At 37.8% G+C, this 105,502-nt stretch overlaps 1 protein-coding gene across 2 annotated transcripts; it reads left to right on the top strand.

Annotated features, from left to right (window-relative positions):
• Window positions 1-2,583: 2,583 nt before the first annotated feature.
• On the top strand, window positions 2,584-99,102 carry fut8a (fucosyltransferase 8a (alpha (1,6) fucosyltransferase)). Of its 2 annotated transcripts, XM_067455324.1 has the most exons (11): window positions 2,584-2,743; window positions 37,137-37,193; window positions 64,314-64,818; window positions 80,036-80,154; window positions 82,206-82,368; window positions 84,411-84,525; window positions 89,075-89,312; window positions 92,198-92,444; window positions 93,608-93,784; window positions 95,460-95,610; window positions 97,729-99,102. In XM_067455324.1, exons 3-11 carry the CDS (start codon window positions 64,616-64,618, stop codon window positions 98,059-98,061), a joined length of 1,746 nt encoding a protein of 581 aa, XP_067311425.1. In that variant the 5' UTR covers window positions 2,584-2,743; window positions 37,137-37,193; window positions 64,314-64,615; the 3' UTR covers window positions 98,062-99,102. The 2 variants fall into 2 exon arrangements, with proteins under 2 accessions (XP_067311425.1, XP_067311426.1); XM_067455325.1 differs by lacking the exons at window positions 2,584-2,743; window positions 37,137-37,193 and adding an exon at window positions 52,266-52,287.
• The last annotated feature ends 6,400 nt before the right edge of the window (window positions 99,103-105,502 follow it).

The raw sequence follows: 105,502 nt of genomic DNA on the forward strand, positions 1-105,502 counted from the left end.
GTGGATAGAATAAACAGTTATGTAATTTTATTTATGTTATTTATGTTTTCCCCGCATGTGTGTGTGTGTGTGTGTGTGTGTGTGTGTGTGTGTGTGTGTGTGTGTGTGTGTGTGTGTGTGTGTGTGTGTGTGTGTGTGTGTGTGTGTGTGTGTGTGTGTGAGTGTGTGAGTGAGAGAGAGAGAGAGAGAGAGAGAGAGAGAGAGAGCAGAGAGAAAGAGAGAGAGAGAGAGAGAGAGAGAGAGAGAGAGAGAGAGAGAGAGAGAGAGAGAGAGAGAGATTTAACCCATACTTTTATTAAATCGGTATCAATAACAAGACTAAAGAGTAAAGGCCCGTTCACACCAAGATACATTAGTGTCCACACCAGGTGACAGTATCGTTCTGTTTATTCTAAGCGCATGTCTAGATTTAAAAGCTTGTGCTCTTTAAAGCAGGGTGGATTCTGATCTGCTGTGTTTTTATCTTTTATCAGCTGGATAAAATCGTTCTGAAAGTAATTCCAGTGATGTCTGTTCTCTGTGCCGTTATCTTTAACTGTGGTGTGAATTCTGCTATTCTTTAATATTGAGAACAATTTTATGAACTATAGACCTATGTTTATTGTTATCTTTATAGTTATCATTTGTAATGTGACTGGGCCTTAAATTCCCACAATAAGTATAAAAAAAGTCAACAACAAAAAAGTGTTAAACAGTAGGCATAAAGGCTATCCAGTGATGGGGCAATGCATTACAAGTAATGCAAGTTATGCAATTAGATCACTTTTTTTCAATTAACAATAAAATATCTGAGTTACTTTTAAAATAAGGAACTCAAGTTACTTTTTCACATTTATTGACTGATCTCTTATGTCCCCATGTTGAGAGAAATTGTAAGTGCAGATGTGTTGTGTACACTGTGTGACCATTATTGTAGTTCTATGTGAACATGCATTTATTCATCTCATTTGCACAAAAAAGATTTCGTATTTCTTAAAATGGACTTTATGTAAATGTATTTAATCTCGCTTCATTAACCAGTGTATTTGCTGTTGACCATAATGATCCAATTCAACCATACCAATAAGCAAATATTTCTTTAAATAAACATCACATCTGTTTCATTTATTAAATTTATTTTTTATTGAAGGAGCCTACCACGGCTGTTTTGAGCTTCACCCTCTACTGAATGTTTCCTTTTGCATTTGCCCTTTTGGTGTGAAAGGGCCTTTATATACATTTTTCCAAAAATATAACTTTTTGTTATAAAGAAAAAAGAAAAAAAGCAAGTCCAGCATGTGTGAAAAAAGTAACTTTCTACAAAGTGATAAGTAATGCAATTACTCAATATTGTAATCCATTTGAACTTTCCCTAACACTTATCTTGACCATGTTGCATGAGAAAGAAAACAACATGACAAGACCATGTCTTTAATGACACACAGTCAGGTCTGACCATCAATATGTCTCTATCTAATTTCTGACAAAAAAATATCATGGTTTGCTAAATCATAAGTATGAGATTAAAATCAGTTATGAAAAAAGTACAAATTATGAGATGCATAATTAGGTCATACTTTGGACTTTTATCTCACAGTTATCGCTCATAATTGCCATCTCGTATAACTTTTTATTTTGTACAGTAATAAGGCATGATTTTACTTTGTAATGTGGTAGAAATGGGCTTCCATGAACCAAAGCGGTTAATATAACTTTTATATTTGTTTTTTGTTAAAATACTTTAATCAGTGCTTTCTTGAATATGTAAATATAGTACAGTTGTTATGATGATCACCAATCCAGTCGAAAAAAGTAAAAAATAAAATACTGGAAGCAAAATGTAAAGTGAAATGTAAATATGAATAAGATATTTGGCAACACTTTATTTTATAGTATAGCATATTTGTAGTAGCCTATAAATTATGCATGATGATATGGAACTAACACTAAAACAAACCATATAATAAGTACATGCATGCAGTTAATTATTAATATTATTATTCAGTAGGGCCTACTTAAATTAATAAGTAGGCCTACACTGTAAAAGGGACACCTTTTAAAAAATTAGCCTATATATATATATATATATATATATATATATATATATATATATATATATATATATATATATATATATATATATATATATATATATATATATATATATATATATATATATATATATATATATATATTATATATAAACAGTGACAGATATTAGCAATTATTATATTGGCAATGTCCAATATAATAAGTCTGTATGTTCAGGATAGAAACACTGAACATTAGATTTTCGAGCCTGGTGTTAGACTGGACGTTTATTAGAAATGTAATATCTATTAATCTGTACTACCCTGAGAGTGTCTTATATTTGCATAATAGCGGGCTTTTTTACTTTTTTAATACAATTCCACAGGATCTTTCGCATTGAATTGCTTTGTCTGCGGTGTCATTCATGAATGAATATTTGTCACATCTGCATGGATAAAATCAGTCGCATTACGCTGGGAAATGCATGAATAATGAGATCCAAGAAATTGTAGGCTACTCATTGCTGAGGAGCACTTGTATCGTGGTGATCTGACACACGCATGCGCAGTGCAGCCCGGTGACAGCCGAGCAGCCTCCTCAAGAGCCCAGCAGTGAGAATTCAGACAGCAGCAGTCAGTCTCCCCAGTTCCTGTTTCCGCCACGACTCGCGAAGCATCCCTTTCATTAAAACATACGCTCTGTGGAGATACAAGTACGCCGGTGCCAAATCAAGGTAAGTGCGTCGCCGTTCTATACGACCGCATTACGTTAAGGAAAACGGCGTTTTTCTCGCCGGCGAGTTCGCTCCATCCCGGCCTGTTGCTAGCTGCCTCGGCTGCTGAACGGTATAAATAACGGTCAGGTTTGCAGCTCGAGCGCATTGTGTTTTCGCGCCGTGATACCGAAGTATGCCCTGGTCAAACAGTCATTTTGTAGCCATTACGATCACGGAACAATGTATCATGTGTTTATGTAGTAGGGAGAGATGAAGACGACTGCGAATGATTGTAGTGGTGCCAAATAGAGGAAGCCTACTTTCAGCGAATCCACACCATATAGCGCAAACGGGTCTACAAAACAAATATACATGACTAATTAATTAATATATGGTTTGTATCAGGGCTGTTAAAGTGGTGCAGCCTAATTGTCCGGTATGTTAGCCAGACATTTAGCAGAAAACACCCACAGCAGTAGCGTGTCCATGTTTATGTGGGTAGAATGGAGAAAGCCAAGTAAACATGAAGGCACTGCAGAAATCTGGAGTATTTACTTTTAAACCCTTACGAAGAAGACGGGCACAGTATTACTGAGCACTGCAAATTGATTAAAGAACTATTTAACAACACACAATTGAACTTTTTTTTTGTTCCTTTAGACCTGTATGACTTAGAACACCAAAGCATGTCATTTTGTACTTTTTGAATAATGTAGTTTCTATCAAAAGACAGTGAAGGGGGACTGAAAATGTCTCAAAATTGGAATAAGTGTATCATAAAAGTAGTCTGCAGACACCTCATACACTATTTTGGAGCCAAAAGTTAGCTATTGTGTAAGGAACAGAATTAAATTATTTACTGAAACCATGAACTCCGTCTTAGTTCTACATGGATTTTTCATGAGAGTACATGAAGAAAATGGATCAATTTGTGAATAAACGAATCATTTGATTGCTTTGTCTAGTTTTTTTTTTTTTTTGCTTTATCTTAATGAAATAAATTTATTAAAAAAGATCTAAATGATAAGCTGAAATAGTGGTCTGTTTCCCATACAATCACTGACTTTAAATAAAGCGCAAAATCGTTTGGACTTTGCGAGTAAATGATGACCGCATTTAAATTTTTCACCGCCTGTTATTACAACAATACAAACTGCTTATTATGATGATAATTGCTTTTCCTAGCACAGTTCCCACAAGTCCTTACACATGTATCTTTATAGCTTGAAGGTAATGTACTGCATTGGGATCAGAATTTGAGAAGGTGAGCTGCCTACCTAGACAGCATATTTGTACATCATAAGCACAGGAATTATATGTCTCCTCCAGTGCTCTTCCTTACTTAATCTACTACTCCTATCACACCCATTAGACACACTACAGGATGGGCACCATTAATTATCATCATATAACAATTTGGCTTTCACTTTTAGGGATACTCTGTGGTTTTTATCTCCCGTCATGTCGTCTGCTGTTTTAATCGATGCTCAGAAAACATTTGCCTCACTTAAGAGCCTTGTAAAATCAATGTGTTCTACAGATGTTCTGCCCAGTCCCTGCTTTTCCAAGCGTACACAGATAACAAGCTTTCATAGTCAAGTGTGTTATTACATATACAGTACTTGGACTCGAGTGCAACATTCATACCTCTTTAAATAGTTTTTTTTTAAAAGGTTTTTTTTTGGGCATTGACTTGGAATTAATGATATAATTAAATCTGCCATGATAATTGATACCTCCACAAGATTAGGTTTCTAGGTAGAGATGATATGTTTCTCCTTTAAAGTCAGATGGTCATCATCCAACAATTAAACTGCTTTCTGCATCTGTCTTATATTAGTTGATGTGCATTGCATTTGGCCTTAGATCAGCAAAGATGGACTGCAGAATAAAAAATTATGAGCATTTAATTTCATACAAAAATGTAAAATCTTCGCTTATAGCTATATTATAAACACCAGGTGTCAGTCTAGCAGTTTTACATTGTTTAAAGAAGTGCACAGGAAAATATTTTTTGTTAAGTAGCCGAAAAATTAAATAAAAATTATTGACTGAATACAGCCTGACTATATTAGATTACACCAACAAAAGCCATTTTTAAGGGTCAGGTAGAAGTCAGTCCTTCACATTTCTCATTGAAGTCAGACAAACTGAGAGAATGAATTTGATACTACTTTGCTATGTTTACTTGCCAGGGTCTTTAGAGCTACCATGGCCAATGGCGGTCCTGGTAAGTTCCCTAAGGGGAGGTTCATTTAGCCAGGGGACTTTTTCTGGGAATTGCTTTTAAAAATCCATCTCAAACAGAGTATTTGCTATGACTTACCTGTTTCAAATAACAAGCCATATTTGAGGATGATTTGCACCTTCCTGTGGAGTTTTGTTTTTCTGTGACTAACCGACTTATACAAATTTGGTCTACTAAGCCTCTTCTTGTCTATTAGGGGTGGGCGGGCTAATGTTCATATTTAGACGAAAGCATTTGACTGTTATAAAGTTCATATGTCAGGGTGATGTGGTTTATCTTTACTCCAGTATTTTATAAACCTTTACATCCATGTAAGTTTTTAGTATTGTGTGACCATTTATCTTGTTGAAAGTTTGCTTTTAATCTTGCTTTTAAGTTCTGTTTGGTCAATTACAACTCTCACAAATGGACCATAAAAATTCATTAATTTGTCATAGGCCCCTGGAGTCTTATTGCAGTTTCTGCTCCATGAGTGTTTTGCACTGACTCACTCTGCTCACACAATTATGGTCGTGAAACATTAACTTGAAAACCTAATATGTGGTTACGGGAATTCCATAATGCGTAGTTTCACCTTCCAACAAAGCTACCTTTGAGCATATGGGTTTTGTTTTGTGTAGCTTAAGTTAATGGCACTTACGTGGTGACTGCACATGTCGCAATAGTCACATGATCATGTAACAGGACAGTTTGCCTAGTGGAAATCATCTGCATGCATGTCTGTCTTGTCACATTTGTCACATTTGAGTAATGAACTGAGAAATCTAATAATGCCCTCGATAGATAATTGTCTCCTGGGATGAATTATGAAGAAGAATTAACCCAGGGAAAGACGGTTCTGGTTTATGCTTGTTTTATTGAGATTGAATGGAGGAGTAATAGAGTGCATGGCTTTGCTACTTTTTTAACATGCATTCGCCCCATGCTATGAAGTGAAGGTCAGGATGGGGGTGTAATAAAGCTCAAAATCACGGATCAAACTGGAGTGGAGGGACTCTCATTCCCCTCCCCCGTTCCCCTTGCTCATCTCTTCTATTCTGCCAATATCAGGTGACTACTCTTGGCTGAGTTTCCATAGCAATGTGGGCAGTGGGCAGGGATAAAGAGGTTCTGATCAGTTTTAATGATAGTGTAGTTTGCCTCTCTGAGCAGGAGATGGAAAATCTTTCCCAATAGGTTTTGATTGGAACGGCAGAGAGGTGTGGGATTGGGCGGCAGGGACTAGCATGTACAAGTGCAGGTGTGTGTGTGTGTTTGCATGAGATGGATGATGAAGCGAGTAGCTGCGGTGGGGTGGGATAATCACATGGATGAGATCTTTGGCAGGGATCCTAATAGCAGACCATGTAGCGTTCCACATGATGAACATTTGCACTCACTCTTTCCCCATTCTAGTTCCGCGGCAGTGGCTGCAAGGAAAAGTTCCAGCCATTGTCTTTCCTAACTCTCTTTCCCAGGACAAGGGGGACCGTGAGTCATTCTTCAGAGCCCTTTGGAGATTGTAAAAGTCAGTGTGTGTGCATGCTTGTGCATTTGTGTGCATTTTGCTGGTAGGTTCTTGGCTGACTGCTTTTTGCGCCCATCAGACTTGACAGTGGCCAGCGACAGGGAGCTGTTTCATCGGCTATAAATACCACACTGCAATGTGGAGCATCGCTCTGGCAGCTGCAGGGGAACTGCTCTGCCTTCGCCCACAACCGAGGAGAGGAAGGGTCAGGATTACACCAACAACAGACCTTGTTTGACCCCTGCAGAAAAATTAAGATTTTGCACAAACATATGGTCTGAATGATTAAATGGGCATATTCGCCCTGGAAGCCGTGCATTTGCAGTCATCATAGTCAATGATTACCTACCGCAGGGCTTCATTTAAACCAAGGGAAATGTTACACAACACAGCTTTTCTCCCAAAGTTCTTCATGTCTTTAGAAGACAGATAAACGTGAGGGATTGCGCCAAATGCACTTCTGCAAATCAGTTGGTGGACTCTCTCAGACCGTAGGGTCTCAATAAACGTACCTGAGACCCTTGTGTTGAGTTGAAAACTAATAATCGTGTCCTCTGCTTGAGCTATGTGGAGACAATGAGGCCAAGGTTACTTTAATTCAGAAAAAGGGGGAAAACTAGCTACAGAAATAGACTGTCCGTCTTAGGAGCCAGGTACTTTTTCTGCAGGTCCTTGCTCTATGACAGTCAGAATTATAAGAGAATATAAAGTATTTGGCTTGCTATCATTAGTCACCCTACTTCTGTGCCAGCAAACACACCTTGTCCCACCAGAGTTACCCAACTTCAACACACCCTCTGGCACACACTCCCTAATAGAGGTCAGGTAAATTTGAGTTTCACAGATGCACTTCCTGTAATCCCATGCACGCCTTTTTTTCTCACACAGTCTCAGTAAAACTTACGTAACATATTACATAATGTTATTCTACAAACTTTGTGGTCCTCTAAGAAATCTTTCCCATCTGGATAGAAATCTTTGTGGAATTCAATATTTTTTCACAACGATTCTCCTCGTTTACTTTGAAGAAAGCAAAATATCCCTCCACTACCTATTGCACATTTATTATGGATTTAGATCTTTTTGCTAACATCCCGGGCAAATGAAACCACTGCTGGCTCAAGTACTTTTTAAATCAGATGTAAAAAAAAAAAAAAAAAAGCCTAATTATTTCTATGGGTTTCATGATGCATGCACCTTCTGTAAAACCCACATCCAGACTCCCATCTGAGTGAGAAGAGATGCATTTCCCATTCAAATCACTCCTCTGCTACTTACTGTAACTCAATACGGGTGTGACGAGATCTCATGCCACGAGATCTTGCGAGACTAAACTGTGACAAGATTTCTCGTTGAGGTGAAAAACTGTCTCGTCATATTCTCATGACCTGGTCATGGAGTGTGAGAGTGAAGTCTAAATTATGCCTCCACTAGTTTTGTGGAATTTAATTCATGTGGATAATCTTTTCCTGTAGCTCAACTGGCTTTCCTGTAGCTCAACCAGTAGAGCGTGGCGCTAGCAACTTATATTTTAAACTGCGCGCTCAGCACCACCAACTATACTATTCACAGAGTATACGTAGGCCTGTCGCGATAGTTGATAAATCAATTAATCGCACGATTAAAAAAAATGATCTCGATAATTTTTCCGGCCGCGATAATTGCCATTTGCATGCTTTTTTGTTTTCCTCTTCTTTCTTGTTGACTGCGCGCGCCTCGTCCGTTTGGGGAGGTGTTTATACTCGACGCGCAGACCGGGTGCGGCGTGACGAGACGTCATTCTTGGCCAGCAGATTCGTCTGGAACTCGTGGCTCTTCGGTTGCGGAGCCACATGCAAAGTTACGAAATTTGACATGCACATGCACAACGCCAAGCGAAATGTGGTCTCGCGCACTCCGCGTCGACATCATTTTTGCCGCGCGCACCCTCGCGCTCAAGTGGACGCGTCGTGCATAAACAAGGCTTAAAGCTACACTGAAGTTTGATAAACGCAAGTTAATTATTCAATTTAATCTTTGTGTGCTAAAAAGGCACATAAGTTCCTGTAGAGATAGCAATACATATTTTCCTTTTTTTGCCAAATAAATGAAAAGCATGTCATCATGCATGTCAAGCATGTCTTCTCTCTTGCTGTATCAAAATATCACTTTCCTCAGATATGGTCAAGTTCAGTTTGTGCATGATTAGGCTATGATATAAAAAAAATTAATACTGTATCCTAAGTTGTGGATAATTAATATATCATATGCTGAAGTACATTTCTGGATTACAAGAAAAAAACAACAAGTACAGAATGGAAAACCGTGACCCTAAAACCGTGACACGAACCGAACCGTGGGTTTTGTGAACCGTGCCGCCCCTAATATGCTCCTAAAACACAATCATCCGTTGCAGTTTTCATTCATTTTATTTTTTATTTTTGGTACTTATTTAAATGCATTTTTTAAAACAGACTGAGAGTCCATGCTTTTATTGTTTTTGGTTGTTTTGTTCATTTATTGTGGTTATTTAAAATGTTTTCCATTTTTAGTGTTAAATAGTCTTTAAAAATTAAAGTTTATTGATCTTTGAAAAGGTGTACCTGCATTTTTATGCCATTATCATTATTTTAGATGAAAATGTTCTCAGAACGACAATATTATCGTTTACCGCAATAATTTCTTGGCCAATTGGCCAAAATTTGTTATCGTGACAGGCCTAAGTATACGTACGATCACGAAATTGAAAGTAAACGGGAGCGTGTATTCGAACGTGATTTCAATACGTTACTGCTGTTTGAAAGCAGCTCCCTGAGGCATGAGAATATCTCCCAATATGAGATATCTAGTTTAGCTATTAAGTTGTAACCATCTATTAGCTCTGCATCATGCTTGAAGAAAAAAAAGGTCTCTATTTTTCCACTTTGAATATTGAGTACTTTGATTATGGTTATTGTTTGCACTTAATATCTATGATCAATTTGTAGGAAGGAGTTCAGTTAGGAGGTCAGCAGAAGCTCATGTGCAGTTCTCAGGGCAGAAGAAACAATCAGTACTGTTGTCTTTTATGATATTTCATATTCAGAAATTAGAAATGAAATAACATTCATTACAAGATGATTAGATAAAACATTTCAAATGCACCTGCAAACATTTTTTTTTTATTTCATTTTTTTATTTCTAGTCATATATTTCATAATTGAGGATTTCTCAAACATACTATGTAAAAATCCTGTCTCATCTCGTGAACCTAATCTTGTGCCTTGTCTCGTCTCCAGAGATAAGTGTCTCGTCACACCCCTATAAACTCAAATATTGTTTGGGAAACAAATGCTAGCAAAAATAGTGATTTACTGCACCCCTCTATCCCTCTATTTATAATTATATATATATATATATATATATATATATATATATATATATATATATATATATATATATATATAATTTTTTTTTTTTTTTTTTACACCTTGCCTTCTTAGGAAAACTAGTCCTGTCTAAATAGGCTTTAAGCCTGAAAACCCAGGGGACTCATGTCTGAGGTAAGGATGATGGAAGCATTTTTGAAGCATCCAGTCCTGTAGTCTGCATTGCTCAGCACTGACCTGAGTGAGACTGCTGTCTCAGCTCAACTAGAGCATACTCCATGGCATCCCTAATGCTTTGTGGAATGCTAACGGCTTCTCTGAGACAATTAAGCATCTCTGCGGTACAGCGATGGGTGGAGATATGCGTAAAAAGCAACCGAGGTAGGATCAGAGGGCAGACAGGATGTCTATTAAAATCTTATTAAACAAACCTAATTTGCAGGGTTATGGCATCTCATTCACTTAGCGCTAGCCCACAAGAGTCATCGGGTTGAGATGGGTCAAGCTCAAGCATGGCTATGGATGATGATTGTCAGAGCTTGTCTGTATGTCAAAGTGTTGTCATTCCTTTTATGCACAAAGCTTGGTTGGGGGATTGTCATGCTAAGAGGTTTGAGGAGGTTTGGCATGATTGGATTTCACCTTCTGCTGATTGATATCTTTAACAGTTTCAAACATACAAACTCCCAGAGTACATGATACAGCCTATCAGTTGCAGGAGACATGGCAGGTAATGCACAGTACCTTCACTTTAGCTTATATCGGCACATCCGTACCATCACTTGGTTTATATATCAGAGTATGTACAATCACTTGGCCATTCTGCCTTTGGGGTATGAAGAAAAGATGATGTTCCAAACCTCACAGGACACAGATGTATTGAGTGTACTTTTTTAAGTCTCAGTCTACCCCCTCTCTCTTGCTATCTTTTTGTCTCGTTCTTTCTTCCTCTTTCTGTCATGTCTGCCCTCTGAAAATTGCTTCCCCACTCAGCTAAAAAACAAAGTGTACTATGGAATATAGGCAGAGAATGTCTGATAAGACCCTTCCCCACCTTCCTGTTTGAACCTCAGCACTTGGAGCACTAGTAAAATATTTGCTTATTTTCATTGCTAAATTTCCATAGGTTGAATTGAACACATTAAGTTTTTGTTGGTTGTTGATTTTGTGTGTAATCTCGGCTATACCTTTTTGGCTAGAATCCCAGCTGCCCCCTCACCCACTGAGTAGAGTTGTTAGCCCGGGGGTTCGGCTCAGCTGGGCCGCCTACACAGAACAAAAACTGCAGCAAACCGCAACTGGGTTTGAGACAGAAAGCTAACTCGGGTTGTCATTGAACGCTTTAATTTGAACGTTTTCATACTGCTATACTTGACATGCATCAGTTTGCATGTCATGCTACTTGCAGTTTTGTGCCCATGCATCAGTTATTCCTTAGAAACTATTGCAAGGCAAGACCATGTAACCGCTGGCCATTTGAAAGTGAAATCTGTATACTCAAAAATGCTATGATCACAATGTTTATCAGCTGCCGGAGGATTTTAGTAGCACAGTACAGGACCGAGAATGAGTCGAATGCTAATTTGATACAAAGCCAGAGGAGTACAACTCATGTGACATTGATGACAGAGAGACAGCAGAGATATGTCACGTTCTGGGTTCTGTCCTTTTCTTCACTTCCATGTTTTTTGAGCAGTGGAGAGGAAAAAGTTCGGCCTGGCAGACTCTTTTTCTTTTCCCTTACCATGCAGGTGGTGTATTGTTTGGTAACATTGCCCTTTCTTTAACCTCCTTTTCACTCTTTTCATCTCTCTGTTGCCATGTCTATTTCCTTCTTCCTTTTTCTCTCATTCACTTTGAAATCGACTGCTTGTGGAGCGGCATCTTTGAGCCAGGTTATCGACTTCAGTTTAGACACCATGGAGTAGCATTAGCCTGTGCCAGCGAGAGGGATGTAAGGCAGGGAAGATCCTGTTCGCAGAGATAATCTGATCAGTGGATTTGTCGACTTAATTTTTTCGCTAATCCTCATAGTGTTGTGGCAAGCCCTTTTGTGTTGAAAAGGCACAGGTTGTCTTAATTGGGATCAAGAGTGGGATTGCCACTCATGCCAACTACAACATACTTTGGTTTCACAAGCAGAATACATTATAAGATTTAGTGGACAATGGACATTGATTTTATTGTATTTTTCAACAAGTCTCTTTATTTTATTATAAGTGTACAGTAGGGCTGTGTATTGCCAAGAATCTGGCGATACAATACGTATCACGATACAGGGGTTACGATACGATATATTGCAATATATTGCGATATTGTAAGAGAGGCAATATATTGCAATATATTGCGATATTGTAAGAGAGGCAATATATTGCAATATTTCTTTTTTGTGTGTTTTTGTTTTTTATAATTTAAAAGAATAAAGAACACAACCATAAGCCTAAAACACGAGACAAAGTATTTTATTTAATTAATACAGTATCATTTATATCACTAATCATATGCAATGTGCAATCTAAATTAAGGGAAATGTAAAGTGACAGCAGGATTCTTTATGTGTATATGTTTTAAAGGTTCACAGTATAGCAGTGGCTATTTAACAACAGAAAGTGCAGTCCATTTCATGACTGAATGACTGTTTGTTTTATATTTAACACAGTAGCCCCGATCACACAGAATGCGTTTTTGCAGCGAGAAGCCTTTTTTGAATAGATTTCGGTTGGCAGAGAGCGTTATGCGCGCTGCTTATGCGCCCTGGGCGCCTCGCGTTTCTGAAGGAGCGCTCCGAGCGCATGAAGTTGAAAAAAAGTCAACTCTGAGCGGAAAAGCGTGCAACATCATCGCGCTTATGTTCTGTTGTCCAAACGAATGAATGAAGAGACGGGCCTTCCGTTGTGTTGACCGTTACATTGATTTGACTGACAGTACAGGTGATTCAGGGGTTGCCTAGAAACATTAAAGTGCACTGCTCATTTTTGAATGAAAAAACGCCGACCAAAAAAGGGAGTGCAGTGCGCCTCGCGTTTTCGAACCTGAAAAACGCGTTCTGTGTGATCGGACCCTAAAGCTGTTTTCTATAAAGCAGTCTATTGTATAAAGTGCTATTTCAAGTAACGTTACTGAGCTGCAGAGCTGGTGCATCCATATCCACATCGCTATTATCTTTCGTTCTCCTGCCACCGCTGTCAGTTTTGGAGTGTGTTTATTTTGTTACTGAGAGGAAAGCGTGCAGGACATTCTATCGAAACGCTTCTCAGCAGCGCGGGTGACGTCAGGATGTTAAGCGAGCTCTCTGTTTCAATGTGTTTCCCGAGTATTAGATTATAACTTGGCCTATTTTGCAAACAAAATGATTCTTGTCGATTTCCTTAGTGGCTTCTTTATAGCTGAAGCCAACATGAGTCCACACTTCAGCTCTGTATACTGCAAGAGCGGAATAATGCTATCGTCTTGAGAGCTGGGTTTGCTAATGTAAACACTAGCACTTTCACCTTGCGCTTCTCCGGCTCCGCGTCAGTTATGCGTTCTGAGATAACACTGCCATCTAGCGGTTGGGTGTTATACAGTCTGTGGTTTAAACCGAACACAAAGCCACGAAACTTGGATGTAAATAAATAAACATATAAATATCGATACAGCGTTTTTGAGAATCGATACAATATCGCCAAACATAATATCGCGATATTCACGTGTATCGATATTTTCTTACACCCCTAGTGTACAGTGATATATCGGTTATATGCCCTAAATGCGGCATAAAAAACATTGGGATAAACCCAATTTGGGTTGTTTTTAGCCAAAAGGCTGGTTAAATATATGATATAACATGTTGGGTTAATTTTAACCAGCATAATGGTTTGATTTAACCCAGCTGGGTTGTTTTAACCGAAAATTGAGTCAAATATGGACAAACCCGCTGGGTTAAAAATGTAATTAAAACAATTTAACTGATGGCTAGGTCCATATTTGGGTTGAAACAACCCAACATTTTTAGAATGCAATCGCTAGTCTCTGTTTTCCCATTTCCACCGCAACGGCGATGTGCCGGAGCTTGTGTCATGTTCAACGGGGTGACCGCCCTGTGTTTCACTTGTAGCCGTAATATTCTGCAACTGACTCCATAACCTGTCCATAAACAAACAGTAAACAGCTCTGTGAGCACCTATTTTAACATCCTACACTGTCAGAAAATTTAGAAAAAATTGAACCTTTAGGGGTACAACAGCTTGTCACTGGTTGACAAATCCCTAAAAGGTTCATAGTAGTACATAATTCTACTCCAAGGTACTAATATGCACCTTTTAAGGGTAAAAAAAGTACAAAGTCCTTTTAAGGGTACTACCCCACATCATGCCCGTATAAATAACAACTCCAGGGTTATGTGTGGCCCAGGATCTAGGTAACACAAAAACTATTTAAACAATACTATGTTGTTACATTTGACCCAGGGGCTGTGTAACAAAAAAAACTACCCAAATCCCGAAAAAAAATAACTCCAAAATGACCCAAAAGGCTCAACCCAGGATTTGGGTAGAATTGTTTTGGCGGTAGTTGAGATTTGACTGGCAAGAGGAGTACTGACAACAAAATGGAAAATAAGCTTAATCTGTTTAGATTACAAGCACATTATCAAGTCAGGCATCGTCACAAAAGATAATGCCAAACTATGTCTGCCAACATAGTCTAGACATTTACAACATCTAGACTTTTTTTTTAATTTAAGCCCCAATTGAATTTTCCCTTAGAAAATAAAATCATGGACATGCGGTTAAGTACCCAATATGTATTTTAGAACTTCTGTTCAAAGTTTCCTTTACACATTTAGCCTATTAAGTTTCTAACTTGTAACAGTAGATTTAAATGATGCAGCAAGATATAATTTAACCGCATGACATCTATTAATTCATAAACACATTTGCTGAAAACAATGGCATATTGTGATGGGTTGATAATTATAGTTATCAATCCATTCTAACTGATTCTTAGAACATGAATAGACATAGAAAACCAAACATTTACATTTGCGAGGCACAAAACCACATGTACATAATAAACAGCACCTGCCAGATATGCCAACAGGCCGACCTTATTGCTCAACCTTAAACGCATTGTTAAAACAGTGTAATAAAGAGGTGCACTTTGGTCATTGTTCAGTCTTAAACCCATGAGATCATAATAAAGGAGTGAAAAGCTCCAAGGAAGGAAGTGATTGGGATCGAGCAAATATCTTTCAACATTTGTGATTGTGACTATGAATGAATACCCATAAGTGATGCAGACAACAGTACTGTATGGGGTCTGTTTTGCTGAGGACCTGGCACTGGATGAGCGGCCCTCTTTAGTGCTCCGCTGACATCCATGCTAATCAGCGTGCCTAGTGACACACTGCATCACTGCATGCTTGAGTTTGGTGTGACTGGATGTTTCGGTGCTTCAGTGATTTGCACGGTTTATTGGTGTGATCAGAGCGTCTTTTGTGAGCATTAACAGTCGCACATAAACAGGCTTTTCGGCATTGGGAAATAGAATTTCAGGGCAGTTGAAATGCCCTTGGGACGCAATCATAGGCGTTCCGCGAACGCTTCTGAATGCCCATGGCCTACCGCACGGCTCTACAGCATTTATTTGGAATCACTCAACATTATTCATTAGCAGCTCCCTCTCTGTGCTTTGTATGTTGCATTTATTTGCTTACATTTTACTTTGCATGCTAGCTGGAAACCTGGCGTGACATATACAGTGTTCTAGCAGGAGGCAGCTTGTGAGAGAGGTATCATTTGTCTGAATGAATCACCTCATCTCCTCCTCTCATGCCGCACACCCAGCGATTTTTACAGCGCGGTGTAATTGGCCACTCTGTTTCCCATCTGTTGCTTGCTTGCATTCTTTATCATATTCCCTCTGCTGTCCTGCCCACCCTCAGCACCAGCGGCACAAGGGAGTTTTGTGTTTTTGCCAACAAGTGACGACAGAAGCAAGATCAAATAGAATTCATAAAAGTCGATAAACATCCGCCTGCCGTTTCATTATCTCTCTGTCTCCTCTCCGTGAGCTGGAGGTGTGGGTGCCATTTATTTCCTCAGAAGAAGGCCTCACCACTCCTGATGAGAACTTTTCCATTTCACATTCTTGCCCTCGGCAATGGATCAGACTGTCAGAGTTACTTGCGTCTCCGAACTCCTCCACGATTCATCACTCTGTTTTTTGTTTGTCTTTTTTCCTCCAGACAAAGAGTTGTGGACCATTACATATGTGCCTTGGAGATTTTTTTTGCTTTAGTTCCAATACAGAACCAACGTTTTTTGGGGGGGTTATTTTCATTTAGTTTCGGTTAGACTTAAGAAAACAGCTCTGTGGCTGAGGGTGTGAAATTAACACCCAAATGCAGGTGCTTTTTGAGCAGTGGTGGTAATTGTGCTCATCTATCAGCCATTGTAGTGGGCGACTTGTAATCACAGATTGACATTTGACAAGAAATGCTGATGCTTGGATGCATAGGCACAGACTTGAAGAACCATATTTTATTATCTTGATGAGCATACAAAACATAAACCGCCATGTGCCTGAAGAAGAGATGTCTGATTCACTGTTTTTGGTCATTTTCTTTGCTGCTCTGCTACTCATGTATATATGTCAAGTCATAGTATTTTATAGAATATAAATAGAATATATGTTTTTGAATTAAGTATGTACAATTTAAAATAAGAGTTTTTCATTTTTAATATATTTTACATTTTAATTTATTCTTGTTATGGCATTACTTTAATCTTTAGTAATCACCCTAAAATGCTGATTTGGTGTTCATGTAAGATTTCTGTTGTCATTGTTGAAAACAGTTGTGCAGTGCTGCTTAATACCTTTTTAACTTTTGATCAATTAAATGCGTCCTTGTATTAAAAAAAATAAATATATTATTTAAAAAAACATCTTGCAGACCCCTGAAGTCGAAAGGTGTATAGTAGGGATGTATCGATTCACTCAACTCAAGATGCGATATGATTCACAATACTATTTTCACGATACAATTTTCTCAAGATTTTTTTTAACAAAAATGAGATTGAAGACAAATTATAAAATAAAAGTGTCTAAATATATAAAATAAAAATAAAATTGAAATATATATTTGATGTCAAATAAAAACTTAATTTTTAAAGCAAATCCTCAGAAAGTCCCTTCAAGGGGATCTTTCAATGGTGTTTTCTTGGGAGGAGGTTGTTTCAGCTTCTTCACCCTCATCCTGCACTGAGGAAGAAGAGCAGAGATAAAAAGACTAGGTCATTTAAGTACTACAGTGACAGGGGTTTCACATTGTTATAAAGGCAAGATTCTAATTCTAATTTATATCATTACATTTGCATGAGTTAGAAAAACAATATGCCATAATAATCAATGAATTATTGGGGGGGGGGGGGGGGGGGTTGGCTCCATGTACACATTTGCAGAACGAGATAGTAAAATAAATACAACACCTGGTCCTGCAACAGCACAGATTTCTCCTGTAGTCTGCGCAATACATCCTCGCGCTGGTCTTTCTCTTGAAGAGGAAGAGCCTGGAATTAATTTATCTATGGCAGTAAACAGCCTTATATCTTTCGCTGTGAAAACACTGATGCTTGTGATCTCCATGGCAATCGTCCTCAATACCGCAAGTGGGGCTGCAAATCCACTGGTCAGTGTGGTTTGGCCCATTATCTTTTACATGCAGACGGAGGTGACTGGAGCCTCTCACTGTGGTGGTGGTTATTAATCGTCAGAAGTCAAAATGCCGCCACAGTGGCCAGACCTACGATTTGAATGAGTCAACGTAAACTACATGCTTGCCATTGCCATGCTTTTTGACGGCACGTGACATTGCTGTTTGATGGCATGTGCACACACTTCCATACGAATGAACTGACAACATTCGTTTATTTCACTCTTCTTTGCGCCTGTGTTCACGCGCAGTCTGTAATGATAGAGACAACTTGCTCATTGCTATCATTCCTGTAAAGCAAAATCACAGACTCACAGTATATGGTTTCAGGTTTTCAACTGCAGTTTAAAATGTAAATCGCGATTCGTTTAACATCTCAACCGACTTGAATCGCCACACATTTGTATCAATTTTCAACCGACTCCGACTGAATCGTTACACCATATTGTAGAAGGGTTCGCAGATATGGAAAGAAGGAGGCAGGAACCTTTGGACGTTCAAAAGACTTTAATCCCAAAATAAACGAAATGGAAGTAAAAATGGCAGCCTCCTCATGGACGACTGCCGCACACACATAATAAGACTTAAATAAAACAACGTAAAAGCCAGGCCTTTTCTTTCGTGCCGCTCTCGCCCGCCCTACTTGTCACATAGATAAATAAAAAATGCGTGGAATTATGATTGGATTGTTACATTACACATTGCAGTTAATTGTTTTAAATGTTGTTTGCAGTGCCAATTTAAGCTTGTCTCAAGCCAAGACAAAAGCCGGTTCTCTTTGGTCTTTGATTAATTGTCTTACATGGGTTTATATGCGCCCTATGGAGAACTCCTACACATGCTATAGAGCACAGAGGACTCTTTCACTGAATTCTCATTGTATAGTCATGTCAAATTCTGGGGTCTTGGTTTGATCTTTAAGCTCTTCATTTTAAACTCAGCTTCAAAGCTATGGTCTTGAAAATGCAAACATATTTTTGCATTCTCTCCTCCCTCTGTATAAAGATGTCAAAGTGCCATCTTTTCTCTAAAAGCCTCAACAGAGTGATGTTGACTAGTGGATGCATGATAAAATTGCAGATGACAGGTTTGTTTATGCCGTGCAGTCAGGAAAACAATGTGAATGATGCCTTGATCTGAAGGGCTGGAACATTTTGACACCTTTTAAAATTGCATGTTTCTTTGTTGTTTCTAGAAGGGTTTGAAAGGTAGATGAGTCACTTATTCACTTGTTCAATGTAGTTATCCGACCGTGTTGCATATGTAACTCGCACCAACATTAGGGTTGAGCGATACACCGGTAGAAATTTGTCAACCAGTTGCATGGTCACAAAAGTTTATAAGTTAAATGCGTTTTTAAGCATTGCAGTTTAAGTTATTTAAAATTGTTATAGTGCAGCAAGCCGAGAAATACAACATTTAGCTATATGCGTGCATTGTGTTATAAATGATTGCTGTTTTAGAGACGTGTCCAGCTTGAATGTTAAAGGGATAGTTCACCCAAAGATGAAAATTCTGTCATCATTTTCTCTCCCTCAAGTTGTTCCAAACCTGCAAGAATTTATTTCTTCTGCTGAACACAAAGGAAGATATTTGGAAGAATGTTTGTTTTTTAATTTAAGCAGATTTTGAGCCCCATTGACTACCATAGAATTTTTTTCCCTACTATGGCCGTCAATGGGGCTCAAAATCTGCTTCTATACAAACATTCTTCCAAATATCTTCCTTTATTTAAAATCCAAAAGTTGGTACTAAACATGGCTTGTTGTCATCATTGCAATTCTCTTTGTGGACCAACACTTTTTTATAGATCTCATGTTTAAACACACTACATTTAAAAAATGTTTGTCCACCTCCAAGAAAGGAGTGCTCTCATTATTTCACTTGTTTACCTAAATCTAAATTCCATTTTCCTTGCTTTACCCAAGGCAAAAAGCCATGTGTTGACTTCGAAACAGAGTATACTTTACATTATATGCATCTGTGGGGGAATTACTATATTTTCGCATAAATACGTTTGTTTTAATGCAGACTTTACACTTTAAAGGTGCCCTAGAATGAAAAATTGAATTAACCTTGCCATAGTTAAATAACAAAAGTTCATTACATGTACATCACAAACTGTGAGTCTTAAACGTCTTTGCCTCCTCCTTTATATGTAAATCTTGTTTGTCAAAATCACCACGGAAAAACAGGCTGTTTTCAACATAACGGCAACTGTGATGCAATCGTTGAGATCCTTAATATGTACACCCCTAACATTTGCATGTCAGCCCATGTTCTTTTTCAAGCGGAACTACACAGTGTGCAGCCGTCGGGAGTTCAGCAGATTAACAAGCGTCACGCGACGATAGCGAAAACGGCAGATCTTCACAGATGTCATGTTCCAGGCTGTGCAGGACTTTTTATAGCCTTCCCACAGATAAACAATGTCAACAGTCATGGTTGATGTTTATTTACAGTCGGCTACCGCAACAATTTAATTCAAAAATGTTCGTTTACTTGGCCTATTTCATCACAGAGAGTTTTTCTAACCTGGGGCAATATAGCAGGATTTCGCTCAGCCTCTGATACTGAATAAAGGGCCGATTTCAACCGTATTCCGGCAAGCTGTAAGTAGTGATTTTATCCACTTATTGACTGTCGAACCCATTTCGGATTAATTTTAAAGTTTCTTAGTAAGATAACATTACGATAATATCCCCTGTGTTGTCTAGATTCAACGCAAGATGCTAGTATTGGAAACTCGATCCTTCTAGCCAACGTCACCTTTTCCACCATATAAGTTAAAACGATAGTCATTTGAAAAGGCTATTCATTTTGTAAAAATATAAGTTATATATTTTTATTACACGGCTCTGTGAAATACTTGATTCTGATTGGTCAATTGCGCATTCCAGTGGTATGTTATTTCCAGATAAGACCCGCTCATCCGGGTACTACAAGTTATCTTGACCGGTACAACTTCAATGCTTAACGCTGGCGCCATCTTGTGGCTTAAACAGCCGTGGGTTACAATGGAAGACTTCAAGGCAGGTTTCCTTTATAAAGTTTAAAATATCTAATTGCAAACAAAGACTACAATACCAAATATTAACATTGATTTTCTCAGGTGTTCATATACATATTTGTAGCTGTATCATACAAATAAATAGTTTAAAAAATCATACATTGTGATTTCTGGATTTAATATATATATATATATATATATATATATATATATATATATATATATATATATATATATATATATATATATATATATATATATATATATAGGTTATGTCTCTCACAGTGGACATGCACCTACGATGACAATTTCAGACCCCCCCATGATTTCTAGTGGGAGAACTTGCAAAATAGCAGGGTGTTCAAATTTCCTCACTGTATTTTTCTGTATGTACCTGTTGAGATGTCTTGATTATATAATGTATGTTTAAAATATTTGTCGTGAAATTTTACTAAAGATGACTGCCTTATGCCTGAATGAACCTCAAGACCATTAATGATCCTTCATGGCCGTTTTGCCTGTGCAGCTCAGTCTGACCAGCCTTGTCCAACTGCCTTCAGATCAATATGACCATCTCAAAATCACTTTGAGTCCCTGCCCAGAACGTAGTGACAACCATCTGTCAGACAGATTCTCCCAAACACACCGGAACACACCCTCAAATCTGTCTCCATGGCATTAGCAATTGTTGGTTTGCCTGAGTCTCTCTTGAACACTGAATATGCCTAGCTCTCGGCCAGCTAAATTACATTTCAACACACTCAGTAATTTAGTGCAGAATGGTGAGGGCTTAATGGTGCTGAAACTCATCACCCTTGTGAAGAAAAGTCAGGATTTGTCGAGGGGAGGGTGAGGATGTGCAAGCACCATCAAGCCTGACACTGTGAACTTCTGCAGGTATAGGTCTGCCATGTTGAGCCTCTGCTTGTTTAGGTCTGCTGTTGTAAAACAGGAGAAGGGTTTCCAAAAACATTTTCACTTAAGTATATCTGTAAGGATTTTACTGCCTGGATTCATGAGGCCATTTATTTATTTTTTTATTTTTAAAAAGCAGATTTCTCAGGGTTTAACACGGCCTGTTTTGGGGGGATTTTGCTTCTGTTATCAAATGCAATATAAATTTGCTTGTTATGCAAATTATTCTGTCTGCGGGGTTGAAAGCCTTTTTGGTTCATGGCAATGATGTAATTTATTGAACAGACCATTGATCTCTTTATTCAAAAACTGGATTATCTGGTCCTTATTATATGAATTATGTGGCTTCTGTCAGATAACTGGTTTGCATATTTTGTCGTTGTCGGGCCTCATGCTTACAGAAGTCAGCTAAGCATTCTTTTGTTAATTTTCTCCACAACACCAGACATTTCTATATAATTAATATGTACTTCAAGCACTAAGAGGCTGATAAAAGCCATTATCAGGCAAAATCCGATTGTGTCCTGTTTATCAAAAGAGGGCAGAAAAACGTGTGTAGAAAATGTTTCTTGTGTAGAATTTATTGCTTTCAAAGTTAATGCGATAACACATAAATAAGGAGTGTAACAATATTCAAATCTAACCGAAAAACCATGATACACCACCCACACTCTAATGTCGAACCAAATGTGCCCTGCCCCCTGCTGCCCCAGCCCAGTTCTCACTTCACCTTATACCACAAAATATATTTTTTCTTCCTTGGCATTTGATTAAAGGGGTGGTTCCGTGTTTTTTTTTAAGGCTTGGTTGTGTTTATGGGGCACATTGTAACATGTCTTAATACTTCTTCTTTTTTTAAATGGCGTATTTTTCTTATTTGACCTTTATTCCACACCGCTGTCTCCACTGTCCTTTGAACGGCTCGTTTGCTTCCTGCTTCTATGAAGCCCATCAATCCAAAAAAGGCAATGGTCTTAGATTGGTTAGATGGCCAAATGTAGTTTCATGTATTTTTATTGGCTGAAGTGCCAAGCACAGGTTGTCTGAAAACGCCACACACTTAACCATTACGGGCAGAAGTCACATCTGCGGTGTAAATAATGGCGCCTAGCCTAGAAATCTAGACGCACCCTAGCGGCAGCAAATTTAATCTGCCGCGAGTATCGTCTAGCAACTCTCAGTAGACTGCTGAGCTGTAAAAACCAAACTCTGGTCAGGCCAATCACATCATGTATAGAGTCGTTGGGAGGGGCTTAACATAATGATTGCAGAGTTGCGCTTGTGTGCTACTAGTAAACACAGAAGCTGGCGAACGGCGGTCTTTCAAATCAGCTTTGACCGTGACTCTGGAAGAAAGGATTTAAGCTTTTCTCCGAGAAAAGAACAAAGAACGGCACTGAAGTCATTCTTAAAAAGGGAAGATGTGTTCGGAGTTTTGCCGACCGGATACAGCGAAAGTTTAATCTATCAACGAGCTACGCTTCACCTTCATTGCTCTGGTTGGTTGTAGTGATATTCAATTGCGTGCAGAGGGAATTTGAAAGACAACCGTTTATCCCGCCCCTCGGATTGAGCCCTGTCATACCAATTTTTTTTTATTGTAGAATGAATATAACCAAATATGTTTCTGTTTCTAAATTATGAGCCTGTTACAAAACCTAACCATGCCTCTACTAGTCTACTGCACTGGCCAAATGAAAGACAAATGTGTTTTTTAGGCCATAAACTGCCATAACTTTAAAATACAATATCTCCATTTGCATTGAACATTAAGCGCTGTAACTTTGCAGATACGGTTTATTCTCAAGCAGCAACATTATACACTTACTAAAGTAAAAAAAAAAGTGAAATTGCATGCAACCACCCCTTTAAATAATGATTATTGGGGCTGGGCGATATATTGAGTATAAGCAATAATATCACAATAATTTTTTAATGACTATGTAAAATATAAAAATATCATGAATATTGAATATTTTAAATTCAAGCATACTTTCCCAAAAACGTGCTAAACGTCCAATATTACGTCCCTTTTTTGTCTTGTCACGTACCACTGCGCACTAGACTAGTGAGTTGGGGGATTTGTCATTTTTCACACAATGAATAATACACAGGAAGTGAAGATAAAATAGTCTCCAAAAGGAACGTGCAATCTGTAATATGGGGGTGGTTTGGTTTTCAGATAACTGCAGTCTCACTTTAACGCAATAAAAAATTCTAGTTCTATTTGGCTCTATATAGCCCATTTCACGCAGAGTTTCCAGAAAATATACTGATAATGTGTCCCGGGATCGTTTGATTTTGGTTCATTAACACAGCCAGTGATTCTCTGGAATCTGTGTGTGCTTTCACAAACATCCCGTAAAGCTTCAACGGAAGAGAGCGAAGGCACGTTGTCCAACTTTTTTACAGTCTATGTTTCACACACTGAAGGCACTCTAGCAATTTTATGAAAATTTTCTGGGATCAATGCTCAGTGTGAAAGGGACTTATGAATCACACATAGTTCGCAAAAAGCTTTGTTCTTCTAATAAGTCTCTGCTTTTAAATTCTCTCAATTTATCACGAAATTCAAAAAATAATTGCCAGTTTTGCTGTATTAAATGTGGCGTGACAGATCGCTGTTGCAGCCGCAGTTCAAGAAAAACATCTTGTCAAAATATAGAAAAAAAGTCAACAGTCAAAACGTTTTTGGATATTAAGCCTCACCACACAGCTTAACAGTTACTCTACTGCCACCCCCAAGTTTGAATAAGGAATATTTTACAGTAATTGTGTAATTCTTTAAATTAGCAATTGACAGTAAAGATTTTAAATGATTAATTATTCCAAGCAGTTGCGCTTATATAACAACCAAAAACAAATGGCAATTAATCTGAACGTCAACCCTACTTCTCTAACACTGTTCTTAAAAGGACGTTGAGAGGGATTTCCCCCCTTCCCTTTTCTTCAATGTACCAATATTAACATTGACCATGCATTATCTGTATCAAACTGCACTTTTCACATTTTTAGACAACACGTGTGCCGAATCTCAAACAAAAACGGTTTAACAGCCTGCCTTAACGCCAGATGAGTATGAAACAAATTGGTGGACAAGGCCTGAGGAGAAACCACATTTAGCTGAGTTTATTCTTTAACACCCTTCCCCACAGCTTCCTTTTCTATGTCACCCTGCTTTTCAGCCCTTGGAGCATTTACCAGCACTGTTTTTTCCAGATGAAACGGTCATCAACATATCGTTAAAACCGACTGCAGTGCTCTAATTCAAATACGAACATCTCTTAACATAATGTTCGCATGCCCTAATAGCTACTATATGCATCCAGGAACCGAAGAATAAACTTTTAAACATGTGCATGGGAGTGCATGTGTGTGTCCATGCATAAATATTCGGCTGTTCTAATTTTACACTGTCAGCAGCTTTATTAGCATGAAGTTAGTCTCACAATTAAATGAGTGAAGGGTATTTTTGTGTTCATGCGTGTTGTATGTAGCTTTGTGCGCTAGCTTAGCTTAAGGCTCCATGATGTTCGCTACCCTTAATTCTTACATTCAAAACAAACCATCATTCTCCCTGGCTTCTTGCATGTCCATATTATCATGTTATTATTATGCAAAAGATCTCCCCCCCCTCTCCATGTTTTAACTCCTGATCTGGACTGCCAGGGGGCTCTAGGGGACAACACAACACCACTTACACAGTCTAAAAGGAAATTTATGCCCTGCTTAAAATATTGCACACTTGCTCTATTCAGCATTTGCATCATAGCCATTAAACATTAATTTGCAAGTCTTAAGATTTTTCTCTCCCTGTTAAAACACTGGTAAATCACGGTATTCTTTGTGTTGATATAATTCCTACTGCAACAGGAAGCTTGGCTGGAACATATAGAAAGTAAATTGACTTTTTTTTTTTTAAAGCTAGCTAGCTTTAATTATGTAAAAATTACCTATGGTTTGCAGGTGGGTATTTGCAATCTATGGAGCATTTATTGGACAAACAATGGTGTAGTGCAGGATGAGTCATCAGTATTTTTCCCAGAAGAGAATGATATGTACATATGTATTTGCTAAAGGTTGTTTTGTCAACTTGTAGGAGTACACTGGCATATCTGCTTCAAAGCTAATGGCCACGGACTAAAAGCCACAAAACTCAAGAGAACTGACAGAAATGAATATGTGTGATTGTGTCTGTGGGAGAAAGAGAGCGGCATTTGGAGAAATGAGACCAAACAAAGTTTTGTGTCAAACTATTTCAGTCTACCCTGCATTTTTCTTTCTCTCTCTCTCTCCACTTCCTTTTTCTTTGGAATCACCAGTTTGTCTGTGTGTAGGACCTGAGACACATATGCGGAAATACACTCAGGAACTTCATCTTAAGGGTGGGTGCACACTGAATATTGCTAAGATGTTGCTATCTTAAAGAAAAGCTGCAGATCATAAAAGATTTATTTGGTTGGGAAATCTTTGTTTGCTTAGTATGACGTCCTCACGGATTGATTGTCTTTGTGGTGAATCTAGCCTTCAATGGAGTTCTGTCAGTGTTAGAAATGCTGGGCTTATGCAGTGTTGTAGGGAGTGCTCCAGATGACCTCAAGAATCCGGAGTCCATGGGCTGTATATTATGTATTATATTAAGCTCATTTCGCTTTATTTTTATATTGATGTATTCTCAAATATTTTTGCTCGAACAAACCATGCACATCTAATTAAAAGTAACAACACAAGAGGAATAGATAGGAAAATAAGAAGCATTTAAAAAGTAAAACAAAAGTTTTTTTATGCTGAATGCTTAAGGGTTTAGCTAGACCTCCATAAAATACTGTGTGTGAAAATATATTAGGACAGACATATAATACAGACAACATTTTCAGTAAAACTATATATATATATATATATATATATATATATATATATATATATATATATATATATATATATATATATATATATGTTTAAATCATGACAATTAATATTATATTACTCTAAATATAATATTCAGGTGGTTCCACAGTGTGACTAGAAAATGAACTTCTATTTTCAAGCTTACTGTGGGAATCTCTTATAAAGGGGAATGAGATGAGTTGTGGGGAATAAAATATTCCTTGAACATTTAGCATATAAGAGGTCTTTGTATCATTAATACATCCTGCATGTTTCATAATTTAAAACGTCCTCGTCATCAATATAAAAAAGCATTTATATAATCAAGCTGAGAAAAAGCTTTGTTTGGATCCTAACCAATGTGGACGTCACATGGGCACAATCGTTTGCAGATAGGCTTGTTCGACTTCACCCTGCGATGCGCAGACCGATCGGCGGCTGACTTGAAGCAATGCATGACAGTTAGAAATTTTGTCCGACTTGAGGCAGCGCAGACGGCACATGATTGCAAGAGCGATTCGAGAGCCAGCTGATGGAGCCGGTGCAGATTCTCATGGGTAGCTGCAGGAGGATGCATGAGCTCTGATGACGACTGATCCACGATTGGCCAGATTCACTGCATGACAGCGATCACATGTGTTTCGTGTTTATTCTAAAACCTTATGTTACGCTAATGCTCAAAAATCATTTATTTATAATATTAAAACCTCCTTTCATGTAGTCGCGATGTTATATTGTCATGTTTATCAAACTAAAACTGATAAAAACCGTTAACAACACTTCATTGATAGTGTAGGTTTATATGCTGAACTTTAATCTTGTCCAAATAGACGCTTTATTAAGCAGTACATAAAAGTATTGAATGAAGTATTGAATGAACATGTCATTGAAACATCTGTGTATTTGAGAAATATTGCATTTATTTAACTTCAGCTGTGATAAAATTTGCAGCGCAAGCATCACTGCGGGAAGCAGAAAGTGTCCGACTTCACGGCTACTCTCGCCGATCACATGCATCCAGCCTCAGCCGATGTTGAACACACCTTTTGACTCCTTTTGGAGTGTTCCCACCTACTGGTTTTCAGTCAATGAGCAGGGAATGGATCGAAAATAGCTTTTTACAATAAGATTGTGGTAATAAGATGATTGCGATGGGACACAGACGTTGTGCTGTTCCTGGCTCTGGAAAGACATCGTCGTTGCATAAGCTGCTGAATGATCCCGATGTTAGAGAAAAATGGATTCAGTTTTTTTTTAACGAACTTCCTAGTCACGTCCCTACTGACCTATATTTCTACTTCAAAGAGCACTCTCTTTATAGCGGTTGAAGACATTTATAGTTATCAATCTAAATGAATCCACTGTGAAATATAGGAGCTTTTTACTGGGACCTAACAGACCTGTGTGTTTTGTATCACTAGCGCAGTGTCCATTCTCGGAGCATATCAGCCCGTGATGCGCATCGCTCCTCGAGATTCCTGCCTTTATTAGAGCGAAGAATATGTTCAGCCCCCTCTTTCCAAAGCTTTGAATATTCGGTGTTGATTACTACAGAAGTTTCGAAGCTCAAAAAATTATTTTCAGACGAGGCCTAGATGGATCTCGCATACAAGAGTGACTTTTTTTGTCCGTGCTTTTTGACCATCTCTGTTGTAATGTATTGGGAATCCATTGACAGAAACATATATTATCCTAACTCTGTCTGTCTGTAACACACAATATTATTTTTAACAAACCATATTATAGATGCATCATCAGATTTGAGATGAACCGCGGGGTAAGTGCATGCCAAACCGAGGGTTGAGAACCGTACGATTCGTTTTTTTTCTTCCTGAGAAGCATCGCACCCCACTAGTATAAAATGTAGTAAAAGTATTTCTAGAGGGTTCCACACATAATACTTATTTCATTGCAATACATTTCTGATCACAGCAGTGAAGTCTCACAGCAGACAGGCCCCTTCAAACAGAGCGTTTAAATCAGAGGGCTAAATTCAGGATGGAAAATAGCCATTTATTTCTAAATGACACTTTTTAAGTAAAAATTAAATCATATTAAATCCAGTTCATGACCACTTTAAAGCTTAAAGGGATACTTCAGCGATGGGAAGATGAATCTGTTTTTAAACTGGGTCATTAATGTAGTAGAAATGTGAAATTATTTTTGAATTTGGTGCCTTCTAGACTGAGAAAAGACAGAAAATGTATTTTTGTCTCATGGGGATGAAAGACAACAATTCCCAGAATGCTTCGCTGCCCTGTGAGGCCACTCCCAAAGCCATCGCTACTGGATTACTGTGACTGGATCACTTTCCCATCATGTTCATTTTCATAAAGTCAGTTCAGTTGGAGAACAGACAGTATACAATTAAATACTGTATGTGTCTGTTCAATATAATGACTGAGTCGCTGCGCGAGTGTCACAGCACTAACGCTGCAGGAGTCAGATTGCATTCACCGTCACGAATGAGCTCTCGTGATGAGAGCTGAGGTAAACGCAGCCGCGCTCGCGGCATACATTCCCAACACCTGTTCAATCTGCCGCGTTTTCAGTTCATGCCTTTGGAAGCTTAACTTTCATAGGTGATGATGTAGTACGAGAACACAGGAACGCAAGATCACATAAGAACACAGAGTGAGAAACATTCCCAGAGGTGGGACAAAGTCATTGTTATGCAAGTCACAAGTAAGTCTCAAGTCTTTGCCCTCGAGTCCCGAGTCAAGTCGAGTCAAAGATGAGTCAAGTCTCGAGTCGAGTCAGAAGTCAAAGCCAACAAGTCTCAAGTCGAGTCCAAAGTCCTACCATTTTAGTTTCGAGTCACTTCAAGTCATCTTACCACAAAAATAAAAATTATACAAATTATGTATGTCTGTAAGATTTGTATTTATTTAAACCTCTTTTTATACAATGCCATTAAGCAAATACAGTAAAAAAACAGAAAATGTAAATTTTCACAGAAAATGCTTGTATTGCAACAGCATATTGCACTAGAACAATGCACAGCAGCTTCAGTCCTGTATTGTGTTGACCTCATATTGCAAAACAGTTAAACTTCAAATAGATATGGGTCCTTTTAGCCTAAACTTAGGGCCATTATGGGAATATTGTTTAGCTTATTTTTGGTTTAATTTGGTTTACTTTAATAATTTTATTTATTCAATTATTTTGTTTTGCTATACTTTTTATGCCAGCTTGCCATGGCAAAGCATATGACTTCAGTTTCTTGAGGGAAAGGGCTTTCTTATGACTTTTGAAGCAGTGAAAATATTCTTAATATTGCATACACTGAAACTGAAATATTATTGTATACCGTAGTGTATAATAGACAATGAATATTGACACAACAACATTGATATGAGTAAAGAGTTCAAATACAACATGTGAGGCTATAGATTTTTTCTGACATCTGTTTCATATTCTTCTCAGGTATGAAGAATACCTAGAGGGGTGGGGGGCCCAAAACAAGCCCAATATTATTATATTATTTATTATCATCAGTATAATTTATGATTAATAATGTATCAATAAATGTGCCTGCAACATATTAAATTGAAATCTCGTGGAGTTTAAAAAGCAAATACAGATGGGATTTTACAAAATTCTTCAAGTTGCAATAAAGACTGTGAACAGAAGAGGTTTGGAGATGGAAAAAGAGAAAAAGTGACGTGAAGGATTATGGTAACTCCAGTCGGAGTTATTGCACACATATAAGGAGCAGTGGTGAACATGCACACTATAAACCGTAAAAAGGATAAGCCCTGCATCTCAATGTGCAATCTGCCCTAAAGAGTGTTGAAAATTACTAATGTCACATAGCTACTATTTAGGATTATAATGCACTTTTTTTACAGTCTATTGGGAGTTGGTGCATAGGAAAACACTGAGAGTGCTGCAATATAGAGACATGTTTATAATAATATACATTCGAACCATACCTACTGTTATTATTAGTAGCCTATACTTTTTTTATTATTTATTTTTATAATAGCCAAATAATAATAGTCATAATAAATAGCCTACATTATAAAAAAATATTTTTAAAATTAAATTAGGTGGCTTACCTCCTGTTTCCTCTCCATCTCTGTATATCTCTGCTGGTTGCATTGTTTGTAAAAAATAATAATAAAATGTATTCGTCTATTTACGTCTACGAACTATCATTACATTTATAACATCACATCACATGCCTGCACGTTGAACGCAATTTTTCTTCAAAGAGGGAAAGGAGGCGGATGTATGAGGACGAATGATACAGCACTTGTATCGTTGCACTATGTCTATTAGCTGTGAGAAGACAGTGTCAGGCAATGTATTTGGACAAAACAGCGACCATAAATGTAAAGAAACGAAGTTGCTTGTCATATTTTCCTAACAAGCAACCACATTTTTTAAATAAGGCCAAAAAACCGCGACCCGCAACTCGAGATTTTTTACCGCGACTTGCCAAAAAAAGAAGCCCAAATAAGTCACGTGTTATACGCGGACTTGGTAGCTATGGATACTGTTGAATCAAACCAACGTGGGAATACAGTGATTGGATGTCGTGACTCGTGCTGGCAGCGCGCGTGCTCTCTGCATGCATACAGGTGCAGCTTTTTTTCACTGAGAGCAGCGCGGCAGTGTGAAAGAAAAATTGCCAAAAAGTTGCAAGTCTTCTCGAGTCATAAGGCTCAAGTCCAAGTGAAGTCACGAGTCATTGATGTTAAAGTCCAAGTCGAGTTGCAAGTCTTTGTACATTTTGTCAAGTCGAGTCCAAAGTCATCAAATTCATGACTCGAGTCTGACTCGAGTCCAAGTCACATGACTCGAGTCCACACCTCTGATTCCTAAGGTAGGACATTAATAATGTAGCTGAATTAAACTGCTGTATGGCTTTTGTTTATTTCAGATTAGTTGCCTACTAATTACTACAGCAATTATTAAACACATATTATGAAATAACTGCTTAACTACATTGGTACAAGTCCATTTACGTGTTGCAATTAGGAATTCGGCGAGGATGTGAATGCATTTTACAAGTCGTAATCTCATAATTACAGTAATTCTGACATAGTGTTTACGCATCTTATGGTTCACTCAGTATAAATGTGAATCATGCCAAAAAAAGTTGAGGGGTCACTCAGGGGTCTATCATAACATCAAACAATCTAACAAGCCTCTGTTGTTAAGGACAGCAAGAATCACACAGCCTTGACTAGCTAGCTGTCTAAGATTTCACATCTCTTGTCATTTTCACATACACTTTTCAGTGACAGCATATGTTTGAGAAAGTGTGAGTGTTTTGTGAGGTGCTGGTGTAGCAGCATTACAGGCCTGCCAACACCTCCCACTGCTTTTGACCCCTCCAGGAGATGCAGCCATCCAGAAATGCCCATCTGTGCTTCTACCTCCTCCAGCTAGATCTCTCTCTGTGTGTAACTGTGTATGTGCTTATACCTGGCACAGGTCCACACACATTTACACTGCAGGACTGTTTGCGGTTTGCCGCCGCCCCATCCCTGCGTGCTTGTAGAGACAGTGCTAGTCTGCAGCTGCTGCCCAGCATGAATAGAAACATATTATAGTGGCGCCCATCACATGCCAACTGACACGTCACCTTTCATTTCACCTTTAATCTCGGAAGACTGCTGACTTGCAGTTAAAAACTCTGCAAACTCACGAGTGAGTGTTTGTAATGAGGCTGATGTCAAGCACTTTGTTTTGTGCACATGCACCAGAATGCATCTAAATATTACTAGACGCAAAGTATTACAGAGATCTCCAGCCTATCATTTACATGTCTGAAGTTTTGGCATATATTTCAGATTTTAGATCAGATTTCTTTCTGAACCCTTTCACAAAATGTATTCTGTATTGATCCAGCAATTTGATCAGAAGTAGGGCTGAACGATTTTGGAAAATATTCCAATTGCGAATAGATTTTTTTTAACCAATATTGCAATAGATTTTTTTTTTTAAGCTTTTATCTTCTGTACTATTCAACAAAGATGAGCAATAAATCATTGTATATTAATGGTGGGATCTTTAGGCACCTCACAATCCGGTTCCAAAACATTCTGACTTGAACATTTTTCTTATGAATTAATCTCATTAATAAATACATTTTATTATAAGTACTTTTTAAAATAATTACACAAATGTAATTAAAACAATTGTATGTTAAGAATTTTAAATATATAAACTAATATAGCTTCAAAACATAAAAGCTATTAAATAATAAAGAGGAACAAAAAAAATATTACAACAAAGAACAAAGAGTGCTTTTAGTATTTAAGAGTATCTGAATGTTTTCTTTTCAAGAGCTGTGAGTGATATTCTCCTCTTTACTGCTGTTTGATTATTAATAATGACATCATAGCAGGAGATCTGCATTCACGCTAATGCACAGATCTATTTTAAAAAAAAATTGTCCTGTCCTACAGTTAAAAATCTAAACTCAGAATTAATTAGCACAAAATCACTCCCTCACTAATACATTTATATAAATGTAATCTTTACTGTAACATTATTCGATTTAGACTGAGCAGAAATCTGTGAGAAATATAAAGACCCAAAGACAAAAGAAATAAAATAGGTAAAAAACAAAAAAATAGGTAGAGTCAAAAAAGTATCCTCTGTATGCCAAATCATATGCCATCTGTGCACAAGGTCTTAGCTGAAGGTTCCGGTTATTTATTCATTTATGGTGTTATCACCAGCTAGTCGACTAAATTTTCAACAAATAAATGTAGACTTTAAAAAATCTGAAGTAGTAATTATAATAATAAAGTAGAAGCAATTGGGAACAGTAGCAAATCAGCCACGAAGTGGAAGGCCACGTAAAATCACAGAGTGTGGTCAGCGCATGCACAGTGCGCAGAAGATGCTAACTTTCTCTAATAGACCTCTTAACTTTGTGTAGCCTTCAGAATAGTGCGTAAAGAGCTTCATGGAATGGGTTTCCATGGCTAACTGCCCAAGCATTACATCAGCAAGTGCAATGCAAAGTGTGGGATGCAGTGGTGTAAAGCACGCCGCCACTGGACTCTAGAGCAGTGGAGACATGTTCTTTGATGTGACAAATCATGCTTCTCTGTCTGGCAATCTGATGGATGAGTCTGTGTTTGGAAGTTGCCAGGAGAAAAATACTTGTATTGTTACACTACTTTTACTGCATTGTGCCAAGTGTAATGTTTGGTGAAGGGGAGATTATGGTGTGGGGTTGTTTTTAAGGGGTTGGGCTTGGCCCCTTAGTTTCAGTGGAAGGACCGCTTAATGCTTCAGCATACCAAGACATTTTGGACTTTGGACATTTCATGATCCCAACTTTGTGGGAAAAGTTTTGGGATGGCCCCTTCCTGTTCCAACATGACTGCTCACCAGTGCACAAAGCAAGGTCCATAAAGACATGGATGAGTGAGTTTGGTGTGAAGGAACTTGACTGGCCTGCACAGAGTCCTGACCTCAATCCGATAGGAAACCTTTGGGATGAATTAGAGCGGAGACTGGTCTTCTCGTCCAGCATCAGTGCCTGACCTCACAAATGCACTTCTAGAAGAGTGGTCAAAAATATTCCTATAAACACACTCCTAAATCTTGTGGAAAGCCTTCCTAGGAGAGTTGAAGTTGTTATAGACGCAAAGGGTGGGCCAACAATAATATACACATATTGGTTATTATAGTGACAAGTAATTTTTTTTTTTTGTATCCATATATTGATAACTGATTTCTTCTGGGGTCTTTTGTTTGTTTGTTTTTAAGTCGTACTCCTAGTTGTCCATCAGCAACAATGCCTGTGCAGTCGATAGGCCGTAGGTGTGCCATTTGTCATTTTAGGTTTCAGAATGGTGCTTTGTTCTGCACTGGTGCTCTGTAGCAGACTTCTACCAGACACTCCCTGCAGCATTACGTCACCAAAGTTTGGACTTAGAAGAGGGCCTTCACTTTTTAAACAGGTGCAAACACATTATTTAAGAGAAAATCCTGGAAAGAAAGAGGATAGCGTAAAACCCATGAATCATGTAAAAAAATTGTTATTTTGTTGCGCCACATATATTGTAAATAGGCTTTAGACTCAGGCAAAATTGCCACTTTTCCTGTGCAAAGAATTTGTCGCCATCCCATAATATAAGAACAGACACTGCGGCGGATGCCCTCTGTGCAGCTGACTGGGATGCCAATGACCAAACTGCTCATAAATCATTCCGATTGGACTTTGTGGAGACAGGATCCACACATCTCCCCTTCCTCAGTCAGAATTCCAATGTCTGGCACTGAAATATTAAGTACCGGCTTCTCATAGGTGCGGTAACTCTGGAAGAGAGCATTTAATAAAACATAACTAGCGTTGCCTTTTCTGTGCTCTAATACTCCAAGCACAGGATTTGTGATCGACTCTCCCCTCTTCTATACTGAGAGTGCTGTGCTATGAAATATGAATCCCTTTACTTCCCTTCTGTGGGAAATGGTTTTGATCCAAAATTGTAACTAAATTATGCATATTCCTATCTTCACTAAGTGTTGCAATGTAAAAGTATTTTGTGCAGTTAAATAAAATGGTATATCACAGTATTTACTTTAATATATAATGGTAATCAAATCGATGTATACAGTTTAGTTAGTCTTTTAAAATGTAATAAAATTAAAATGTAGTCATGCCTTTTTTTGAGCAAGTTAATTGTTTAAATTAAAACATATATGAAAGCTGTATTGTGCAATAATAATATGTTTTTTTCTAATTTATTTCTTCAAGTTAGACCTTTTATTTTGGCAGGATGTAATGAAAACCATTGAGTTTCTGTGTGTTTTAACAAACTGTATCATTAATATTATTAAGGGTTTTGTTTTTAAGAAGAAGAAGTGCACTCTGTTGTGCAAGTTATAATTTCTTCAAGTTAAACTAAACTTTTATTTTGAACCGTTGCCGTGAAGAACTTTGAGTTTCTGTATGTAAAGCCCCGTTTCCACTGAAATTACCTGGACCAATTTGTCCCAGGAACATTTTTCCCAGGAACTCTTTTTCCCTCAGACCTGCTGCTGTCTGTGTTTCCATAGAGGCCTAAAGTAACATGAAGATTAGTCTGGTGACGTAGGACTCCGTGTGAGTTTTTCAGGTTCCCACTGGATTTCGTCATCCCCAAATAAATGTAATAAATCCTAAACCTCGTCATCGGTCCATTGGTGTTTTTTGTTTCGTTTTTTTAACTCCATTGTTGATTTGTATAGCAAACAACAGACTTTTAGGTTGAAATAAAATGCTACGTGAACTCAATCAATCAGCATGTTAAATCCCACCACCGAAAGTTCCTGAACTTTAAAAAGTACTACCTCGCAAGCAGGGCCGTTTTAAGGGGGAAATCTTTACCTGACTTTATTTAGACCCCGGTCCTACTGTCGAAATAACGCTTTTCGGAGCCAGAGCCTAGTTTTAAATCAGTTCTTTGTGTTTCCACACGCAAAGAGCCAGGAAAAGTGCTTCTTAAACTAGCACCAAAACATTACTGGGCTAGAAGTAAGAGCCAATTACATCAGGCGCTGGGGAGGGGTCAACAAGATGAACTCAAACTTGAGATCCGACATTTTTTAAATATCAGCTAATGGAGCTAAAAGCTGCTGCTCGTTTGTAATCACCATCTATACTAATTACTGCAAACTGCATGAATGCGTTGGATTCGATGTGTTTTGATGCCAATCATTTACGATGTTGTAAAGCCATGTCAATCAATACGCAATGTTCACCACTGTTGATGGAAGGCTTGTTCGAGATGCATCGGCGCTCTGCAGTCCAGTGAGAGCATATGACTCCTTATGCTTTTGATTCACTCATGCGTTTTTTTATATCATATGCGGGTCGGTCTGTGCAGCGTCGATGCATCTAGAACATGCTTGGTGTGTTTGTGTTTCCCACTGCCTCGCTAGCATGGCTGAGAAAGATGAGACGCATACAGTGACGTAAGACCTGGCTCTGTTGTGACTCTCAGCATGTGGAAAAGCAAACAGTTCTTAGAAGTCTCCTCAGTCGAACCAACTAGGAACTGGCATTAGCACTGGCTCTGAACTAGCACCCGGTTTAAGCTGGTGGAAAAGGGGTAACAGAGTACGACCCCAAAGTCTCTAGTTCCTGGGGAAAGTTCCCGTGGTGGAAACGCGGCTTAAATGATATGACGATAGTTATATCAACTGAAATGGTGAAATGCTTGTAAAGTGAACTCTCATATCAGCTCTGCATATGAAGTTCATGTCCTCACAAAGTGTGATGGCAGATGCTGAAAACACCACGAGCATCATGCATTGTGCTTGCATAGTTGACGAAACTGTGGTGCTCATTCACACAGAGACACTGCAGACTTACGAATCAAATAGCTTTAACATTCACAGACAATTTCGCAATCAGTTTGATTCATTCTATAGATCAATTCTACTTTTGATTTATTCATCCAAAAAGTGTCCAATTCTGGTATATCGGTTTCAATTCAATTGTGTGTATGATATTACTGTTATATTACTATTGACCAGCACTAATTACAACTGATGCTGGCCATTCATCCTCTGTTGTGGGTGTCAGTGGACTGAGCTGTCCACATCTGCAATTGTCAGTAACAGTGGATGGTTCTGGATCTCTCTCACATACAATATTTCACCTCAAAAGTTTTACTGTTGACACTTGCATGTGCCTTCCAGTCCTTTTCATGAATACCCTTGAGGAGAAGACAAATTACCGCTGTCTGAGAACTCTTTTCTGCTGACTCTAAAAAAAGAGAGAGAGAAAAAGAGGAGAATATTTATTTTGTGTCAGTGACGTGAATATTTATTTCTTGTGTTACAGGGGGAGGGAATCGTCCTCGCATGTCCCAGCTGAGCTTTTTATAGGACACACAGTCTGGTAAGCTGTTTCTGTTGCATGTGTCAGTCTACATATGTGCTGTTTAACTGTGGTGAACAACTGTCTACTTCATAGCTAGGTGCTGCACTGCAATACACATTTCGCAATTCAGTATATCGCGTTGCGTCACAATATAATAACTGGATTGAGATTAAGACTGGGCCGAACAGAAGAGAAACTATCAGCATGTCTATGTGAGCGAGTGAATGTGCAAGATAAGTTTGAATCCCTCTCATGTGGCTCACTTCACTGATATCAACTACAGTGCCTCAAAGAACTGAAATATCGATTCAAGGTTCTAAAGCCATGTTTTTTTAAGCCCTAGGCTCCATGAATGTCCTGCAGGATGTCTGTGGAGATATATATAAAGCATTTTATTTCAAAACCTACAAATATATGTCCAGTTTATAGTATAAATGTGGTACATTGTCTGCTTAATAAGGATTTTATAAAACACTTTTTTTGTTTAATTACATTTTTTTTGGGGGGGGGGGGGGGGGGCACATAAGACATTAGGCACATAAATGCTAATAGTATTAAGTGTGACACACACAAGTGTAGACAGAACATTTCGTTCGCCCAATGGTGGCTGGCTGCAGTATAAGTCATAAATCCCGCCCTCTCCATGTACTGTAATCAAATGGCGTATGTTCACTTTTTTCCAATAAGTTTGGTTTTAGTTAGGTTTTTGATGCTATAAAAATGGCTTTATTGGTCTTAATTGAAAGGTGTTCTTGCGATTGAATCTGCGGGAGTATGGCTGAGACTTTTGATATCGGTGCTCCACCTCCGGATCACTACTATGCAGACTCGGGCTCGTCTTTTTGGCTGCAGTTTTCTACAGTGGAAAGTAGTAGCGACACAAAGTCTTGTCTATGAATAGTAAAATAAAGGCAATTTTATCAAAAAATAAAATATTTTTGTCTCATGGGGATGAAAGACAACAATTCCCAGAATGCTTCGCTGCCCTGTGAGGCCACCCCTAAAGCCATCGCTACTGGTTTACTGTGACTGGATCACTTTCCCAACTCGTTCATTTTCATAAAATCAGTTTAGTTAGAGAACAGACACTTACATTAAAATCTGAACGTATCTATTCATTATAATGTGATTTAGCCGCTGCACGAGTGTCACAGCACAAATGCTGCAGGAGTCAGATTACATTCATCGTGATGAATGAGCTCTCATGATGAGAGCTGAGGTAAACACGTCTGCATTCGCGGCAGTCGTTCATAGCGCATTTTCAGTCTGACCTGTTTTCAGTTCATGCCTTTGGAAGCTTCACTTTCATAGGAATTGAAGTTGAAACACTCACTTTGCCTGAGGCTGCACGAGGCGAATGCTTTGAGTGAAATCCCATCCCCCATGCCCAGGTTGAAAACATGCGGAAATAGCTCCCTCTCTTGGCTGTAGTCTTTAGCCTCTGGCAAAAAAAAAATTCCCAGAAATAAAATTCATAAATCTTTTGTCTTAGGGGGATATGAAGGGAGGAAGCACGATCATTTCAATATACTCCAGGGTTTCTACTGATACAAAGCCATATGCTAATCGGTGAAGTAACCCTTTAATCTCATGAAATCGTTCAAATGTGAAAGTAAGAATGATTTGCATTCCAGCTAAAAAAACAATCGAACTAGCGCCTATAAAATTGTGTTGCGCGCCTTCTTATCAAATTACACATTACTATGAATGATCACGTCATAAATGATAGGGAAACCCGCACAGCAATGATCAACTTCACCTATCTTTGGCTTGGGAACTAATGTGGTCAGAACCAAAGTTTACAGGACTGCGTTCTCTTGATTTCTCTCAAGCGGAGCACTTCTAAATTCCAATTGTTTGCCGCCGAACCGCGTCACAACTTATTACCATAAAGTTGAGCTGATTTCAACTCTCCTTGGGTGCGTTTACATGCACGTTCTTAAGCCGATTATGCCTAATAAGCCGACAATGAACATGGTCATGTAAACGCGGTAACCTGTTTTCTTTTATCGGAGTAAGGTCATAAACGGTGTAAGCATAAACCGGTCGGAACAGGTCGTTTTTTGCCTCTTTTTTTGCGCTGCATGTAAACGCATTAACCTGCTTTCTGTCGTCTTGTTGAAGTACGCATGTGTTATAGGTGACAAAAACGCAAATTTAGAGCAGATTTAAACACATTCAGACAGAGCGAGCTAACGTTTTGCATGAAATAAGGACATATACCACAAACGCAGACTCGTTTAAGACCCAGAAAATTGTAAAGATGTGTTATTCTCATCACATGTAGCAGAAGTAGAAGGGGTTCAGTCAAAACGCTTCATAACTGCATAAGGGTTAATATGAGCTGTAAATCTCCCACTGACATGGTGCACGCAACATTTGAAAAACTCAGAGTCAGATATACGGACATTATTATTTTGACGGCACTACAAGGAAATAACCCGGTTTATAAATTGTCATGTAAACGCCGTTTACTTGCGTTGTCCGTTTACTGGTTTGCATGTAAACAGGGAAAACTGGTTATTTCAATAAGCTGATTTTTTTGAAGTTATCAGCTTACTGGTGTGCATGTAAACGCACCCCTTGACGCCCAAATCGTCCAAGATGAGCCGCACCGCTCTCGCCGGAGCTCGCCGCCGGCTCCTTATTGAAAATGAATGACTTCCGGTCACCTTGACGCTCTCGCCACCGGTGGTGTGAACACACAGTTACACGATCCTTCAGAAATTATTCTAAAATGCTGATTTGTGCTTAAGAAACATTTCTTCTTCTTCTCCTTCTTCTTCTCCTTCTTCTTCTCCTTCTTCTTCTTCTTCTTCTTCTTCTTCTTCTTCTTCTTCTTCTTCTTCTTCTTCTTCTTCTTCTCCTTCTCCTTCTCCTTCTCCTTCTCCTTTCTTCTTCTTCTTCTTCTTATTATTTCCCTTCTTCTTCTTCTTCTTCTTCTTGTTGAATGTTGAAAACAGTTAGGTCAATTTTTTTTTTGTGTGTGTGGAAAATGATACTTAACTGATTCTTTAATGAATAGAAAGGTAACATTATAATGCATTTTACTTGCTGAATAGTCTTAAAAACTTTTGAATGCTGTTAGCAGACAAATAAAAAAAAATTAGTGAGAGTGTGAAAAGAGACTTTTTATTTAAATAAAGACTTTAGGCCTAATTTGCCTGTGGACTTCTGTGATGTACTATTGTATAATTGCCGTAGTCCTAGTCGACATTCAGATTCAGCGATCCAGTAGGATGGATGCAAGTGTGCTTCCCATATGTGTGCATATCTGAATATGAATCTGATGAATTATTTTTACAGTTTCCACATATGTTCTTCTGAGTGCTCACAACATGTCTGGCAGTTTTGAGTTGAGGCTGTTGTATCGTTAATATTCCTCTCTGGGTGAATAAGCATTCTTCTGCGTGTGGGCGAGTGAGTCAGCCCTGTTACCACTGCTGTGTCTGTCCAGACTCAGAGCTGCTGCTCAGCGAAGGAGAATCCCAGCACAAACTCCCCCCTTCACCCTCTTAAACGTGTCTCAACCATCTTTCAACTGGCCAACTAGAGCATGACAGCAGCCTCTCAGCCTCACTCCCCTTAACCCCCCTCAGAACACTCTTCTCTTCTCTCCCTCCCTCCCTCGCTCTTTTTCTCTCTTTTTCTTTCTTCCCTCCATCAGACGACACAGTCAGGGGGCAAATGTGTCACATCTCATAGCTCAAGAGTTTCATTATTAGGCTCTTCCTAAAGATAGACACTCAAAATGTGGCTCTCCATTTTCTCAGTGTTAGAAAATGATGACAGACGCCATGAAGCCCAGGATTTCACTCCAAGAAGCACCTGGATTTCTCTCTAACGGTCTTAAAGGATCTTCATTAAGAGCAAAGCAAAATTCCTAGAAAAGGCCAAACCTGCTAAATGCATTAGACTCCTGCCATGAGAACCATCGAGGCAAGGTATTGACAAACATGCCTTTGTTTTATGTCAAAGGGTCTATCCTGCTGGGCTAAATATAGCGTTCAAAGCTGCATTTTGTTGACGGTGACTTCCTCTTACAGGATCTTAATTACAGTCTACATTTGTTATATCCTTTTTTTGAATTTCCTCTTTCATGCCAAAGTGGTAAATGACAATACCATGCAGGATACAAAAAAAGTGGGTATTTTCATTTACTTTTTTGTGGGGTTGATTTATTTCAATCACTAGTTTTATTATTCAATCACTAGATTTATATAAATTAGCACAAATCATTAGATGTAAATTATACTACTGTTCAAAAGTTTGGGGTCTGAAAGATAAAGCTGCATTTTTACAAAATCAAAATTACATTAACATTAATATTTAGGGGTTTGCCATTTTTGCCTGTTTTTTGCCTGATTTGCCCAGAAATTATTAAAGTGGTCTCGATTTGGGACAGCATGACAAGTCAAATGTTATCCAGTTTTTCCATATCGGCCATTTTGAATTTTTTAGTAAAATGCTGTATTTTATAAATGCATTAACATATCATTATGAAATTCGGTATGGGTCATCAGCACAATGCCCTGAAAGAGCCTGAGTTTCAGATCATGATGCTTATAATTTTGGATTTGTCTGTTTTCGATCAGTGGTATCCAACCCTGTTGCTGGAGGGCTACCGTCCTGAAGATTTCAGTTCCAACCCTGCTTATCAGGCAGCCATGATTAACTGGTTCAGGTGTGTTTGATTCAGGTTGGAGTTAAACTCTGCAGGGTTCAGGAGCAGGGTTGGACACCCCTGACTTAGATCCTAAAGGTGAATGCTACATTGGGGCAACTTTTTTGAGCAGAGCTGCTGGGCAATGTTACAGAGCAATGTAGCTTGGACACTTTCCCATTGGGAATGGGCAACTAATGTCTATTTGGTTAGTTTAGCTCGATCATGAGACCTGTGTCTCACCTGGTTGCCCGTTGACGGCAACATTGCCTAGTAACCTTGCTCAAAAAGTCGTGCATCATAACCAAGGCTCTTGAATCCTTGCAGAGTCCAACGATACCAAACATGCTTGGTTATGTCTTATGGTTTGTGCAACCATTAGTCCTATCGAGACAAAACCACTGTAGGAAAATTGTAATCATAGCTAGTTGCCTAGACGTCATGAGCCAAATGTGAAAATGTTAATAGTAATTGGCCAAAAAATGAAATCAAAGTTGGGTGTGGGCAATTTTGTAAATGCTTATGAATACAAATGTCTATAACTCCTAAACGAAATGCAATATTTTCACCAAATTGGACATGCTTATGTATGAGGGCTTTCTGAGGATACACAAATACATTGGTAGGATTCTGTCACTTGGTGGCGCTATAATTGAACAAAACAGGAAATTGCCACTAATATCAATACCGAATTATTATGTAAATGATATATTTTATGAATGCATTGGTATATCATTACTACACTATGTGTGTGCCATCAGCACATGCCCTGAAGATTTTAATATATTTAGCATATTGTCATGAAACTGTGGTCATGACGAGAACATAGATGTTGCCAAAGTTGACCAAACTTCCTGTCCGACATCTTGATTTTGTTTAAAAATGTACTTTTTTGAGCGCCTCTTAGACAGTTTGTCCGATTTTCATCAAATTTGAATAAGAACCGACCGTGCCAACAAAAAGGATTTTGTATCGATGGATGAAATGATTTTTGTGTAGCACAGCAACAAAGTTGAGTCATGATGCCAGAATGACTCTGAGGCTGTATCTTTGTAAAGCTTTGATAAATTGACACCATTATTTGCATGTGTAATGTCACCTCACTCTGACCACGCCACATCAATTTGGTCACAGCATATTAGACCACATATTGGTCAAAAGAGATAAACCATTAAATCATTATTATTAAATATATTTATAATTTTACAGCTATTTTTCCTAAAATGTTTTAATAGGTATTTAATAGCTCATTGTTGCAGTTGGTCTGACACTGGTCTTACCGTCTTCTTTGTGTTTTGCTCCGATAATGGCTGCTTGTTTCTCTTGAATCCTTTAGTCAAATCTTGCGAGATGTACATCTCAGATTTAATTTAACTTCCTTAAATCTTAACCAATCTTACCAATCTCTACCAATCTTAACCTACTTTTTCAAACTCCTCCTACACTGTAAACCCGAATAAGTTGGCAAAACTCGGTTACATCAAATTTTTTATTTGTTCACTTCAAAACAAAAATTTCCTGATGATTACTCACCCCATCTCATCCAAGATATTCATGTCTTTCTTTCTTCAGTCGAAAATAAGTTTTAGGAAAATAATCAATGCAGTTTCAAAGTACTACTCAAACCAATTCATTGTTTTGAGAGTTAGGGTTTCCAGTGTAGGCTGTTGGCCTGAAATAGGCTCACAGCAGCTCGAGACAGTGCTGGCAAAAAGTTATCAAAATCATTTTGATCTATTGTACTGTTTAAAAGATACCATTATTTTTTTATATGTGTCTGATATGATCATTTATGCCTTGTGTGCAAACTTCTCAAAAATGTACATATGGAGAACAAGCCATTTGAAGCAAACATGCTTAGTTTCATGAATTTATAATGGGAGGCTAACAGCAGATTCTAAACTATCAGCCATTTCAAGATGAAGGTTGTGAAAATAATGAGGCCATACGATCATAAGAAATCCTTTAAGCCTATGTTTTTTCTATCAGTTTCCATCCCTTTGAATGGAAATAAATACATTGATCTAGTTAATTTGTATAACTATGGTGTACTGACAGTATAGATTTTATATCATTAGTTTACATAGAAGTCTGTAAAAAGCTTATCGATCGTTAATTGTTTAGCTTTTTTAGACCCCAATAAAACATTTTCAAGTGCTAGACAGACATGATTAAAAATATTGCAAGTAGAGACAATTTTACTTTTTCCACAATAATATTTGTAAACATTTCTTTAAATAAACACTTATGTGTTCAACTGCAAGCATTTTTAGAAGGCAATACATATACTGTACAGTAGATGAAAAAAACCTTTAAATAAATAAATGCTTTGAATGCTTTAGATAAATAAAGTTTTGAGCTGCAAATGAGTTGCAAATCTTCACATTTATTTGAAGTTGCCTTGGCCATGTGATTCTTCTAAATTTAAAAGTCCACACATACACCGCATATATTTTTTGATCATACCATTTCAAAACCAAATCTTTCAGTGAAAGTTCAAGATGGACTTTGCTATAAAAACCACATCATAAGATACGTTTCAGTTGGATTGCTAATCATTCACATGGGCCATTGGAGCTTGGACCCCAATGATTGCCTCTTGCGGCTATATTTTGAAATAATATTTCTTTGATGGCAAAGCAATATTTTCAGCAGCCATTACTCTAGTCTTCGGTGTCAAATGATCCTTCAGAAAACATTCTAAAATGCTGATTTGGTGTTCAAGACACATTTCTTATTTTTATCAGTGTTGAATTAAAAACAGTTGTGCTGCTTATTGTGCTGCTTAACTGATTTTTTTAATTTTTTTTTTATTGAAATATTTTATAAGAATTTAAATGTAATTTTTGATCAATTTAATGCATTCTTGCTGGGTAAAAAAATATTCACTTGTATTGATGACATAGGTGCAGTAATTTGAGTCATATTATGAGTAGTGTTTAATATGAAATTTATCTATGAATAATCTAATCACAGAGAGCTGCAGGACTTTTTTATTTCTTATTTTAAAATGTTCTGATAGATATAAACAGCACGTAGAGATGACAGTCAGACTTTATACTACTTTATAAAATGAAAGAACACTCAGGCACATAAGCAGATACACACACGTTGGTTTCATTCTTCTTGTGAAAACAGATGCAATGGCTTTTAGGTGATCGTATTTATTAAATCCCAAGGTAACCCTCACACAAAACTTCAGATGTCCTCACAAGTCTTTTTTTTATGTTCCTAATGAAGACTTTTTCAACAATTTGGCCCTCACGCCAAACCTTTACACACACAATTTATCTCAACATCAATCACAGTAATGCATTAAACTCCATCTTATCGGCTGTTGATCACATTAAAGTTTCACTTAGCAAAAACCTCAAACAAATCACTTCGGTGTTGCTTTGACCTCAGCCATTCACTTAACAAAATGCATGCACACAAATATCAAAGAGATAAGGATGAGACCACTCATTCTCTGGCACCAGAGACCTAATACTTATATTAGAGTATTTGTAGGATACTTGTACTGCTAGAGATACTGACTGTAATCAATAAATTTACTACTATTTATAACAAAGTCTGCCTCCTTGGGCATTGATTTATGATGTTGAGCCAGAACAGACCACAGAGAAGTCTTCTGTCCAATTGTAAGTATTTTAAAGTACTTATAATTTAGGTCAGATTCAACTTGCATTGCCTGAGATTAAAAATAAGGTATAGGTGTCAAATTGTGCACCGCAAAACAAATCTATATATATACAGTGCCTTGCAAAAGTATTCATACCACTTAATATATCCCCATTTTATGTTGCTGATACTACTTTGAATTTAAAAATATATATATAATTCACTTCAAGCTACATTCCATACACCATAATGGCAAAGCAAACAACAGATTTGTGGCAACTTTAAATAAAAAAGGATTACCTTATATAAATACATTGCACAAGTATTTGTACCTGGAACACTTGAAGTTTAGCTCAGGAAAATACACACATTGTCAAAAGCAGAAAATTAAGAAAATTATAATTTATTAGTAATTTAAAATCAATTCACCATTGGCACTTTTTAGCATTTACATAATTTGTATTAGATATATCAGTCTTTATTTTGCACAAATAATAAATGACTTGATTTACAAAATACAATTTATAAGATTTTTATTTTTTATTAATCAGTCAAACTGTTTCACAAATCAGTGTTATCTGTCTGAATCAGTAGCAACAAACTGGATATACACAAGAAGTTATAGTGATGCTGAATTTATTTTTCAGATGTCTGTTTTATTTACTGAACCATTTGAAGTTATCTATATTTGAATGCCTGTGTATTTACCAGGATTGGCCCTGCTGCAGATGCTCAAGTTGCTTAGCAACAGCTTTAAGCGGTCTTCAGGAAATGATGGCTGAGGGGCTTGTTTGCTTGACAGTGCTTATAGGATCTTTCTTCCCTAAATACCAATAAAGTCAGCTCATGGCATCTCTGTCAAGAGCACTCGCATGCTCTTATTCATATGGCAAGGGTGATGGGGCTTTTCATGGAATATGACATTACTGTGTACTGGAAGCTTACTAAAAAATACTTAAGTCATTGCATGCACTATTTCCTGTCTTATCTCAAAAGAGCACTGTGCCAAAAAATGTATTACATAACTGGTTGATAAGATTAACCAATGATTGAAAATCTGTTTTACTTGATTCGACATACTGTGTGAACCCATTTAAGTGATCGCATCACAAGCACCAAGGTTCAACAAGACTTTTTTTTGGCTAGCCCATTTTGCAACAAAAAAAGACATTCATGGAAGAACGGTTCACAATAAAATCAATAAGATTCATTTAGAAAATAAATACAATTGAGGTCACAATTAACTCTTTATACAATCAAACAAAACCTGAAAAATGACTTGTACCAAAGTGTTTATCGTACAATTCATTCATTCTTTTGATTCATTGTCTTGCTGGAAGACACAATGGCGACCTAAAGCCAGACCCCCGGCAGATTTCTTTACATTTTCCTTCAACTTGTCAAAATAATCTTAATAATAGATTTTATTTATAACACATTCCGAAGAATCTCAAAGTGCAACAATGGAAAAGGGAAAAATAACAAAAAAGGAATAGAAAGTAAAAATATAGAATAATACAAATAATCAACACATAAAAGCTTTTCTAAACAGAAAACAGAGCTGATTGTTGAAGTCTCTGTAAGTTCCACAGTACACTGTCCATGAAGGAGGCAAACAAAGTTTTCCGGGCACTTCTGTGGACACACCGGGGTCGGTTAGAAGTCTAAGCCGTTCCATGGCCGCAATGCAAGACGTAACAGCGACGCAGTCGAGAAGCGGAACATCTCAACATCACGCCGGACGCTGATGACCTAGCACGGTAAAAATGCCGCCAATCAACTGGCAACCTCAGCCACCATGCAACTCTAGCCCGAGGGAGACCACCAGTGAGCAGCCGATACCCCAGAAAAGAAAGCAGCCGCAGTGAGCAACATCAAATGTCCTTCAAGCCAGAAGCAACCGCAATAATTCAAACAAAAACAGCAAAAACAGTGAAAAACGACAAACAACGTCCTCTAAGTGGCTGCCAGCAATCAGCAACAGTCCCAATTGTAGCTCTGACTGTTTGACTAGTCACAGTCATAATAAAAATCTAAATCTTGCAGGACAGTTAACTTGATTTTGGGTGAAGAAGCGGCGAACAGACATCCTCAATCTTCTTTCTTCATGACCCTTGTATACACAACCACTGTTCCCTGTGCCTAAACAGCCCCACATCATTATATTCCTTCCACCATTCTCCCGGTGGCAACTCTTTTAAGGGTTGAAGGACTCTCCTTTGTTTTCGCCAAACAAAAGCTGCAGTTTTGTCTCATTAACAGCACATACTTCCAAAACTCATACCCTTGTTTTAAATGGTCTCAGATGCAGTGTACGGCTGTTCTAGACACTGTGAAATTTGGAAATGCCCTCTTAAGATGGGCATCCAATATCTTTCAGAGGTCCAGACTTACAACTTTGCTCTTTGTCATGGCCAGACTAAAATAATTATTTGAGAGATATACATGCTGTGGTAGTTAAAACTTGACGAAGTCCCAGAAAAAGGCTCAGATGCATTGAAATCCCTTTAACGTCTTTCCTGCGCCACATATTTGCTTTGAAGCTGCTGTCACAGCAAACGTTTTCCACAGAAGCCCGCATGAACTGACTGCTGTCCCGGCGGTGCAGGGGGGAAACAGGATGTGTGTTGACCTGCATCAAATAGAAGAATGCTGTGATGTTGACATTTTTGCACACTGTCTGCCACACAGTCCATATCATAGCAACGTTCAACATGCAATTACTTACAGATAAACTTCTTATGATGTGTGTATTTAGCATTTATGACCTTCGTGTTGGCACTTGAGTGTGTTTGTAGTTGGTTTATCGCCAGGCTGTTAATAGAATAATGGAGGCCGATCAGCTTTGGAGTTGGTCCAGTCTCTTCAGCCCTTCTTCAGGGACATCCCCAGCTTCATTCATCCATAGCTAGCAATGTCAGCTTTCGAGAAACCAAGTGTTGAACAAAACATTGCCTGCTTTCATTGTGGCTCTAAGATTAGATGCTTGGACGGAGGTCACCCATCTCCTTTGTTTCCTTTTAATCAAACGATGGCCCTGTGGGACACTGTCAGAGATCACTGCCCTCCATTGTTTAGGGATGTCAGAGAAGGCCGATCTGCTTAGAAAAGAGCCTTTGGGTGCAGTGAGAGCCTCCATTGTGGTTGTAAAGAAGGAGGATGAGGTGCCAGGATCAGCCAGAGCTCCATGGCTCTGTCTCTATTGTGACTTTAAGATGTTTGGCTCAGAAAGTCTGAAAATGGCAGCCATGAGTTACAGAAGGATGGAACCAGCTGCAACAAACCCACAACATTTTCTTAGTTAAAATGGTAAGAATATTAAGAAATACAATTTCTTTATATATTACTGACCTGAAACTTTTGACTTGTAATTTTGAGAAAACTTTTATTTATTTTTTAATTAATAGTTTTATTCAGCAAGGATGCATTAAAAAAAAAAAAAAAAAAAAAACTCTCTCTCTCTCTCTCTCTCTCTCTCTCTCTCTCTCTCTCTCTCTCTCTCTCTCTCTCTCTCTCTCTCTCTCTCTCTATATATATATATATATATATATATATATATATATATATATATATATATATATAAAAAGATTAACACAACTCAGGGCTCCAGACCAAAAATAGTAATTTGCGAGTTATATTTTAGCTGAGCTCGCCACTGGTGACCATATATATTTACGTTATAATAAATAAAAAAAATCTGTGCCTTACTGTTAAGCAGTACATCACATCTTTTGTTATGTGGACGTAATAAAATGAGATGATGAGTTGCAGTGGAAAAAAACTTGAGCACCAAAATACAAACAGAGAAAACTTTCCGTGTCAGCAAAACATGTCAAAAAAAAAGTAAGCTTTCATCTCTGTCGCGCAACAACACTGACGATTGTGCCAGCATGAGAGAGATAGCAAGCGGCAGAGACATGTCAACGGATGAACATCCAATAAGTGCAGAAAGGCAGTGTCTATTTTGTGCACACAACGTGGATAAACTACAACAGATAAACATGTCAGCTGGGATGCAAATTAATCATTAACAGTTCTCATTCTTAACTGATACTAATATGGATTCTTATCCTCAATATCTTTAAATCTTTGTTGTCTTCTGTTACTGCCTGAACTTCACATTATTTATAGCGCAGTCATAATCAAAGTAAGATTAATTGTCACCTTTAAAAGACAACTTCGGGGAATTTTTACGTTTATCTTGATCGTTATAGCTTTGTGAGAACAGTCTAAAGAAAAAGAAACATCCGGATTGGTACTTGCAGCACGGAGCTGTTACATTTAAAGGGATACTTCACCGCTTTTTCATATTACTATGTTATTCCCTTAACTAAAACGAGTTGATACATACCTCTCTCGTCTCAGTGCGTGCACTTTATCTCTCTGACGCTCTGTGACATTCTGATAGCATTTAGCTTAGCCCACTAAGCCAAGTTCATTCACTATGGTACCAAACAGAGATCAAGTTAGAAGTGACACCTCCACGTTTCCCCTATTTAAATACAGTTACACGAATAGTTGAACGATCAAGTATGGTGACACAAAATAAAACATGTCGCTTTTCTAAGCGGATTAAAAAGGAGAACTATAATGTATGGCGTAATAGCACTTCTGAGAGTACTTAGACTCGGCGCAGTAAAAAGTCCCGTCTGAAAAATACTCCCTCACATCTCCTCATTGACAGAAATGAGAGAGGCATTTTTTTATTTACTCATTTAATTAAACGACTTTGAAAAACCTTACTTAAACTTAAAACTTTACTTTAAAAAACCTTGTACACTTGCCTAGTATATTGTATAATATAAATAAATATATATAAAGATTAACACTGGCAACTCAGAGCTGTACCGCTGCATCTAAGTATGAAATTGAATGAATAAATGTAAAAATAAAACACTACATAGACATCACTATAATATACACTGATTCTTATTAAAGCGACTGTATTAAAGTGTTTCAGTCAATAGCAGTGAGTGATTTTCTCTTTGTCATTTGTTGTTTTATTAACATTATAAGGAATGGTTCACTCAATATTTTAAATTCTGTCATCGATTACTCACGCTCGCTCACAAAGTTGTTTCTTCTGTCGGACATAAAATATATTTTGAAGAATGTTGAAAACCAGACAATTGCTGGTCCCCATTGTAGGAAAATATACTATGGAAGTCAATAACTACCATCATCTGTCTCTGTTCAACAGAAGAAATTACTACAGGTTTGGAACAATATTAGAGTGAGTAAATAATGACATCATTTTAAAGGGGAACTGTCCCTTTAATGACAAGCTGCAGCATGTTCACTAGGCTGTCCTGTTATCACTATAAGACCTACAGGCATCTAATATACAGACACACACCAATTTTACTTTCACTTTAGCCATAACCGACTGTGTTTATGTTAACCTTGTGTGTATTTGACAGTATTAGCACAGTAAGATTACTTAGTTCATCACGTGTTTGACAGGCTTTTGGTGTGCGCACTCAGAAAAGCACATGTTAAAACAATTAAACACTTTAAAACACATGAACGTTCGTGATTGTAAATAACTATAGTGTTCCGTGAGTATAACTCTATCACTAACATGTGATGTGAATGCATGTCGTGTTGTTCAGTAGGCTATATTGGAATGGAGGTATATAATCAGCTTTATGTTAGCCCTCAACCGCCCTGCTCTCTAAGATAATCGGTAGAGTCTGCACAATAATCGTCTATACCAATATTACAATATTTTTTTCTGATATTTAAACATTTTCCCATAATTGGGTATCGCTTTATCAGGTAAGATCGGATTCACATAGGCTATAAATTGTGTCCATCTTAGACGTTTTGAGAATTGAGGGGAGATTAGTCAAAAACAGTTTTCAAAGGTAACATAACTGACCTCCCTTAAGCATTTATCTAACACATCCCATTTGTGCATTAAATTATGTTATGTTGTTTAAACATTGCGCTGAAAAATCATGCAATCCATCAAGTCCTGTCCCAATAAAGATGTAACTTTACATGAATGAAATAAAACAGCCATGAACGAGTGCGTGTTGAAAGTAAAAGCGCTGAATATATTTATCTCTCTGTTGTCTATGCTCATCATTATTCTCGTGAAGTCGCCAGTTTGATGCTCGTTAAAATATTAAAAATAATATAAAAATAAAATACCATAATATAAATGCTGTTATTGTAAGCTAAAACATAGAACTGGGCTTATTAAGTGTGGAATGTGAAGTTAAGCTATTAGAAGTGTGTTCCGTTTTGTTTGCAAGGAGGAAGTGAAATTTCAGAAATTACAGAATTCAAAAGATGTTAAATAAAACCCTTTGTATAGTTCAGTTCCGTTGTTTCAAAAGTGTCAAAAACCGAAATAAAACAATAAATAAATATTGGTTCTGTAACTCTATATCGAGCACATAAACATGCAAATAATTGGTATTGGTTTTAAAAAAAATTCATTTTGGTCGATCTCTAATAATTGGCATCAGCCATTGAAAAACCCATATGAGTTGACCACTAGTCCTTAACAAAAATTCACACATTCTCTAATCATTTACCCTGTAATTCCGGTGGATTGTATAATGATGACATCATTTTTATTTTTAGTTCCTTTCATTCATTCTTGTCCTACAGCTATTACAGGTTCAGCCCACTGTCAGATAATGCCAAAGGCAAAAACAACAGGATAGATGAGCTATTACAAACTGTTGAAGTTTGCTAGATCATTCTAGATAGACATGACGGCTGTGCCTCTTTCCATTTAAAGCAAAGAATCGGCACCGACAAGCCAGAGAGAGAAATGCCAGGAGACAGAACAATTGCAGGAAAGAGAGAACTCAGGTGAGACATATGTTCCGTTGATGAAATGATTTATCCTCCACCAATGAAACTACAGGGTGAGACGTTAGCATGATTGCTTTCACGTCAGTGCACTCAATACAGCCAGAGGTGGTGAGTTCGAGGAAGGGCAGAGTTCTGACATGTCCGCTCACACACTCATGGGCTTTCCTCATGTTCGTTTGCCCCTTGGAGGCAGATGTAAACAGATTAGCCTTTTCTAGCATGTAACAACTACTTTGGCTAATTGCTTATAGCTACAGTTTAAAAGGAACATACTTCAAGTGGAAGCAAATGATTCATGTTCAGGTCTTCTATAAAATATTTAGTATAGTTTGATTTCTTGAGGTTAACAATCAGCTTTCTCTGTTAAGAACACATTCAGTTTTAAGAGTTTTATTTTGTACCCGGGTTATCTTTTTTCCAGGGTTTGGATTTTTTATTTCCTTTCCTCTAAATACTATCCTTTTGATAGTTTTATGCTTTATTTTTTTCCTTTTGAGAGTCCTGTGTGTGATCGCTTCACAGTAAATGAATATAATCACCATGTCAAAAGCACATACTGTTCTCTCACTCGAGACGTAAAGGGATAGTTCACCCAAAAATGAAAATTCTGTCATCATTAACTCACCCTCAAGTTGTTCCAAACCTAAACAAGTTTCTTTGTTCTGCTGAATACAAAAGAAGATATTTGGAAGAATGTTTGTAACAAGCACTGCCTACCGTACATAGACTACCATATTGATTTCACAGCTCGCACAGTATTTATGCAATGCTTCATTGCAAGAGTGCAACAGATCTTCATTGAAAAGCTGAAATTAACTCCTTTTAAAGAAACTGTATGTAAGAAAATGTATTTTAATTAATTATAAAATGGTCCTGATATGTCACTAGACTTTAAATTATGTTAATTTCAAATACTTATATCACTGACAACAGTGGTCCAGCCATGATTTTGTCATTTAAAAGTTGTTGTTGCAGCCTTCATCTGATGTTGATGTTGACATGTTGTGTTTTGGCCTGAAGCTCCGCCCTCCACCGATCTACGAATCACGAAGTCAGTAGTGTTTCGGCATCCGGGTTGTCAGCTCTGCTCTAGTTACCACAGCTGCAGCTACAAACGTTCCTGCTGGATCCTACAGCCAATCTGGCAACCTCGAGGGAGGGGGAGAGGGGATACACCGCTCTACAGTCATTTGAAAGCGATTGTAGTCTTAGTTTTGGCTACAATCTTACATACACTTACAAACATTTCCTTGAAATTCTTTCATTTTGAGCATACCTTAAGATATAGAGACTAGCACATATTGCCATTTCCCCCCACTAATATCTCAAGGACAGAATGACAAGCTCTTTTTTCCTTTGGCCTCTAAAGGCGGGCGTACACGGTGCAATTTTTGCTGTCGTACGAACTCTTTTTTCTCTCAGGAGAAATCGTGTGGACTTTGTGGATGCTCGTATGGTCATGGCTCTCACCGTGTGAGAGGAAATGCGAAACGAGCCGAGCACGTTAAGAGCACCTCCCGACCTTACGATCCTTTTTAAGCATGTTTAAAAAATTTGGGGAATTGGCCCGATTTTCACCAGCGTATGGCTGTCCCCTATAGCCAAATCATGCACAACCACGTCACATAGGCTTGATCTATGAGTATTAGGCTATATATCTCAGTGGCTGCAACCATACAGCGTACACACACACACTCTCTCTCTGTCTCTCTTACGCGCGCGGCACGTCGTCTCTCTCCCTCTGATTGTTTTAGTTGAAAGGAATGGCTACTATTTTGAGCTTTTCAACCAATCATTTGCACACATATTTTGTCTTTATTTTTTGTATCTGAAGCTCTCAGCAACATTGAAGGCTCCGGTCTCTGTGTTTAACAGAGTGTGATCGCGGCCGGCTCGCGGTGCAAACAGTCGTGTCGTGTACCAGCTGATTTGATGCGATGATCAAATTAAATGACTAGCATCTGCAATATCTCACGACCTCCCGAGTGTCCGAATTCGCACAGTGCACGGCTGCCTTAACTCTCTTTCAGCCATATTCTCGCATGTATTTCTAGCACACCTGCTGGAGCAAAAGTCCTCTATTGTATGGGCTCATAAAAAAAGCAGACCAAGGCTGAATCAAGGCCTACTTTATCTTACACCCTCAATCAGCTAACCTGACACTAAATACATCTGACAACCTTCCCGACACCACCGCACTGCTGCTCGACATCTAGTGCCTTTCCATTAAGACAAAATATAGCTCTGTACTTACCTCATGGCCTGAGCTATAATATGTTCTCACTAAACATCCATCCAATGTTCATCTACAGCTCTCATGATGCATACAGATTTATCTTAGCTCGCTCTTGATAGCCACTACACCTATACCATAAAATACACACCCACATGCACAGTCAACCTCTTCATTCTCATAAGAAGCTAAATCAAATTTATACCCAACCTCAGGCACACATCCCCAATGGCACTTGCAGCTCACCAAGAGTCTATTATAGCCCTCGACTCAGCACTCTAAAGTGCTGAGATGATTCAGCATCGCTCTTTTTGGCTGCTCTCTTGCTAGAGATCTGTTGACTCCTACAGATGCAGATTTTACAATTAAATGGTAAGGACGGGGTAGTCATACAGGACAAGGTCAGAAGGGCTTATGGTCTATTACTGAGGCAAGTATTATTATTATTGTTCATATATTAGATGTTACCATTTGTTCTAAAAGCCCTAAGCCTGAAGTATGGGATCATGGTCAATAGAAAGTCTAGAATGTTTAGCTGTACACAGAGCATAAAAACAGAAGCATATCCCAGGCTTGAGTTTTTAAACTTTGCCGTGTACCTCGTCGCGCACTGTTTGTTCTACAGATATGAATGATAGACTACCCCACTTTGGACCAGTAAGCAACCACCTAGAAAATAAGAACTCCCTAGCAATCATCCCTATCCATATGTAATGGCTTAGCAACCATCCATCATGATGTTTTGCAGAGGCAAGTGACACTTGCATTTTTTTTAACAAATGTAAACATTTAGTTTTATTTATTATTATGATTATGATTATTATTATTATTATTATTATTATTATTATTATTATTATTATTATTATTATATCTTAGTCTGCCTTAAAGTTGAGTGAGATGTAATGAAAAATGAAACTTGAGTGAGTTGTTATAACTTGATTTCAGTTTCCATTAGGGGGTTTCATATGGTCGAAGACCTCATGCTGTGTGTGTGCGTGAGTGCGTGCGTGTGTGTGTGTGTGTGTGTGTGTGTGTGTGTGTGTGTGTGTGTGTGTGTATATACAAGGATAGGGATGCTAGTAATCTTTGACCTTTGAATTTTTTGGTCCCCATGAGGACCAAATTATAAATGAATTAATGTGACAATTAAAAAAATCTGAAGTTTTTCAGTGAGGTTTGTGTTTAGGGGTAGGGTTAGGATTTAAGGGATATTATATACAGTTTGTACAATATAAAAATCATTAAATCTATGGAATGTCTAGATAAATTTAGGGCATTTGTTCACACACACACACACACACACACACACACACACACACACACACACACACACACACACACACACACACACACACACACACACACACACACACACACAGCTTTAATAAGAAATACTATATTTGATTTATACAGTGAAGACACTGTGCAGTGTTATTTTACATTTGATTACTTTATTCAATATTGCATTTAGACCTAGCTAAAAATATTAAAGCCCTGTGTATAAGGCTACATAAGTTCATTGAGTACATTAAGTTCACTTTAATTAAAAGGTGCATTTTTAAAAGCCTAATAAATGTTTAAACATTATGCTTTTAATAACACTGTGATGCTGAATGGCTATAATTACTCATTTCATCCCTAGAAAATTAGAAAAATCTATTTATTAGAGACATTAGAGACAGTATTGGCATCTGATACTGGCTTTCATTTTTAGTACTTAGAAAAAAAATGTCATTAAACAAATATTTAAAATATACAGTCTTGTTTGTTTTACTATAAAAATATAATGAAAATGTTCATGATAGGTGCGATTAATTACATAAACGTGTGATTGAAACCGTATAGATAAAACGTTTTAGACCGGTAATGTCTCTTCTGAAACATCTTCCCTCAAGTTAACGGGCCAAAGTACTCTCAGAAGTGCTATTCCACCATACATTATAGTTCTCCTTTTTAATCCGATTAGAAACGCGCCACGTTTTATTTTGTCACCATACTTGATCGCTCAACTACTCGTGTAACTGTATTTAAATAGGGGAAACGTGGAGGTGTTTGGTACTTCTAACTTGCTCTCTGTTTGGTTCCATAGTGAATGAACTGGGCTTAGTGGGCTAAGCTAAATGCTATCAGATCGTCACCGCGCGTCAGAGAGATTAAGTGCACGCACTGAGACGAGAGAGGTATGTATCAACTCGTTTAAATTAAGGGAATAACATAGTAATATGAAAAGGCAGTGAAGTATCCCTTTAAGTTTCACATGATACTTCAGAAAAGATATATGCTGATACGCTGCTCAAGAAACATTTATTGTTATTATCAATGTTGAAAACAGAAGTCTTTATATTATACAGTAGCTCAACTATTCAGTGTGGTTTAAACCGCTACAAGCTAATACACCTAGGGAACACCAGATTGCCTTAACAGGTGTTGCTTGCCTAATGTGACACTTATTGAATATAAAACTGATGAAAGAGACAAAGCTAAGCTTTTCCCTCCTAATTGCCCTCCCACCCCCTGTTCGAACAGACCTAGTCTTTTGCATAATTATTTTTCATATTCACACATTCACATGTCTGAGAGTGTGTCTGTTCTTTCCAAGCAGGTGTGACCTTTTCTCTGATCCGAGATAGCCGCAAACCAAATCTTTTACATAGTGTCTCAGCATGCTAACACGCTCACAAACAATGAGTGTGTTTACTCTCTCACATAATATCTCACCTTAGTGCAACTTTGTTGCAAAAATGCAATGTTCAAGGTTGCAACTTTCACGCTTCAGCCACACTATGGCATTTCTAAACCTCAATTGTTCATAACCTAGTTTTTAAGATGTAGGATGGCTTAATGTTCTATCTAAAGCCATTTGATGACATTATAACATGCCTCAGAGACATTTTTATTAAAAGACAAAAGTGGATATTTTGTGTACTGTATATAATGTGTTCAAGTGCATTTATATAAATGGTAACAATTGATTTGTTAACATTAGTTAACACGAACTAAGAATGAACCTGATGAAAAATGTCAAATCAGAAGTTGTATTTTTAACATTAGTTGCACTGTGAATTAACTTTATTATACATATATACTTATTACATTACATTACTTAGTATATTACATTACAAATAACATAAATATAGCAATTTACTATGAAAATAAGATATACAGTATGTGACACTGGACTACAAAACCAGTCATTAGAGTGACAATATTTGGCAAAGATTTGTAACTATTTGAATGTGTATTTTATGCTCCATGTCTTAAATTGGAAACCATTTATGTAATTTTAATTGTAACTTGTATAAATGTAAAAAAAATGAATCTATAAGTAGTTAATGGTAGAACACTTAATTTTATGAATCAGGTTTTTTTGTAGGTCTGCTTTCTTGTATGTTCTTAGCAAAAGCACAGCTGTCCTTTGAGTAAGGAAAAATGTTCCATCTTGCGTCATCCTTCTTGGAGTGGCCCTGAAATGCATTGTGTCAAATTTCTAGAGTCTAAAATGAAAGATAAAGGCCACTTACACTTCACTTGTAACCCTAGTCTAATGTTAACACAAAAAGAACCAGAGCAGTTTGTCACCTTTTGTTTTTGTGTTTGTATATGATAGCCTAGTGAACCTGCTCACATTTAAGCCCTGTGGGTTGTACTGCTCTAGATACTGTACTGTACAAAATATGAGGCATGTGCATCAGACCACACCTGAACATTGACATGTTTTCTTGTCATCTTCCTGAATGATTAAAACATTCATCTTCTACCTGAATGGAGAGCTTACAGGTTATCAGTGATTCCCACAGGACACTGAATCCACACAGGAGTCAGGCTGCATAAAGCAATGTGAGGTCAGTGGGAGTGGTCCTTAGACATATAGAGCTCCCACAATGTACCTCCGCAGGAATTAAAAGAGCTGACAGTTCGCACATCAGTATGGGAGAGGAAATTGGGGAGTCTGTTATCCTTGCTGTGTGGTGTGTGTGAGTGAGAGAGAGAGAGAAACAGAAGATAAATCTATAACAGCAGGAAAGGACCATCAGCATTTACAGCTGCATTAACAGAAAAATGTCAATAAAAGACCATTTAAAAAAATCTACTGAAGATTTGGGAAGTAACCAACAGAAAAAGAGGAAATACCAATACACTACTAGTCTATCATCACAACACTGAATCAATGAGCATTTATTCTTGTTGTTAGTTTGCATCTTAAAGGAATGGTTCACCCATATATAAACACTGTCTTTCATGCTGTCGAACTTGAGTATGACTTTCTTTGTTTTTCTGATGAATAGCAGCCAGCAGTCACATCACCCTGTAGCCCAAGACTGGTTTCCCACTGAAGCTAAGCAGGGCTGAGCCTGTTCATTACCTGGATGGGAGACCAACTGGGAAAACCAGGTTGCTGCTTTTAGAGGGGTTAGTGAGGCTGGCAGGGGGCGCTCACCCTGTGGTCTGTGTGGGTCCTAACACCCCAGTATAGTGATGGGGACACTATATTGTCAAAGAGCACCGTCTTTCGGATGAGACGTTAAACCGAGGCCCCGACTCTCTGTGGTCGTTAAAAATCCCATCCTGGCCAAATTTGCCCATTGGCCCCTGTCCATCATGGCCTCCTAATAATCCCTATGTAATGATTGGCCTAATCACTCGGTCTCCTCTCCACCAATCAGCTGGTGTGTGGTGAGCGTTCTGGAGCAATATGGCTACCGTCACTTCATCCAGGTGGATGCTGTACATTGGTGGTGGTTGAGGAGATTCCCCCCTCTATGTAAAGTGCTTTGAGTGTCTAGAAAAGCGCTATTTAAATGTAATGAATTATTATTATTATTAATACATTAACATAAACATTTGATGTCATCACGGAAGAGAACAAACTCATAAATGGGATGGCATAAATGCTAGTAAATGATCTTGTTCATTTTTTTTTTTTTTTTTTTTGGTGAGTCCGTCATGTAGACAGTGCAATGAACTTTTTTGTGTCGCACTGAATCATTTTTGAGCTATGAAAATTATAATGGTGAACTCATTGTAGCATGACTGCATACATGGCTGCTCAACTATATCAAGTGCATAGGCTGACTTTGTTTTTTGCAGCATCAACAAGAACAAGCTAATTTTAGGGCTGGGTTTCGGCAGCAACATGGTACATATTGATACATGCTATTGTAATGAATTCCTAATTGCCAAATTCACGAGTGACCCAAGTGGGTAATGAGAGAAATATTAAAGCAGTAATGCCAGATTGGAAATCAAACATTTATGGCATGATCTGTTTTTGATTTATTCAATTTCATAATTTCAACTTTAACAAAAACTAGCCCTATAATATACAAACAAATGAGTAAACGATATATATGAGCAATATCACACAAGCAGCAGTGCAATATGACTGTATATCAGCACAGCTGTGATTTGGCATAGGCCGCAGGAGGCCATACGATTTATACAATAGCTCTTTCTGGTTCTCAAATCTGATTGGCTGAACACTGTGCGATATTCTCCCAGTGTCAGCATTCTAACCATTTCACAAATTCAAAGTCGAACATTCTTCAACTCTCGGCGACCAGTAAAAAACGGCAAACGCAACATACTTGCTCAGCACCACGTTGCACTCATGCCGTTCTAAAAACGTGATGCTCCCATTGAAAACAATTGAATACGCCAGCCAGCTCGTGAAACAATGCTTTGGTGGACACGCACCCTGATACTGTACTCTACAGTCTACACAATACAATAAAGTGACTCAATGTTGCTTCAACTAGTTCGAGAGAGAGAGAGAGAGAGAGAGAGAGAGAGAGAGAGAGAGAGAGAGAGAGAGAGAGAGAGATTCTACAACATTCTATTTTCTGAAGGAATGTTAATAACCTATACATGATTCATCCGTGCATTTTTTGTTTCAACCTTCTATTGTTTAATCCAAATGTCTTCAGGTTAAACGACATACTTCTCTCTGGTGACAAATGCAGGACTTCTCCAATCATTTAGTCCACTTAAACCCCTACCTTTCTTACAAACAAATGCAAACACACATCCAGTCTTGCCCTACTGTTTTTATTTTTTATTTTTTTTCTCTACGTTGATCTGTTTCACTCAAAAGTACGTCACTATATGAAAGAAAAGATCTGTCATTGACTAACATTGTGACTTTAATGAACATGTTATTTTCGAAATCGTTTTTGTTAACAGTATCCTTGACACTAAACATGTCAGTCTTTGTAAGTTTGTCTCTCACCCTCGGTTTGGAACAAGAAGAGGAAGTACTTGAAACCCTGCAGAAACCCACCCTAACCTGAACAGGCTGTTGTTCATCCCTGCACGCTTTCATAAATGCAGGCATTAATTATGGATTTATTGCTGTCCTTGTCTGTGGGCTGCTGTGTCACTATGCAGATCTCAATTATTCATGAGCCTTAGGAGCAGGGTAAAGGGTGGTGCACTCATGCGGGACGGTGCCGTTTACAGATTATTTCGTTTTCAGCACCAAATTGTCCGGTTCACTTTATTGCTGTATTTTAATCGTTTTCTCCCCAATTCTCATTTAAAAGTAAGACTCTCATGCTCTGTGATATAGGTTTGTATATGAAACTGGGAATCTCAGCTTCAGCCCTGAGTATATAGAGTTAATTACAAGTTTAAGTAAGTAGAATGTCATGCATATATAGTGTGGTAAAGAGATATGTCATGCTGCATTGCACACTTCTGCCCTTCACAACACAATCACAACCAGTTAGAAAATGTTGGATGTTTAAAATACAGTTTTGAGTAAAAGGATTTTAAGCCAATTACATTGTACTGTGTAATTACTAGCACAGTATATATATATATATATATATATATATATATATATATATATATATATATATATATATATATATATATATATATATATATATATATATATATATATATATATATATATTAGTGTTGTCACAATACCAAAATTATGACTTCGATATGATACCAGACTAAAATACCTTGATACGATACTAAATCGATGCCATGGTAAAAAATAAATAAATAAAAAACAACAAAAAACAGATAATATGACAACAGAACATATTATTTATTGTGTTTTATTTTTTTTTTATTCACTTGGCCAGCATGTTCCTGCCCTGATTTTTGACCATTCCCTCCTCTTATTGCTATAATAACGACATGCCAGTGTGAACATCCTTACAGAGATCACATTATCAATTATCTTATCATTCACTAACCTTTCACTTCTCAACAGGTTGGGATGACCAAAATCTTGTTTTATGATACGAGTAATTTAATATTTTTTAAATGTAATTTTGTAATTTCATATAGATTTTTAATTGTATCTTTGTTTTTAAAAATAAGCAAATTACAAACAATATGACAAAAACAGTGCTTTATTTTTCAGCTATTAGGTCTATTTAACAGTAGTAAGTCAAGAATTTTTTTAAATAATTAAATATAAAACTGCTTACTTAGTCTTCACTCTATAATTTAACTATACCCTGATTCTTAATAAATATATTTTAGTTATTTATACTACATATATATAGTATCTTAAAAAATTTAAACTAACAAAAATGGTTTATGACTTTAATATACTTGTAAAAAAGGAAATTTAGAAAGTCTTGAATTGTATAAAATATTAAGACCATTCTATCATACAGAATCTCTGTTGATGCTTCTACTCTTCAGTTCACCCCACTCATTTTCTATAGGGTTCCAGTCAGGGGACTGGGATGGCCATTGCAGTATCTTCATTTTGTGCTCAGTGACGCATTTTTGTGTTGATTTTGTGTTTGTTTTGGATCGATGTCCTGATGGAAGATCCAACCACGGCCCATGATACGATTTCTAACAGAGGCCGTCAGGTTTATTCTATTTTTGTATTTGCTATAATCCATGATACTATGTATCTGAACAAGATGTCCAGGACCTCCATCAAAAAAAAAAAAAAAAGTCCCACAACATTAAAGATCCAGCGATATATTTAACCACGGGCATGGGGTACTTTTTTATCCCCCTTTGCATCAAACCCATCTGTTTTTTGTTTTGTTTTTTTTAATTAGGTTCTTGTGATTTTTTTTTTTTTTTTTTGATTATTTTTTTTTTTTTATGTTTGTTTATAGGTGTAATATGTTAATGAATTGGGGAGATTGGGGAAGCAGCTTTTCGATGTAAATATTAGAGTATGTCTACACAGTGTACTGGTAATTTAAAAGAGCAAGGGAACGTTTTAATGACTAGGATAACAGTTCACGCATTAGATTTCAAGCTGATATCGGTGTATGCCAGCAGGGGTGTGGGTAAGTCCCAATGTTTAGTTTGCAGTGGTGTAGTAGCGCCCAGTGTGCGCACCCCGTTGACTGCAGTAGTGATGTGCATAAATAGCTGCCGGTCTGCTGTACTGAGACACTAGCAGAAGGTCACTCTATTGATTCAGTCCCGCACTGCAGCCTTTGATTACTGGGTCTGACACACCACCGCAATCTATAATGCATTGTATATGCTCTGTGCAGAAATCCATAATGACTCTCTATATTCCACCCTCATTCATAATGAAGGCTAAGCAGTGCCTACGTTCCCCAATCTGTCAGATAGTCCCCATCCGCCAGCCACTTTTACATGCACAGTGAGTGGCACATTATTTCAGCTCTGTAAATGGTTCACTTTTAAGATATGACCGTGGCTGCTCGTGGGTGTGCTGCATGTATTAACTTGAGATTGTAATTCAAGTGCAATTTGACTGCGATTGCTCATTTAAGTCAATATATGAATGTACAAGCATTCACTAGTTGAGCTAACGTCACAGAGTGGGTATGTGTATGAGTGGAAAAAGAAATTATATTTGTCCAGAGTTCGCAGTCCGAATTTAATGCAATGATATAAAAAAGGCCTTCACTGGATTCACAAAGACGAATATAAAGCGTGGTCAGTGTGTATGGAATACAAGACTACTCCTTACAGTGTACCGTGCTATTAACATTTCCTGCTATTTTTTAAATTATGTAAAACAGAATGCATTATGCAAACATTTCATGCAACAGTGACATGCAACATTGTTGTCACATGACTTAATTTACATTTTTAATCTTACGTGTAAAAATAAAAAGCCTTCTATATTAGCAGTCAAGAAAAATTGTGGTAGATTTTTAGGTCTTCTATAGTTAAATCTTATTTCATTTCAGATTTGGAATGTTTATATACAATTATATAAATATTACTTTTAGAAATAGTTTTAATATAAGGTTTCATACCCCAAACTCCTATATTTAGTATTAACTAAAAATAAATAAAAAAACAAGCTTTTTCAATCCATCCATCCAATATATATTCAGGTGTTGTGCAATGACTTAAACATATACACAGCATAAATAAAATAGAAACATTAAATTGTGTTTTATATATATATATATATATATATATATATATATATATATATATATATATATATATATATATATATATATATATATATATATATATATATATATATATCCATTATCATTCTTATTTCCTTTTTCGTTTCATTCCAGCACTTTCCATAACTGATTAATTTTGAGGAATTCATTACACATGCTTTCATTTTGTGTGCTGACTTGACATCTAACTTTCACCGCTCACTCCTTGAGCTCACTCTAATCCTCAGTAACAGCTCTATGACTGTTGCGCTGTCAGCTCTCTCCAGTCTCATATCCTTGAGGAGTAAAGGGTGGAGCTGATAGATAATCTCAGAGCTCACTTTTTCCTTTATCTCTAACAGTTAGCGCAAGCATGTCCTATCATCTCACCGATCACATATGCTGCTGTGTTTTTACAGGACCAGAAACCATTGCAGAGGCCCTAGAGAAAAGAACTAATCAGAGCTCTCGGGTCTGTGAAGTGAAGTCTCATCCGCTAAGTCTCAAGGGATCCCAAACCTCTCCTCCCCTTCTCTGCGAGGGGCCGTTGCCATGATATAACCACCAAGCATCTAAGCGCACAGGCAAGCGAGACCCAGCGACCCCTACATCCCCCTTCTGCTCTGGAGGAGCCCCGAGGTGGTGCGCTACCGCTGAGCTGAGCATGCCTCAAACACCTGTGTTGTGAAAGGGGAGTGCGCGCTGGGCAGCACTAGGCGCCATGCGTCCGTGGACGGGCTCTTGGCGCTGGATTATGCTGGTGCTGCTGGCCTGGGGCACGCTGCTTTTCTACATTGGGGGTCACCTCGTGAAGGACAGCGAGCATCCGGAACGGTCCAGCAGAGAGCTCTCCAAGATTCTGGCCAAATTGGAAAGACTGAAACAGCAGAATGAAGATCTGAGACGCATGGCTGAGACGCTCAGGTTGGTTCTATTTCTTTCAAATGATTCCATTTTCTTTCCAAGAGTTTATCTTCAAACATGAGTTACTTGGTTAGTCAGGTACTATGAATTATAGGATAATTTGGGATATCTTCCGGAATAGTTGGCCAGCAAGTCAACAGGTTTGAGAAGTCTATTATGTGATATGTGAGCTGGATTATAATCTTCCAAGAAGATGTATCTAGTTAAGCACAAGTTATAGTATATTTAATAATTGTAGTAGTTTTCTTTTAGTTTCCAATGTAACCATAAGTTTGTTATAATATTTTTATAATGTATTATTAAATATATAATAATCAAATAATATTAACATTACATTTTTAATATCTAATATTTATTTTTTATTTCAGCTTTATTTCAATCAATGACAAAATTAGGAATTGGCAAGATTGTTGACTACACCTTCAACAACCAAATAGTTGATTGGTGAGGTCAACAAGTTGTCAATTGTATTTTAATAGCATTTGTGCACATTGTTTCAAAGCAACTTTACAGAACTTTACAGAATCCTGACGTTCATTTTTTATAATATCCTAATATGTCAATGGTTTATAGAATGATAATACAGTTCACATTTTGCAATGATGTAAACAGCAAGCGTTGAGATTTGCAATGCTTTAAATAGGATGAATTATGAGAATTTTGCATACTCCTTTTTAGGTTGCTAATAGCTCACCGGTTCTTTCAGCATGGAAAATCCCTCTCAGAGTAGTCTTTTAACTGCTACTGACATTAAATCACCACCTTGTGGAAAATGAATCATGTACAACAATACATTTTGAGACAATTTACTTTCAAACAAATGCAAGCAATGTTTCTGTTACGCATTATGACAGTGTAGCTTTATTGGTTGGTTTTCACATGATGGGTTACGACTGGTCCTCATCAGCCAGTAGCTGGTTTTGTAAAGTCAGGCTTACACTAGTCCCTTCCTATCATGTACAGTGGCATTTGACAGATAGGTATTGGACTAAATTTGAACTGCTTTGCTAGTTAAATGATAATTACCCTTAGGGAAACCTTGTATGATCAACAAATGCAAACGCACTTCATCACGGTTCACCTGCCTGCTGTAGTTTTCCTCTAAATGTGTGTGCGTATTGTGCTTTAAAGCCCTGTGTATACAGTATGCAAACTTGTGTGTAACGCGTATTTTACTAAGCTGTGGAGCTATCTGCTTATGCATTATGTAAGCTCAGTTATCAGTGTAATTATAAATTATTAAAATGACCCGGGTGATTTATTCCACAAATGTGCCTCTTAATCATCTGATATTTGACAGTGATCACATACACATGTTCACATAATCAAAAATGTAAAAATATATCTAAATATATATATTGCATGACAGAACTTGTTTTAAATTTTGTATTCCTCAACCTATATCTTATTAAAAAAAACTGTTACATGTGGCAATTTTGTATCCAAGGTTTCTTGCACCAAAAATGAATGTAATTTTTCATGACCATTTTCAAATTGGCCACTAGGATATTAAATAGGACAAGCAGTTTGTAAAATGAATGGATGGATGGCCATTTTTCAGCCTCTTTCTCTGACACTTGCAATTAAACTGAATCAAACCAAATATGAACAATATATTGTCGATACTGTTTATTTTCACTTTATGTTTAGAGAATCCAATAGTGTATGATAATCGTTATGCTGAAATAATTGTTAAATATATATTTTCTTCATTTCTGCAGTTCGAAATGCTAATTATTTGTCATTCAACACCTGAATATGAACATTGTGCTTTACCAGACTAATATTGTGTTAAATAATAATAAAAAAGCTGAATATTTTTTGCAAGCAAGACATAATATATTTTACTATTGAACACATCGTGTAATAGCGTTGTCAAGTGCTGTTTTGAAAGACCTATAATGTCAAATTTGACTGTTCCGAAATAGTTGCGATTGCTACAAAACATCCAAAACCTTGGTAAACATCGCTGAAAGTGTTTGGAAGCACCAGCACAATAAAAAGACTCCTCCTAAAGACTGTATGAAAATGATCCTCCCATAAACAAAAAGAGGAAACGGCACATCCTACTTCCTGACTGGATGTAAACATGGGGTGGTGGGGTGGGGGTTCAGAACATTGACAAAGACTTATGATTATACTGTGGTATTATTTTCAAAAGCGTTTTCAAAAAGAAGCCATTTCAAAGGCTTTGAAGGAATGCTCGTTTCACCGGCAGTCAGATTCAGTGAAGTATTTCTCAGCTACAGATCATTGCATGCTCCAGACAATTATACATGATTGAAAACAACTGCTGTATGGGCAATGAAAACCATGAAAAGTAGCTATCGACTTTAGTGACCTGCCTAGGTCTGGCAGACTGACAGAAAGAAATATTCATAAAAGGGAATAGGATCAGTAGTATAAATTGAGCTCAACTGACCGCATTTGTGGTGTCATTTTGTTTGTGGCCACACACACAAAAATCTGGATTCCAGTGTGGCACATATGTTACAGAAAGGGTGTACATTTTTTGCAGTACAGAGTAGAAGTGTGATGATGACAGTCCTTCATTCACATATGCTAACAATGTGTATATGCCTCCTTCCCTACAACATAGCAGAAAAACAATACCTGAAATGAGTATGTCGGAATTCATAGTATTTATAAAGCTGCTGAAAAGTATCTGGATGACCTACTAATTACGGCGAGAATCTGGAGGGGATGCTTTACTATCCCATGAGGTAACAGGAAAGTTGTGAATGGCAGTGAAACGATGCAACTGTTGCTGTAAGTCACATGACAATGCCAATATGGCAGATGCGGTCAATTCAGAATTCATTAATACTACTCTCATTCATACTCACACAGTAGTACCTACTAAGACAGTGTTTGATTTTGATAATCAACGGATTATTCAGTCATTGAATCATTCACTCTGCCAATTCGTTCAATAACTGATTCACTCTTAGTAACTACCTAGGACTCCAGTCCATAGCGACCTATTTAGAGATGTTCTTTTATAAGAAATGAACAGCCAGTGATGTTTGCAGTAGCTCTGATGTAGTAAACTCCTGAATTTGACTTCTGCTGAAGTTTTGCATAGAGATATTTGACTCCTAAGAGTGTGTGTGTGAGGACGGAATGAAAATCTTATTTGTAATTTATGAACATGTACAGGCCTAATGAATTAAAACGACTAGCTCTCCTCCTATCTCACCGCCACAGAACAGTATCAGTGCTGTCAGTCTTTCATTAAGCACTTCCTGCGGGAATTATTAGGTGCTGATACACACACACGCCACAATTCTCTATTAGAGCCCACTGATGCTTCGTCTTGCTTTTATATTGACTCCTGCGTAAATGAAAAAGCTGATAATGCACACACAGAGGGTAGCAGATATGTGCATGAGTGACGGGGCAGGCCACAGATGGTGATGTGATTGGTCCAAAGGGAGGAACCTGATGGAAGAGAAGGTGTGTTACTGGCACTGATAGACACTCATTATATCTCTCACACACACACACACACACACACACACACACACACACACACACACACACACACACACACACACACACACACACACACACACACACACACACACACACACACACACACACACACACACTCACACAGACACACCAGTGCTGATAAAGATGCACTGATTGTACAGTACAGAGAAAAAAGGTTAGCGTACATGAGGACAATGGTCCATTCATGTATACTAAACCTGTGTCCAGATATGTCTACTTCTACTATACAGGTCAAAACAATACCTTAAGTTCGTTCCTCAAATTATGCAATGGGTTCATTCAAGTTGGTCATGCAAGCTGTGTGAGCTGTGCTTCATACATCGCTAAACTATTGACAACCATTTCGAAATTTCCCTAGTGTGACTGCAACAAGTGAGTCAGTTCACCCGGCGGCCATCATACACACATTTACATTTGTTTATACAGTAGCCCTTGTGTTTCTCTTATACTTCATCAGGTGTTGTTCTTTTTTGGACATTCCATTGGTGTGTTCTAAGTGCTGCGCCTTATGTTCTTCCTAGTTTCCAAGTAATTATTTAATACTTCTCTCCTCTGTCTCCAAGTTCATAGTTTTTGATTCTGCGTTATGATTTCTCCAGCTGTTTTTTCCAGAAATGGTTCATCTCCTTCGTCTAACACTGTCTCTGAATATGTGTGTGTGTGTGTGCGTTCATGCGTGCGTGCGTGTGGTTGTGTGTAGGGAAAAATGGGAGAGGATAAGGGTGGAGATGGACTTTGGCCGTTGAAGCTGATGTTTTTCATGATAAGAATGAATATTTACATTTTTTATGATGAAACACAGACATCTTTAAGACGTGTGCCAGCATGTGGAAGGCCTTCTTTGTTTGCCTGGATCTACATTTAAGATCATTTTATATATCATAAAAATGTGTCTGATGGATTCATAGTGTAAAATCAGCAGCGAAATTATACACCGAGTAAAGTTTTATTGCTCTTTTATAGCTCAGGAGATTTAATGGAATTGTCAGTTACACATTCAGGTCTCATATATTTCTCATAAAATTACTTGGGACAAAAAAAGTGATGATATACAATATATAGGTAGAAAATTAATTGGATGGCATATCTAATATATCTATATACTGATCAGACATAACATTATAAGCACCTTCTTAATATTGTGTTGGTCCCACGTTTGCTGCCAAAACAGCCTGGCCCGTCGAGGCATGGACTCCAACAGACCCTTGAAGGTGTCCGGTGGTATCTGGCACCAGAATGTTAGCAGCAGATCATTTTTAATCCTTTAAGTTGTAAGGTGGGGCCTCCATGGATCTGACTTGTTTGTTCAGCACATCCCACAGATGCTCAGTTGGATGGAGATCTGAGGAATTTGGAGGCCAAATCCAACACCTCAAACACATTGTTGTGCTCCTCAAATTATTCCTGAACCACTTTTGTTTTGTGGAAGGGTGCATTACCCTGCTAAAAGAGGCCACAGCCACCAGTGAATACTGTTTCCGTGAAAGGGTGTTGTGTACATGGCCTGCTTAGGTAGGTGGTATGTGTCAAAGTAACATCTACATGGATGGCAGGAACCAAGGTTTCCCAGCAGAAGATTGCCCAAAGCATCACACTGCCTCCACCAGCTTGCCTTCTTCCCAAAGTGCATCCTGGTGCCATGTGTTCCCCCAGGTAAGCGACACACTGCAGACTGTTCAATCCTTGGACCCCTTTTGATAGATACTGACCACTGCAGACCAGGAACACCCCACAATAGTTTCAGTTTTGGAGATGCTCTGACCCAGTGGTCTAGCTATCACAATTTGGCCCTTGTCAAACTCGTTTAAATCCTTACGCTTGCCCATTTTTCAGATTTTGCCTTGATTTTAATAAAAGGATGTCCAGCCAATAAATGCTGCCAAGAGGCCACGCCTACATCAGCTAAAAGGCAGTCACAGCATGAGGTCCTTGCCTAGCATTGCATTACTAATAATTTGTTACATTTTATATAGCGCTTTTCTAGGCACTCAAAGTGCTTTACATAGAAGGGGGAATCTTCTCAACCACCACCAATGTGCAGCATCCACCAGGATGATGAGACGACAGCCATATTGCGCCAGAACGCTCACCACACACCAACTGATTGGTGTAGTAGAGGCCAAGTGATTAGGCCAATCATTATAGGGATTATTAGGAGGCCATGATGGACAGAGGCCATTAGGCAAATTTGGCCAGGATGCCGGGGTTACACCCCTACTCTTTATCGAAGGACATCCTGGGATTTTTAACGACCACAGAGAGTCGGGACCTCGGTTTAACGTCTCATCCGAAGGATGCCTCCAGGATGCCGCATTGCCATAGCGACTGTGAACTTTGGATTCGGTGACAGTCCATTAGTACCTTCTAAATGTGACTAATTACTCTTGGGTTTAGACATTTATTTGGCCTCTCTATTTGGTGCAGCTATAATAAAAAAAACATCAAAATGTAATTAGCTTTGATTTAGGTTCCCACACAACTCATATTGACAAATTTCCAAAACAAACTATTCCACACCACCACCAATCATCTGTAAAAGTGAAAACACACACTTATTTCAGATTCTACTCACATTTGTGTAACAAATGTGCACTTTAAGAGCCTCATAATTTCTGAACACACACAGGCGGTTGTTGCACACACATTCAAACACTGGGACAGCACTGTGATTTAACACAGTTTTAAGCACCTATCTAAAATAATAGCAATATTATAATTATTTATTATTAAAAATATATTATATTGTACCAAAGTCCAGTTACCAATGATGTTGCCTATTTTATTACATACAAATGCACATTTGACAGTATCTCACAGATTTTAAATTTAATCATTATATTAACAACAATTTGTTCAATAATTAAATAAATATTAATTTCTATAGGATGAGTTTAAATATTCTGACAGTGAGTTGGGATATTGTTCTCCTTTCATCTGACTTTTAATTATTGATGTACAGTCACCTGTTGAAATTTCTGAAGGCAAACAAAGGAAGTGATTTTTTTTTGTCTGCAATCAAAGATCATTAGAACAGAACAGATTTTACTCAAGAGGAAAACTGACAGCTTCCTCCATAATTCATTGAGGTCCAGCCTTTAAAGCTCTTCATTCCACTTTGTACTTGTCCTTATGAAAAATTAACACAGTTCTTGTATCCATAGTCTAACTCGACTATTTGTAACAAGACCAGGTTAAATCATCCATTTGGTTTCTATAATTAAAAATGGGTTATTTTTTATGAAAATAAGGCTAAACACATTTATTAACTAGAAGTTCTAATGCTTTAATTTTAATAATTTATAATCCCACTCTTCTAATAGAATATATACAGTAAATACATTCCTTACAAAATGTAATCTTTACTATGGTTTGTGTTAATATAGTTTATAGTAACACCATTTTATTTTTATTTTATTGTGGGTGTGGGTGTGTATGTCCTGGTATTCTTTACATTGTGGGGTCAAATGTCCTCAGTAATACCAGTCAATTTTGACCTTGTGGGGACATTTTTCGGGTCCCCCTGTGGAAACAACCTTATAAATTATATATCTTTTTTGAAAGTGTAAAATGTTTTAATTTTTTGTGATGGCTAGGTTTAGAGGTAGGGTTAGTGTAAAGGGAGAGAATATACAGTTTGTGCGGTATGAAAACCTTTAGGCCTATGGAATGTCCCCATACAACATCTCTGGTTTTGTTCTCAATGCATATTTTAATGTTAGGGGTGATGACAGCCATAAAATATGGCTTTATCTGCCATAATTGCCTGTCATTCACAACCTGTATGACTTGTTGTATAGAACACAAAGAAGGTATTTTGTTGCCATTTTTTTTTTTTTTTTTGGTCCACACACTGAAAATCAATAGGGTCCATTGTATAGAGAAAAATATTCTTCAGAATATCTTATTTTATGTTTCACAGAATAAAGAAATGCATACCGTTTTAGAATGACAAGAGTGGAGTAAATGATGACAACATTTTCATTTTTGGTGAACTATCCCTGTAAGCAGTGATTCAGAGTATTTGTCGTGTAAATTCTGTGTAAAATTTTTAATGTCTAAGGTTTTTTTATTTTTTATTTTTTTTATTATACACTAAATGATTGAGGATCAAACACAACAAACTTTGCTAGTAGACGTGACAAATAAAATCTGAGTCGGTGCCCATCATATCATGTCTGCCCAAAATCGGCAGAATGGCTCTGTCTTTTAGCAATTAATGTTGACTTGTCCTCTTCCAGACTACAAATTGGAGCAAAAATCTCAGCAAAAGTACATTCCAGCTTGTAGTTATGTTCACAATGACATTTGTGAGTAAGCCAGTCAGTTATAGATTTTAATGCTTGTGATATTGTTATCTATCACCACACAAGTAGGACCATACAAATTTGTTTCAGCCGCTTTAACTCAATGGCACCATGCAACAGCAACATGAACTTATAAGAGGGACAATCCCGCTGGAGTCACCTGGGGTTAAGTACTTTGCTCAGTGGCGCAATGGTGATGGCTCTCCTCCTTGCAGGGTTTAAACCAGCAACCTTCTGGATTCTGGAAAAAGAAGTATACTTCAAGTTAATTTTATGAAGTATATTTTAGTAATGTTCAAGTATATTTTAAGTATAATTTATGTAGTAAGTATACTAATATCAATGTGTCCTAGTAGTAAAATTGTGAGTGTACTATTTCAATATGGCTTGGGATTAAATTGGCTAAAATACTAGTACATTTTTTAGTTGATGAAAAACACTTTGAAGTGTACTCTCAGCAAACATACTAGTTAGTAGTTTTATGCTGCAAATATATTTTTTAGTTTTCTTTAAGTGAACATAAAATTATACTTATACTATACTATATTATATTATATTATACTATTATTTTTTCGCAATTTCAGTATAATACTGTTCAAATGTAGATATACATTTTTAAACTTGAAATATACCTTTAACCGTACTTTAACTACGGTAATTTTAAAACATTTTATTCTAGCTTCATGCATCCTTTTTGAGCAATATTAAATGTGTGTAAGTTTTATAAAGAAAGGCAACATTTTAAACAAACTGTTTTTGTATTGTTTTTTTTTATTTATCAAAACGACACCTTGATCAGATTCAGAACGATGATCAAAATGATCAGATTCAGAACGTTTTCTCTTCATGGATTTGACATTTTATTTGGTAACCTTAAGCAGTTAGCATTTATATTTGTGTGAAAAATCTTCTATTACTTGTTTGTGCTTCTTCTTCTCCTTTTATCTGAGGATTCTGTAATAGAAGATGTGTCATAGCGCCTCTTCCGTATAACTTCCGTAAAACATGGATAGCTGGAAAATTCAGTGGTGGTGAAAGAGTAAAGTAGATTTAAGTAAATTCCTACACTGGTGTACATAGGACTGGACTAGGTGGACTAGCCTACACAAAAATTCAGATATGTAGAATTAGGAACATATTTGTTTTATATCAATATTCAAATCAATATTTTTAAACAATGTAAGGTTCATATGTTAAAACTATTTAAAAAAAAACTTATTTCAACATTTAACTTTATCTTGATCAAAAGATTGAATACAAGTAGGGAAAATATACGTTGACTTTTCTGTCAATATAAATCTAGTATACTTAAGTGCACTTTTAATTATGTTTCTGAGAAGTTTCAAAAAAGTAGACTAATAGAACACTTTAATAAACTTATTTTTTTGTAAGTGTCTACATCACACCAACCTATTACACTTGACACAGTCAGTCATAGTGTAACAGTAGTCAGGCTGTGGCATCATCCAGTTATTCTTCAGGACATCTATATTTTTGCCACACACACCTACTCACCAGTTGTCATACAAAACGTCCTCCAATTTGTCAGTAATGACTGAAGAGGTTGACTGTCTGTTAAGTGTTTGCTACCTCACTGGCAGCTCTTGTCACTCTCAAATTTACTCATAGAGGGTCAACTCAAAACCATAGCCCACAGCAAGCTGTTGGTACTTTCGACTGAGTGTGACAGTTTTCTGCTTCTTTCACTTACTGTTTTCACACTTATTTTCACCCTGTCTGCATTTGTGTAAGCGTGTGTCCTACTTCGGTACAAGTGTCTCTGTGGGCTGCTACAACATCTCACAAGACTTCAGCGTCAGCAGAAAACCAAGGCCTTGTGGGATTTCCATCACACCTTTCTGACAGCCGTTCTCAAACCCCGGTGGGTTTCTAAATGTTTCTCCTGCCCCTGCTGTGAGTGATGTGGCCTCATTAGCTGGTGATTGCTGGTTATGTAATGTTACATGATGAAGCTCCGGTTTCTGAGGAGAGGTGATATGTGAGGAGAAGAGAGAGAGAGAGAGAGAGAGAGAGAGAGAGAGAGAGAGAGAGAGAGAGAGAGAGAGAGGACGGAGGTCAACTGAATAGTGTAGCCTCTATTGTTACTTTCTTAGAAATTGTTACCGAATTAAACAGAAGACCACCACTGTTTCTCATACAATGGCCTTTTGTGGAAGGTTTGTGTTTTTAAAGTGTGTGTCAGGACTGTGTTGGCATTGCCAGTCTAAAAGTTAACATAAATTGCATCCGCAACATTTACTGTAATTTCAAATGTGACCTATTTATGAATGAAACTGCTTATTTAGTGAACAATAATCTAGAGTGAAATAGTTTTTTTCCTCAGAATTTGACTGGAAAGTGAAAAGCAGACAACACTTTATTTAAATAAAACAGGTTTTGACCGATTTATAGGTTTTTATCTAGTCGGTTGTCATAATATTTCCCTATAAAAGTGAGGACTGAGGAGATTTGTCCCTCACAAGTATAACCAAACCTACAGACACACACACACACACAAACCCAATCTCGCCCATTTCTCTCTCTCTCTCTCTCTCTCTCTCTCTCTCTCTCTCTCTCTCTCTCTCTCTCTCTCTCTCTCTCTCTCTCTCTCTCTCTCTCTCTCTCTCTCTCTCTCTCTCTCTCTCTCTCTCTCTCTCTCTCTCTCTCTCTCTCTCTCTCTCTCTCTCTCTCTCTCTCTCTCTCTCTCCTCGTTCCATCCTTGACCAGCCAAGAATGACTTAAATGTTTGATATGTCATGGCAATTTTTCCCCAATTCCAGCATTCCTCCTCATTCTCAGTTTCAGCCATCTTTCTCCTTTTCTCTGTCTCTCATTCTGCTCCTTCTGTTGACAGACATCCATATGACCATTTGCATCCAGGTGAAATGGGAATGTGTTGTTTACCGTTTCAAAACCCTATGCACGCCTTTCCACAAATGCATTTCCATCTCTCTCTCCTCAGATAAGACTTCTGCAGACCTATCCTCATTTTTCCTCCCCCTCTTTCTCTCTGTTGCTGTCTCTCTCTCTTTCAGGTGAGGCAGTTTTTCACAATGCTTTCCATTCACGCCAAACACATTACAAATACAGCTCAGATTTCCACTACAAACCACTGCAAGGGCACAGAGCTGTGCATGAGAAAAAGGAGGACCGAGCTCTACGATACCTTGTCGTGTGTGTGTGTGTGTGTGTGTGTGTGTGTGTGTGTGTGTGTGTGTGTGTGTGTGTGTGTGTGTGTGTGTGTGTGTGTTAGAATATACTTTGGGCACAAAATCTTTTATTACTTTTTTAATAATATTAATTTATTGCAGCTGAAATAAATAAAAAAAATTTTATGTACAATCCAGGGTGTCTGTATATTTATGCAATGCAATAAAATATCACAAATGTATTTATTTATTTATATTATTTGGGAATTTAGAACCTTGAATAGCATAGAAAATTGTCTTTAGAAAAATGACTTTCAAATAGTAGTCACATTTTTACAGTCAAGTTGACAAAAATAACCTTTTAGAATATTAAATATCATTAAAGGCTAAGATGCACAAATTATACATTTCTACTGATACCAATAGCCAATTATTCTGAATGATGATCTGCCGATACTGAAATAATCTCTCCCACATAATGCTGCAAACTGTACAGGGTACCCTCTCATTTGGTGCAGTACTATAATATTAGTGGTTAAAATTAAATTCAACTTCTATTTATTTTTAGATATAATAATTACATTCAAATACAAACTGAAATTTTGCATCTCATAGGTTTGCACATACAGTAGTTTTCATAAACAGTTGTCTTCATGGCAGATTTATTCAAACTTGCATCATTAACAGTAAATAAGCTCATCTCTAGTGTTTATATATAACTAACTAATAGTGATGGGCTTTTTTGTCAATTTCTCATTTCAGTCATTGATAGGTCTCAAAAAAGCCAGTACTCAGGGGGGACGGGCATGTCCATCATGAAAATGAAAATATTTTAAGACTTTTTTGAAAATGATTGTTGACAAATGCAAATATGACATGAAAACATGAACATATGACTAGAAAAAATAACACTGCTAGATTATAGATTTATCAAAAAATTTAAAAGGAAACATCTAAAAGGAATGGCTGCTTGAGGTGAAGCTGAAGAGTAAATGATTTCCTGTTAACTAAAGCCTGTTCTATGAGACATCTGATGAGATTAATAATCAGATATCTTTAAATCATTCCATAAACGTAACATTACATCTTTCATCTACACAAAAGGATGCGCATGCGAACTTGGTTTGAAAGGGAAACTCTGGATGCGCTCTTCCTTTAACAGCACACTAATACACCTGCAGATAAAGCACAGAGAATATACAACATTCTATCACAATCCTGTTCTCATTATATTAATATAATGAGACACAAGGCATGTATATTGGTCCTGCACATCCTGCACTTAATTTAATTTTTCATGATAGAAAGTGATAGTCATCTTTGCACGTTTTCAAAGCCATAAATAACTTTAAATAAAATAGGTTTACTGTTAAAAAATGAGAACAATATAACACTTCTGGTTTATTATTTTTTAAATAATTTTGAAAAAAGTCTCAAATAACCCATCGGGTAGGCCTACTAATGTCGGGCATTGCATTTGAGTTGACACTGAAGAGTGAATGAACAGTCGATAAACTGCAGTGTTTTACTAGCTGGTTATTAAACTCAACCAACCGTGGCTTATTTTTGCAATGAATCAGATATAGACAAAATACAAGTAATCTTACAACTTACATCTGCACAAAAAGACCCGAATGCGCACATGAACTTGGTTAGTCGGATGTGTCACTCAGTGGACGCACTCTTCCTTTAACAGCGTGCTGAAAAACCAAAGCACAGAGAATTTACAACATTCTATTAAATCATGTTCTAATTAAAATGTTAATATGTAGGCTATAAGATAGATGGCTATATGATTCACATCTTGCACTTGTGATCAAAGAGATTCCAGGCATAATTGCAGTGCGCTTTCAAATCCAGTTTCACTTTATTTCACCGGTCTGGAAGGCATGGTGTCTAACGCTAACTAATCAAACCTCAGGAACCACCAGAAATGCCGCAATAACCTATATCAGAAAAAAAGATAAATATATATCCGTTAAAGGACAACTCTGGTGAAAAATGAACCTAGGGGTAATTAAAACTTGGTTACCAAGGAGATTGTTCTCTGGGATGCGTTTTCATGAAAATATAGAGTTTTATCTCTAGAAACAGTTTGGCTTATAACGCTTGTCTATGGGGCACAGAATAAGGAAAATGAAATTGCTATTTAATACCACTAACAAGGCTCAAAATAGTCTCACACTAACACAGTAGCATAATGAGGGTCCCTACATGCAAACTATTTAATAAGAAGATACTTTATAAAGTCAGTCCATTACTTGTATGCAAACAGCAGCCATATTGGAAAACAGCCTCGACAAGTCGAGCCAGGAACACTGTGCTAAGTGAGCTGGTCGATAGGAATTAAGTATGTGAAATCAAATTACATGGAAATGCATGAATTATATATGTTTATTAAAATGTATGGTTGATTAGCTACAAGGGAAGGAGGTGTCCCATATAAGATTCAAAGTCACAGTTCATCACTTAGCACAGCGTTTGTGGCTCGACTTGTCGAGACTGTTTTCCAGGCTATTTTGAGCCTTGTTAGTGATATTAACTAGCAATTTAATTCAACTTATTCTGTGCCCCATATACTAGTGTTATAAACTAATCTGTTTTTTGAGATAAAACTCTTTACATTCAATTTTCATGAAAACGCATCCCAGAGAACGATCTACTCAGTAACCATGTGTTAATTACCCCTAGGGCCATTTTTCACCAGAGTTGTCCTTTAAAGTTAGGGCGATCATGGTTTTTTATTATCGATCATTGCTCTATGAGTACTGGAGTACTCTTGCCCATCCCTACTAACCAATGAACTGTGAACACTGGATAACTTTCCTGAGATAAATGACATCGTTCACAAACTGTTTTATCTTTCCGTGGTTGAAAGCATTTATGAAACATGATTCATTTAGGTAAGTTGTACTGTGTCTTTCAACATACCTTCTGATGTTCATGCAGGATTTTTCTTGCATTAAAGTGGATCTAACATGTCACGTTTATGAGCCTCCAAACACCATTTGTTGTTTTAATTCTGTGAATCACGATGACGACAGAGAAGCGACGACAAGCAGTGGGTGTAAATACCAGTCACTTTCATGGGTTTTTTTGCACAAACTGCAAAAAATAGCTCAATGCCATTGCTGCTTCTGCAAACCGCTGATCAATGCTACAAACCAACACATTTGTTGACACGTTTCCTGTCTGGAGTTTTTGTGTCGCTCTGCAAAATACGTCACCTGGCTTGTTGGTCTGATTGGTTGAAGGACTATCCAATAGATAGATAGTCATTTGAAACATGGCCGTTGGTCACGCCTCTTGTGAGCAGACTCCCCAGACTAATGTTGAATCTTAAAAAATTGAGCTTGGTCTGGTGATAGCCAGACACGAATTGGCCCCGATCATCGGCTGTTTTTAAATAATTGCATTTATTATTATTTTAAATCGATTGTTGGCTAATATATCGGTGCGTCTCTCTCTAATATATCTATAAAATATATTTAAATTACTTTTGAGTGATGAAACCAATTTTATTTGCTGTACATGTTCAACTGGAACCTAATGAAGAGCAACCTAATGAAGTGGCACTATATGAGTCTGATAATATGAGTCTGAGATCCCTGGTGAATGGAAATTATGATTAGGTAGTCCCGATTTAGATAGCCAAACTTACGTGTGTGTGTGTGTGTGTGTGTGTGTGTGTGTGTGTGTGTGTGTGTGTGTGTGTGTGTGTGTGTGTGTGTGTGTGTGTGTGTGTGTGTGTGTGTGTGAGAGAGAGAGAGAGAGAGAGAGAGAGAATATGCAGGATCTGTAGTCTACTAAAGGTTGTCATCTTATAAATGAACTACATTTGGCTGAAAGAGTGTCAGGGAATGATGGAGGTTCAGGTCTTGGGATGTGCGTTGGTAATGAAATTTATAAGATGGAAATGTGTGTGTGTTAGACATCAGGAGCCCACGCTGGGCAGGCTTCGGTCAACTGTTTGTGTGTCTGTGTGTGATGAATAGCCCCTGCCACCAAATGAATTGCCCGCAGTGGCTGCTGCAACTGATCATTGCATTAAATTGGCACTGGAAGCAAGGAGCAAAGACCCCTGGGAAATTAGCCAACCACAATTCACCTTGACCCAGTAGGCCGCATGTTCACTCTTGCTCACACAGGCTCAAATGATCACAAGCGTTAATGCACATCACATGAACATGCCAATTCCCCAGGCAAGGGCCATGCTAACATGTCTCTCTCTTTCTTTGTGTCTTCCAGGTTACCTGACGGACAGGCCGATGGTGGTCCTGGAGCCGTGGGTAAATTACGGAAACTTGAAGAACAACTGATCAGAGCTAAGGAGAAGATCAACTCTTACCGTAGTCTCCCTGCTGATGGTGTGTAAATACAAGTTTATCTAAAGAAATTCACAGCACAGAATTTTGTAGACAACCATCCTCTGCTTCGTGTCCACGTCATGCATTAAAATTGTTTAATGCACTGCTAGCAATGGATTATCCCACTTATATCATGCCTATTTGCCAGCATTGACACATTAAAACTGTTATTGATGTTTGCAGCGCATATTTGACTGGAAGGGTAAATTCTAAGTTACGGCTCCTTAGATTTCTGCCCGCTTTAAATCCGATACGGAGGTGAAGTAGTGCATAGGATTGCATTTAATTTAATTAATGAATTATAGCATTTATTTTAATTCAATTTTGACAGAGACGATAGAGAGATTGGAGAGATGTGTACCTGCATCTGTTCAGCGTCTCTCTCTATTAAAAATGAAGCTGTTTAATAACTTCAAAATAGCGATGTAACCGCCGTGTTGCTCTGAAATATAATGTAGTGATTTACCAGCGAAGCTATTTTATTGCTAAAAGTTGCATGGCATTGACAACAAGTTTCTGTGCCCCTGAAAGTTTCTGTGTGTGCGTGCTTCATTCCCAAAGGGAGATTTTGTCAGATTTAAAAACTTCTGGGCATCCTAAAATAGTGTCAAGTAAACACATACACATACACGTGCGTGTGTGTGTGAGGGCTGACAGCTCTTTTTCAGATGTGCAGTAATGGCTTGCTGTTAATGCTGAGTGAAGGAAAGATGAAACGTGTCAAATTAATAGGAACCTTTTAATATGGATGAAAAGTGTGTGTGTGAGAGCATATTTGCAGTGAAGGACGGTCATATCACTACAGGGAGTCTGTGTAAATCGTCCTCTACCAACCCTTTGCCTTCTGTCTACAGACACACACATATACTGACCCCCCCCCAAAAAAGTCTTTAGACTCTTCAAACACATTTTTAAAAAAAATCAACTTCAAAAAAATTATTTTATATAGTCTATATATTTAACTTGTTTTTATAAGACTTTGTGGACCAGCAGATGATCCAGGGTCCTGCTTGACTTATGATGCTATTACACGATGTCAACATGGGATGAGACTGTAGTCTGAAGCTAGAAGCTGTCCACACCGGACACAGCAAAGTAACTATTGAAAAATCATTTGTGTTTCGTATCAGAAGTCGTGAGAATGTTGATGTACGTCTGAAATGGAATGGGGAATCAGTTTACCATCGGGAGATTGTTGTGTTGCGCCACGCCAGTTTAGACAGCATCACCGATTATAATAGGTTCTATTTGCTTTTGTCACATCAGTCCGCTCGAATCTCATGTAAACACAGTGTTAAGATTTGAACCTGTCATCATCCTGTATAATAACCTTAAACACACACACACACACACACACACACACACACACACACACACTTTCTCTGTGACTAGTTTCTGGGTCATCTGCTCTTATAGTATTGCAGTGAATGATCTTTTGAGAGGAAGCACTAGTGGAACACTATATACAGAGGATCACAGACGTGTGACGGATTGTCTTACGGCCACTGATACTCTTGTTGAATGGCACCACCTTTTTATCCCCCACAGACAACTTTGCCTATAACTTCCACACACATGTACACTGGACATACAGACTACAGTAACACACATTCTTTCAAATGGCCAACATCACGAAACAAACGCTGTACACTTCCATCCACATATGAACACAATTCCCTGAATGCTATTTGCTGCAGCTTCTTCAATTGTTTTGATAGTTTTTTTAAATGGATGACGTCAATAGGTATCTAGAGAGCAAAGTATATAATGCATAATGTTATTATATTTGGTTTAATAACAATGAGCCGATTACATATTCAGAACAATTGAAATTAAATTACCATATACTCTACTGTAGGTCTGTAATTCTTTTTACATTTTTGAAAGTAGTACCTTATGCACTAGGCCAGCATTTATTTAAAAAAATGAAAACAGTAATATTGTGAAATATTATTACAATTTAAATGAATGTTTATTTATAAACGTCTCTACTGTCACATTTGATGTCAAGTTAATGTGTCCCACGAATGCTTGTTTGTGTCTGTGTTCAGGCCCAGGAAAGGATCAGGAGGAGCTAAGGAGGAAGGTGGAGAACGGTGTTAGGGAACTATGGTATTTCGTACGCAGTGAGGTGAAGAAACTGGCAGTGGTGGAGGCTGGAGCGCTTCAGAAACATGTCGACACACTCCTACAGGACCTGGGACACCAGCAAAGGTTATACACACATACTATATACATCAGGAATACATTCATGTAGACATTTTCACCAGTAAGGCAGGTATGCCTGTATTATAAATCTACACTACCTTTCAAATGTTTGGGGTGGTAAGTTTTGGTTTTAAATATTTTTTAAATGTATTTTATACCTGTGATGGTAAAGCTGTATTTTCAGCATCATTACTCCAGCCTTCAGTGTCACATGATCCTTCAGAAATCATTCAAATCTGATTTGCTGCTAAAGAAACATCTTATTTTCAGTGTTGAAAACAGTTGTGTCGATTAATATCTTTCTGGAGACCGTGACACATTATTTCTGTATTCTGGATATTTTTTTGATGAATAAAATGTTCAAAAGAACAACATTTATTTGTAACATAATGTATTTACTGTCACTTTCGATCATTTTGCTGCATCTTTGCTGAATAAAAGTATTTTCTAAAAGTCTTAGGTGCCCCAAACTTTTGAACGGTAGTATATTTTGTTTAAATATGAGAAATACATTTTTAGGGATTGTTCCCTTGTTTGAGTTCATATTTTTTTAAACAAAAAAAATCTTAAATTTCCCAGTCTGAACTATGAACAATTATTCAACATATGACAAAAAATAAAAAAATAATATATATATTATATATATATATATATATATATATATATATATATATATATAGAGAGAGAGAGAGAGAGAGAGAGAGAGAGAGAGAGAGAGAGAGAGGGAGAGAGAGAGAAAGAGAAAGAAAGAGAGAGAGATATTGAGATATATATTGAGAGGTCATAGCATATACTCTCATTAAATCTGCATTACACAATTAACTAAGCCCACAATACAATAAAATTAAATACAAAAAGAAAGAAATTCACTACGTGAGCTTTTTTTCACATGTGAAATATCTGACGCATCAACAGGCATCAAAACATTAAAGGGGGGGTGAAATGCTGTTTCATGCATATTGATCTTTTTACACTGTTAAAGACTTGGATTCCCATACTAAACATAGACAAAGTTTCAAAAGTTAAGGTGGACGTTTGATGGGAGTATTTCTTTGTCAAAAATACTACTTCCGGTTAGTCATAAGTTTCGGCAAGTTTTTTCGATCATGGGTCCACTTGACGTTAAAGTTTCGGAATTTCCTTGTATGGGCCATACGGACAATTCTACCGGAAGAGCGTGAGAGAGAGAGGGAGAGAGCGAAAGCAACAGGCTACGCCCATCAAAGCGCTGGCTCGTAGGCTGCGCTGCACAGGTGATGTGACTTCAAGAAATTAACAATGTCACCAAACAAGTGTGTTTTTGGTTGCCAGACCAAGACAGTCCTTTACAGATTGCCAAAAAACCCCGCGTTAAGGCAACAGTGGATGGATTTTGCTTTTCCGGATCAGCAACTGAGTTGCGCAAAGGTTTATGTCTGTTCACTGCATTTCAGTGCCGACTGTTTCATAAACAAGGCCCAGTTCGACGCCGGATTTTCCGATCGCCTAAACATTCCGATCGCCTAAACAAACCCCCTTAACATTTTATTATACAATAGAAAACATTAATAACTATTTAATACTTTAATAATAATATATATTATAATACTATAATAATACTTTAAATTTATTTATTTATTGCACAAGCTCCACTTTGACTTAATCATGTACTGCATTTTTATTAAAAGGGAAAAAATTCTCTCCATCTCTAATCTCTTTTTAAACAGCTGTAATCTTGTGTGGCAGTAATATCATTACTGAGGTTTAATGGGTATGTATGTTTAGATCAGTGCGTTTGCTCACACTTCAGAAATAAGGCAGCCATGTAATGCTGAACAGATGCAAAAAACTAAAAGTCATTACTAGAGCAGTCTTAATTGTATTTTGGATGATTAGCAAGGCATAGGCTAGGCCAGCTTTAGTTTGTGGCTGTAAAACTAATTTAATATTATTTCTTTACCAAATACTTTGTGATTAGCCATAATCAATTGGTTTAATTGGTAGTAATGGTGTGATGTGTTTTTATGGAGCTTTGAGCGGTTTTAAAATGGTGTTTATGTGATCTTTAGGTCCATCATGACAGACCTGTATCACCTGAGCCAGGCAGACGGTGCTGGAGATTGGAGAGAGAAGGAAGCTAACGAACTGTCTGACCTAGTACAGAACAGAATCATGTACCTACAGGTACATCACATACACATCTTCAACTCAAATCTTTCACCAAAAAGATTTTTTCAGATTTGTGAACCAGTTCACTTAGGACGTTCACTAGGCACGATTGACTAGGCACTAGGCAATACTTCTTAAGTGTCTTTTTTGTCAGTAGGTGGCTACAACAAGTGAGTCTTTTTATATTATTAATGGATCAATAAATCATTTACTCAACCTATTCTTTACAACACCCAAAGTGCCCTATCATACAACCGGTGCAATTCAGCGACAGCCACAGAGCAAATTTTTTTGGTGCTAATTTCAGCTCAATGCAGTTATCATTTTAACGTCCAGCGCCACATTGTTTAAATAGCAAATGCACTCGCACCCAAATGTTCACCCATGGACATGCTGGTCTGAAAACGAGCTGTGTGCAGGTCCATTGTTGGTGCGTTGCTATTTTGAGGCAACGGAAAGCAACCAAAACCAACAAAAATCTGGCCTAAATTCAATAGAGCAGTTTTTTCTGTGTTCTTTAAAGGGCATGTTTTAATTATATACCTATAGGCGGCTATACAACATGCATGCATTCTCCTTATTACGGCAGCACACACACATTTTTTTATATTAAAAATAAAAGAATTCCTCTCTGGAGAAGCATTTAGTCTTTCTGCTCGCAAATTCCGCCATGTGAATAGCGAATCCGCTTTGGTGCGAGGGCAACTGGCTTTTAACAGGATTGGGACATGAGATTGACACTGATTGGTTTATTGCATGTTTTGCTCAAAACACACCCATGACTCATTAAGAGACCTTTTGGACCATCGTTAATATAGGGCTTAAAATCACTCAAGACCAAAACAAGTAGGCCTATTATCATCTTTTATTAAAAGTAAAAAACGAAATGTGTGTTAAACAAATGTAATGATGCAATATGTTCTTCTTAATATGCGTTTACATAAAAACATGTCCACATTCAAGCATTTCATACAGTGGACTTAAACAGCTTGCCTTTTACAGCAGATTTAGTTCAGAAACAACTGGCAGATATAAATATGATTTTCTTTTACAGTAATAAATCCAATCACATCAGTCCTATTCACGAATCAATTGTTCAGTGCGATTTGTGAACCAATTTCATTCAATAAGTTCACATTTAATTAATTAATCCGCACCCATGAACACAACAGTACAATATACTCACCGGACTCTACATCTGTTTAAAAATATAACCAAACTTTCAAGATCAGGTGGATCAAATGTAAAAATGTGAATACTTTTCATTGAAAAACCTATTGCTTAACTCATGAATATCAGGGTTGCCCTTCATGTCTATAGAAATGGCACTGCTTCCTTCCCTCAAAGCCTCTGTTTTGTCTGTATGTTTTGTTTGTTTTTTTCAAATTAAATGTGACGTCTATTTAGAATAAAGTCTATTAGCTGAGCAAGATCCTTCCCTCTCCCCATTTATCAGTGAGAGGGGTGATTATATTGCAGTTGGCGGGACAGCAGTATATTGTCCCTCTCTCTGAGATGGAATGGGGCGGTTGTTTTGCGCTGACTCCACACTGGAGACTAAACTGACATTCAGCTGCAACACAATGCAGTGCCACGCACAAGCACACAGGCTGTAATCAGCAGAGCTCAGCTTGATTCTGATTCTTGACTGATTCTCTTGCCGAAAGACTTTAAACCGCAGTCACGCTGAAGTTACGGTTGGAATGTCAACAGCATATAACTCCATATTTGTGATAGATTTATCTTTAAGCTTTAAAAGGATTGGTATGAAATAAAAACGAGTCGTAGGACTATAATGCTAAGCGCAAATAATAAAACGCAGCTAAATAAGAGGAGACCAAAATAAATAGGCATAGTTATCTTTAGGCTTTTAATATAATTCAATATCAATATCAAACTCTGTCATTTAGGTGCATACCATAGAGTGTGATATTAATTTAGTAAAAGCAAACAAACTCTGCAAGTAGATCACATTAAATGTGGGTTTATGTGCAACTAGAATACATATGGTTTGTGCCAACCACAATGTGTTTTTTGTGGACAATTATTATTATAATTTTTTAATTAAATAACTCTTGTTAGTCATGATAATACAGATATGTATGTATTTTTTTTCATATACATACATGAATATGTAATACATTTGAAATTAATGCTGTAAGTAAAATGCTTGAACTTTTTAATTTTCTTTCTACAATTTTTTTTTTGGTAACGCTTTACAATAAGATCTCATTTGTTAACATTAGTTCATGTATTAACTAACAAAGAGCAGTAGGCTACATTTATTACAGTCTTTATTCATCTTTGTTAATGTTAGATACTAAAAATACAGTAGTTTATGTTAGTTCACACAAGATTTGGTTTCAAAGCTAAATGTGAAAGTGCCCATTTAAGTGAGTTTGTCATTGTACTGTTTTGTTGTTGTGTTTTTCATTAAGAATAATAGGCTAATGAATTCACAATTCAAGGAACCTGCCCCCGAATTGGCGCTCATTCAAAACCTAAACTAAAACACAGCCAGTCTGGTTTGTTTTCAGCTTAACTTTCATTGGAATTCATTGAACGACCGTTCAATGAATTCCTATGAAAGTTAAGCTGAAAAAATTTGAATATACTACCGGGTTTCTATTGACACGAAGCTTAATCGCTGAAGTAGCCCTTTAAGCAGGACAACAACTTTAAACTGTGACAATAATAAGGAAAGTTCCTTGAGCACCAAATCTGAATGATTTCTGAAGGATCATGTGACACTGAAACCTGGAGTAATGATACTGAAAATTCAGCTTTGCCTTCACAGGCAAACATTTATTTATTTGTTAACATTCAAATAGAAAACATGTTGATATTTCACAGTATTGCTTGGTGAGCAGAAGATACTTCTTTCAAAAACATTAAAAAATCTTACTGACTCCAACCTTTTGAATAATAGAATAAATATATATGCATATTTTTTTTACAATACATTGTATATACATGTTTTATACATTTCATCACTGAATCATTTGTATCTAATTATAATTTCTATCATTAAAATATTGAGGCTGATTGCAGCAATACATTAGCCTGACAAGCCAGACCCAGATGTTTGGTCTGGAAACTCACCATTGACAGCTCAATCCAAGGGGCGGGATAAACAGTTTTCTTTCAAACTCCCTCTGCACGCAATTGGATAGCGCTACCACCAACCAGAGCAACGATGGTGAAGCGGAGCTTGTTGATAGATTAAACATTCGCCGTATCCGGTCAGCAAAACTCCGAACAAATCTTCCCTTTTTAAGAATGACTTTAGTGCCGTTCGGAGAAAAGCTTAACTCCAAGTCTTCCAGAGTCATGATCAGAGCTGATTCGAAAGACCGCCGTTCGCCAGTTTCTGTGTTTACTAGAAGCACACAAATGCAACTCGGCCGTCGTCATAATGGCCCCGCCCACCGACTCTATACACGATGTGATTGGCCTGGCAAGAGTTAGGCGAATAAAGCTCAGAAGGGTATTGAGAGTTGCTAGACGACACTCGCGGGCAAATTAAATTTGCTGCCGCTAGGGTGCGTCTAGGTTTCTAGGCTAGCAATACATTACTTTATCCCATCAAATTTCATCAAATGCGAAACATTGTTATAATGTCCATTTAATGCTAAATAAAATCCAGTGTTAATATGAGTTTAAAGTAACACATTCCTGGATTGATGATGATGATGATGGGTCAGGCAAAGATTAAGAAACTCTCCTTTGTATTATAAGATGCTCATTGGGCCCAGGGGAAAACTTTTTGTGCTGCTGGTACTACGTTAACTTTGGCTAATAGCTTTGTGTCAATGCTCTCCAGGAGAGAGACGGGGTAGAGCGGTAATGAGAGCTGGAGTGTGATTAAAGTGATGGAGTGTATTTTACTTAGTGTGTGAGAGACAGACAGGTTGATAACAAAGAAGTTGTGTCTCTTATGAAGAATGACAGTGCTCTGTCTGTCTCACTGCACTGCTGTCATCCATCTCTTATCTCACTTGCTCCTTTGTTTCTCTTTACTCCAGTCATTCTCCTCTCTATTGTCCCAGTATAAGAGAAACAGCGATAGATGGAGGGACATTTTTTCGCCCTCTTTGTTTTGTCTTCTTTAATCTAGCCAAGATCATTCAAACATTATTTTCTTCAGGCATCATGGCCAAACGTATCATTTCCACCAAGCACATACTAAAAATATATTCATGCCAGAGATGATTGGAGAACTTCAAAAACCTTGACAACTCTGGTTCTTTCTGTTCTGTCATGTTGTTTTTTTTTCTCTTACTGGTGGTCTTGAAAGATGTATTATACAAATGTCTTGAACTGCTCAATGAACAGCACGGTACAGAAGACACACTTGAGCTGTCGGTCTTGCCAAATGCATATTTATGGGCTGTTTTTGACATCTAGTAGATCAAGGAACCTGTTGGACTGTAAAATGCCATATATAGCAGCTTCAAACTGTAAAGCTGTGCAATTCAGACACTTAAAGGTATTTCAGTATCAAAAAGTGTGCTGTATGTGTAGAAACCTCTTCAAACCTCTCTTTCTCTTTACTGATCTGTAGAACCCTCAGGACTGCAGCAAGGCACGCAAGCTGGTGTGTAACATCAATAAAGGTTGTGGTTACGGCTGCCAGCTACATCATGTGGTCTACTGCTTCATGATCGCCTATGGCACGCAGCGCACGCTCATACTGGAGTCACAGAACTGGCGCTACGCCACCGGCGGATGGGAGACCGTCTTTAAACCTGTCAGCGAAACTTGCACTGACCGCACGGGGGCCTCCACTGGACACTGGTCTGGTCAGTAACATACACGCACACTCAAATAAGACAAGACACATAAACACATAAAGGCTAATTATTATGCTGTATGTTAGTCAAGGTTTTTTACACCAAAAACAGTTGTAATTTATCTCTTTCTGACCCTTACTATCAAACAAGCGTTTTCTTGCTTTGGTATCATTGATTCGATTTAAAATTACAGTTTAAATGAATTGTTTATTATTTGAATATATTTTACAATTTAATTTATTCATGTAATGGCAAAGCTGAATTTGCTGCTCAAGAACCATTTCTTATCATTTTTAATGTTGATGTAGTTTTGCCGATTAATATTTTTGTGGAATCCATGTTGTTTCCAGAATGTTTTTCCCCCCCATAAATTCTTTCCTATCACATTTGCTCAATGTAATGCATACTTCTTCGTACTTGTTCGTACAGTACTAAAAGTTGTACTGATCCCAAACTTTTCAAATTACTTTAGCTATGACTGGCTGGTCTATTTGAATGTTGAATGAGTAACACCTATTTATTCAACTTAGAACTTAGACATTTGTGTTCCCTATCCTTCAAATAACAGATTATAGTACAAAGGAATATGGAGAAGTTTTAATGTATCTATTTAAATTGGAATATCAAGACTGGATACATTATTGTTCATGCTCATTTCCCATATTTTTACATTCAGATGACCTTTTTCATCATCTAACATTCAGTAAATATATATATATATATTATAATATAATGATGCCTACATTTATTTTTAGCATTTTAGTTTTTAATTTTAGTCATTTTTAATTTAAGCAAAATAGTGTATCATTGTAATATCTGCCATTTATCGGTTATCTGCCATAACACAAAACAAATTATAAGCTTATTAGTATTGGCAGAATTTTGATATTTTGCATCCCAAATTACATTCAGTTCCTGCTAAAATGAGCCAGATGGTTAGGTGAAATTTTGAAATGATCAGGGATCTTAATACACACTTCATCTGTTTGTTTCTTGTGTTGAGATTAAGAATGGGCATATTATTTTATTTTTAATGTTCTGTCATTTTTTTGGCTCTCAGTAGATATGTTTTTTTTGGCATCTCGCTATTTAATAATGTCAATCAGAGTGCTGGCCAGATGATTGGGTTTCATAAATGAAAGAACATTTATTCAATAATGGACTTTTTGAACTGTTCATTTGGGAAACACACTAATGGCCATTTTTTATATATGCTCGCCCTTCATAAGAGTCTGTCTAATAGGCTGAATCCAGTGTTCAGGGGAATTTCTCTACAGCTGCTGTGAACCTGCTGTGCTCTTAAAAGGAAAGCAGAGGGGAAGGAGAAACTGCCTTTAAAACATGAAAGAAATGACCTCAAAACAAAGCAGCGCTTTCCCATCACTCTTTCATCCCAGAGGACACAGTCTCTTTTAGTTTGCCCTGAAGTCTGAATTTCTGCACTCCACGGACCAGTGAGATTGACAGAGATGGAGCAAGCGAGTGAAATTAAACATGCCATTCCAACTCATTACGTTACATACATTTATGCATTTGGTAGGCACTTTTATCCAAAGCGGCTTACAATGTATTCAAGATGGAGCTTGAAGTGGTCTGATACTCACAGTTTTTTACATTTCCTGGGAGTTGAACCTATGACCTTGGTGTTGTTAATGCCATGCCATCAGTTTTAAAACATTAACATTAACATCTTGGATTCTCATCATAAACGCACAAATTGACGATACCCAAATCAATTCAGGCTAATTCTAGTGGAGCTTTCGAGAGATGGTTCTCAATGATGTACATAACATAACCCTGTTAATGCCTCTAGTTATGACACGCAAGGGGTCAAAGGCCAGACAAAATCCTTCAGGATAATCCTTCTGGCGTTCAGAAAATACCCCCAGCAACATGCCCACCCAAACACACACAGCATTAAAATGAATCAGTGTCTCTTCAGCCGTACACGCGCACAGAGAGCATGAATTTAAAATAATAAAGAAGCCTCCTCCCCTGAAGCCCCCCCTTCAATTTATTCATCAGGATGCAAGGACAAGATGTAATTTAGATTCTCTTGCTGCTCTAATGAGGATGAGAGCAAGAGAGAGAGAGAGTTATTTTGTTTATCAGTGCAATGAGGGGTGCTGGGCTGGAAAAACCTCATCCTCATGCAAAGAGCCTAACAGCAAGGTTATATAAGAATGGCTGGGGAGTTTCTCCAACACTTCTTTGTGTGAAAATACTTTTTAACATTTAATGCTGCATAAGGCATAATTTAAACCTGGCACACACAGTCTCTTTGAAGACGTTTTTCCCTGAGATTTATTTCACGTTATTTTACGTTAATTCATGCTAGTGGTTTTCGATAGTTATATATACTGATATAGCTTCCAATATATTTCTACATCCCCATGGCCTGAAACATACTCTTGTCGTGTGTATAAGCACATAATAACACACCCAGTGTAATGGCACAGAAATTTGAAGGGAACTCCATCACCTCACCCCTTGAGGTTTGTTACCGCCAAACGAATGCAAGAAGGCATGTGATGTATGTGGCATATACACACTGACAAATTGTGCACCTTGAATGCACTGTAAGTCACTTTGGATAAACCCCCCTGCCAAAGGCGTCAATGTAATGTAATTTAAAGCATGTACAGTGGGCATTTGAATGTTTTTATGTGGCCTAAGGGTGTCTTTTTTCCCCTCTTCTGCTCTTGTTTTCTCAGCCCACACACTTTATTCCTTGTGAGCAGCTTCTCCGTCAAGCTTTATTGACTTGCTAATTGTAAATTAATCTCATATTGGAAAATCATGTTGGACCAATTTACAGTCCATACTGCAATATTTCATTTCTCCAGTGCATTCCTTTATCTTTTCTGCTCATTGTCTTTTGCCTTTGTCTGTAGGTGAAGCAAATGATCGGGATGTTCAGGTCATAGAGTTACCCATCGTGGACAGCCTGCACCCTCGCCCCCCATACCTGCCCCTGGCCATCCCTGAAGACCTTGCGGACCGACTTCAGAGGCTTCATGGAGACCCTGCCGTGTGGTGGGTGTCTCAGTTTGTCAAGTACCTGATCCGCCCTCAGGCCTGGCTGATGAAGGAGATACAAGAGGCCACCACCAAGCTGGGATTCAAACACCCCATTATAGGGTGAGACATTACACATAAAAACATCACATCCACTCAGATGCTACATATTTCACAATTTTTTTCAATTCCTTTATTATCCGGGTAAGCGTTGTACTATCTTTTTTCCTCTTGGATTAGAAAAAGAAAAAAGTTGTTAATTTTTTGTTCATTCGCACCCGTACTTCTGAACCTGAAATCAGTTTTTCATATATGTTCTGCTGTTTTTGCTCTTCCGGCTTTTTCTTGCGCTTCCAGACCCTTCAGGGGATTGGCCCCATATCGCTGCTTGCAACTATATTTATTATTATTGTTAATAAACAAAATTTTAAAAAATCAATATAAATATGTATAATTAAAGGAAGTGCCAGATAGGCTGCAGGAACGTTTGTAGCTGCAGCTGTCGTAACTAGAGCAGATCTGGCAACCCGGATGCCAAAACATTACTTACTTCGTGATTGGTAGATAGGTGGAGGGTGGAGCTTCAGGCCAAAACACAACATGTCAACATCAACAGCAACTTTTAAATGACCATATCCTGGCCAGACTACTGTTGTCTGTGAAATAAGTATTTGAAATTAACATGATTTCTTAATGTCTAGTGACATATCAGGACCATTTTATGATTAATTGAAATACATTTCTTACATACAGTTCCTTTAATTTTTTGTATAATAATAATTATTATTACCAATAGTATTCCTATTGTTCAAAGCTATGTTTAAAGATTCCTAAAGCTTAGAAAACACAGGCACTGACAGGTTTTAAATGTATTTATGTGTGAGAGAGGAAAGGGGGGTAGAAAAGGAGGAGAAAAACCCTTTCACACAAACCACCACTGCTCCAACAATCAATCTCCACTTACACCCACTTTGCTCTCTACTGGGAGCACAACCACTCACCGCCATCTTTCTGTCTCTATCTCTCTCACACACACCATTCTTACTTTCTATGTCATCTTTTTATTCAGGCGCCCATCCTTACACTCACACATAGACACATAATGGTAGGCATTTTCAGAAAACCGGCGCCTTAAAGCGTAAAACCTTTAAACATCCGTTTAAAAAAAACAACACAAAATTGTGTTCTCCTGGTCTGTATTTTTTCCTGTTCTTTGGCGACCTTGAATCCCTTTCTCAAACGGACACACACAATCAGCTTGACCCAGGTATTGCTCCTCTCTCCAGGGTGCATGTGCGTCGGACAGATAAGGTAGGGACGGAGGCGGCATTCCACCCCATAGAAGAGTACATGTCGCATGTGGAGGACCACTACCAGAGTCTGGCCCAGCGCATGCACGTGGACAAGAAACGGGTTTACCTCGCCACCGACGACCCCTCTCTTCTGCAAGAGGCCAAGTCTAAGTGAGTACAAATTACACAGTGTATGAAAACATATCTAAAGGCAAAGCTCACACCTAAGACTATAACTATAAAGATATAGTTCTAAAAAATTGTTCTCAGTATTAAAGAATAGCAGAGTTCACACCACAGCTATAACAATAACGGTACAGAGAAACTTTGGAATCACTTTCATAACAAATTCATCCAGCTAATGAACGATAAAAACATTGACAGACAATCAGAATCCATCCTGCTGTAGGAAACTCAAGCATTTAAAGCGGCAGACAAGCACACACTTAGAATGAAAACAACGATATTGTCCACTGGTGTGGACGTAGTTATTTTAGTTCTGTTCCAAACATATTGTCTTTCTGAGAATGATCTCATCTGAACTTATTACACATAACATGGGGTGCATTTATCTACAAAATCTTCATTTTAAGTTGATTCTCACTTGAACTATGGAACTTCGCCATCTGTGTTAACACACGTCTTCCTTACGATATTGTCCGCTGGTATGGATGCTATTATAGTTATCTTTATAGTTATCATTCTTGGTGTGAATGAGCCTTTAGTATCCCACGCAGTGTTGCTTCTCAATTAAATAGATCTTGTAGATCTTAAAGATCTTTTGATATTTTAACTGGAAAATTAGACAAAACGAATCATTAAAAGAATAGCTTAGAATCATTAAGATTACCCAAAGTTGTAATCATCTTAACCAACATGGAACCTCATCAAGTTACACTTTATAAGGGCATCATCTTGACTAAGGATGGACATGTGTCCACCAATATTTTTTTTTCCTAAGGCTAGCCTATTTTTTTAAAAGTTTTTTTCAATGGGAGTGCCACTTTTTAAAAACGGCAGCAACGTGACAAGATTATAGGCGTCTAATTCACTCTGACGGCGTGCATATTCATCACTGTCACTTTTTACCCAGCCGTATTTTTACCCCACTTTTTCACCTCATACTCCATGCACAATGACAGCAGATGACGAAAACGAGCACAACAATGGAACATACTCATTTAAAATAACGTCAAAATGCCCGCATCTAGGCTTTTTTTAAGAAGACCGCCTGACATTTTCAGCTGGCAAAAAGGCTCATTCATACCAAGGATGATAACTGTAATGATAACTATAACTAGAAAGGTTTAATATTCATTCTAATAATATAAAAAAGGGAAGTCCACACCACAGCTATAATGATAATGACAGAGAAACAATATCTTTGGGATCACTTTCAGGAATAATTTTTTCCAGCTTATGAATGATAAAACATTGACAGCCAATCAGAATTTGCCCAACTTAAAAGAGCTTATAATAATCAGAGCGTCATCATCTATTTGGCTCACAGTCAATTCCAGTAGAGTCATATTAGCATGTTGCTATGCTAATAGCTAAATACTATAATATAAATCACATAAATATTAGGTGACGTTAATGTTTAAATAAATAAACCTATTTTTAATTAAATTTCCCAGATTCCTTCCACTATCGTTGGTAAAAAAATTGAGCACATTCTCTTATAAGCAAAGCTTGCTGCCCTCTGTTTAGAACAGCCTTGACATAAGCTCACCTGAAATGTTGCCTAAAATTGCTGTACACTTTAGGTTGGCAGGGTTTGAACTTAGCAAGAGGTGTGTCCTCAGGAGGGCCTTTTAATCAACATTTGTTTTGTGTTTGTGTGCAGGTACCCTGATTATGAATTTATTAGTGATAATTCTATTTCATGGTCGGCTGGGCTACACAACCGCTACACTGAAAACTCTCTGAGAGGAGTCATCCTGGATATCCACTTCCTTTCTAGGACAAACTTCTTAGTGTGCACCTTCTCCTCACAGGTACAGTTTGACCCAGTTCTTCTAGAAGTTTTTGTTCTGTTTGTCTCCTACATGAACATGCCTCTGTCTCCTACAGAACTCCTACAGCTGTGTGATGGCTGGGTTTTCTTGCATGTGTTGCCTGAACGTCCCACAGCATTTCTATGGGGTTTAGACTTGACCGTTCTATAACTATCAATTTCTTCTGGTTGCTCTTCTTAAAACATTGTTTTGGAGATTTGCTTTAGTGTTGTGGGTCATTTCTTTCTTTTGTAGAGCTTTAGCTTTTTTATGGAAGAACTTGTATTGTCCACAAGTCCTCTCTGGTACAATGCAGACTTTGTGGTACAATGCCGCTGTGTGATGACTAAGTTTTCTTGCATGTGTTGCCTGAACGTCCCACAGCATTTCTATGGGGTTAAGACTTGACCGTTCTATAACTCTCAATTTCTTCTGGTTGCTCTTCTTAAAGCATTGTTTTGGGGATTTGCTTCAGGGTTTGGGATCATTTCTTTCTTTTTGTAGAGATTCAGCTTTTTTTATGGAAAAACTCATATTGTCCACAAGTCCTCTCTGGTACAATGCAGACTTTTTGATTGGCTCTGAGATAGCACGCTGATTTTATGTTTGGCTTGTGATTTTATTTGCATGCCAGACATTATGCCTGGCAGTGAATAGTCTTGCAGATCCAAACATTTACTATCGACAGCAAGTCTGGTCCGTTTATTCTGGCCAGGAATCGCCCACTTAAAACAGGTTCACACTGTACAATTTTTGGCCGACAGAATCTAAGATATTAACTAATATTTGTATATTACAAATTGCCAATATTTGATTGTTTAGTGTGGCATATTTATTGCCAGTTGATTAATTACTTTTATGATTAAGCTTAGCCTCTGATAAAGTCAGTCATGCAGTGACTCCGAAAAAGCTATAAAAGGAACGAGTAGGCGAGTGTTTGAGTTCGATGCAGAGTTCTCACATTACAAACCACAAATGTTTTCAACTAGTTTAAAGGCAACGAAACAGCGCTGACATTCTCAACAACACTGATGCGGAAAATAGGAGAAACACTGAGCCACAACGATACAGTTAGAAGGCTTTTCGATCCACAAGTTACCAACATTTACCATGATTTACTGTAGAAACACTAACTGAAACCATGTGATTGAGGCAGAAATGTGGAAAATTCATATATATTTTTATGGACTATAATTAATGTTGTTATTAAGCTATAGCAGTTTGTATTGGTGTTATATTAAATGTCTTTAGGTTACTGTTTTTCGTAACAAATACCATAGAAGCAATTTAGTAATTTTTTTAACACTGGTAGTGAGGTACAATGCGTGGTTTTACCTGAGGTTATCATGATCCAAATACTATGAAAAACCAAGCTTATACAAATTAAGTTGGTTCTATTTTTAACGTTTTTGTCAATGAACATAAATTTACAACTGCATCCCAAGCTACTTGTGCTACTGTCAAATGTGCATTTCTAAGAGACAAAACGTCATTTTAATTTCTGAAATGCTCACCTGTTTAAGTGTTTGTCATGTTCTGATTATAAAGCCACAATTAACGGTCTGGTTTCTACCATTTTCACTCAGGAGCAAAGATCTGACTTTAAACTTGAGAGAAATAAAGATTTGACATTTATCCTGATAATTATAGATCTCGACTGATATGATTTTTTTTTGGCCGCATCTCCCAACCCTAAATCTACAGTATGGTAGCCCTAAAGGAGCAATGCCGGCTACCCTGGTATAGACTTTACCAATCAACAGTTGTGAAGATCCATAAAAATGGCACAACATATCAGGCATTAGAAAAGACAATTTTAGTCCAGTGACTTCTCTTAATCCATCATTATAGCAAGCTGATGCTTTGCTCCCCTGCAAAGGCCAGCTAGTCAGATCCAAGCTTCCGATTTTAAAATCTGAAATCTTGATGTTTTTGTGTGCAGTATGCTCCAGACTGTGGGTACTTGTTCTAACAGTCCTTTAAGCTTCAATTGATCTTTTCACGAGGAGTGCTTAACCATTGTAAAGACTATTCGTCTTTGTAAGGTGTAGCTACATATCCCTTTCTACTCCACAGAGCTTGTGAACATGTGTCTGTGTTCCTTTCCACTGTGCACAGGTGTGTCGAGTGGCCTACGAGATCATGCAGACTCTTCACCCAGACGCTTCCTCTTTCTTCTACTCCCTCGACGACATCTACTACTTTGGTGGGCAGAACGCCCACAACCAGATCGCCATCTACCCTCACCAACCACGCAACAGCGAAGACATCCCGCTAGAGCCTGGAGACCTTATCGGCGTTGCGGGCAATCATTGGGACGGATACTCTAAGGGAATCAACCGCAAAATGGGGCGTACTGGCCTCTACCCCTCCTATAAAGTCAAAGAGAAGATCGAGACAGTGAAGTATCCCACGTACCCAGAGGCGGACAAACTTTTTAAGAAGCCGTAGAGAAAGACAGTACAAATACTTTTGTTGATGAAATGAGGAAACCCTGGACCACCCAAATGGGAATGCACTTTGTGTGTGAGTGTGTATGAATGTGTTTGTGTACGTGTGTGTGTGTGTGTGTTGTCTAGCGGTTCTTCAAAGGGTTTTGGGACATCTTCCTAACTCTGGTGCTTGGAACTTGAGTCACCCCTGAAATGGCAATCAGGGTTGTGGAAGACAAAAAACAAAGAGCATGAAACTCAGAAACGGAAGGCACTGTACTGTAGGTACTTTCTAATTAATCTCCGGGTAATGAAGGCGACTAAATACGTTTATTTAAGAACACACAACTGGAAGAAGAAACACTGCGACTCCAAACCGAACATGACAATGGAATCATAACCCGGGTTACTCTCGTCCTCCTATGCTCTTATACCTCCTTGTGCACAATGATGGCATCCTTTACTCTAGCCTCACTCAACTCGTTTCTCTCATGCCATCGCTTTGCCAACTGACACTCCTCTTCACACCCATGAGCTATTAATTTCCACTGCCATACTGTGCTTTTAAATGTGACTTATGCTGTTTTTATTTTCACTGTAAGGTCTATCATGTGTTCGTGCGAGTGCGTGTGCGCGTTTGTGTGTGAAGTGTGCGGATTGGAAAACGGTGCCTATGAGGGCGATTGACTTTTACGGAAAGAGTTTTGACTCTGGAGCCTTACGGACCAGCCTTTCCACACAGAATTACACTCCTCCCCTCCTTTTCATGTAGTGTCTTATCCACAGCCGTGTGTCCATCATGTTTTTTAAAAGATCATTTCAAGTTATTACATTTTAAACTACAAAACAGATAAGAAAATGACAATTAATATGAAGATAATGATACTAATATTATTAATGATATGATAATGATGACGAGAAGAGAAGAATAATTATTGTAACAATGACACTTGCTGTCATTGTAAACTTTATTTCATCATGAAGGAGTTGTTCATTGTTTTATGTTTGCGGGCATTGTCTCTTTGGTAAGCAGATCAAATAAATTGATCAGCCAAATTTGTTTTTTGTCTGTATTTTAATATTGTGTGTGTGTGCGGCAGGCGTGTTTGGCTATTCTTTAGGGACATTTAAGTTAATGCTGACAAATTAGATTTTTTGGTTTAATTATTGTACTGGCATAACACGAAATTGTAAGCTATATTGTCCCAGTTTTATATTTATATTTAGCCTATATTCACACAGTAGCATAATATGTTTTAGTGTGCTAAATTTTGCTGTAGTCATACACAGTTTGGTTATAAACAAGAGTATTTTAACCGAACCAGCTTCCTGACACTTCATGGATCAAAATCACCATGTCGATAAATCTGTGAGAACCGAACCCTATTAAACTGTTTGTGTCATATGATCTGTGATCTGTGACATTAGACGTTTGAGAGGTTCACCACTAACTGTGAATGTTCCTAGAACCGGTGTTTTCAGACGTTTTGCTTTGATAAAAACTGTGGAAAAGACTGGAAAAATGTTGCCAGGTCTGATGAGTCTCAATTTCTCTTGAGACATCCAGATGGTAGAGTCAGAATTTGGTGTAAACAGAATGAGAACATGGATCCATCATGCCTTGTTACCACTGTGCAGGCTGGTGGTGGTGGTGTAATGGTGTGGGGGATGTTTTCTTGGCACACTTTAGGCCCCTTAGTGCCAATTGGGCATCGTTTAAAAGCCCGACTGCCTACCTGAGCATTGTTTCTGACCATGTCCATCCCTTTATGACCACCATGTACCCATCCTCTGATGGCTACTTCCAGCAGGATAATGCACCATGTCACAAAGCTCAAATCATTTCAAATTGGTTTCTTGATCATGAAAATGAGTCCACTGTACTAAAATAGCCCCCACAGTCACCAGATCTCAACCCAATAGAGCATCTTTGGGATGTGGTGGAACGGGAGCTTCATGCCCTGGATGTGCATCCCACAAATCTCCATCAACAGCAAGATATATAATATACTTTCAATATGGGCCAACATTTCTACGGAATGCTTTCTGCATCTTGTTGAATCAATGCCACGTAGAATTAAGGGAGTTCTGAAGGCAAAAGGGGGTCAAACACAGTATTAGTATGGTGCTCCTAATAATCTTTTAGGTGAGTGTATAATATAGGTTGCTGTGCTCACGCAGGTTACGCATTAAACTCGTGGCCATAGTAAAAATGATGCCGTTCCCTCAACATATAGGATCACATGGAATTGACATGGCATAAGGATGAAGTTACCTCAGAAAAATGATCTCTTATTATCACGTTCCCACAAGTTAATGGCCTGTTTTCACAGACAGGGCTTAGATTAAACCAGGATTAGGCCTTAGTTCAATTAGGACATTTAAGTAGCTTTTATAAAAGTGCTTTAGAAAAAACATTACTGCCATGCATCTTGAGACAAAACAACGGCAATGATATATTTTAAGCTATGTCATCTATCTATCTATCTATCTATCTATCTATCTATCTATCTATCTATCTATCCATCCATCCATCCATCCATCCATCCATCCATCCATCCATCCATCCATCCATCCATCCATCCATCCATCCATCCATCCATCCATCCATCCATCCATCCATCCATCCATCCATCCATCCATCCATCCATCTATCTATAACGAACATTCTTCTAAATATATCTTCTTTTTGGTTCAGCAGAACAAAGAAGGGTTTTTCTTAAAAGAAAGTATACAGGTTTCAAACGACATGAGGGCAGAATGAGTATAGACTTTCCATTTTGGGATGAACAATCTTTTTAAGTGATGTTAGGGCCAAATAAATACAGTAAAAGTCTCAAATCAAACGTACATTTTTTTTTACATGTGCCACCTGCTTTTAGTACCATAGAGAGTGGAGATTTTCAGTCCTGTTAACAATTAATTACAAATCAGATGCATGCATGTGAGTGTGTGTGTGTGTGTGTGTGTGTGTGTGTGTGTGTGTGTGTGCATCATAGCCCAAATCACAGCTCTGAAACTAAGTTCAGTTCCCAGTGGTGGGCTAAACAGAATGTTTCTCTGAGGTGTTCCTGAACACACAGGTCACACACTGCTCACATTAATTAAACATCAGCACACTCTGACCAGGTCTTTAAATTAAATTGCTATTTGCAATTATTTATTGAACTGATCAATGAACTACATATGCTTATGAAAATATAACAGGAAAATAAGCTCTTTCTCCCAGCAGGATGTCATGTTGTTCTTGGAGGCTCTCAGGGGGAGACTGGATCTGGTGTCTCTTGGGTTCCCCAGTGTTATGGACTGATTCCAATGCAGAGGAATTTGGACTTTGTTACACATTGCAGATGGCAATTCTTAAAGATATAGTTTACCCAAACTTTTCTTACCCTAGTCCATACATGTTGCTTTCTTTCTTCTGTGGAAGCCAAAAGAAAATGATTATCAGAATGTTTATGCCGCACTTTTTCATAGTGCAACAGGGGCTGTCAAACTTCAACAATTACAACAATTCCTGAAAAGTATCATAAAAAATTGCTACAGAAACCATGTGATAACGTTGAGGAACAGACAGAAGGTCAATTTATTTACTGAAAATCTTCCCTCATAACTCTCAAATGTCAGCTACGCTTTCAAAACGCATCATAATCGGTTGCAAGTCAGATTATGTTTGGTGTCCTTGATGTCAAGTACGACGTTTGCACAAGTACAAATTATTTTTAAAGTCACAATGTAACAAACACTGCGACAGCTCTTTTTTTTCTGTATTGTAATGTGCATCCAAGTAAAAAAAGATTATCAAAAAGAAAAAATGGAGGCACATGCAAACTTGCAGAGTTGCGGACTCATTTTTGTGAAGAAGTCAGGCAAACCTAATCCAGAGAGGAGTCTGTCAGTACATTAGATGATAGAGATTTGGATGGACATTTTGACTGAATATTATGAGGTAAAAAAGTAAACATTCATGGATGAATCTTTCACAATATGATTTGTATGCATTTAGAAAATAGATTAGACTTTAAGAGCTAAAATGCTAACTAACTCCCTTTGCGTAGCAGCAGGTTTGGAATGACATAAGTGTGAACAAATAGCAAAATTTAATTTTTGCTTGCACTATCCAGTTAACTGAACTGGATATTTACAAAACAGCAGCTGTAATTCTTTAGGAGGCAAGCAGGAGATGAAGTGCTCCAATCAAGGGCAACAATTTGTAGAAGCAGATATTGAAGCATTGCCTCTAGAATAGGTTTTCTAGAATGATTAGCATCCTTGTCTGCCTGCAGCCTCAATTAACTGCCAAAGACCCCCACATCAACCTCTATCTCTCTCTCTCGTTGGCATTCGTTTGCATGTTGGCTGCAACAGCGTGTTTCTGGTCCTCTAGCGTCTGGGCTTTTAGCGCTGTTAGCAGCTGGGCTGATCTGATAGCTTGGGTGATTAAGAGGTTGCGTCTCCGCCGCGACACGTCGAGAAATTGCAGCACGGTTCTTATCTCCTCACGCGTTAAACGTCTTTACTTTTACAGCCGCTCCTCGCCTCTTCCTCTCCATCTGTCTTTTTGCGCTCTAGATGCAGGACTATAGAATAGAGATTTCAAGGGGAGATGGTACAGTATAATTCCTTCCGAAATCAATCACGACTCAGTTACTGAATGTCAATGTGTGCTTAAGGAAAGCCTTACTATGCCCAAAAAGGCTTAACTCAAAAAGTGGGCTTGACTTTTATCATAGTAATTTGCCAGTGTTATTTATGCAGAAATTCTTTGTCGAAAACTTTAGCTTTTATAATGTCAAACCAAGGCTGTTTACATTTTTTTTCCTTCTTTTTTTTTTGTACTTCATAACAAATATCCTTTAATATGGCAATGGAAAACATTCCACAATGTCTGTTGTCGACGTAATGTAGCTAAATGTGTGAGTTTGTGGGAGAACTGAATTTCAGGATCATAACCAGTCGGGAAACAATAAAACTGTAAGTTTGGAACATTTGCAAGACGACAACCTTCTGTCTTTTATTGATCTAATCAGATTAAAGGAATGTCTGGGGTTAAATACAAGGTAAGCTATGTCATCTCATCTGTAACATGCTGTCAGTTACCACTGAAATTCATTTCAATTTGTTGAAGAATTCACTAAGTACACCAACTAAAAACAACAACCTTGGTTTTGTTGGGGATGAATGGATGGATGAATGAATGGATGGACGTATAAACAAAAAAAGTTAAAGTCTGTTAGTTTGAATAAAAATCAAGCCTTGGAACAAAAAAAAAAGTCTTCACAGGATAGTTCACACGAAAATGAATATTACACGGATATACTTATCCTCAAGCCATCCTGCTTCACTACGTCTGAGGTCATATTCGCTCAAGTTGCGTTTTTTTATGCAAGTCCGACGTCATCGCCGCACCAGTTAAGGTTTTTACGCTACGTCCGACGTCATCGCCGGTCCAGTTACGTTTTTTATGCTAAGTCCGATGTCATCGCCGCACCAATTGCGTTTTTTACGCTATGCCCGACGTCATTGCCGCACCAGTTATGTTTTTTAATGGTATGTCCGATGTCATCGGCGCACCAGTTCCGTTTTTTACGCTACGCCCGACATCATCACCGCACCAGTTACGTATTTTTATGCTACGCCCGATGTCATCACCGCACCAGTTACGTTTTTTATCTGCGTCATCGCCGCTCCAGTTATGGTTTTTAGGCTACGTCCGAGGCCATCGCCGCTCCAGTTACGTTTTTTTTACGCTATGTCCAACGGCATCGCCGCACCTGTTACAGTTTTTACGCTACGTCCAATGTCATCGGCACTCCAGTTATGGTTTTTACGCTACATCCGACGGCATCACTGCACTAGTTACTTTTTAACGCTATGTCTAACGCCATTGCCACACCAGTTTCTTTTTTACGCTACGTCTGACATCATCGGCACACAAGTTACGTTTTTTATGCTACGTCCGACATCATCGCCGCACTAGTTACTTTATTACGCTACATCCGATGTCATCACTACACCAGCTACACATTTTTAATAAGCTGAATATGGAAGAGGGTCCGCTGGAAGCTAGATAAATGCATAGACAGTAAAAGAAATGGACAGAGCTATCCCATTGACTTCAACGGCGGAATGTGAAGTCAGTAAAGGAGCACTCACTTTCTGATGGCTGAGCGAACTGCGCAGGCTCAGACTGAGCTTGACGACGTAGATGTGACGTGAGCAACCTGACTGACAGCTATAAGTCTTCTAGTAGTTGTGGAAAGTGAAATCTGAATCACGTTGTTTAAATATTTTCTCCCGTTGCTTTTGGCTCACTATGGACTTCTCCCCATTCTTCTCCCTTGACTTTATCAGACTTTGTCTCCACGTCCCCCCGACTGTCTCATAGACAGTAAAAGATTGTCTGCGAGCGTCTCCTCAGGTCTATACGGTAATTTCTCAACTGTGCGACAGAGTCGCGTTGGTTATGACGCAATCGTTAGCCTATTTTTACAAAAACAGCTTCTGCGGGGCGTAATGGAGCCTTTTATGCATTGTCGTGTTTCTTTAGAAATAAAAAAAAGACAAATGGAGTCTTTAAACACCTCAGATGTAAAGTTATTCACTGTCAAAGTGACTCAAAAATGAATGGGAGTCAATGGGATGCTAACAGCAGGTGATGGCTTGGTTAGCAATGGCCGCCCCAATGCCTGGAACGCTTTCCGAGTGCTAGATTACCCCCTTGGATAAATGCACTTCTACACATAGGGTGGCATGGAGTCATTTTTGGGTGAACTCTCCCTTTAAAATAAAAAAAAAACAACAACCCCCATATGCGATAACTGCCATGTATTGAGTAATTATAATTCAGTCAGTCTTAAAAACAATACAGCATTAGTTTCATTGGCCCACAGATAAGATGCTTTCATGCATTGTTCAGACACAACCCCTTTCTAAACCAGTCCTAAACTGAGTTTCATTACAAATATAAAGCAGTTTAGAGATTCTCAGACGTTCCTCAAAATGATGTCATTGACCCAGCAGCTTTTAAATGGTGACACTTCCCCTTACGCTTTCTTTCAGCCAACTGGCGGCGAGTTGTATGGATGCTTTGAAATGACAAATGACTTCGTCAGCTTCGTAAATGAGAAATCACTGAACCACATCAGACAGCAGATGGAATCCGTTACTTTAAAAGCTTTTTGCAGGATTCTGCATTGAAAAGAAGTAATTGTCTGTCATTTGTGCTGTCATTAAATGGACTGCGTATGCTTGTGTGTGCGAGACAACATGAGGGGAGACATAGATCTATGTTGTTGTTTTTTTAATTATTCATTCAAGAATTCAAACAATATTCCATCTTCATAAGGGCTTTTGCCATCCTAGCAATACTGATTTAGTCCTCTAAAAAGGAGACACACATTAATTCAAGGAGTTTCAAGTGGGCACTTTGGAGTCTGAAAAAAAGTTTATAAAAACAA

This window comes from Pseudorasbora parva, chromosome 10 (genome assembly GCF_024679245.1).
Source record: "Pseudorasbora parva isolate DD20220531a chromosome 10, ASM2467924v1, whole genome shotgun sequence".
NCBI classification, from domain to species: Eukaryota; Metazoa; Chordata; class Actinopteri; order Cypriniformes; family Gobionidae; genus Pseudorasbora; species Pseudorasbora parva.

Bases quoted from the DNA above. Each gene is read 5' to 3' on its own strand.
- fut8a (XM_067455324.1), top strand. From the start codon at position 64,616: ATGCGTCCGTGGACGGGCTCTTGGCGCTGGATTATGCTGGTGCTGCTG. The intron at 84,526-89,074 runs GTACATCACATA...ACTGATCTGTAG, and splicing joins ACAGAATCATGTACCTACAG to AACCCTCAGGACTGCAGCAA. The intron at 95,611-97,728 runs GTACAGTTTGAC...CACTGTGCACAG, and splicing joins TGTGCACCTTCTCCTCACAG to GTGTGTCGAGTGGCCTACGA.